This window comes from Mirounga angustirostris, unplaced genomic scaffold (assembly GCF_029215605.1).
Source record: "Mirounga angustirostris isolate CCGP_5_RB_7025 unplaced genomic scaffold, mMirAng1.0.hap1 SCAF_11, whole genome shotgun sequence".
NCBI lineage: Eukaryota > Metazoa > Chordata > Mammalia > Carnivora > Phocidae > Mirounga > Mirounga angustirostris.
Genome location: NW_026991719.1, coordinates 108,548,583 through 108,692,761, shown reverse-complemented (window position 1 = coordinate 108,692,761; position 144,179 = coordinate 108,548,583). Strand labels below are relative to the sequence as shown.

Genomic DNA, 144,179 nt, shown 5'->3' with positions numbered 1-144,179 from the left:
CTTTGAGGAGAGGATACAGCTTTGAGTATCTTTCATGATATTCATTTCAGAAGATAAAGACTTGCCCCCAGACATTCTATACATTTCCATTTGCAATTCTAGATGGAAAATTCATGAATATATCTCTTCAGCATAGTTTCTCTGAGCTCTAAATGCATATACTTATTTTCTTGATGTTTTCATTTATATACCAAGCAGGCACTTCATAACTACTGTGACCAAACTTAAGTGATGCCTCCCTCCACATTTTGCTTCCCTCCATCTTTTCCTCAGTTAATCGTACCTCCATCCATCCACTCAACAACTAAAGCCAGAAATGTGGGTGCCATCTTTGATTATTCTTTCTTTCTGTACCCACCTCCATTCTATCCTCAGGCAAGCCCGTCTAGTCTCTACTTTTAAAGTAGAGGTTGAACCCTTTCACTTTTCTCTGCTACCATTGCCTGGACGTCTACAAAAGTCTCTTAAGTAGCTTACCTATATCCAGTCCTATCTCTCCACCATCAATTCTCCACACTGACATCAGACATAAGACATCAATCTTAAAATACTCATAAGATTCGACCACTTACCTACTTAGAACCCTTCAATAGTTTCCCATTACACTTAGAACAGGGTTATTCTCACCCTGGCACTGTTGACATTTCAGGCCCAAAATTCTTTGCAGCGGGGGGACTGTCTTGTGCATCGTAAGGGGCTTAGCAGCATCCCTGACTTCTACTCACAAGATGTCAGCAACAGCCCACCCCCAGTTGTAACAACCAAAAATTATTCCAGACCTTGCCTTCCTTTTGAAATGCTTTCTCTAAATGTGGCCCTGTCTTGTACCACCTTTGCTTACTTAACATTTGCTCATGCTTCAGGTTTTAATGCAGCAAAGTATTTCTTGATCCCCTAGTCTGGCCAAGTTCGTCCTATGTACAGTCTCAGGCGACTGGCACACTTTCTTTTTTTTTTTTTTAAGATTTTATTTATTTGTCAGAGAGAGAGAGAGAGTGCACAAGCAGGGGGAGTGGCAGGCAGAGGGAGAAGCAGGCTCCCCGCCGAGCAGGGAGCCCGGTGCAGGACTCGATCCCAGGACCCTGGGATCATGACCTGAGCCGAAGGCAGATGTTCAACTGACTGAGCCACCCAGGTGTTCCACACTTTCTTCTCAGGACGTTTCCCAGTGCGTGTCCCACAAGGGCAGGGACCATGGCAGATTCGGCTCACAAGTGCATCCCCAGTGTGGACTCTAGGGTCAACTTCCTGGGTCCCCCCCCCCAGTTTTGGTGAAATAGAATTAACATACAGCGCTGTGTAAGTTTAGGGTGTACAGTGTCATGATTTGACTTACATATATCGTTAAATGTTTTCCGCAGTAAGTTTTATTAACATCCATCGTCTTACATAAATACAAAAAAAGGAAAAAGAAATCTAAGTAAATATATATATGTGTATATATATATATATATATATATATATATATATATATAGTGATGAGTGATGAGCACTCTCAGGATTTGCTCTTTTAACAACTTTCATATCGATCATACAGCAGTGGGGACTATAGTCATCAGGTTGTACATCACATCCATCCTAGTACTTATTTGTATTATAACCGAAGTCTGTGCCTTTGGACCACCTTGCTCCAATGCCTGCTGCCGCCACCCCTTGCCTCTGGTAGCCTTTTGTATTTGTCTTTCTTTGTCTGATTTATTTCACTTCGCATAACGCCCTCAGGGTCCATCCATGTTGTCGCAAACGGACTTCCTGGGTTCTTGACCCAGCTCCGCCACTTGTAAGTGATGTGACCTTGGATATGTCACTTGATTTGCTTAAGATTTATTTTCCTCCTCTGTAAAAGCGAGGCCTTCCTTACTAATTACTGCATTGGATTATTGTAAAGGTTAAATAAAAGCCTTTGACAGCATCCTTCCCATGACAATAAATCAATGAATGCTCATTACTATGTTCATTATTACCAATCACTATCATTGTCTTTGCCTCCAGAACACGTGATCATAATTATTTCTCCTTTGATCTGAGAGGACTAGCTCTTTTCCCTTCAATATAAATAAATCTATTATTTCATTTTCTGATTAGATTTTTTAAAAACCTTTAAAAAGTAATTTGAATATTTTACTGCTGAGAACAAAATAATAATAGTCAATTCAGCATGGTCCCCACTTGGTTACAAAGTTGATTTCTTAGATCTGACTTCTCCTAGAACTTAATGAATCCCCGTAGTGCCTATCTACCAGTTCTTTTTCTTCAGCACCATCATTAGAACAGAAGGCAGCAATTAGGTAACATTCTAATCATTTCCTATTAGGGAACACTCCCAAATTCATTTTCAAGGCCAGCATTACCCTCATACCCAAGCCAGATAAAGCCATTACAGACCTAACTAAAAACTTTCTGCACAGCAAAGGAAACAATCAACAACATGAAGGACACCTCTGGAATGGGAGAAAACACTGGCAAACCATAGATCAGATGAGGGGTTAAGATCTAAAATATATGAAGAACTCATCCAATTCAATAACAACAACAACTACCACCACGAAATAACCAATTAAAAAATGAGCAGAGAGCCTAAATAGACATTTTTCCAAAGATACACAAATGACCAACAGGTACATGAAAAGATGCTCAACATCACTATTAGGGAAATGAAAATCAAAACCACAATGAGATATGACCTCACACCTACCAGAATGGTTATCATCAAAAAGACAAGAGATAACAAGTGTTGGCGAGGATGTGAAGAAAGGGAACCCTCGTGTACTGTTGGTGGGTTTGTAAAATGGTGCAGCCACTGTGGAAAACAGTATGGAAGTGCCTCAAACAATTAAAAATAGAACTACCCTATGATCTAGCAATTTCACTTCTGGATATATATCCAAAGGAAATGAAAACAGGATATTGAAGAGATAGCTGTACTCCCATGTTTATTGGAGCATTATTCACAATAGCCCAGATATGGAAACAACCTAAGTGTCCATCGGTGGAAGAATAGATAAAGAAAATGTTTTATATAGACACACACACACACACACACACACACACACACACACTGGAATATTATTGAGCCATGAGAAAGAGGGAAGTCCTGGCATGTGCAACAATGTGGATGGACCTGGAGGGCGTTATACTAACTGCAACAACTCACACAAAGAAATACAAATACTGTATGATCTCATTTATATGTGGCATCTCCAAAAGCCAAACTCGTAGACACAGATAGTAGAATGGTAGTTACCAAGGGCTGGAGGATGAGGGAAATAAGCAGAAGTAGGTCAAACAGTACTTCTAATTTGGTGTTAGAAAATGACTAAGTTCTGGGGAATCTAATGTACAGCATTGTGTTTATAGTTAATAATACCGTATTATATACTTGAACGTTGCTAAGAGAGGAGATCTTAAATGTTCTCACAGCAAAGGGGAAATGATAATTATGTGATGTGATGGAAGTATTAGCCTACTATGGCTGTAATCTGATTGCAATCTCTGAGTTTATCAAATCAGTATGTTGTATACCTTAAACTTACACAACGTTACATGTCAATTATATCTCAATAAAGCTGTAAAACAACAACAACAAAAAAAGAACGGCCTTGATACTGTGTGACCAAAGTTTTAAAATCTAAATTTTAAGGTTGAAGCCAATGTAAGATTTTTATTTCTCATTTTGTGTCGATCAGAAAAACATTATTATTTCCATTTGTTGATTTTATAAGTAAATATTATAACCTATAAAAATCCTCATGCTAAAAAGGTTCCTATTGTTTTGTATTAAATGTCATTAATAATTATTTTAAGCTTAAAAATAAGAGGTTATGTAGTAGATAAAATAAGCACCCCTCCTCTCGCCCAAAGATCTCCACATCCTAATCCTTAGAACTAGAGATGTGGCCTCACATAGCAACGAACTTTGAAGATGTGATTAAGTTAAGGATCTTGAGATTGGAAAATTATTCTGAATTATCTGGGTAGGCCCACCTATAGGGGTCCTTATAAGAAGAAAGGTTACATGGCTATGGTAGCAGAAAGAGAGAGAGGGAGAGGGAGGGGAAGAAGGAGAGAGAGAGAGAAAGAGAGAGAGAGAGGAGCTACTCTGTTGGCTTTGAAGATGAAGGAAGGGACCAAGAGGCAAGGAATTCAGGTGACCTCCAGAAACTAGAAAAGGCAGGAAAGGGCTTCTCCCCTATACCTTCCAGAAGGAACCAGTCCTGTTGACATATTGATTTTAGCATAGCAAGAAGCATTTCAGACTTCTGACACCCAGAATTATAAAAGAATAGATTTGTATTCTTTTAAGCCACTAAATCTGTGGTAATTTACTGGAGGCAATAGATTGACTTCAATAACACTTTGGATTAGCTGTACATTGTAACAATTAAAGGATTAGATTCTGCCTTTCTGGGTTAAAATATCAATGTACTTGAAATTTGGGGATTATACATTTTGATTACTAGGATTTTCAGTTTTATTTTGTTTAGTTAATTATGAAAATTTTTAAACACAAAAAGTAAAGAACATAACCACCTATGTATCTACTGTCTAGATTTAACAAGTGTTAACATTTGGCCAAATTTGCTCCAGACTCTCTTCCTTTTTAAGAAATAAAATATTACTGAAAAATCACAGTTATACTCCCCAACTTTTCCCCCTCCCTTCTCCTCTTGAGTTTGGGATATGCAATTATAATGTACATTATAACGCTGTTACTATACATGTATAATTCATAACCACTTCATTTCTATGCTCAAACCTATGTATCCAGCTGTGTGCTGCACATTTCCACTTAGATGTTCAACTGCTGCTCAAAACACATATGCTGGGGGCACCTGGGTGGCTCAGTGGTTAAGCGTCTGCCTTCGGCTCTGGTCATGATCCCAGGGTCCTGGGATCGAGCCCCGCATCGGGCTCCCTGCTCAGCGGGAAGCCTGCTTCTCCCTCTCCCACTCCCCCTGCCTGTGTTCCCTCTCTCGATGTGTCTCTCTCTGTCAAATACATAAATAAAATCTTTAAAAAAAAAATAACACAAGTGCTGAAAACACAAGATAGCTTCTCTCCATCAAAATGTGCCCCTCTTAGAAGCTTTCCATTTCTATTTATAGCTCCACCACACTGTCAGTTTTAGAGACACAAAACTGTTCTTTGCTTTGTCCTTCCTGACCGCTCAGCTACCAAGCCATGTTGACTTCAATTCTTCCATTAAATTAATGGACTTCTTTGATTTTCGTTACTACCAGTACTATTTTCATTCAAATCTTTGTTAATATGCCAGGATTAATCAAGTGGTCTCCTACTTACGTTCTTTCCTGTAATTTCTCCCATATCCTTGTGACTACACAAAGTTACCAGATTTTCTCTTAAGCTCCTTTGACCATGTATGTCACTTCCCTGCTCACAAAGCTTCAAGGACTTTCTATTGGACAAAGTACCAACCCTCTGCGATGTGGTCATGTCCCTGTACTTTTTGGGCCCAACCTACAACACTTTGTTCACACATCTATTAGAGCCCTAACTACACTGTTGGGTAATTATCCATTCATGGGCTTGTCACCCACGCTGAACTATGAGTTCCCAGAGGCCAGCAACGGCTGTATTCACTCTTGTTGCTCTAGGCCTAGCTCATATTGGATGTTCAATACACACAAGCTATCTGGAATCAAATTGTTGTAATTTTGGATCATAGAAGTCTCATGAGAGTGGGATGGGTGGTGAGGGGTTTAGTATGGAGCTTGTCCATTGTATGCAGGAGCCCCCCCTTCCCACCTTTCTCCCTTTCTTGCTTACTCAAACTGAAAACAAACTTTTTAAAAATAATAAATTAATTAATTAATGTAGGCGTCACACTCAACGTGGAGCCCAACACAGGGCTTGGACTCATGACCTTAAGGTCAAGACCTGAGCTGAGATCAAGAGTCGGATGCTTAACCGACTGAGCCACACAGGCGCCCTGAGAAAACAAACTTTTGAGAGAATCTGAATTGATCTATAGCAGGTAAATAGATTGAATTAGTCATAAAAAATACCACAAAGAAAAGCCCTGTCCCAAATAGCTTCACCAGTGTAATCTCCCAAATGTTTAAATAAGAACTAATAGCAATACTTCACAAAGATTTCTTTTGTCATGATGTCTTTGTCTGGCTTTGATATCACTGGCTTCATGGAATGACTTGAGAAGTGTACACTCTTCTATGATATTTTGAAAATCTTTGTGAAGTATTGCTATTAGCTCTTATTTAAACATTTGGAAGATTACACTGGTGAAGCTATTTGGGACTGGCCTTTTCTTTGTGGTATTTTTTTATTACTAATTCAATCTATTTACCTGCTATAGATCAGTTCAGATTCTCTATTTTGTCTTGAGTCAGTTTCTATAGTTGGTGTTCTTAAGGAATTTGTCTATTTCATCTATGTTATTTAATTTGTTGGTCTACAATTGTCCATAGTATCCTTGTATAATCCTTTTTATTTCTTAAGGATGGTAGTTAATATCCCTCTTTTAATCCTGAGCTTAGTAACTTTAGTCTTCTTCCTTTTTATCTTGGTCAATCTAGCTAACAGTTTGTCCGTTTTCTCTGTCATTGCACAAACCAATTTTTGGTTTTATTAATTTTCTCTATTATTTTTCTTTTCTCCACTTCATTAGTGTCTGCTCTAATTTTTAAAATTTCATTTCTTTTGCATGCTTTGGGTTTAAGTTTTCTCTTCTTTTTACAAGTTCTTAAGTTGGAAGTTTAGGTTGTTTTTGTTCTTTCCTGTTTTTTAAAGATTTGTTTATTTATTTTAGAGTGAGAGAGAGGGGGCAAGCAGGAGGAGCAGCAGAGGAAGAAGGAGGGGAGGCAGACTCCCTGCTGAGCATGGAGCCTGCGTTCCATAAGTTTTTACTTATTGTGTTATCATTTACATTCATCTCAAAATACTTGGATTTCTAATTTCTTCTTTGACCCACTGTTTATTCAGTGTGCATTACTTATTTTTCATATATTTGTGGTTTTCCCAAATATTCTATTATTAATTTCTACTTTTTTCATTTTTGTTGGAGAATGTGCTTTGTGTGATTTTGATCTTTTTCTAATTTATTGAGACTGTTTTATGGTCTAGCATATGGTATATCCTGGAGAATGTTCCCTGTGTTCTTGAGAAGAATGTATATTCTGTTGTAATTGGGTGGCATGTTCTATAGATGTCCAGTTGATTTACAGTGTTGTTCCTCCCCTACTTGCTTGTTGATCTATCCACTATTGTTCTTTTGATCTATCCTAGTTGTTATATCCATGATTGCCAAAGGGGCATTGAAGTTTCCAACTATTATTGAACTATTCCTCCCTTCAGTTCTGTCAATTTTGCTTTATGTATCTTAGGCCTCTGTTTTTAGGTGCCTATATGTTTATAATTATTACATCTTATTGAGGGATTAGCCCTCATATATCATTATGAAATGTCCCTCTTTTTATCCAGTAACAATTTTGGTGTTAAAGTCCATTTTGTCTGATATAAGATAGCCATTCTGGCTCTCTTTTTGTTATCATTTGCATGGTATATCTTTTTACAGAACTCTGGAAATTAGCACAAGGCTTTCAGCAATCCAGAGTTCTGAAAAAGTTCATTCTTTAAGTTTTTGCTAGTTTTTTCATTGCTTTTAGGAAAACCATTTCAGAGTTTCCCACTCTGTCATTTTTGCTGATGTCACTTCTTGATTCATTCTGTGAAGACATTTAAATTTTTCTCTAAGTATCAAGTTTTGAGAGATTTTTGTTATTAATTTCTGACATTCTTGCATTATGATCTGAGCACCTACTCCATATGAATGAGTTTATTCTGCTAATTGATGGAAGTTTTTCTTTTAACTCAGTATTTTAGAATTAGAAGAAACCGTAGTTAACTGAAGTTTAAATGGAAGCCCCTTTTCTTCATTTCTTGCTGAAAATATTTCTTATGTACATGAGCTAACAATTTTCATGGATCACTCAGGACATAGACACTAATGCATGCGGTGGAAAATTTCTATGTTGGCCGAAGATTTTGCAAGGTTCAAGGGTCATCATTCAGATATGTGCTTTGATGTCAAAAGGATCTGGATCCAAATATAGTCCTAGAGCTACTAACTATGTTACCTTGGACAAGTGGCTTAACTTCATGTCCTTGGACAAGTTACTTAACATCACTAATCCTCAGTTTCCTCATCTGTAAAATTAAAACATATGGCATCTTTTATAAGGTTGTTGTCAAGATTTTAAAAATGGCAGATGCTTAGGATGGCTAGAACAGAGGATATGTGAAGGAATAAGTGTAAAATGTTAGCTGGGACCAGATCACAGAGATGAGCACATAGAAAGTGTTTCATAAACCTTCAATGCTTTCCCTGTTTCCTTATACAGCTGTCAGAGGAAAATTGTAGGAAACGGGGCTCAATATAAAACGAAGACACCCTCCTTTTCAGAAGATTTGGTAGTATTTGTTAACTAAATTGGCTGCCTTTCATTTGCTTTTTTGTTATTTGCTTCTCTCTGAGTAAAAGTTAATGACAGCAACATTCCAGTAACGTGAGAGTTCTAGTTGTTTGAGTTTCAGTTAACCGAGTTTTTACCTACCATCAATAACTGAGTGTCGAGTTAAACTAGAGAAATAGCCTCATGATCTTTTGAGTACATAATTTTGAAAGGAAAAGAGAAGCATTGAAACTAATCACTCACTCAAAGGTCAGTGATAAATTCCATATTTAACTTTATTTTAAGGGTCTTGAGTGGCATCAAGTATTATATTTCTGAAAAAGAAACTCATCTAGGAAAATTTTGTTCAAGTGAACTAAAATTAAGCTTCTCAATTCGTTCATTAACTTCCTTTGATTAAATGTGTTTTGTGTTGAAATTCCAGTACAAGAATAATAAGAATAAATCTTAAATCAATTTGGGAGTAATTAGGCACCATTAGCAGTTACTGAGAATACCTCTTTCTTTGTATTTAAATGTAGTCCTGTCTTCAGAGGGTTTAACCTTTTTTAAATAGAGTCATTTGGCATTAAGAAAGAAAAAGTGAATCATTAGTAAAATTCAAGCCACCTTATTCTACTTATAATTCTGCATTCACCTTTCTGCTCTTTTAATCCATCTGAGCTCAACTATTCATCCCTTTCATTTCCATCCTCTTTAGCTCTTCCTCATGTTTGCTTTATAGATAAAAGACAAGAATACAATAGCGTTAATTTTATGTAGTGTGTAGATATGCAATTACTTATGCTTACTTTTCTACGTACCCAGATGTCTTACTCTTGAATGTCCACTTTGGGACCTATAAAATGTATCCATCTATCTCATTTATTTATCCCAACAGCCCTTTGAAATGAATGGTTTTATCCCCATTTTTATCTTTAGAAATGAGAAAGCCTGGATTTTTTTTTTAAAAGGATTTTATTTATTTATTTGACAGAGAGAGAGAGAGACACAGCAAGAGCAGGAACACAAGCAGGGGAAGTGGGAGAGGGAGAAGCAGGCTTCCTGCCGAGCAGGGAGCCCGATGCGGGGCTCGATCCCAGCACCCTGGGATCATGACCTGAGTCAAAGGCAGACACTTAATGACTGAGCCACCCAGGCGCCCCGAGAAAGCCTAGATTTTATATCCACTTGAAACTCAGTTTTCTTACCCTTCCCCACTCTTGAAATAACTCTCCATATATTAAACATAGAAATAAGTGTTGTCCCTTTTGGGGCCACACACTTATTCCAGTGGGATTCAGGGGTTTCCAACATTTTGACCATCCTCTTTGGGAACTGCCTTCACAATCCATTCTTATGACTCTCAGTGGTATGAAAGTGTGGTCTTTTGAGTGGATTTAATTTTTGGAAAGGGCATATCATCTCCAAGAGCCAAGTCTGATGAGCAATGGGGGGTGGACCAAACTAGATGACGTGGGTTTTGTTCAATGACTAGGTGTGGATCTGAAGGAATGGGTGTGCTTTTCTTGTCTGACTCAGATGCTGGCTTTAAAGGCATTTCCCCAGGAGGAATTCCAAAATGTGACAGACTGGCGGTGGAGAGGCTACCTTTGAAAGATAAAAGTAGCTTGGATACTGTACATGCTGAGAGTTTTGTAGAATCAAAATAGTCTCGTTGCCTTTTAGGCAGTCAAAGGTTATTAGAGGGTAGAGGACCAGCCTGTTCCCTGAAGATTTAAGTGTCATTGTACTTGCATTGACCACATCTTTGGCATGATGGAGCCTTCGACCACTAAGCAGGGGTCCCTCATTTTGAAAACTCTAGGCCCCACCTACTTAAATAACACTTAGCTTCTCAGTCCTGTTAGTAGGCATTCCTTTAGGATCAAAATGAAGAATGAATTGAATGTCCTGCTGATGTAGGAAGCATCTTCATGAAGACAAGGACCTCTGTTGATGGGACCGAGGAATCTTAAAAGTTAGGTGAGTTACCTTAACTCTTCCAAACATCAAGAACCTGGTTGCATGCAGGTTGTACTGTGTGGGTAGGGATGGTGGCTCAGTCCAGGACCAAGAAACACATGTCATTGGCAACATTCAACATCTTTTTAATTCCTGGTGACCACGGTGTTAAAGAGGACTTTGAAACAAAGATCCAGTAACAGAACCATGCTGAAAAATACATAATGGAATTAATTCAGGAGAAATCATACTCAGGAGTATCAAGGAGTAGTCATGGTTCTGTAGTGTCTTTCTTCTTTGCTACTGAAATGCAGCCAACTCTCAGTGGCAGGACACACAGCCCACTTGCACACAGCACAGGGCACAGCAAGAGTGGGACAGAGAGAAGGAGGGGAACTGTCAATGCCTTTCCAGAAGGTCATCAGATTTCCATAGTCTTGTGGAGAAACCCTGATGCCTCTTCTTATAATGTGTTGTCTGGCAAGAGCGAGCATCCGAAAATTGACTTTGGTTAGGATTCGTGGAAGCTACAAACCCCAGGCCGCCAGCTTTGGGTTTTTGCATTGTGTAATGCAGGGACACAGTCAGAAGTTCAGTTCTTGGACCCTTATGCAGTAACGAGCACACAAGCACATCTCGAAGGATGACCACTTGTGACCAGAGTTCGCCGCCATGGTGTACGTTTCCTTCAAAGACAGAGAGCCCTGCAGAAGGATGGTACTGGCCAGAGAGGGCCGCCCTTAATGGGTGCTTTGACTTTTGACTTTTACAGCCAAGGCTGGACTGCTTTCCTCCTTTTGGGCTTTGATCTAAGCTTCAGTCATTCATTACGCATCATTATGAACCATCAATTTAAATTCCACTGCCTTTCCTCATACCGTTCTCCTTGTCTCCTTTCTAGGTTCATTAAAGGAATTATTTGATAGAAAACAGTATTAAGAGAAACCTACAGTCCTTTATATTTCCCTATTTTCCTCTTTCTCCACCCTCTCTTCTCTCTGTCTCTCACTCACATTCACTCTCTCTCTTTTTTGTAAAATCACTTGCATTATGAAGCCTTCTATTTTTGCCTGAGTGTTTGGACCTCTCAACTTTCACATAGGTCCAGACATACTTAAGAAAAGCAAGTTAGATAATGTACCACTTAAGTATAATTTGTCTAAAGTTGCTTTTTCTTCTGGCCTTATGTAAAATGTAAAGGTTTTAACAGATTATAGTCACACTCCCACTTAATTGTCACCAAGGCAACCAGAATCTACAAGTAATTGGCAGAAGTTGCAGTTGCAGGGAGATTCTGGGGAAGTCTACACTACTCAGGAGGCCTGCACTCCAAAGCTGGCCACCTAGGTTTTCCCACGTAGTGAGAAAGAGGTTGAAGTTGCTGAGAAAAATTTCACATATGCTAATTGTAGCTCTCAGTGGTATTTTATTTTATTTTATTTTTTTAAGATTTTATTTATTTATTTGAGAGAGAGAGAATGAGAGAGAGCACATGAGAGCGGGGAGGGTCAGAGGGAGAAGCAGACTCCCTGCCGAGCAGGGAGCCCGATGCGGGACTCGATCCAGGGACTCGATCCAGGGACTCGATCCAGGGACTCGATCCAGGGACTCCAGGATCATGACCTGAGCCGAAGGCAGTCGCTTAACCAACTGAGCCACCCAGGCGCCCCTCTCAGTGGTATTTTAAAGTGATGGGATTCTGTGGCTCCGATCTGTTGGTTGGGGCCCATTGTTGGTTTTTGTGCATCCGGAAAGGATGCAGATTGCAAGGTTAGTTTAAAAGAGCTGCATTTACCAAAGAAATACTGCACCTATCACCAGCTGTCTTTAAGGAACTAGAAAGGTTTTGGGAAGTTTCGTTTGTCTGATTAGTTGGTTGTTGTTGTTTAGAATAAACACTCTTTGTCTTAGGAAGCAGAAAGGCAGATCTTAGCCCACAGGATAAAGGAGACAAAGACAGGGGAAATGGGGAGGGGCAGCATATGAAATACGAGAGATTTAATGCATTCACCTATAATTTCCTAGGTTCTTCTGAAGCATTCCATTATCTATTCTTGAATCTACACAAAATTCTGTTTTCATTGGGATGGGAGGTATTGAGTCAGCCTATGGTGGGGGAGCTCTCCAAAGACATCTAGTCTAACCCTTTTCACTATTGTTTTATTCTTCCATTTGTTCTTTCCTTCACTCGTTTATTCGTCGAACATTTTTGAATGCTCACTGCATTCAAGGTGCTAGTGATACAACCATAAGTAAGACATAGTCCATTTTGTGGAAGAGTTCACACCCGAGTGGGGAAGGCAGAGATGGAACAGGGCATTAGCAGACGGAGTAGAAAGTAAAGGGACTGGGCGCCTGGGTGGCTCAGTTGGTTAAGCGACTGCCTTCGGCTCAGGTCATGATCCCAGGGTCCTGGGATCGAGTCCCGCATCGGGCTCCCTGCTCCGCGGGAGGCCTGCTTCTCCCTCTCCCACTCCCCCTGCTTGTGTTCCCTCTCTCGCTGTGTCTCTCTCTGTCAAATAAATAAATAAAATCTTTAAAAAAAAAAAAAAGAAAGTAAAGGGACTGAGTTGTGTCCAGTGTACAGTGAGGCCACCAAAAGGGAGGATGATCACTTTCGCCAGAGTAAGTTTGAATAATAATAATCCAAAGAGCAGGTGACAGCATTCTTGATGAAGAAAACGAGGCCTGGAGAGCGGAAGTGAGCTGCCCACGGTCTGTGTGGAAGCAGAATTTGACACCGTCTTCCCATTATCATAAAGGAATTTGGAGTCACGCCTCAGCACAGTAGTGACAAGTTGGCCTTGCCCCTGTAAATACTTAAAAATACCTGAACCACTGGGGCGCCTGGGTGGCTCAGTTGGTTAAGCGACTGCCTTCGGCTCAGGTCATGATCCTGGAGTCCCTGGATCGAGTCCCGCATCGGGCTCCCTGCTCGGCAAGGAGCCTGCTTCTCCCTCTGACCCTCCCCCCTCTCATGTGCTCTCTCTCTCTCTCATTCTGTCTCAAATAAATAAATAAAATCTTTAAAAAATATATATATACCTGAATCACTTACTCAAAGAACCCCATAGAAACAAAATCACCCTCTCCTGTGGAGCGTGGGATGCTAGAGAGAATGATCAGAGAAAAAGATTCAGTGCTCTGTCCCCTTTCCTCAGGCTTCTTCTGCTCAGCCAGAGTCACCCAAGACAGCCTGGACTTTGAGTCTTCATGAGCCTCTTTCTAAGTGAGCTGTCACCAGGATTGATGGGCTGGGGCGGTCAAAGATTGGATTTCTAAACATCCCCAACTGAGAGCTTAGATCAGTTGGTGCACATGTCACCCTCATCAGGGAGTAAAAAGGAATCCACTCTGCTGGGGCAGCATCAGCAAGGACCAATTTTATTGCATGTGGGGTAAAAATCTTCCCTTGTCCTCCATTAATCTGAATGCCTCATTCCCCAACCATGCCACCTTCTGGAAATGTTACTGGAGCTACTTACATGACCAACTTCCAAGGGCTCCTTTTTTAAACCTTCATCAGAGGTTTTATATCACAAAGGCTTGAACATTAAGAGAAACAACAACAACAGACCCAATCTGGTAATCTGCTTTTATCATTACTAGCTAATAATAAAGGCGAGGGTAAGGAATAATTAGCTCACCTCTTTCCTTGAACATTTAAAGCATATTTATGAAATAGGCCCATATCCTTTTGAGAGGTAAGATATGAATATCAGAGGTAATAAGATGGTGAATGATTTCTCTAAGAATATGCAATAAATTGGTAGTGGGGGAGGCAATGATACAGACTCTCAAGCCAGGGTTTAACTTCTTTGGGTCACATTATACAATTAGAAAGTAAAAGTGTGTGTATAAGATATGGAAATGCAGGGCGCCTGGATGACTCAGTCATTTAAGCATCAGACTCTTGATTTCGGCTCAGGTCATTTTCTCAGGGTCATGGGATCGAGCCCTGCATGGGGCTCCATGATTGGCGTGGAGTCTGCTTAAAGATTCTCTCCCTCCCTCTCCCGCTGCTCCCCCCTACATTCTCTCTCTCTCCCCCCCAAATATAAATAAATAAATCTTTTAAAAAAGATATGGAAATAAATGTGTCATGAGTCTACATTTTATAGGAGGCCAATGAGAGGAATACTGTACAAAAGTCTCTTTTTACATACTGTCACTTAAATGGGAATGCTAGCAGTAGAAAATAAAAGGAGATTGTGATGGTATTTATAAGGTTTTCTTCTCATTTTTAAAATTTATATAGCAAGCACTTTTATAGGGCTTCCTATGTACTTACAATTTTCTAAAACTTCTAAAAGTTGTAAACTCATTGAATCCTTATAGCTACCTTTTGAGGTACATAACATTATGTCCCCAATCTACAGACATTAAACAAGTTTATTTAAAATTCAAATTTGTTAATAAAGGAAACAGTTATACATTTATTTCCCATAAGTATTCAAATGGAGTAGACTCATTTCTTCCAATAAAAATGGTTAGATTCAAAAACATGTGGAAAGTAAGCAACCCATTTTTGAACAATCAAGGGGTCAAAGAAGAAATCAAAAGGAAAATTAAAAAAATATCATGAGACAAATGAAAATGTAAACACAATATACTAAGACTTATGGAATGCAGCAAAAGCAGTTCTAAAAGGGAAGTTAATAGCAATAAACACCTACATTAAGAAAAAAGGAAGATCTCAAACAACCTAACTTTATACCTCAAGGAACTAGAAAAAGAAGAACAAATTAAGCCCAAAGTTAGCATTAGGAGGGAAATAATAATTTTAGGGCAGAAATAAATGAAGTGCAAATTAGAAAAATGATAGGGGCGCCTGGGTGGCTCAGTTGGTTAAGCAACTGCCTTCGTCTCAGGTCATGATCCCTGAGTCCTGGGATCAAGTCCCGCATCGGGCTCCCGGCTCAGCGGGGAGTCTGCTTCTCCCTCTGACCCTCTCTCCTCTCATGCTCTTTCTCACTCTCTCTCAAATAAATAAATAAAATCTTCAAAATAAAGAAAAATGATAGAAAAGATGAATGAAACTAAGAGTTGTTTTTTTCAAAAGATAAGCAAAATTGTCAAATCTTTAAACTAAAAAAAAAAGAAATAAGACTCAAATGAAATTATAAACACAAGACACAGAAATACGAGGGATCATAAGAGACTACTATGAACAATCATATGCCTACAAAGCAGACAATCTAGAAGAAATGGATAAATTTCTAGAAACATATGACCTAACAAGATTGAATCATGAAGAAATAGGAAATCTGAACAGACCAATAACATAAGAAGTACAAAGACTGAATCAGACATCCAAAACCTTCCAACAAAGCCCAGGACGAAACAGCTTCACTAGTGAATTCTACCAAACATTTAAAAAAGAATTAATACCAACCCTTCTCAGAGTTTTCCAAAAAATTGAAGAGGAGGGAACACTTCCAAACACATTTTACGAGGCCATCATTACCCTCTGGTACCCTGGTACCAAAGCTAGATAAAGGCACTGCAAGAATATCAAATTTCAGGGGCACTTGGGTGGCTCAGTCAGTTGGGCGTCTGCCTTCAGCTCAGGTCATGATCCCAGGGTCCTGGGATCGAGCCTCACATCAGGCTCCCAGCTTAGCGGGGAGCCTGCTTCTCCCTCTCTCTCTGCTGCTCCCCCACTTGTGCTCTCTCTCTGTCAAATAAATAAATAAAATCTTAAAATCCTCAACAGAATACCAGCAAACCAAATTCAACAATGTATTAAGAGTATCATACATTATGGTCAAGTTGGATTGATTCTTAGGATGCTTGAAATCCTAAGGATGGTTCAAATCCACAAATAAATCAATGTGATACATAGCATTAACAGAATAAAGGTTAAAAATCATATGACTATCTCAAGAGATACAGGAAAAGCATTTGACAAAATTCAACACCCTTTCATAGTTAAAAAAAAATCTCTCAGTGATGAGAGTTAACTCTCAACTCCTAACATTATACTCAGTGGTGAAAAGGTAAAAACTTTTTTCCTCTAAGATCAGGAACAACGTAAAGATGCTCACTCTCAATACTTCTATTCAACATAGTATTAGAAGTCCTAGCCAGAGCAATTAGGGAAAAAGAAAGAAAGAAAGAAAGAAATACAAGGCATCCAAATTGGAAAGGAAGAAGTAAAATTGTCTCCGTTCATAGATATGATTTTATATAAAGAAAACTCTAAAGACTCTACCAAAAGCTACTAGAACTAATAAATGAATTCAGTAAAATTGCAGGATACAAAGTCAATGCACAAAAATCACTTGTATTCTATATACTAACAATGAACTACCTAAAAAATAAAGAAAACAATCCCATTTGCAAAAGCACCAAAACAATAAAATATTTAGGAATAAATTTAACCAAGGAGGTAAAAGATCTGTACACTTAAAATTATAAAATGTTGATGAAAGAAATTAAAATAGACACAAATAAATGGAAAGATATCTCATGCTCCTGGAATGGATGAATTGATACTGTTAAAATGTCCATACTACCCAAAGCATTCTATAGATTCAATCAATCCCTATCAAAATTCCAACAGTAATTTTCACAGAAATAGAAAAAATAAAATTTGCATAGAACCACAATAGTTCCTGAGTAGCCAAAGCAGTTTTGAGCAAGAAGAACGAAGCTGCAGGCATCACATAGTCCTGATTTTAAATTATGTTGCAAAGCTACAATAATCAAAACAATATGGCACTGTCATTAAAAACACAGAGGCCAATGAAACAGAACAGACAGCCCAGAAATAAACCCCACAAATATGGTTAACTAATTTAAAACAAGGAACCAAGAACACACAATGGGGAGAGGATAGTGTCTTCATTTAAATGTTTTTGGGAAAATTAGATATCCACATGCAAGAGAATAAAATTGGACCCTTATCTAATACCATATATGAAAATCAACTGCAAATGAATTAAAGACTTAAACTTAAGACCTGAAACCATAAAACCCCTAGAAGCAAACAAAAGGGGAAAGCTCTTTGGCATTGGTGTTGGCAATGTTTTTGGCTATAACACCAAAAGCAAAAAACCCAAAAATAAACAAGTGGGATTGCATCACATTAAAAAAGCTTCTGCACGGTTAATCAATAACATGAAAAACAATCTATGGAATGGGAGAAAACATTTGCAAACCATATATCTGATAAGAGGTTAATATCCAAAGTACACAAGGAATTCATACAACTCAACAGCAAACAAACAAACAAAAACCAAATAACCCGAGTGAAAAATGGTCAAAACCTGAACAGACATTTCTCTAAAGAAGACAATACAGAGGGCCAACAGAAATGTGAAAAGGTGTTCAACCTCACTCATCATCAGGGTACTGAAAATCAAAACCTCCACCTGCTGGGGTGTGCTATTATTAAAAACAACAACAAGAAAAGATAACAAGTGTTGCACGAGGCTGTGGAGAAAAGGAAATCCTCGTGCACTGTTGGTGGGAATGTAAATCGGTACAGACATCATGGAAAGCAGTATGGAGGTTCCTCAAAAAATTAAAAATAGAACTACCCCACGATCCAGCAATGTCATGTCTGGGTATAGATCCAAAGGAAATAAAACTAGCATCTCAAAGAGATACACGCATCCCCATGTTCATTGCAGCATTATTCACAATAGCCAAGACATGGAAACAACCTACTTGTCCATCGACAAATGAATGGATGAAGAAAATGTGGTGTATACATTCATTGGAATATTATTCAACTTAAAAAAAAAAAAAAAAGGAAAAGGAAGGAAATACTGCCATCTGCAACAAGATGGATGACCCTGGAGGCATTATGCTGAAATGAACTAAGCCAGACACAGAACGACAAGCGCCATGTGATACCGCCTATATAAGGAATCGAAAATAGTCAAACTCACTGAAGCAAAGAGTAGAATGGTGGTTTTTCAGGGGCAGAAGGAAATGGGGAGGTGATGGTTAAAGCGTACAAAGTTTCAGCTTTGCAAGAGAAATACGTTTTGCAGATCCACTATACAGCGTATTGTCTAGCGCTACCAATCCCCTATACTTAAAATTTGCCAAAACGGTAGATTTTATATTAAGTGTTCTTATCACCAAACAGCAACAACAACAGCAATAATAATAAAGAGGAAACTTTGGGAATTGATGTATATGTTTATGACCTTCATGGTAGTGATGGTTTCACAGACGTATACTTACCCCCAAACTCCTCAAGCTGTGTACAGTTAAATATGTACAGTTTTTTATGACAATCGTAACTCCAGAATTCTTTTATTTTTTTAAAGATTTTATTTATTCATTTGTCAGAGAGAGAGAGAGAGCGCGCGCACGCACACAAGCAGGGGGGAGGGGCGGGTAGAGGGAGAAGCAGGCTCCCCTGAGCAGGGAGCCCGATGGGGGACTCTATCCCAGGACCCTGGGATCATGACCTGAGCTGAAGGCAGACACTTAACCGACTGAGCCACCCAGGCGTCCCCAGAAGTCTTTTAAAAAACAAACCTATATTACTTTCACAGTAATAACAGGTGAAAGAAACTGATTAAGAAAAATTGCCCATTTCTATTTTTCTGGGAAATCAGTATCTATGGTCCACGATCCTGACTTATCCCTAACCCTGTCCTTCTGTCTGACCATGAAAATATATTGTCATTGGCTTTTTGAAGGAACATGGTAACTGCCACATAATTACAGACTATGACTCAGGAGCAAAGTGAACCTGGGGTCTCAATACTTCTGCTGTCGTTTTGGCTAATTTGAGTTGTGTGAAGGGGGAAGACTGATGGATCCAATTGCCAAGGCAGAGTGTGGACACGCAGTGCCAGGTTCATGCCGTAACTGGTGATCACACCTCAGTAGAACCTTGCAACACTCCTTGTAATCCCAGCTGGGCCTCCCCTGAGCAGAGACAGCAATTATGTGTAGTGCTTTTCAGAGGTAAACAAATGTTCATGGGGGACTGGCTTATAATCAGCCAAGTCATTTCATTTATGGCTTGCATCGAATTGGAATGAAGGTCTCTGATCAGCGAAACAGAGCATATTCATTTACTGTCTCAGCAAGTGTTTTTAGAACTTAGGTACATTTCTCTTTCCCTTCAGAGATATGACCGTACAGCATATTTAAGACTCAGAAAGCACTTTAGAAATAGATGGTATCTTAAAAATAACTCTACATCGCCTTTTGTACTTAGCTCAAGTACACCATTGTGCATTTGGCCATTTTCCATTGCTATTATTTCTTCTGACTCAGTGCCATATGCCTGGAAAGGGATAACATAGAAAATTATGTTTTTACGGGAACTTTGGTGGTGCCATTTGCTTCTCTGTCTCTCTGACTCCATCTCTTATTAACTATGCTTCAGCAACTGCTTTAAAATGACGACAGCTGAGAGAATCATATAAAAAAAATCTAGCGAAAAGACAGGCTAAAACTTTATATAGAACGAATCAAAAACCGTAATATCATGACTTTCAGCCATTGGTTAGTGAGAAACCGAAGCTGTGAAAATGAATGGACACATGTGGAAAATGTGGGCTACATCCTGAACCATTATGACCTGCGGTATGCTTGTCCCACTCAAAAGTCTGCAAGACCACCAGTCCATTTAAGAGCTGTGGGCAGGATTTCAGCTCAGAACACAGAGAATTGCTAGGCACTCTGGAGGGTGAAAACAAGTTAAGTGAAGTCCTTAAGAAGAGGCCTATAAGCTGGTTTGGGAAACGAAATAATGTGCAGGAAAACAATTCAAATCATTAGGCCAGCAGTCTGTGACTGGGTATGAAGCTGCGAATTAAAGTAGGGAGGGGTCAAAGAACGTTCCATGGGGGACTGAGGACTTCAACAGTCCTTGCAGCGAAGGAAAATTGGGACTCCTCCATGGAGGAGTTAGGAATTGTGTTAGGACTGATGGATTTGGCCTTAGCCTCAAATTCTGCCTCTTGCTCATACTCGCTGCATAACCTTGGGCAAGTTTATTTTATTTACTTCACAAACACTCATAAAACATTCCCTATGTAGCAGACGTTGTTCTAAGTGCTTCGTAAATACTAACTCATTTAAGCCTTATAATAATTCTACAAAGTAGTCACTATTACCCTCATTTTTACTGTGGAGGAAACAGACGAACAGGGAGGTTAAGTAACTTGCCCAAGACCACAAAGCTAATAAGGGGCAGAGTCAGGATCCAAACCTAGGTAGTTCAGATCCAAGTCTATACACAGCCACTACACTATGCTACAATCTGCCCAGCTTTTCTGATGATCAGTTTTCTCATTTATGAAAAAATAGAGACAATCATTCCTTTTGGCCTTATCATGAGCAAAAAAATAGAAAAGGTCAGTAAAAGTGGCCGGCATACAGAAGGCGTTCGATAAAGAGCTGCTCCTTTTCTTAATTTCCTCTCCCTTCGAAACTCAGCTTTTTCCTGGCTCTTGGAATGAATCCTGCCTCGGATCTTCTACCCCTGCTTTGATTCTCAAGTGCCCATCACTATACTCCACTTACTTTTGGAGTACTTTTTTGAGTACTTTCTTAGGACATGTTATGTCCCCAGCCTCAAGTGCATGCCTCACCCTATGGAGGAGGTCAATATGACCCCTCCTGGTCGGCAGTCAGAGAGCCATACCTAGTCGTGTTCAAGATAGCACATCTGTGAAGCAGTTGGAGACTTCTGTCCACTCTAGGCACTTATTTACCCAGCGGGTACTTCACAAATGTCTGTTTATTGTGCGCCTGGCCCGGCGCTATGTGATGTATGACAGGTGAAAAGATGGAGAATGAAACAGGATAGAGAGGGTAGGGAGACCAGTAGGGGTAAAGGAGTTTTATGCTCCATCCAGGGGCCCGTGCAGACCCTGGCTTTGCTCAGCTTTAGTCCTCAGTAGCCATCAGGCTGCCCCTAGATGCCCCTTCTCTCGTCCTTCCCTCTCAATACCATTTACCCATCCCTCATCTGCTGGTTTTTGGGGCCAGCTTCCGGAAGCTAAGTAACCTGATAAAAGTAATCTGTGCTAAAGTGTTCATTCAGCTAGCAGGTTAATGTGTTATTCTTCCCGGGTAATTTGTTCATTTCGAGAGGGGGTTTTTTGAAGACATTAAGCATGATGGCAGAAAATTTCAGGTCTCGTTGCAGCCCAGAGAGGAAGAGAGTGCCTCCCACGACCCAGGCTTTCAGGATTAGCTTCATTCTGGTTTCGATGGTCATTTGTAAAGTCTCCCTGGTGCCAAAGCCACTGTCTTATGGCTTTTATTATGTCTGACCCACCCAAGCTTGGCTTAAAGAGAAAACGCATGGTTCTCCTTCTACGTCCTCCGTGGACACAGGAAGAAAATTCTCCCGATCTCAAGAGAAGCTGAGAAATGGGCTATTCAGACAGTGATGAAAATAGCCAGCACTCATGATCTGGTAGGCAGCATTCTTATTTAATACTCACCACAAACCCCATGAAATAGGTACCATCATCATCCCTTTTCAAACGAAGAACCAAGGCACAGAGACGGCAAGTAACTTGCTCAAGGTCACGCTCGTAGTAAGTGAACACAGGTAGCGTGGCTCTAGGATCTGTGCCCTTAATCGTTATACTATAGCCCTCGGTTATCTCAGGTTCAAGTCCCCTCTTCCCACAGAGCATCAGCAGATAGACCAGACCCAGCCATCGGCTCATAGAGACTCACCAGCGAGGCACACACTCTCGTCCCACATCCAGGATGTTGGGGCCATGCTCCCGGCAGAGACAGGCCACTGCCCTGGCACTCTTACCTTGCTAATAGGAGCCTAAGTTACTCTTGGGCTGGTATCACCTTCTTCCTTCTTCCAGATAGCAATCTGTGTTGCACAAGATTGACGAGGAACTGCCTCGAAAACCCTCCCTTGTCCCCCCAACTCCAAAATGGGAAGGAATGCTTCAACGTGGTGGCTGCTCTGAAGGTTTGATGAGGAACACCTAAAGTGTGACTAATCCTATTTTCTAAAAGGAAAAGGAAGGTTTGCCAAATTAACGCTTCCACAAGACTACAGACAAGCCAGTCTCTTCTCTGTCCCCGATATGCCCTCTGAATTCCTGCCTCTAAGCCAATGTGCACACTGTGAATCCAAATCTGCAATGCCCTTTACCTTCTCTCACTAATGGGGCACTCACTATGTGCCAGGCACTGTAAGTGCTTTCAAAACCTTGTCATATTTAATCCTACCATATATGCTACAACGAAGATTCTAGAATTACCTGCATTTTATATAGGAAGAAATTGAGAGAGATTAAATAACTTGCCCAAGGTCACTATACTACCAAGCTGCACTTTTTAACTTCTCGCCCATTCTCAGCATTGGTTCATTACCCTTCAGTTTCTTCTCTGGTTCCATGATTAAGGGTACCCCGTTCATTACCCATATTACATTCACAATATCGCAAATGCAAAATACAGTGAGATCATAATTATTGTGTCAACGTGTTGCATGGAGGTTAGAGCATGTTTTGGCATGACTAGAAGTCAGATATTTGAAAATGCGAAAATTGGAATAGCAAAGGTTTCCTATACATGCAAATATGTATCTTTCACATTAACGTTCATTGTTCTTTCTGTGATGACAAATCTAATGGAATTAGGATATGAAGTGCTTTCCACTTGACATAGTTTAGGGCCTTGCAGAAGCGTTTGATTTGGCCTTGGCCATGCATAAATAATTAAAATCCAATCCAATCCAGGTGCCTTTTTAAAATAATGAATTCAGCTCATCCACTTTAAAAGGAACAAAAGCAGTGTTTTCTTCAACAGATAAATACATTTCTGTCTGATATTTTAACCATTCCAAGACCAGAAGCATAAAACGAGCTCAGCATAAAAAGAAGAAAGGTGGAGTAAGGGGGCCAATGAAAGAGAAGAAAGAGAGATAGCTGAAAGTGAGACAAAGGGCCACAGAAATATTCGTAGACCATAAAAGAGCAGTTGTTGAGAAATGCAGAGGGAGATAGAAAGAAATGGCAGAAGGTGAGAGAAATAGAAGTAGTTTATTTGAGAAGTCTAATTCTCACATCAAAATAATTATTTCTCCAATTTAATAGTGTTTTATTAGACAGATTGCCAAAATAAAAAAAGAAAACTTTAAATATCCCCAGTATTAGCTTTAAAAAAAAAAAAAGCCTAGATACAAATCTTTGGGCTCTCCAGATCATTATCCTTATGAATACTCATGGATGCAATCAACGGGAAAATATAATTTTGCATCCTAACCTTTCATTAATGTTATTTCCTGTACAATTTTCTGTTTTTCTACAGTGTTCAAATAATTTCGCTGCATTAATATGTAATAAATAGCTCAATCATTCCCCTTATTATTGGATATTTAGGTTGTTTTAAGGCTTTTGTTATTAAAATGAAGGCTGCTTTTTTCTTCTTCTTTTGAATTATTATGTTAGGATAATTTCCCAGAATTGGGCTCCTTGGTTCAAGGACTATGAACATTGTTATGATTCTTGACCCATTTTACAATGCCATCAGCAACCTGAATGAGCCTGTTCTTCCAGAGCCTGTATAGTATTGGGTTTTGTAAATTATCTTTGGCAATTACCTCAAGTATCAAATGGTGCCTCCTAGTTGGAACTATATATATTTCTTCTAGGGAGATGATACTCTTTGACCCTTTGTCCCTTGGGGATCTGGTAATGGTCTTGAAATTATAGCATCTCTGTATATAGTTTAGATGCTATTCATTTACCCATAATCTTCCTAGCATTTTCACCACTTAATCTCAGTTGTAATAATGGTTTTACATTTTTGTGTTATGCTGTACTCTGACCAGTCTTTCCTTTGTAATATTTTCTATCACTACAAAACTAAAAATTCCTATAGTTGAGTTACATACTTTAGTCTATGGCTAATTTTTTTTAGTTTTATTTAAATGTTTAATTTTTTTATTCATGCAGAAAGAATCATTACATACGGTAAGAGATAAAGGCTTATGTTAATTTCTCTCCATATTTATGACCGGTTACCCCAGGTGAATTTACTAAATAATTAGTTCTCTCCCCATTGTTTTGTTCATCAAACATTCAATTCTTGCATGTGTTACAGCCTTTTCCTGGTCTCACTATGGCATTTACTGATTGATCTTTCTGATTTGTGTCGGAATTCTGCCATTTTAACTGGTGTTAATTTATAATACATTCTACTATTTGCTACTTCTGCTAGACATCTGTTTCCCTAGGATAGTCATGTACAGTTGTTACTGAAAATTGATGTGGTATCATTTTTGAAATAAGAGATGTCTTTATTTGAATTGTTTACATCTATAAATCAACCAGTGAAGAAGTATCAGCTTCATACTATTAGCTTCCCATTCAGAAATGTAGTGTAACTTTACTTACTCAAGTTTTTCCTGATTTCTGCCATGATGGTGTCATATTATTTCTTTTTCTCACACTCTTGTGTATATTGACTTTTCCCCCCAATACTTTAATGTTTTTGCTTTATTGTAAATGTGTTACTTCTCCTTTTTGTTGGCTTATTGATAGATTATTTAATTGGCTTTCCAATATTACTTAACTTGTATTTTGTGAACTCTGTAGCTCTGTCTAAACGCTTCAAGTTAATTCTGTGGCTTTTCTAGGTATATTCTAATGTTGTCTAAAATATTCTCTATCTTTAATGTCTTCCTTTCCAATATTCACCTCTAAATTTATTTTCATACCTTATTACCAAAATAAGAATTTCTCAGAAACACTGAACTTACAAATGAATAAAACTCCCTTGTTTTGGTCCTGTTTTTATGGGAAGTGACTTTGTTTTTCCAATTGGTAGATTAGTTCTTTGGTTTTTGAATTTACATTCTTTATCACGTTAAAGAGGTAGTTCACTATTGCTATATTTAAAAGATGTTGACCATAAAAAGGAGTTGGATTTTTATCAAATGCCTTTTTTGCATTTACTGAGATGGTCCTGCATTGTTGCCATAATATTGATTTTTAAAGATTTATTTATTTATTTGGTGGGGGAGGGCCAGATGGAGAGGGAGCGAGAACTTCAAGCAGACTCCCTGCTGAGTGCAGAGCCTCATGCCCTCTTGATCTCAGGACCCTGAGTTCATGACCTGAGCCAAAACCAAGAGTCTGATGCTCAACCAACTGAGCCGCCCAGGCGCCCCCATAATATTGATTTTTGGCGGAAGTCATCTGTACATTTCTGGGATAAACAATACTTGATCAAGGCTTAAACTTATTTTAATAAGTTGCTGTAGTTTATCAGTAGCATTTTGATTAAAATGCCCACATCAAAAAAAAAAAATGACCACATCAATGAGAGGAGCAAGTGTCTGAGTTCAAGTCCAACTGGGCCCTATAAGAGCTTTATTCGGTACTTTGTAGTAGTTGAAAGCATGAGCCCTATCATCAGAGACAACTAACTTTGAATCCTGGTTCAGCCACTTAATCGCTTTGTTACTTTGGATGAGCCTCATTTTTCTGTTCTTAACAAGGAAACATAATATTTATTTTATAGAAATTGTTGTGAGGACCAAATGAGCTACCTTACAAAAAATGCTTAGTACAGTGCCTGGCATGGCGTATTTCCACATTAAGTTGTTGCTATTATAACTGTCATATTCCTAAGTGATAAGAGGCTATGTTTTTCTTCTGTATATCATTCTTACCTTTTGTATTATCCTTACATTTTTGTATAATTTTTGTCTGTCTCCTTCTTACCACATTTCCCTCTAAGGAGAATTCTAAGAAACAAACCATACCTTTCAATACTCAGGGATAATTTGTATAATAAGTTCTTCAAAGACTTGAGGGAAAAATTGTTTTATAAATCCACCAGGCCTAAGTGTGGTTTGGAGGATGCGACTCTTCAATAATTGTTTTTCCTGTTGTCTTCTGTGTTTATGAGAACATGTCCAGAGAATTCTGAACATTTTGCCCAAGTGAAAGAAAAATCCGAATTTCAGGAATTTTCTTTACAACCTGAGAACTGTTCATCAATTTATTACCTAGGCTTGCAATGATTTTGGCATGCAACTAGTTAGCACATTGCCTTCTCTCTTCTGTAAGAAACAGAGTCTGTATCATTGTACAAAGGGCTTACCTTGGAAGCCAACATTTCTTTGATTGTCTAAACCTTTTTAACAACCCAATTCTGCTCCTCCCACCCCGTTTATTAGTCAGAACCTTTGTGTGAAACCCAAACCCCCAATTCCCAACTCCGAAAGAAAAAGACTTCAGAAATGGATGAATAATCAATGTCTTGTAGCTATTCCACCACCCTTAAGTGGCCAAGCGTTCTGTATGGAATGACCACAAATGCTGGTGTGGGGCTTTAGCCCGTGGAGACATTGCAAGAACAGAGTAGCAGCAAAGGGTACTTAACTATTTGTTAATAGTGCTAGGCTGGCGAGAATAATTCTACAAGTTCTAAAGAGGAGGGAGATCCTTCACCTTCTGGGCATAGCATGACTCTGCCCGGATGTCCAATGGTATCCGTTGACAGTCTTTTAAAAGGAATAATAAATGAGTTATATGCCTTCACAGGAGTAAAAGGATAATTTTGGTAGGATATATTGAGAGTTCAAGATCCCCACCCATCCAGCATCTTTGAAAACACAGCAACATTCGTTAGGTTGTGCATTATAACAATCCTTCTGTTAGTAAACCGTCATGTAACTTTGAGAATTCTTTCCCACCTCAAAGTTAATTATATGTATTGGAAGAATGTGTCACTCGAGAGGCTGCCATATCCTTATCTAGAGTTTTAGCCTTACATCTGTCTGTGTAAATGTCCATTACTTAATGCCCAAGCATTAAGACATAGTGAGAGTACGGGAGCGTGTTCCCTGAGTGTATATTAAACCTTTGCTTTGTACACCTCTGTTTGACTGGCTGGGGCAGAGGGACAGAACTGAAAATTTAAATCCAGGTGTTGGGAGGTACTTACCTTTGAAGATCCCTCAGGAATAGTGGTTCTGAGACTAGCCCAAAATGCAATGGGGGAACAAGTGTAAGAATTCAGAGCCTAGGGATGCCTGGGTGGCTCAGTCAGTTGAGCATCTACCTTCGGCTCAGGTCATGATCCTAGGGTCCTGGGATTGAGTCCAGCATCGGGGCTCCTGGAATTGAGCCCCGTGTCAGGCTCCCTGCTAAGCGGGGAGCCTGCTTCTCCCTCTGCCTGCCATTCCCCCTCCTTGTGCTCTCTCTCTCTCTCTCTTTCTGACAAATGAATAAATAAAATCTTAAAAAAAAAAAAGAATTCAGAGACTATAATGTATATACATTAAGAACTCATCTTGTGCTCAGTCAGTGCACAACTCGATTTTTCCCAGGTCCTGCCCCCAATCATGCCTAAGGGGGAAGAAAAGAAAATGTTGGGTAGCTCCAACTACTAAAGTGGAAAGTAATTCCAAGGTGAGTCCACCCTAAAGAGCAAATAAGCCCTTTTACAGTGCTGAGGGGAGGTGACAGCAATTTCCCACTGTCTTTGAGGACACTCCCCAGGGACCCAGTGGCATGGAAATTTGCCTAGCTTCATTTGTGGAGGCCGTATCAGCCTGGGTATAAGGAGGGCAATTTACGGGGCTAAAATTTGTTTATAAGGCTGTCTTCCTCTCCAACGTGGACAAGACAGAATAATAAAGTCTCATTTGCAACTTGCGCAGGTCAGACGCTGCCAGCAAAAGAATAGGTTGAAGCTATGCTATCCCGAGAGCTAGCAAATTGACCTATTTATGACCTTACATTTATAATAAAACAATTATTTCACCAATGCAGTAACAATAAAATCGAGCCAGTTTGGGTGGGATTAGGGAAACCTGGAGTGCCCCACAGGAGATGTGGTTTGCAATGGTGGACAGAGGTAAACGCACTGGTGTTGACCAGAGTTATGCTTAGCATAAAGACTCCTTTGTTGACTCACTGTGATAACAGTTCCTCATTTGTTAGATCATTGGGTATAAAGTTATATAAGTCAGCCTTGCCCTTCCAACACCTCCTGCTTTTAGTTATGGTAGTTCCTGGACTGCCAAAGCCACTCCTTACAGGTCAGCCCAGTTTGACGTTTAGAGTAGTGCAGGTAATTTGGCAAGCTCGAAAGGAGGTGGGCAGAGGGGATTAGGAATCAGTTTTTCTTTTTGTCCCTCCCCCCCCCCCCCCCCGCAAATTACTAGAAAAATCCTGCCTTCTGTTCAACTTAGGCTAGGATTCCACCCATGACTACCCAAGTATCAGGCGCTGTCCCTGCACATTGTCCTGATAACTTTCACAATGCTTGCCAAATGCGTTGGGGGGAGGGGTGTCTCAATTATTTAAAGGGCAGTTTGTGCCAGTGTTCTCCTTCCAACCACTAGGATCCCACTCCTATTATCCGGCATTTAACAAACAGACATTGATTTCTTGCCTAAAATTAGCTGGAGAATTCTACTGGGATCAGTCCGGCAGAATTAAAAAACCTTATCAGCCTGAGAATTCGCTCAACTCCTCTACCTAACTGCAACTTCAACATCTCCTGCGATGTTTTTCTGCACTTTCTGGAGAGCATGTAGAACTCTGTAGTGGGGTGAAGCAGTTCATGGCAGGAGCGCAGCCCATGAATTGCTATGAGCTTGTCACCGAGGCTCTCGCATATGCGTATGTTATCAACTACAATTGTCCTCATAAAATTAAATAAAACCACGCGTTTATCATTGTGGGGCTCCAATTAAGGGACAGCTGGTGTTCCTATTACACTTGCATTAGATCGAAACTGGTAATTTAGCTGCCCAGATGCACGTTTTTTAATCAAAATATAAAATGGCAGTGGCTTTGTCCGTTTCCCATTCACAAGTGTCTGGGACCCTACCTTAGGGCTCTTGCTACCCGTCAAACTCCATCGAAGAAAGGGTGCTATTGGCACAGACCAACATTTCCCTGTCTGAGGTTCTTAAAGGGAAGTAAAAGATTGGGGCTTTTATAGAAGGGAGGTCCCAGGAAGGCAGCTGGTGAGTAATTTTTTTTTTTTTTTTTTTTTTTTGGCTTTCAGTGAGCCCATATATTTATTGACTAAGGTCATTTTTGAAATTACCTGTCTCACTTCACCCGTCTCCGAAGAGGCTCTAAGCGTACAGCTTCAAACCACACGGCATTTCTCCCCGGCACTCCAGTCGCCGAAGCTCTGGAAACTTTGCCGCCTCCCTCCCCCCTCGCCGGGGATGTGTGCGAGCTCTGTTTGTTTTCGCTTTTGTAAAACCTGAGCGTTATGATTTGTCCCCCGTTCCCTTAATAAAGAAACGACAAAAGAGCGTTTGCAGCGGGGGCTGGGCCGCCCGGTCTGGGGGGAGAGGCGCCACACCCCCTGAGAATAAAGCCCGCGCGGCGCTCTCTGAGAACCACGCACGAATGAACGAAGCACACAAAGAATACATTGGGCGACGGAACGGCGCCCTGCAGGAAGAAAGTGCCCGCACTCGGAGCGGGAGCGCGACTTTTGGCGCTCTTTGGGAGCGGCGGGAAGGAGGCCGAGGACAGGCACCGGTGGGCGCGGGAGCGGGGGCCGCCCGCCGCCCGACTCCCGCCCGGTCCGCAGCGGCCAGCGGGGGCCAGGAGCTGCGCGCGCCGAGCCAGGTGAGGTTGGCGGCGGCGGCGGCGGCGGCGGTGCGGGGCGCGCCCGCGCTACCTGGCCGGGGCGGGGCGGGGCCGGGCGGCCGAGGGCCAGCCCCGCGCTCCCGCTGCCCGCGCGCCGCTCGACCGGCCGGCCGGCGGAGTTGCGCGCCAGTTGCCCTTTGGGCGCCCGAAGCCCCCCAGCAGCGCCGTTCCCGCGACGCGTCCCGCGGGCCGGGCGCGGGGCGCGGGACGCCGGGCGGGGCGCGGGAGTGGGTGTGTGTGAAGGACCGGCGGCGGCGGCGGCGGCGGCGGCGGCGGCGGGCTCGGCCGGGCCAGCGGGTGGAGGGCACGCCTTTGGCGAGGCCGGGCGGGGTTGGGGCCGGGGTTGCCATGGCAGCCACTAGCCCGGGCGGGAACCCCACGCCCGCCGCCGCGAGGGAGCCGGGAGCTGCGAGGAGTGCTCCGCGCGGACTGAACCAAGAGCTCGGGAGGGGTGGGGGGGGGAGAGTGGAGGCCCGGGCCGGGCGCCCCCTGTGCCCCAGCGCGCCGGCCTGGCCCGGCCTGGGCCCCCCCGCCCCCCTCCCCCCAGCGCTGGGGAGCCAAAGAAAAGCTCCTCGCCTCGGGGCCTGAAGGGAGTCTCGCCGGAGCCCGGGGGGCCGCGGGGGGGGGGGGGGCGGGGAGCGCCGGGGAGGGGGGGAAGCGCAGGGATCGTCGCCGCCGTCCGGGAGTCCCCGTGCGCGTGTCTCTGGCCTTGACATTTTGCACCCCACAGCGGCGACTCGGAGCAGGGTTGCACGTCCCAGCCATGAAGTTCTGTAGGTGGGGCGGGCTTTAATTTGCTTATATCTAATGATTTCAGGAGCCTCGCTTTAAAATGGCGGCATTCAGTACGCACCCCTGCTAAAGGCTCTCCCGGCACCGGGGCCACCTCGCGCAGCGCTGCTTTTGCTTCTGCCGCTAACAGATGGCATGTGCCGCTGTCGCTGCCGCTGCCCCCGCCGCTGCCGCAGAGAGCAGGACCCCTTAGCCCCTGGGTGTGCGCTAGCAGCATAAGGTAAGGCTGGAGATGAGTTGGGGTTTGTGAGAGTGGCTGCCTTCCTAGGACGCCGCAGCAAGCAAAGGCCTTTTAAACTTTAGTTTTTCAAGTGGCAAGTAGAAGGAAAAGTAATCTTGCAACTTCGTTGTAATTTTAGGGCTTTGATCTTTCTTCTTCCTGTTCTTCCGTCTTTCCTTTTCCTCTAATTTCTTTTTCCTTCGTGTTCTTCTTCCTTTATATATATATATATATATATATATATATATATATATATATATATATATATATATATGTATATAAATTTAAAGGAATTTCTTGCGTGGCATATCATCAGCAGATGCTTTAACAACTAATTTCCCCATGTTCATGCGGTATCGTGAGCAGTGCCACAGCTTCCTTGCAGAGCGGTGTCTTTTCCCGCTCTGGATGGACACATTCGGCAGCTTGCTTTTACTACCGGCATCTGAAGGGCGTGAGGATAGATCTTAGGAGACTGTTAAAAAGGTAACTTCATTTTTAGCATTCACACAGTCAGCTTTTATGGTAAGGAAACGCCATTAAATCAAGAGGAGTAACGAAACTTAACATTTAGGTGATTCATTTGCGTGGTGGTAACACTACTGTAGTGGACCTACTGTGTGCTTTTCTGACTCCTGTCTAGTAATTGATACGTATAGATACAACAGTGAGGGTGAGTTTATTGTATTGTCGTAATTAAGGTAGTGTGTTTTAGAGGAGTTCTTTTTTCCTAGATGTTCCTGAATTGCTTAATTGGGCACGGATCCCCACATATGGGATAAAGCCTATGATTAGGAGCTGGTATCCTATCTCTACGCATGTATTAACTTCGCGGGAAAGTATCAATTAAAACAAAATTATTGCGAGATTTAATTTTGAAATGACTGCTAATTTTTCTCTGTGTTGACTCCCTGGTTTAATCGATAAGTCTGGGTGATTACTGATATAATGGTTGGAAAGCAGACTCTTGAAATAGCAGTACCAGTGACTAGGCATCCTTAATACAATTGATCCGAGGGTTTTTTTTTTTTTCCCCCTTCTGATAAAAGGCATATTGACAATGAGGCTTACCAGAGACCTCAGGTTTTTCTGATTATATTCATATTCTATATTTTCTTTTTTGCCTATGCAAATGTTTAAATACTTTTTTAAAGTTGTTTTTAAAATTTTTCCCCCAATATGCATACCTTTGGGGGATGCCTTCATGTTTATGGAAACTTCCCTAAACATAGTGTAAAAGGGCTTTTGCCCACAGCCAGCTGATATTATTCTGCCTCTGTCCACTTTTTACTTCTCTCCAAACAATAGAAGCCACTTGGCTGGCAGACTTTCCTGCTATTGTATTTAGCAAGCTTCTGGGAGGGGGTGAAAGAGATCGTTTTGCACCTATTAAAGAACAGTGCAGTTTTCCTGCCTAGGTGCTGCAGTGTGCCTAGAAAGGAAGAACTGAACTGTTTACAATGGAATTTACTATATAATAAATTTTGCATCAGTGTTTCCAGATCATTGTTGAGAGAAGTGTGTGGGGGATTCATTGCTTCACATCCGAAAGGAGAGCTCCTGCAGGTAGAGCAAATAGATACCTGCATCCTGCATCGTTCCCCGGGGAAGGCGGTAGAGGGTGACCAAAACCAACTTCTCCCATTTTTAGTGCTTATAGACTTAGATCCCAGTTCAAGAAACTTGGCCTCCTGATGTGCTGCCTTGTTGCTGAATGACTTTGGACCAAACGCATCCTTAAAAAAAAAAAAAAAGTGAAAACACTAAACCTTGGGGCCAGAATAGACAGGCTAAACTGGTGTCAGAGGCGTTAGGGGAAAATATTGCCAGTTATCATTCTGCAGCTTTATATAGTGATGACATTAGAGACCCTGTATGAAAACATCAGTGAAGGGGTTTGCCAGGAAAAAAAAAATTATTTTGAGAGAGAATTGATACAGTGCGAGGCCAGAGGTGGTGACTGCATGTTTTGCTCTACTTCTGAGAGCTCCTTCATTTCTCTAATTTCCTTTGCTGCTTTAAGCACTCCTAATGATTCCCAGGACTATTATAAAGTATCTTTTTTTCCTCAACTGTCCACTGCAGGCCTTTCAGAGCAGCTGCTTTTTCAGTGGGAGAAAAACCTATGATTATGAGCTGGTATACAAAGTATCTTTGGTATTCCCTTGCGCCCACCCTTTACCTAAGCAAAGCCTCACACAGAGTAGATACGTGCGAGATATTGAATCAAAAAGAAGAATCAATCATTGGTAAACTCACAAAGGAGCAGATTTCTGCCCAGCTTTTAATTGCAACAGTACATTTTGGTGTACTTGCAGGAACCGAAAAATTTAGATGAGAAGGTACGCACTCCTAATTGTCTGCATTCTGTTTGCTTCTCACTTGGTCCTCTAGGCTCTGGTGTAATTCGCTTTTCTGGCCAGTAGGTGTTTGATTATCTGCCCAGTTCTACAGTATGAAAAAGTAACCACAACACCTTGGGGGAAACAAAACAGGGTTTGTCTTTTGAGGCTCTGCGGCCCTGCACGTGCTCAAACAGTGGCAGTCTCTTGGCTGCAGTGCAGCTACCTGACAATATAGTTTGAAGTACAGTTTTGTTCTCTACCTGGCTGTCTTCGGCTGTGAGACGGAGGGCATGAGAGGAAGGGGGCGAGAAGCCATCCAGGGACGAAGATTTTCATTCCTACAACCTTGCGTTTCTCCTGCTTGATAGCACGATACATTCAAGAAGGGGCGGGATTTTTTTCTGTTTGGAAATAAATAATGCTGTCTGATAGGATGGCAAACAGGGATTGGGACACAGCACACAAGAGTAAGTTACAATACATGTTTGACAAGTAATCCGATCGTGTAATTAAAGGTAGATAATGGCCACTGCCATGTTAAGACTCTCAAGTGTCCGAAAGAGCACAAGGCTACAGTCACCTTTACTGCTTCCAGGTTCTTCCCTGCGTGCTATTGCGTTTCCTTAAACCATGTCTCCTGGGCTGAACAGATGGACCCCCCCACCCCCATTCTCAGTGTATGTGATGTCAGAAAGCAGAAATCAGAAGTTGTGTTTCTTTGTGGGCTCTTTCTCCCTCTCCTGTGGCGTGTGATACAGTTGTCACTTTGAAAATAGAAATTTGTACCTCAGAATGAGGTGACAATTTTTTTTTTTTCTCCTCTAGGAGAATAAACTGTGTTTGGGAGCAAGGAGTTTAATTTTAATTACCAACCAAACAACGGACAAACACAAAGTATGACCAAAAAGAAAGCAATTAGATCTGTATCCATGTGGGCCTTCAGGTCTTAAGGAAACCAGATGGTTCCAAGGCATCCTGCTCTTCCTGAATGGTTATATATCGCCTCAAGACAGCCAAGTGACAGTGTTGGAAAGACAACTTTGAGAATTAGGATAAATAAGGTATCTCTGACATTATCAGTGTTAATGACATCCATGTGACCTGAAAGGTATTTTTTTCCCAGCTCATTCTAGTAAAAGCACAGTATCAATCCATCATTTATTTCTACTTCGTATTAAATGGAGTGACAGTGTTTTTAAAAGATTGATGGAAAGCATAATGCAGTCTGGTAAGAGGGACCTTATTTTTAGGTGAGAAATAAAGGTATTCTCAAGTGGTCTGGGCACATCCACAGAAGCACACACGTGTGTGCATACACAAATTAGTTGTCACTTTAGAACAATTTATACAGCTATGCATTGATTTCTGCCTGGCAGATTATGGGAAAATACCTATTCAGTTCCAGGCAGTTAACTTTTGGAAAAAGGATATTCAAGAGGAAGGAAGAATGAAAGGAAGCTTGATTTAAATGCACGTGTGCGTGTGTATGTGTGTGTGTGTGTGGTATATGTATGTATGTGAATATAATATACATATATATCCACATGTATATTTACATGCATATGTATATGACACACACGTATATATATTTTTTTCTCCCTCTGTATGTACATGATGCTTTTCAAGAAACTCAGGCATAGTCATCCCAGAACTCGATAACAGCCGTGAGAGCAAAGTGTGAAGGGGAAGAAAGGAGCCTGGTTAGAGATTTAGGAATCAATTAGGCACGCTTGTTAAATACTATGTCCACTCACAAGGCCCACTTCCATCAGTGCTAAGTTGGCTTATGAGTAGGAGTGATTTGTTTCCCATTTTAGGCAGGAGTTTGTTTTATGCCTGCGCAGTGGGTGAACTCAAAGGGCCCAGGAAGAAAGGGCCTCCAATTGAGAAAGGCAGTCTGGACAGAAATGTGGAGGGTTGGCGCTAGAAACTCCCGACAGGCCATTTGATCTCCTGAGGCCACAGGAGTGTCCTAGAGCCTGGCAATTTGCTGGCTCTTCTTTTCCATTTTGGATCGTTCAAATTGCCTCCAAATTGTCCTCATGGGATTCTTTGCATCCTGAGCTTCCTGGCATCCCCTGCACTTGGTGCGGAAGTTTGGGAAATGTTTCTTTGGGCTTATTCAGGGGTCCCTGAATGTCCAGGTCACTCATTAGGCAGGTGGCTGGGACTTCTGACCTCACATCCTCAGTGCCTGGCACGTAGTAGGCTCTCCGTAAAAGTTTGTTAAATAGACGGAAGTGTGGATTGGTCTTTCTAACTTGTCCTTAGATTTTATGAACACGTTTCCTGGGATTTCAGGTAGCAGTGTCTCTAGCTTTAGGGTCCCCCCCACATCAGCAACAACAGCAACAAGCAGGTTGAAGCCTAGGTTGAGTGTCCTGTGGCAGCCACAGAAGCAACTGGAACAGGTTCAGGGCTGAGTCCTCCAGGAGCAGCCTGCGAGCCGGCTGCTGTGTTTTCTTTTTTTTTTTTAGGGGGGAGGGTCAGAGGGAGAAGCAGGCTCCTCGCTGAGCAGGGAGCCCGACGTGGGACTCGATCCCGGGACTCCAGGATCATGACCTGAGCCGAAGGCAGTTGCTCAACCGACTGAGCCACCCAGGCGCCCCGGCTGCTGTGTTTTCTGTCACCTGCAGTTGCCTTTACTGTACTCGCCTCCCGTCCCAGGGAAATCCGTCTTCAGCAAGAAGTTCTGTAGAAACAGTTCTCCAAACTGTTGCACCAGATTAAAAAAAAAAAAAAAAAAAGGCCATAATGAGAAATACTGGGACTCGGACACCTCGTGCCATGCGTGGTTTAAAAGTGATGAAGTCACAGACAAAAACCAAAAGGACAATGGGAGCTGTCTCATTTGCAGTTAAACACTGCCCATTTGGAGGTTGAATTTACATAGGTTTTTATTTACCAAGATACAGGTATGAACAGCGCCTCTTTTTTACTGGATCCCAAAAGCACAGTCCACATGGTACAAGAGACAAGAGCTGCCGTTTCAGATCCGCCACAATCATCTTTTGTGCCTGGAGGACCATCAGCCTTTAGGTACAGCCTTTGCACTCTCCTCTTGTATGGCAGTATGAAGAGACCAAACAAGGGGGTAGGGGTTTTTTTTGGGGGGGGGGGGCCGGTGGCCTGTTAGCAAAAAAAAAAGTGAGTAAAAGAACCAGAGAGCTTGCATTTCACCTTTTGTCCTGCAGTCTTCAACCTTCATGAGGGAAAACAAAACAATGCAAAACAAAAGCAATGTGTATAGCATTAGCTTGGGTCTATTTCCCTTAGTATAATTCCTGTTCTGTGCTTTACAAACCGAGGTAGTGAGGTGGTCACATGCCGTTAAGGTGGCTGCTTTATTACGATTAGATTCAGGTACCATATAACACTTTTTCTGAGCTGTTAAAAATGTATGGAGACACATTCAACAAGACCCATGGCACAGTAGAGGTTGCCTTTGCCCTCCGAAAAGCTGGCGTTCAAGAGATGGTCCAGTTGTGGGTGCTGTTTTGTTAACAGGCACAGTGATGGTTGTCAAAATGCTTGCTGTCTGTGAGGGGTGAGGATCCCAAAGAAGAGGCATGTATTCTTTTCCGAAGTGATTTTGAGAACAATTTAAACTCGCAACTCGTTTATGTGAGCATTTTTCCTAAGTAATTGGATAGCACGAAGAAAGACCTTCTTAGCTCACCCAGAAGTATGAAGTGGAAAAATTGTACGCATGGTAAGGTCACCTTTTAGGTCTAAGGGCTTCCAAATACGGAAAACATGGGGTGGGGGACGGGGAAGATCAGGTGCCAAGTAACCTGATCTGTTTCATGAATGCCCGTGGCAGTGGCCTCAGGTGGAGACAGAGGCCACAGTCAGTGAGCGCAGTGCTAGCTTCCTGAGAGAGCCAGGCTCTGGGCTCTGGTTGACAGGTACCCCCAGGAGAGGGCCTTTTTGAGAAAGACCTTAGGTTTGGGGGGGGGGGGCTGACTTTTGCCTAGGCAACTCCTATGAATCCACTTTCTCAGAGAGATAAACCTGGTTTGGCCGAGGAGACTCATTTGTACATACGCTGAGAGCCTCAGCGTAGTGATAATAGGAGGGCAAAATGCTTTTACTTTCTGGCTAAAACTCCCCTTTCAAAGCTCCTCTGTATCGAGAAGCCGACAGGCTGGAACAATGTGGCATAGGGTTTGGCATTTCACACTGCTGGAAAAAGACAAGAATACCTCCACGTGTGGCAAAGAGTGTGATGGTGATCATAGTAATAAAAGGATCTAAAATATGATCCCCTTGAAGATCTCTCATCCACGCTCGCACTTTGAGGTCACGTTGTGGGATGGGGAGAGACAGAGCCGGGGCAGAGAAACCAGCTCTAAGGAGTGAGTTCCTCTTCTCTGGGATGCTGGAGTCTGCAGTCCTCTCCCGTACTAATAAAATAGTGCTTCTGGAAATCGATCCTAAATGAACAGAAAACAGCGAGGCTAGCTAATGGCCTGTTCCAAAGGCTTATTTTACTAATGTGGTCCATTCCTGTAGTCCTTAAAATGCACGCGTTCAAGCGACTGGTCGTGTGACCTGCGCCAAGTAAATTTTTTTGGTGGGGGGTGGGTAAAAGTCACATTTTTTTCACTGTCAAGCCTCCTCCTGGCCTTCCATCTATCCCCAAAGAAATTTCCGTATTTTTAGCCATCGAAGAAAACAGTTCAGAGGCACTCAGAAACGGTGACAAGCAGTGACAGGAAATGCTGGTTGTGCCCTGGTCTCCCATGACTTCGTGAGGCCACAGCTGGCTGATTTGCTTTCAGCTTCCTGTTTGGGGGCGCTTTGGGTCAAAAGTAGTAGTGTTTTCCATATAGATTTTTTCTTTCTTTCTTTCTTTTTTTTTTTTTGCTTTATTCTGTAAGGCCACAATAAATCTGTCACTGGACTGCATGTTTTGTATATTTTATGGACTGTATCATGTGGTTTGCGTTTAATTTGGAAGGCAGTGCTTTTATAATCAAGAGTTCCCCCCCACACACACACGTGCAGCTTTAGGGTCTGGGATTGCACGAGGCCTTCGAAAGTTTATAGCTCTATTTACACAATAGTGATTGCCGAGGAGGGCATTTCCTGCCAGTTAATGACCGGTTGGAAAGGCCAAAAGTCCAAATCCAGGAGGAGAGGACCATTCATTAAATGCCACGAAGGGACCAGGGCTCTTTTATCAGGAGGTGGTGAGGAGAAAGTGAAACCACATTCTGCCTTTTGAGGAGCCCGGAGCCGCATGTGGATGCGGGGCCTCGTGGTATGGGAAACGGAGCTGCTTTTCAGGACAGGAACCAACGAGCTGGCCCACAGGTTGCCAAATCAAGACCCGGGTGGGTAGGGCATTTCCTTCGGGTTGACGACCCAGTGGAGAAGGGACACATAAGGAGCAGGGCCCTGAACTGGCCCAAGTATTAATTAACTGTGGGAAAACGCTCGACTCACAGGTGTTAATAGCTACCTCGAAAACCTGTAAGATCCCATGATTGACTTCCCTAATTGGTTGGATAACTGATCGTTGCTGAAGTGGACGTGAGCTTGGGGATAGAAGGCATGATCTCTTTTCAAGGTCAGTTTCACAGGACACCAATATTCCATTTTGATTCCCTGATATAATGAAGGTAAATAAGCTACCCGAGGAGCACTTTGCCTTTTGTGGAGGTACCTTTGAGGGCGAGGACTGTAATATTAACTGTTTAACCTAAGACATTCGCAGGAAACAGTTTTGTCCCCAGTATAATTCTTGCCTGCTATAAAGCAGCTGAGGTGTGAAGAGTTTGGCATTGATTTAGAGCAAAAACAGAGTCAGACCGAGATTAGGTTCACATCCAGGAATTCCGGACTTCCTGGCCCGTCCTTCACTCCCTTAGCTTCCTAAGCCTTCAATTTGCCAAAATGTTAAATGTACACGAAAGATAAACATCTGTTCCCAGTTCTTTCGTAGATACCGCCACACAAGGGAGGTTGTGTGACACCCCGACTTCTGAACATAGCTTGATCCTTTACCTTGAAATTTTCATTTCTTTCATATCTTCCACGTTGTGGGGTGGGGAGTGCAAGGGGTGGGCTAGATCTCTAAAATACAGGCGATCATTACAGGCCAGACACCTGGCTTTCTTCATGGGATTGGGTAATCTGTCACATGCACAACAAACCAAATATTAAGTTTCATTTTTGGGTCTGGCGAATGTCATTATATGTTTTTTTAAATATCCAGTAATCCAAGGATTTCTGGTCATTACCAGTTCACAAAATAAAAGAGTTTTCTGAAGTTTAAAACACTCTACAAATGAACTGTATACCCATTACCGTTGTTGCTATTAGATGAGACCTCGAGGAGATTTATAAACAGTGACTGGATGAACTACAAAATGTATTTTTTTAAAAAGCGTGATTTTTATTTTTTGAACATTCTCGAGTTCGAATGTTAAGATACGCTACAATTTTGCGAGCTCAGGTTAAAGACAATATTCTGGTTTACAAAATGTTTTGGAGTAAGAACAAACAAGGTTTTCCTAAGGAGATGTTCTACTGGCCTGAAAATGAACACTCATTTATAATTAGCACAGCTGCATTTAAATAATGACTCAAAAGAACGTTAGAAGTATCTTGTTCTAAGAGGTTACATACCTCTACAATCTTGACATTATTATTTTGTTTAGCAGACTCTTTATAGGTTATTCAAAAATATATTTTAAGCTGGCTCAGGTAACTATCACAGTCTGTACTAGTGGTAAGGTAACGAAGATTTACTCTACTATATATGGAGCCAACATTACCTTGCGGTAGGAGAAAAGTCTATTCATTCTATCATTGTAGTTTTTAAGTGGTAGGCAACAACTCATTAGCGCATGATGAAATCCATTTAGTAGGTTGTGACTAGCACTTTGTTAAACAAAATTGAATAAAGTAGTAAGAAAATATCAGAACATACCATGTAGGAAGGTTAGATATTTTTGGTGAGAATTTTTCAGATCTAGACACATGTACTTTGGATGTGAAATGTGTTTCTTACTATTTGTTGCTGGCAAAAAGGTTGAAAGGTTAGTGCTTTAGTGGATGTTATTTCTAACTAGGTCGGAAGTGTTTCGTCGTCTGTTTTTGAGGGAAAGGTGGTCAAGGGATGCTGGGGGCTAGGGTGCTGACATAACTGAGCAAGGTTAGTTCAATACCTTGACAGTCATGTGTTTTTCAAACTGAGAAGTGAGACGTATTGCTATCAGAATGCTATAGGGTTTAATGTCTATGGTATTTTGTAATCCTGAGGAGATGCACTTTGTGTAAGTATTATGTATTTACCAAGTGGTATTGCTAAAACATGAGACACAGAAAAGAGTGCTAGCTAGGAACCCAAGGCAAAAAAGGACATCTTAGGGGAAAAAGAAAAAAAAAAAAAAACCCTAAAAATCTTGGTATAGTTGGGCCTGAGTTGCTTCTAACAGGAAAAGAATCGCCAAGAAAATTTAAATGTAGGAAAAGCCCACCTTATTTTAGGAAGAGTTAAATGTAAATTAAAAGAGTTTAAAAATTGCTTTTGATTTTTTAGAAATCAAAAATGGTCCTATCCAGAGAGAACATATTTGCAAGAAGAAAGCTGATTTTTAAACAAATATAAAAGTACACATTTACCATACATTGGGAAGAAAACCTGAGCATGGTTGTTTTTTCTGCAACGAACAAAGGCACACATTAAATGAATTTGAAAATTGTGGATGGGAGGCAGAAGCGGAGCGTCTGTTAAATATACCGAGGGTATTGATGCGAATGATTATACAAATAGAGAAGACAACAGCCACATAGCTTTTCTTGTTACTCTTTTATACTAATGAGAACTAAGCCCAGTAGTAGAAAAGAAAAAGATTTACTCACAGGAAGTACTGAGTGTGATCTGTTAAGAGATTGGAAACATCCTTAGAAGACTGGACAATTTTTGTATATTCCTTTGACTTAAATAATTGTTAGAGGGGAGGAAAATACTGCCTTCTGGGACACTTGGCATCTCCAGTTGGATCCTAAGGATCTTGTCTTCGCCCCTCACCCCTCCCACCCCCCGCCCTCAGTTGCCTCCCAGGGTCACTAAATCTTACCACTGCTTTCTCAGCTCTGAGAATTTGAAGTGAAATTAGGCTTTTCATCATAGACATTTAAATATTAAACTTAAGTTACCTCTCTGAAAATAAAATACAATCTCAGTTCTAATGAGTTGGTAACTAAATTCTGTCACTGTAAATGAGTTCTCCTCTGCCCCTTCAGGTACACCCTATTTCAAACTTAAGAACAGAAAAAGACTTACACAGCTAATGGTTGTGTAATTAGCAATCAGTTGATGAAATGAGATGTAAAACAAATTAAGCACAACAATAAAGTGTTACTCCATCACCCCCCCCCAAAAAAAACCCCACCAAAAAACCTGGTTACATACATTACTGTATTGACGATGAAAAAAACGAACACACGCTGATGGGTGAACCTGTAAACATTTCCAGATCCTGGGAGTGACAGCTTTTAGCGGTTTCCCACTCTGTTCATTAAAGCTCTTTAGAGAGCACCACCATGTATGTTTTGGGGCCGGAGGATGACTTTGCTTACAGCATCGATTGCACCATAAACAACGTTTACAGAGTAGCATAGAGTAGGTGTGATAAGGTGTGGGCATTTAGAGCGTGAGTTAGTTAGGATTTCCAGCTGCAGTAAGCATATGGTTGGTTGTGTGTTTTAGGCAAACAAAATTAGTCATTGGTTTGGTGAGTCAGCTCCTTTTCTTTCTTTTTTTCACTTTAGCCTCCTGGGTTTTTGGTTATGGAATACTCGGCAAATGATTAGTGATAAGAAAAAGCTATGTAAGAAGGTATGCTAAAGCCTACTAAACCCCAAGCTCTTGTTCCCTTCACACGGCATTCTCCCGTTTCTTGGTGTGTCTGTGAAATACGATCCCTCGCCTGACACATCTGCCAAAGTACATTTAAAACTTTGAGGCAGACACAGGACTTAAGACCTTCAACAGGCGAGTCCCTTCCGTTTATTGTGAACAAAAATTTCCCTCAGAAGGCAATGAGACCGTGAGGGCAAACAGATTTCTAGAATGAAAAAGGAAGATGGAAAGGAAGAGAGAAATGCTAGATTTGCTAGTCTTTTTAAGATTTTATTTGTTTATTAGAGAGAGAGCGAGAGAACACACACAAGCAGGGGGAGTGGGAGAGGGAGAAGCAGGCTCCCTGCGGAGCAGGGAGCCCGATGCGGGGCTCGATCCCAGGACCCCGGGATCATGACATGAGCCGAAGGCAGACACTTAACCAACTGAGCCACCCAGGCGCCCCAAGATTTGCCAGTCTTTTGCTGAGATAATCCCTTATCCCATGGTCCTCATTTTTGTGGAACCCTACTGGCCAGAAGAAAAGGAAGACTTTGATATTGCTGTTGGCTTCTCCATGAGGAAAACCTCTTGGTCTGAAGCATCGCATCCACTAGCACTTTGCAGGAAGCCTGCCGCGATTAGGCAGAAGGAAAGCAAAAGCCTGATCATCTCAGCTCAAGGACAGGAGCCCCGGCTCCTATTGTTCCTCATGGTGGGTAACAATTCAAACCAAACCAAACCCTCTGGAAACGAGAGGTTGGTTTGTTTTGAAGCGAAAATCAGCTGGGTCTCCTTGGGTTCCTATAAAGGGAATATGTGAAGTACACATCCAGACTTCTGAGACGGCCTGCTTTTAGCTTCCTAAATCAGAGCAGACTTGGGAAATAGAAAGTCAGAAAATAAAAGCAACAACCATTGCTTTCTTTTGTGGCGCTAAGGGTCCCTTTCTGATTTGCTCGGTGGGAATAGCGGCAGAGACGGTCACCAGGTGAGATGTCAGGGGCCTGTGACTTCCCTGGACACGTCCTCATGCTGGTGGGCCCAGACAGGGTGACATGGGCTCTTGGAGTTCTTGAGTGGCAGCTTTTACTACCACCTTCACCTCCAGGAATGTCTTAGACTTTTAAATCAATCTTAATATCCGTAGGCAGGAGTTTATATATAGGAATAAAATTTGAACCCCCGTTTTCTCACCCAATAAAAACGTCCTATAATAGGTGTTTATTTAGAGTCAACTGACATTTATCGAACAATTACTGTATGCCAGATGCTCTGCTAGGTGGTTTCTTTTGGTTATGACGCAGTTTCCTTTAGCTCTGAAATACCGCTGGTTCTAGCCGGCAAGGACTCTCCTTGGCATCTAATAGTTACCAGGCTAAAAACGGCATCTTCAATTCTTTGCTCACTTTTCAATGCCACCCCCCTCCCCCAACACACCATAATTTCTTCTTTGTCTGGTCCCGTTCTCTTCATCTACTTGGGGACCAACTCATGTCCTGTGGGCAGCCTCTTCCATCAGCGAAGGCATTTGTCTCCTGGGAAGTGAAGCCAACATGGATCTCTCACTCATCCCCATAGAACAAAAAAAAACTGGTTTTGCTATCTGGTGGCTGGTGCTGCAGTCGGATAGGAAATGTCCGTGGATGAAGAGTTAAGGAGTCAGGACAATGATGTCGAGTGAAACCGCGTGTAGAAAACCCTAGAACCAAGTTGGATTGAACTTGTCCAGAAGGCAGAGAAAATAACAGAGCAGCCATGGGAGTCCGTCTCTCGCCTCTCGCCTCTCACCTCTCACCTCTCGCCCCTCACCCTTAACCCCTGACCTCTGACCCCTGACCTCTGACCTCTCGGAGCGGCCATAGCAGCCTGAGGAGGACGGAGGAGGGGGAGTTGGAATCTCTTCGATTAAGGGAAGAAAACGGTGCTGTTGTGCGTTTAAGGTAGGAGTGACTTAGGTCATGCTCACTGGGTGGCAGGGAGGCGGACGGGAAGCAGAATTTGAACGTAGAAAGTGTCTGTAAACGGCCAGATAATGTACAGCGTGGCTCCGCCGCTTGCGCAGCGTCCACGTTCCTATGCCCAGTAGTACTTTTGCCGTCGGATTAAGGAAACCGTGAGGAGCTCTCGCGTTTACTCGTTTTGCCCTTAAGGTATAGGATTGAGCTTGTCACAAAAAGCACTGGGATAGGTCGGAACAAAACCAAGACAGTGGAATTCAGCCAAAAGAATAGATAAATGGCTGTCGAGACCTCGCGGGGCTACTGAGTATGTCGTGCACATGTGACTGACACCTTTCTATTGGTGGGGCTCCAGGAAAATGAAAGTCAAGTGGGGAAAGCTGTTAAGAATAACGAAGACTGGAATATAACTGCCAAGGATGTGCTTTTCCTCTATGATTTCCCTTTAGACTAGGATCCCGTGTCAGTTGGAAGTTTCAACGCGGGCAGCACCTTCCGTGTGTTGCGTCTGGCAACTTCCGGTTTTCGTGGATTTTCTCTTTTACCGTGTAATTCGGAACATAAGCCTCGGGTCCAGGTTCAGTTCTCCTTACTGTAGCCACCCTCCCTGTTTTCCCTTTTAGAACATATTTTATTCTTCCTTTCTCAGCAGCTGATGGGTATCGGTACAAAATATCTTGAACATAAGCCTTGTACTTAATGTCTGGGTTGATGTTGATTCTAGTCCAAGAGAAAGGGTTGTTGCCACGAGGTTCTGAAAATGTTTTTTATTCTGAAGAAGAAAATGATGCAAATTTGGCGACATGTTGAAAAACTTAAATCTTTGAAGTGATTGTAAAGGTACTAATTATCTAAACCCGCATCCCCCAGTCTGTGTTTATTTTGCCACATGTTCCAGGTAAAAACAAGTGGGGGGATGCTTCTTAGGTGGGATGCCTGGGATTTGATGGGTAAAATGAATTCCACATTCTGAGGATTAAATTGTATTAAAGCTATATTCCCTACCCCCCTCCCAAAATATCTAGACACAAATGTGTATGTGATAGTGTATGTGTATATACGTATATATAATTTTATAACTTCAACTTTTGTTTTTTATGCTACATTTCAAGTCACTGGGCAAATACTACTTGTTGATAAGAATTTAAGAATACTCCATCAACATGCATCAAAATAGTTGCACAACATCTTCCTGCCAAGAGAAGATACTGCACAAAATCAGCAGTAACTCTTCCCTAGGAAAAATGTTTGTTAAATAGATTTCTAAAACAAGTGGGAAATCTTTGCTTTTACTTTCCTGTTTATGATTTCTAGTTTAAATGTCTTCCTTACCATTTGACACTGGAAAAAATAGATATCTAGAGTATCCTAAATAGAGAAGCAAGCCGAATGGTTTTACATTTAAGTTATTGAGGATATCTTTGTACTTTGTTCAAGTAAAAATATTCAGCAGATCCAGACTTAAAATGATAGCATGAGTGGGCTCATTCAGTCCGTGATCAACAATTTTCAACTCTTTGCTTGATAATTGGGAGGATTGCACAGGAAGGCAAGTTCATATGGTTGGTTTAAATTAAGGCTATTGTGTTGAGGGAATCAAACAGCTTGGTAATCAAGTTGTGAACTCTGTGCCTCTCTTAACTAATTAATTTAGTCTAATACCTCTTCAAAGGTCTTGTTCCATATTACCAATTAACTACACCTCTTAGGCATCTCAGCTCCTCCTCCAGGGTCTGCTCTCTGGTTTATTATTATAACAATTACTTATTGGATTCAGTAAAAAAAACTGAATTTGCAAATGGGTCATTTTTGGGTTTGATTAGCATCAGTGATAATACCTTCTCAGAGTCCTTTTGCACAGCAAAATTGTATTTTTTTAACAGTGAAGTTTGCACATTGAAGTTAAAATTAAAATTTAATAATTAATATGAAAATAATTAAAATGAAAATAATATAGAAAAATGTCTGCTTCCCAAAACTCGGTACCGTGTTATCTTTGTGTGTATATATGATTAACACTGTAATAAATACCAAAGAAATGATAGCTTGTTTGTTGAGCTTACAGTGGGGAAAATTCCAGCAAGGAAGAAAAAGTGAGTGATAAGAGAAAGCTTTTGCTTCCACTTCTTCCCAGCTGTGTTCGGTAGAGAGGAACATGTACTCAGAGGTTCTGTAGCCTCTTTTCTTGGCAAGAATTTGATTCTTCCAGTATTTGAATTGAAAACCGTAGGCTTCTCCGTGTAGAACAGTTGGCAAAAATGGGGAAGGGGGCCAGTTTATCTGACTCCAGTCGACAAGCTATATAAATTCATAAAAAAAAAAAAAAAAAAGCAAATCTGCAAAAAAATACATGGGGAGAAATCAGGTATATCGGTTGTGTGTGACTTGCAATTGACTTTCTACAGCGTATCAACCCTGGCATTCCTCCAAAGCAGGCTTTGACCAGGTAATCATTATACTTATAACCTTGGAAAATTGCTTTGGCAATAAAATGTATCAGACATCATGTCTTCTTTTGGTTTGGAAAGCATAGGTACAGGCTACGTACTTATTAGTTTATTATAGCGCTCAGTGCCTCCCCTCTGACACATATGCACACGAACACACACAGGAACAGTTTTGACATTCATTCATTCATTCATTCATTTGTAGTTTTGACTTCTATTTAAACCTGAGTTCTGTAGTAGATTGTGGTTGTGTTATAGATCTGTAGCAGCTGTGGACCTTTTGCAGTTGTATCATCCCATGTAATATCTGGCCTAAAATCAATCAATCATACCTTTTTATTTAAATTTAATATGAATCATCACCAGTTTTTAGTACCGGAACAGGCCTCACTACAGAACAATCTCCTAGGGAGGAAAAGAAAAAAAAAAGGGAAAGGAATATTAAGAAGTGATAGGAAGAGATGATATAATTTTGTGCTCTTTTTTAAAAGTTTGTTTGTTTGTTTATTTATTTAAGTAAGCCCTACACCCAACATGGGGCTCCAACTCACATCCCCGAGAGTCGCATGATCCACTGACTGAGCCAGCCAGGCGCCTAGGCCTTTCTCATGGAAACAGTTCCTTACTCCGTGCCAGGCACTGTGATAAGCACTTTGCACACATCCTCTCATCTCCTCCTCATTGCAACCCTGTGACGTCGGTGTTGTTATTTATCTCCTTTTTACAGATGGGGAACCTGACGCTCGGAGAGATTAGTAGCATGCCCAAAGACATTCTGCTAGTAAACAGCAGTGTCAAACCTTGAACTTAACCCTCTGACTCCACAGTCTGCGCTTAAAATCTCCATGGTTATATTATGGAAATTAAAAAAAAAAAAGGTTTCATTGGGAACTTGAGTGTGCCGTCTGTCTCTTTTACAATACATTAGTGACCTAAGACTGAGCACTGGATAAGGACGGTGCGGCTGGAATGAAGTAAAGATCTGTAATGACCAAAAGCTGCAGAGTTTCCAAGTTATGGAACCATAACCTCTTAGAAGTGGAGGGGAGAAAGCATCATTCAATTAACAGCACCCTTGTGCGGGATAAGTCTGCTCTGCACACTGCTGTCGGTTAACAGTTACCAGACTTTTAAAAGTTATATTATGGTGAGATATACTAGTATTTAATAGTGGTGGTGCCTGATATTTTTATAGCAATCTTTTGTTTAGGAGTTTTTAATGTAAACTCTGCTGGATGCATGCAGTGGTCACAGCATATTTTAAATCCTGGGTTGATTTTTCTGATATTTGACCTCCCAGGACTTTTCTGTTTACTTTCCTTCCCATCCCACTTGTAGCTTTTTTCTTTCCCTGTCTCTCTCTTTTCTTCTTTCCTTTCTTTCCTCCTTTCCTTCTCTGCATTTGTTGTTCATTCAGCATACCCTTACTGAGCACAATCCATGAGTCAGCCATGTTTCTAGGTGCTGAGGATAGAACCCTGAGCAAGTATTCAAATAAGTTTTAATATTAAGGTAAGGAACCTAGATGTTTTTCTACAAAGACTTTCAAAAGTAAAGTAATAGCTAAATTGAGGGGGTTGTTGATCTATTTTTTAAGAGATGCAAAAAAATAAAAATAAAAACAAAGAGAGGCAATGGATTGAGACGGCTTTGGACTCCCACTTATTCCATCACCCATAAGGAGAAAGTTGATTTCTTACATGAAGACCCACACTCACCATCTCTGTTCTTTGTGGTGCCTCCCTTATTGATGCACCATGTACTAGGCACTTTGCCACGCTGCCCTGCATGTGGACCAAATCTTTGTTCTCCCACCAGCTAGCGCAATGTCTTGCATACAACAGGTGCTCACTACTTCCATTAGTTTAGCAAGTATTTGTTGAGAATTTAGTATACACGAGGTATTGAGCCAGTGACAAGATGAATAAGACGTGTCCTTGAGGTGCTCACAGTCAAGCAGACAGCTAATCAAGAGTTCCACTATCATGGGACAAGTGTTGAGCTGGAGATGGGCAGACATGTTTGATGGGGATGCTGAAACCCTGAGTAGAATTCTGTGCTGGATCTAATTCATCCACTCGTCTGATATGCACATCCCTTTTGGGGCATTGTCCCCTACATCTGAACCCATCCAATAAGAAGGTATTCACTTCTTAACAAGACAAAGAAGTTAATCTGCATTTTCCTAATCTCAAATGTCTGCATACTTGACTTCAAATCTATGAATACCATGTAATTACAGATTTCATTTGTAAATAAAACTTAAGTAGAGCTGTTGTCGATAATGCTTGGCACCTCCAGAAATTATATCTTCATAGAACTTTGAATAATCTTTACAGTTATTTATTTATTTAGTAAGCTCTACACCCAACATGGGGCTTGAGCTCAGGACCAAGAGCTACATGCTCTACCAACTGAGCCAGCCAGGTACCCCAAACTTTACAGTTTTTTAAAAAGTACTTCGATTCATTATGTGCCCAAATCCCTAGTAATAAACCTATAAATCTTTAGTGATGTTTATGCATTTTTGTGCCCATGGGAGGCAGGACAGAGTGGTGATGAACAGCAAGTATTCTGGAGCATGCCTGAATTTGATCCCTGCTTTACTACTCATCCACTGTGTGGCCCTGGATCAAGTTATTTAATCTTTCTGTGTCTCAGTTTCCTCATCTGGAAAATGGGGACAATAGAGGCACTTGGGTGGCTCAGTCGGTTAAGTGTCCGACTAAGCATCCGATTCTTGGTTTCGGCTCAGGTCATGATCTCAGGGTCCTGAGATCGAGCCCCACATTGAGCTCTGCACTCAGCATGGGGTCTGCTTGTCCATCTCCCTCTGCTCCTCCCCCTACTCGGGCTTTTTCTCCCTCTCTGTCTCTAAAATAAATAAATATAATCTTTAAAAAAAAAAAAGAAAAGAAAATGGGGACAATAACAGTACCTACCTCACAGGATTGTTATGAGCAATAAATGAATTAATGTATGTGAAAAAGCTAAGATTAGTGCCAGACACATAGTAAACACTGTGCACATTTGCTGTTATTATATTTTCAATTTGACTGCAATTATACGCTTTATTCTGTTTTTCATAAATCATACATAGTCCTCTTTAAAGATTTTATTTTTATTTATTTGACAGAGAGAGAGACAGCGAGAGAGGGAACACAAGCAGGGGGAGTGAGAGAGGGAGAAGCAGGCTTCCCGAGGAGCAGGGAGCCCAATGCGGGGCTCGATCCCAGGACCCTGGGATCGTGACCTGAGCCAAAGGCAGACGCTTAACGACTGAGCCACCCAGGTGCCCCTAAATGACATTCAAATCATTGGAGATTGATGTGAAGGTTTCTTTACATGGAGTCTCTAGTCCTTTGAGTCTTTTCACACCAAAGCCAAGTAAGTTCGCAATTCTCTATACTTGGAAATGAGAGGCCAACTTTGACATTCCTTTCTGCTCCTGTTACATGGCCATAGAGTTTGACAATAAATTACATGACTACCTCCTATCAGCTTGGTAAAATCTCCATAGCTCACACATTATTCCATGCTAAGGGATCAGTGCTTTTAGAATGTTCGATGTGTAGCTTAGAAGCTACAAGAAATAAAGCATACAACAGAGTTGGATTTACACTTCTTGACTGCATCGATGCCATGCTGTTTGCCAGCCTTGTGATTTATGTGCGTATTTCTTTAGTCGACCGGTAACATCTTTGGCAGGATACTGTCTGGGGGCCAGAATTTAATGGTTGAGTTTCAGTCTTCTACTGCTGATGACTGTTTCTGGCAGTGCTCTGGAATTCTGCCAAGACAAGTTGACAAATACAGAGGAGTTTAGAGTAACAATGAATTAACACTGGAGATTACTGTTTGCCTTTCATCTTTCTGTGTTGTTTCACATTTATTATTTCCAGGGCAGTGATGATACAGTCATTTTCAGGATTAAGCACAGGGGGGAAAAAAAGGCTGAAAATGGCACGGAGGAGTGAAGCCTATGCTAAGTGCAGCTCAAGCCAGGGGCCAGGGGAGAGCCACTTTACGGACCAAGCTGCTACAATTTCCTCATCATTATATTTAGACGAAGATTTTATCTTTGTCATTAAGTGGCACCATATGGATGCTGTGCCCACCGAGCCAGCTTCCTCACTAGCAATAAGTAAATGGGTTAATTAACTTTTATATGTACGGTGGTTATCAATTTTTATTCAGAAATTCCCTTACATAAAATACGTAAGCAGTTAGATTGGGTTTAGAAATTCACCAACAGCCTTTATAACCTACTGTAATTATCCCCAGAAATCAACATATGTTGGGTGAGTAACTCTCCAGAGCTTTTACAAAGATAAATAAACAGAAGCAGCACTAACCAGTTCCCTTGCATTTCCTAATCTTTGGCATGCCTTTTGGTCCTATTTTAGACTTAAGGAGGGCTCTTCTTTCCCGAGGAATCCAAACTATGCTTCCTCCTTGTTGGCTCACTGGAAAATTTAAATCTCCCTCTCCCTGATCAACTTCAGTGTATATCCCTTCACATTGTGCATATGTCAGGGGGTCTGAACATGTGGTATGCATTAGCGAGCACCTAGCACAAAATAACAGTGTGATAGTCCAACAGTATGCCTTGGTAGATTAAGATACTTACCGGGATACTGCCTTATTGGTTGGAACATAAACACTGACCAGAACACCCTTTCCACTGCACACTTCCTGGACACCCCCGTGATTCAGCAACAAAAATGTAACCAAGTGCCCAACATATCCTTCAAGACATGACTGGTGTTTCTAATCATGACCCAAAATTATTAGAAAAAAGCATAATTTTGTTTTTCCTATTCTATCTCTAAGGGGGCAACAAAGTTTGAAGAAGCATTTCAGAAAGATACCTACCAAGACTGATAAAAAAAGAGACAAATATTAGTATTTAAAAGTTTTGGTTTTTGAAATCTCATTTTTATTGATCCCCTCCTTGCCTGACAGTTCCAATAAATGAGGTGTTAATATAATAAGACCTCAATGTGAATTTACGGACTTTTGTAATAACTTGGTGGGCCAGCAGTATTAATAAGAATTATTCGTCATTGAAATTACGGTGTTGAGAATATTATTTTGGGATCAGAACTAGGATTGTAAGGAGGTTGCTACTTTCAGTAAAAGCACTTCCAAGCTCATAGAGTTGGGGGGGGGGTTGTAGAATACAGAATATTAATCTTCTGCGTTCTCTTTTTTAATGAAATCTGATTGAAGAATTATTTTCTCACCTAATAATAGTCTAAGGGAGTCTGGGGAAGAAGAGCCTAAGATGAACTGGTGTCACCACTGAATTTTTGCATGCACACCCTTTTTTTTATTTCATAAATATGCATTTGTATCTGGAGGGAAAAATTATTTTCTTTCATCAATATCATACATCCTTCAAAATACTTCTGCATTATTTAGACATAGCAATGTAGACTAAGAGGAAAAGATGAAGAACACTCTAAAATGTTTTTGGAAGTTCAGTTTGCCAGTGGAAATTTTTTCAAGTAACAATCACACTTTACTTATCCTGCAAGGATTTTCAAATGGCGTATGGCTGCGAATGTTCACTGCTACCCTGCGTTAGAAGTAGTATTCTCCTGGGCGCCTGGGTGGCTCAGTTGGTTAGGCGACTGCCTTCGGCTCAGGTCATGATCCTGGAGTCCCGGGATCGAGTCCCGCATCGGGCTCCCTGCTCGGCGGGGAGTCTGCTTCTCCCTCTGACCCTCCTCCCTCTCATGCTGTCTCTCATTGTCTCTCTCGCAAATAAATAAAATCTTAAAAAAAAAAAAAAAAAAAGAAGTAGTATTCTCCTGAAAAGAAAACTATACAAATGGGAATGTTGCTTGTATGTGCTTCGGGAAAAGCTACATCATTTTCCTGGGAAGCATGGCTTTAAAAGTTAAGGTCAGCTCTGTACCATTCAGTGTAATGAGCAACGAATATTCTAATTTATTTAAAAGAGTTACCACCGTCACGACAAAGTAAATACAGAGTACCTTACAAAAATGTGCCCTAAGTAGAGTTTTCTATGTGCAAATATATACACTTAATTTACTTGAGGGAGGCTTTTTGATAGGCTCAATATGAGAATCTCGTATTTATGCTAACATATATTTTTGAAAAGCTGCTATGTGCTCAGCACTAAAACTGTTTTGGTTCCCTTTTTCCCCTCGTTACTCCCTTTCCATTTGCTTGGTAATCCTCTTGTATCATTTCAGCTTCCATCTACTTTTAGAAAATGTCATTTCAGGTGTATCAGATGGTTTTTAAAGCAGGTTCTTCTTACCTCTGCTTAGCTTAACGAGTGTGTTTGGATAGCAAATACAATAGGATATTTTTTGTGTGATGTCATCTCTAGCTGAGACAGTACTGTTCCACGGATCACTAATGGTTTTCCTGATTTTTCTATTGACACGAATAACCTGGTAAAGAAAATGAGGTATGGAATTAGTGTTTTCCTTGGGTTTTAACTCTCATTTCTAGTTTCCACTACATGTGAAAATGGAGATTTCCTCCATTCTTTATATTACCAACCTTTGCAACTGTAAGGAGCAGGTTTTCTTGATTTTAGCTAGCAGTATAAGATGTATTTAATTTTGGACTTCTATTGGAACGTCATATTGTTCCATTTACTATGAATTGCTGACACATTTTCTCAAATACACTGAAATAGTAATTAAGTGGAACTCAACTGTCTGAAACCCATAATCAATAAGAATTTTTTTATCTGCATTCAATTGTTGTGAGAAATAAAATATGAATTTATCAGAGATTAAGTATAAGAAAAAATAACCTATTTTGTAGCCTAAGGTCAATTCGTATTGAAGCCAAACCCCAATAGCTTCTGTTAACCTTAATAAGAATTGATGTCCAGGGATCCTGGCCTTAAGGCATTATAATATCTCTAGTAATGAGATAAAGATTTAATTAGGGTTATTTTTTGTTGTTTAGTAAGACAAAAAAGGATTGTATCGAAAAGATTTCCACCAAAAGTGATTTCTAGTTACCACGATTTAAAAAAAAAATCTCCCAGTATTTTCATTAATTCAATCTGTTTTATATGATCTACCGATTTTGGACAACAATGTGCTTTATCTTTTCATAAAACTGATGAAGGAAAACTATGTCTTCTTATGCATCCAGTCGTTATGTTCACTATTTCATGCCACATTCTTCTTCTCTTATCCCTTAAAAAAATTCCAGCCAACCTCTTTTAGGTACAGTGATGGCTGAAACTTTGCTAAATTTACTATCTATACAGATTATGTTTGATTGATTATGAATGAGAAATCCATTCATTTTCTAAACATTATCCATTGTTAGGGATTGATATGTAATTGATTCTCCTGTAATAATCTGTATATATTTTAAATATCACCAGGGTGAGAAAAGCAGTCATTATAAAGGCATGGTTTTAGCTATTTGGAGATATTTTATGGGGTACATATTTTTTTTTTTTGGTGTTAATACACATGTTTTAATTAAGATTTTAATTAAGCATAAGCATTTTTGTTTTACTGTAATGCTATAAAATTATATACTTGTTTGAAATAATCATGGTAGCAGAAAATATGAAATCTTGTTTTGCTAGTTCTTTTAAAATAACAATGTAGGTAGGCAATATTCCTGTTTTCAGTAAACTTCTCTCTATCATTTTTTTAAATTTTATTTTATTCTTATGTTAATCCCCATACATTACATCATTAGTTTTAGATGAAGTGTTCCATGATTCACTGTTTGTGCACAACACCCAGTGCTCCATGCAGAATGTGCCCTCCTCAATACCCACCACCAGGCTAACCCATCCTCCCACCCCCCTCCCCTGGGGTACATATTTCTTAAATTATGCTCGCAAAGATAGCCTTAGGCAGGGAAATCCACTATGCTTGCAATTCTGGGAACTGCCACCAGGTGGCATAATTAACACCTTTCTCTCACCAAATTGTTGTTAATAGCCTCAGCGCTTTTTTTGGTTTTTCCTTTAAGGAGAACTTTTCCTTTTAATCAAAATACTTTGTACTAAGAAGCTCTGGGCCATATGCCTATATACGGCTTCCTGTAGGTTTTCTGCTTATAGACTTCCCTTCTACTGCCCCAGTTAATTGTTTTGCTGCTAGAACATTGCCCTAAATGACTGAAGTCTGATTTCTCTAGGTTTCAGGCGAAGTATTAGTTCTTTGGCACTCTTTATATAGGAAAGAATTTTGTCGTGTTCAGTACAATGTCTCACCAGATTTAGCTCCTTTTTAGCCAGCAGTCTTAAGATTCTATCCCTTCCCCCAATAACAGACACACATGCACACACAAACATACACACGCACAGACACACTGGTTTCCAGCAGTGTAACATACATACATACATAGATACGTGGCTGTATCTTCCTTTGGTCTCTGAAAAATCCTGTGGTGGTCTCTCTTCCACCCCAGCCAACTTCAATAATTCATTCTAACTCCTGCTTTCTTTTGGACTTCGATGCTTGGATTGTTTTAAAAGCTAATTTGCATCAAATAGTAAAGATTATCTATTATCTATTAACTTCCCTAGCTGTTTGTGGGCTGTTTTATAGTCTGCTTTGTAATAGCGGGCCATTACTCTATTTCTCCTGAACATTTGAAAGCATTCATTTCAGCTTCCCATTCAAAGAAATAGAATAGGTTTTGAGTCGAGACACAGTGGCTTCAGTTCTTATAATCATACGTATTCTTATGCCATGGAAATTAAGAGTTTAAATATAAAGAGAGAGTACAGAAAGAGAGAGAAAGAATTAATCAGACACTAATGGAGGGAGGGAGGGACTGAGGGAGGAAGGAGGACCACTATTGAGAGATTGAGTTTAAAACTTCTCCAAGGTATAGAACTAAGGATTCAACTCTGGTTATTGGAACTGAGCTCTCGTGCTGCCTGTGTCACTAACTCTTTGTAACCGTGACCGAGTCCCTTATTCTTTATAGTCCTGTTGTCTTGTGTGAAAAATGAGGGCATTGGCCTGTAGGCCATCACTGCTCACATTTTGAGTCTGTGACTCAGGCTCATATTAAAGCAGAAATGTGGGGAATGCATCTGTGCTTGAGGTCTTACTTGGGTTCATGATTGAACAACTCAACGAGCAATAAAAAGTACAGATCATTATACATAACGAAAATATATTAGTTCATTCTCTTCCTTCTTGTGTCCTGCATTTCCCTGCCCTGCTGCTATGGATGTAGCGCTCTGCATTCGGAAGACATGGGTAGATAGAACACTTTCATATGCACGTTGAAGGGAAACTAGAACTCTGCAGTGGGTCTTTCTTTCTCCCACTAGCAATTGACACAGTCACTGGGATGGACAAGAAATACCACTTCTGGATAAGAGAGAGTCTTCTAAGAGGGTACAGCTTGTCATTCTAGAGTTCTAGGAGTTTGTGGTTATAAAGCAAGGGAGATTCAGAACTTCCTTGCATGCTACCTCTAAGAATTTGGGGATGCGAGATTGTCTCCCCAACTAGAGCATAAACTCCTTGAGAGAAGAGAATCTGTCTTATATGCATTTCATGTCGCCGGAAGACCAAATGCAGTGCTATGCACACAGCACACAAGTTAGTGATGCCCTTGCTCGCTGATATTGTAGTAAAAAGTTATGCTCAGGGCATCTTAGCCTGACATGGTGATGTGGATGTTTCTAGCCCAGTCTCCCAGGCCGTGTGATAGAAACCCAGCAAAGAGGAGTGCACCACCTGGGGAAGCAGCCCAGCATCCTGTGAGCCAGCTCATGCTGTCAGCCAGCCCTCCGCTGTGCCTCGCTCTGACTCTCTATAGTTTTCACCTATAGATCCTTCTAAAGAAAGAGAAAATAAGTCAACCTCTTGCTTTTATTTTTTCTTGTTCATCTCCAGAGTTCCTCATTTTTAAAAGTACTTGTATAAGGAACTTGATAGCTTCAGAGTAAATATATAGCAAGACATTTAAACGATTTTTTGTAAGTATTTTAAAGTAAGGGGATAAGGCTTGTCAAATTCCTGTTCCCATATTGAACATGATGAGGTGATTTATTTCCGAAGCACTTAATTACTGCTTGTGTTGTGCCAAGTGCTGTTGTAAGTCTTTTATAAATATTAACACATTTCAATCTAGAAAACAACCCCATGAGATAGATGCTATTATTGGCACCTTTTTTGGGTGAGAAAACTGAATTCACACGGTTTAGGTAATTTGTCCAAGGTCTTCCAACTACTAGGTAAGAGGTAGGATTGTGAGCAAGGCCTTCTGACTCCAAAATCCTATATTCAACCACAGTGCAGTTTTTCCCTATGTTTATAAAAAAGCAGGGACATTTCAATATTTCTCTTTTTCGTTCCCATATGTAAATACCCAGTTGTTGAAAGGTTCCCATTTTTCATGGCACTTTATTTACTTATTGTCAAATTAACTTTCCTTTTTAAAGATCTGGGAGAAGTACTGTTAAAGATCTGGAAATTATCTATTCTATTTGTTTTTGCCACCTGGAAGCACTATACCTTTATTTGGATTATATAGAACTTTTTCCCATTTAATTAACTGATGTTGCTAATATCTGGGCAAGTTTTACTCTAGCCTCTAAGGATGCTGTTACATCAGCTCTGTTTTCTGTCTCGAGGGCATCTCTTTACTTTTTTTCCATCCAGGTCCTTTGCCCTCTCCCACACTGGATTTCTTTAGATGTTTACTTTGGCTAAAGTCAAGCCCGAAACGTCAAATAAGTACTGTAATTTGCTCACTTATGTATTTTTTTCATTGTCTTCAAATTCCTCGCAACCCACCTACCACGTCTAATACTGTACTATGCCATTAACTGGGACCTGGGCTTATCATCTGCCTCCCTTACACCAGGGGAGTTCCCATCTGCCATATGATTTAATCTTGTCGGGAAACCAAGAGGCTGAGGCTGAGTATCTTGACTGAGGTTCAAATGCAGGTCTTTGGGCCTTAGTGTCCTCGTATGTGCAATGAAAACAAATGGGCTGAGCGCCCACTAAGTGTCAGGCACCAGCCTAGGTCCTGCCCTGAAGCAGTTCACAGAAATAGCTGCACAGCCATGATCCAGCGGGCTCAGGGTGGAGAGTTCTGTTTGAGCACTGCCCTGAGAGCCCCATGGTCCCTTTTCCTTGGTGGGGTTGAGAAGCTGGCTTTAGAAGAATGGGATTTCTCCCTTTCTAAGCGAGGCACTTTCCATAAATCTATACAAATTATGTATCTTTTAAAAACACCTGTATGTGTTTGGCATTGCAGTTATATTTGCTAGATGATTCAAGTCCGTGAGAATAGGAACCAGGTCCAATGCCTTTTACATAGTACTTAATACATATTTATAGAGCAAACAAAGCAAAACTCAGTTTTTGTAAATATGCGGACTCTTACCTGTACACGACTGATGGTTCAGGGTCTTTAATGGGTAACTACTGTGTCATGCATACTGCCCCCTTTGTTATTTATGTAATATTCAACTCCACTCGTATTTATTGAGAACCTAGTTGTGTCAGGTATTGTACTAGGGGGGTTAATAGTAAATATACCTACGGTTCTAGCAATGTTTAATTCAAATTAGTGTTGTTCTTGAATGAAGTCATTGAATCTAGGATGGTTTTAATAGAATGCTGGAGATGGAAGCCATATTGTAGTCTGTAGTCTGTGCAAGAATGATTGAGAGTGAGGAAAAGGAGGTATAGGGGTAGAATATTCCAGCAATGAAGGCTTAGGAAGCCTTCCTTGAGAAAGAGGCACAGCTGAAGTATGGAAAAGTCACATGGATATTTTGGGGGAGACACAGAATTGCAGCTTAAGAGATAATAGAGACAATGGGAAGATACTTGAGAATCACGGTCAAGGAATGGATGAGTTCCTAATGATATTGTGGTTTGGCTTATTCATCAGAAACCCTTGTGGGCCTAAACATAAGTTTTTCAAAAATGAAAGGTATATAACATCTGGTTTCCTAAAATTATGTCATCCACTAAAATTATCTTTGGGGAATTTGTTTGAGATTTTGAAAATAAAATGTAACACAAGGGGCTGTTGGCTTGTCCATGTTTATGCCCTTGACATCTAGGTATGTGGCCCCAAGTTAGTCCTTAATAAATGTTTGCCCACGGAATATATTTATGAAAGAGAAATTATAGAGAACTACTGTTGGTATGCATTCTGTAATTGGATATGAACCATTTACCCTGAGTGGGTTAAAGTCTTTAATTTACTTGCCTGAAGGTAATGAGCTAGATTGATCTTTCAGGATTACTTGTAATTCTAGAATGCTCAAAATCTTTATCGGTCCATAAAAGAGTTTTGTCTGACTTTTGACAAGCCCGATAACCCAAGTTGTGTTGTTTCAGTGATTACTAATGTGAAAGCTGCTTTGGTGCCTGAGGCTTGAATGTTTTTGGTGGAACAGTGTTTGGCATTACATGTGATTGATAATGCTGTCCATATTTGGACCCTGGGAACATCAGCTCCATTTTATGTTAGTGTGAATTGGAGTTTCTCTTATGCTGAGCACCTTTATGATCTTTTGTGGGGTTATACTATTATTTTAAATAGAATCAAGGCATTTTGGTCTCCTTCATTGATACAGTAAGTTATATGGCGGTCAAATGTAATCATTTCAGTCATACAGTACTCGGTGATATAGATGTTATAATGCTAACTTTAGATCACTTCTCGACCTTTTGGCTAATATCAAGTGTATAGTGCTAACTGTAGTTTCTGCCCCATCCCTATAAGGTATACTCACATGATTTCAAATTGATGAACACAACATGGTAACTACAGTATAGAATGTCACCAACTTTGATGGACATTCTGTTCACCTTAGTATAAATGTAAGTGTTCTCTTTAACTCAGTATTGGGGCCATTTCTCCTTTTCCTCTTTTGCTTGGCCATTTAAGCTGAGTTGTTTTGTTTTTTTTCTTTTTAAATGATTGGTCCTCTATAGGTGTCTTATTAGTTCCCATGTGTGTTGGTGCTTACCTCAATGCGCAGAGTTCCTTGCTGGTTTGACTTCAGCATTTTCCTGGAGTTTTGTTTTCAAATCCCTGCTTTCTTTTCGGGCCCTTCCTCAGATCTCATCCCGAAGCCCTCATGTAAGGATCTCTGTCTTACTTTTCCTTCTCTTTATGATTGGCATGCCCCCAATTTTGATAGAGCAAGCTTACAAAGGAGCAACAGAGAGAGGAGTTTTTGAAGGTGCTCACTAACTTGTAGTATGATAGCTTCACAGTTGTTTCAGAATTTCTAAATCTTGCTTCAAAGTTTTCACTTTGATTTGGATAACTTTTTTTTTTTTTGTACAGAATTTTTATTATCGGGGAAAGGACTTAGTATGCCCAAAGGCTTTTATGCCTCCTTTCTGCCAGCTGGATGCCACATCTCTGGGCCACATGTTTTCTTGAATGGGTGATTTTAAACCTAACGTATCAAGCATTTTCTAACTTACTTGCCAGACATGCATGAGAAGATATATTCAAAAAATTATAAGCAATTCAGGATCCTCTGGTTTCCATGGATAGGCAGTAATGAGCTTTTGTATTATAATTACAGGAAGCTGAGAAGAAAATTGAGAAACAGGAGATTTTTTAATTAGTGTCCAGGACTCTATTATTATGACATCTGAGAATTTTGAATATGGAAAAACTCAATATCACTATTTGGTGACAAGTGGAGACTTGAGATTTGTGACAGATTTTGTTTTGAAATTAGACCTTAACGTTGCTCCTTTGTATTGTCTATTTCACACGGCATTAGAATGGTTGAATGAGATAATGAATATAAAACCCTTAACACAGGGGTACTGGGGTGGCTCAGTCATTAAGCGTCTGCCTTCAGCTCAGGTCATGATCCCAGGGTCCTGGGATTGAGCCCTGCATCAGACTCCCTGCTCCATGGGAAGCCTGCTTCTCCCTCTCCCACTCCCCCTGCTTGTGTTCCCTCTCTTGCTGTCTCACTCTCTGTCAAATAAATAAATAAAATCTTACAAAAAAAAACCACCAAAAACACTTAACACAGTGTCTGGCACAGAATAAGAGCTCCATAAATGTTAACGATTATTAACATCAAGGAATATCAATAGTTTAATAACCAGGATACTGCTTTAGAATGCATCATAAAATGTACTCAGCAAAGCAAATTTTTCTTCCTCATTGTGTTTTTAGTGGTTTTTTTGTGAACCCTAAACTCATTCTTGGAATTTTTACTCAATAAAATTCCCCAGTGTCCCAACTGATGAGAAATTGATGCAGAGAATATTTTTATAGAATATTTTGTATGTATGTTTATCCTGACCAGAGGAGAACAGGAGAAATGGGCTCTCGTAGGCAGAAACAGGAAATGCGAAGCCCAAACCAAATATTTGGTTAAAGGAGAAATAGGCAAGATCCTATGTTTTGGCTAGCAGCAGACGGTGGCCAGGAGGGTTAGATGGTTAGAGGCAGGTAAGCAGAGTCTGATTTTGAAACATTTTCAGAATTAGAGAGGATCAGATAGAGTGTGGTAGAAAAGCGGAGTCCACAGTTTGGGAACCTATAGTAGAGAGGCAGTTGAGACAAAATCATGTGTGTAAAGAAGGTGGTATTCTCTGACAAGAGGATGGCAAAGCAGTTGCATTGAAATTAATGGGAGACACAGACTCACAGGGGTCAATAAATCTTTATAATCTCAGAGGCAGGGGCCTACGTTTCCCCAGGGATTCAAAGCTACGGAGAGTACCCTTCTGGGTTTCAGTAGTGTGAAATGCCTCCATAACCACAAATCCAAGTCCAACACTGTGGTTATGAGTTGTCAGGGAAAGAAACTAAATGAATCAGGATGGTGGAGTTAAACTTCTGGGAACTCTGCCTGCCCATTCTGATCACGGATCGCCAAGATGTAAGATGTGATGAAATTGGATCACAAGCTCTTCATGTGTACACTAACAGTTTCAGGTGTTTTATCCAAGTAGATGAACCTTTCTGGGCCTCTGTTTAAGGTTGAAGTAATCAATAGGTTACTTTGTTCCTCACTGGCTTTGCTAACTGTTGTGAGCTCATTTAGGGTTATTTGGAGTATTGTCATTTTGATGTGAACTTGATTTTCCACACCCTTCTTTTTAAAACCCGAAATCTGGATTTAAATTACACACCTTATAGGAAGAGGCACATAAGTTATTTCCCCATTTTTTGAGGCGAACTGGAATTGCAATTGATAGATTCCACGGAATTGTTCTTATCGAAGATGAGTATTACATTTCTGGGGTAAGGTGGTGCTTTCCATTCTCATGGTAAAATTAAACCAAGCTTCTCTTCACATCCCCTCTACCTGTTGAAGCTGACCTTGAGAGATAGTTACACATCTTTCTTTAGTGTTAGCAGACATTAACTACTTGTCCAAAATGCAATGAAAAGTTGTTAAAAAACCATCCTAGTTTACCTTTCCTCTAAATTTTTCTGTAAAGAAAGGCCCCTGACTCCTAATCCAGCAGAAATCTCTCTGAAATATCGAGAGAAAAATGGAATTCTTAATTAATTAATTTATTTATTTTAAAGATTTTATTTTTAAGTAATCTCTACACCCAATGTGGGGCTTGAACTCACAACCCCAAGACCAAGAGTCACACCTTCCACCGACTGAGCCAGCCAAGCGTCCCTGGAATTCCTATTTTAGAGGCCTTTAAGGAAGGATACTCTCAGGCCCGTGAGGAGATTGGGAGAAGTTGAACTTAAGATTCTTGTCCTGTGTTCCCAACTCTTCACTGCTAACCCTTTACTAAAGCAGCCCGCTTCCCAATCAACTGTAGGCGATTGGTTTATAGAGATATATTTCAGTCAGGTGTATGATATGAATGAGAAACATAATGCCCCTAGCAGGAGTAACTTCAGACACAAAGGGTAGAACACTTGCGTACGCGTGCCTAGAAAGCTCACTTTCCCAGAAACCTCCCTTCAAGTCTACTAGAAGTTTTGGCATTGATGTGTTAAACTACTGGGTCCTTGAAATCAGGGTGCATTTGGTCCTCTCCCAACATTTTCAGCCACAAAGCTCTGTCCTCTGTCCTTTCACTAGTTTTGTAAGCACTTCTAATAAGGAGCAGAGGTTTTTTGTTTTTTTTTTAAAGATTTTATTTATTTATTCATGAGAGATAGAGAGAGAGAGGCAGAGGCAGAGGGAGAAGCAGGCTCCCTGCGGAGCAGGGAGCCCGATGCAGGACTCGATCCCAGGACCCTGGGATCATGACCTGAGCTGAAGGCAGACGCTTAACCGACTGAGCCACCCAGGCGTCCCGAGCAGAGGTTTTGTATTGAGACTGAGAACCTTGATTTATTGGCTATAATACCTAGATACAGCGATGAATTCCTTTACACCATTAAATTGCTTTGATGCGACTTAAGTTTACTTCTCTGACAAATAGTCATCTTTATGTGACTCATAAACTTGACTAGACAGTTACTTGGCCATTTATAAGTATTAAAGGATAAATAAACATTTAGTGATAACTTTTGATCATTGTTTTGCAGTGTGTGTGTGTGTGTGTGTTTATTGATGAACAGTGAATGTTCAACCAAATCTTATCAGTGAGTAAATTGGCCCCGAAAATTCAATTGAATTCAACTCACTGTGTGCTTTGGGAGGAGCACGAGCACTTTCAAACCACTGGAGTGCTGGTTAAAGTCCTGTAGCAGGAATTTACAGGATGCCAGTAGGGGCCAAAAAGTGACTATTTAAACTTAACTCCCTGCCTGAGCTCATTGTGTGACAAAATATAACTGAAAAAAAAAAAAAAAATCCTCGTGGAGCTTTCAACTACAGTTTTAAAAGGAATTTCCGTCATAGAGGTTAAGATTGACAAGTATTTGAGTCAATTTGGAAAATAGGAATACAGTTATTTGTCCTTAATGACTGGGGTCACTGACAAATGGGGAGTTGGCAAAATGCAAACAAGAAGCTGCACTTTTCATTTCGTTTCTCTACCGACTTTTCATGCAGGCCTGACTTGAATCACTGCCTGGCCTGGCCTAATGCAGCCTGTGAGCACTCTGACCTTCCTGTACCTCCCTTTCATCTTTTGTCCTTCCGGAGTATGTTGGATGCATAAACTTGGCCCTGACTGTGTGTTGTAGGCTCCTTAAAGAAAACCATTTTAAAAGGGCAGATCATTGTGACCACAGCATGTTTATGGCCACAAAGTTTCTACTCGGCTTAAAATCTTTGAGCGAGGCTTCTTTTTCCATAACAAATATATATTCCTCGGGTCGCTTTCCGGGTCCTTCGGAAACTACCCATACATTATTTGCCTTCCGTGGTGTCAGCTGGCCATCCTAGCCAGCCCATGCCTGCTCACCATCCTATGGAAACCTGGCAACTAGTGTTCTCTTTTCTTGCCTTCATTCACCCAGTTTCTGTTTCTTCATTTGTCTATTTTTTAAGATTTTATTTATTTATTTGACAGAGCGAGAGAGCACAAGCAGGGGGAGTGGCAGAGGGAGAGGGAGAAGCAGGCTCTTCGCTGAGCAGGGAGTCTGACATGGGGCTTGATCCCAGAACCCCGGGATCATGACCTGAGCCGAAGGCAGATGCTTAACCGTCTGAGCCACCCAGGGGCCCCTCTTCATTCATTTTTTAAGGGCCTGCTCTACTTGCTCCTCTTTGAAAGCTCTGGTGACAACTCCAGGCCTGAGTGACATTCTCCCCTTAGAATTCTCCCTGCATTTGTCGTTCATGGTCCTGAAGTTTACTCTTTTTTTTTTCTTTTTCTTTTTATTAACATATACTGTATTATTTGTTTCAGAGGTACAGGTCTGTGATTCATCAATCTTACACAATTCACAGCACTCACCATAGCACATACCCTCCCCAATGTCCATCACCAAGCCACCCCATCCCTCCCACCCACCTCCACTCCAGCAACCCTCAGTTTGTTTCCTGAGATTAAGAGTCTCTTATGGTTTGTCTCCCTCTCTGGTTTTGTCTTGTTTCATTTTTCCTTCCCTTCGCCTATGATCCTCTATCTTGTTTCTCAAATTCCTCATATCAGTGAGATCATATGATACTTGTCTTTCTCTGATTGACTTATTTTGCTCAACATAATACCCTCTAGTTCCATCCATGTCGTTGCAAATGGCAGGATTTCATTTTTTTTGATGGCTGCATAATATTGCATTGTATATATGTACCACATCTTCTTTATCCATTCATCTGTTGATGGACATCTAGGCTCTTTCCATAGTTTGGCTATTGTGGACATTGCTGCTATAAACACTGGGGTGCAGGTGCCCCTTCGGATCACTACATTTGTATCTTTGGGGTAAATACCCAGTAGTACAATTGCTGGGTCGTAGGGTAGCTCCTGAAGTTTACTCTTAAGTGTCTACATTGTTGGCTTTTCTTTCACATTATGTTGTTCTTGCCTCCCCAACTCGAGAGGCTTCCTCAGTGCAGAGGCAGTGTCTTTCACCTCTTCAGATTCCCCAGAAGCTTGGGACACAAGTCTGTGCATACAGTTGGTGTACAATAAATGTTTGTTGGTTGATTGGTATTCTCACACATGAACATTTTTAAAGGCCTCATTCGCTTGAATTTTAGGGCATGATGAAAAATATTTGTTAAATGGATAAAGTGAACAACAGATATGGGGTTTTTGTTTATTTTTTGCCCCTCGCCTTCCCCATCCATGGCCAGCCAACATCTAGGGTGGTGCCTGGGTCATATTAGATGCCTGATAAATATGTGTCAAATGAATTTTCAGCAAAATCACCCTGCATATAATTAAATGCCATCAGTCTTATGACTCATTTTGTATTTTATTCATCTCAAGTGCTTGAGCATTATAACTTGAATTGCCAAATATGTTACATTCCCATTGACTTCAAGTTCATGAATGAAGAGCTTTTAATGGCACTGGACTTATGTCCCATGAACACAAGGAAGCAATTAACCAGTGTTGTTTAATAATAACTGCGTCTAGAATCCATGTTTTAAGGTGTATTTATATTAAATTGGATTTGTTTAAACTCTTTAAATGGCATTTATTAGCAAGTTCTAATAATTTAGTATATTATTGAAAAGAGCCATACCTTTTATAAAAAAAAAAAAAAATCAACTTCAACAGGCGTAGCCAGTCACATATGTTGCTAAAGTTATGGTCAAAAGAGACACTGTGGCACTTTTTGTCCTGTGACCCAATGTATAAACTGAGGTGTGTGTGGGGGGGGTTCTCTTAATTGCCTTATGAAATGGAATAACTTGGCTTACCTGTTTTTTGTAGAAGGTATATTAAATGTGTTACCCTAGGAGTAGTGTGGGGAAAAAAATGCAATGAAGCTCTAAAAAAAAAAAAAAACTTAATGAAAATGTTCTGCACATAGGCAAAATAGCCTTATTTGTACAGCCTTTTCTTTGGGACAGGAAAACCCATTTTCCCTAGGACTCCTGTGAAGTCCATCCGTGCTGCTCAACATTTCTCCGGTGCCTTAAAGGGCGTGTATTGGTAGACTGCGAACCAAAACACGTGAGGGAGATAGAACTTGAAGCAAACTCGAAAACTTGAAAGCTTTTCAACCTTGTCAGCTTGCCAACTCAAAATAAATGGTCACAAGAAATTCTGAGCTAATACAGATGTAAGGGAAGCTTAAAATGGAAGGAAAGCAAAACATTGTTTTCATTCTCGAGAATTCTTATAGATGAGCATTAGCGAACAGTCAAAACGAACCGTTATTTTCCAGGAAGAATATGTAGGCAGTGTTTCTTCCTATGGCTCCAAGGGAAATCACCACCCCCACTCCCAGCTCAGTTTCATCACACTGATTATTGGGCAAAAACATTCCAAAGATTAACCTACTCTTTGAAGATATAGACAGAAATCATTTGGGTGTCCCGTATTTTTACTTTAAACCCAGGATGAGATCTCACTGCAACCAAATGAGCAGGAATAGACCATTCCTGATGACAACTGAATGCTCCATATATCAAGAATCCCAGGTATTAACAGTCCAATTTGAAAGCCAGAATTGCGAGAAAATACTCAACTTTATAGGGCCAATTGATTTGAAACTGACAGAGGTGGCCAAAGTTCAGCCAGCCTAGAGGGTGTTCAACTGACAAAACTTGCCAGCAAGGTAAATAGAAGGGTTAATATTAAATTCCCTTTTACTCTTTGACCTCTCAAAATAGGAATCCTGGGGAATGCTGCATGGCTCTAACTTCCCACGAGATTGAGCCAGCAAAACTAAGTAAGATGTGATCTCTACCTTCAAGGAAGGTACAGTCTAGTAAGGGAGAAAAGTTAAGGGTCTATAATGAGGAAGAATGTTTACAAATGCGCTATGTACCCTAAGACAGACACAGTATCGTGATATGGTTAAGAGGGGACTCTGGACTCAGGCTGCCTGGGTTTGAACCATGGTTTGATCATCTACGAGCTACACGAAGTTGTACAAGTTAAATGAATTAATCTTCCTCTACCTCTCTTTCCCCCATCTGTAAAATGGGACAGTAGTAACCCCCCCCCCCCGCCAAGAGGAATCGGGGAGCAGTACAAATTGGTGTAATTTTGAGGTCTTCTTTTTGGGGTTGCATTTTTATGCAGTAGTATTTGAGTGTGTACTTAAGAGTGTTCTCAAGTCATGGGGCTTGGTGTCCCATTCATGGTGAATTAGCCTATGCAGAATTTGGAAGACCTAGCGTCTGCCTCCAGCCCTTCATAAACTCTCACAATCATTTCACTTCCTGGTGCCTTAGGTTTCTTCTCTAGTTAAATGAGCATAAGTTTCATGACAGCAGGGACCTTATCTTGTTCAACATCTAGAACAGTGCCTGGCTCATGGTAGGTGCTGGCTAAATGTTGGTGCAGCTCAACTTGGGGAAATGAAGATGTTGATACAACAGACGTGAATGTAATTTTGAGAAGGAATCATAAGTACTGCGCAAAAATGACTGGCTTTCTGTGTGTAAGGTTCCCAGAGAGATAAGAGATAAGAAATGATCTCTGTGACATTTCTCTTCCAGGATCTAAGCATGAGATTTCGAAGCAGGAGATCTTGCCTCAAGTCATGGCTCCACCACTTAAGGCTTTGTAATTCTAGATAAATTACTTAACCTCTTTGGGCTTCATTTCTTCATTGGCATTTTTGGGCGATCACCCAGGCTTTTGAGTGTTCTTTAGAGCTCCAAAGATCAAGGAAATAAAAGCACTCATGAACTAGCGAATACTATGCAAGTACAAATGTACTAAGAAATGGTAGCTCTTCATGCTCTACATTAGAGGACGATAAATCATAAAAAGCAAAATTGTATTCCTGTTACTCGAACTTAAGGTAGTGAAGATAAAGCCGTATTGTCTCCCAAAGTTGATCTTCTTTAAAATGCAGGGGAAAATGGCGCACTCCCTGTCTCGTATACACAGCCAGACGAGCAGAGCAACTTGAGAGGACTGGTCTCCCTCGGCACACCAGCTCCCTTTAGCCGCCGCACCTCACTTCTTCTGAGCCAGCTCCAAAAGCTGTTCCAAGTCTGCAGGAAGACATGTGCTGGCTAGGACTGTTTTTGAGAATTAGCCAGGGTCCCATCAGAGGTTGCAGGACAATTTCAAAAAAGAAAATTCTTTCTCCCATTGCCCCATCTTACATAAAATGCATGGCCAGAGTCCAGCACCTGTTTGCATGTTTCTTTTCCAAAAGTTCAAAATTCAAATGTATTATTTATTGTCTGTTTCTATACTTGATGGACCTCTGTAGAAAAGTCTTTCTCCAGACCCTCAGACCCTCACTGTTTATGTTCTGAGCAAATCATTCATAAATAAATATATATATATATATATATATATATATATATATATATATATATATTCCTTTTTGGTTATTTTTCATTCACATGAATCTTCTATTTGTGTTTTTGCAGTTGAGATGAAACTCAATATCTGATACTCAGAGCTTACTTTTATTTAGCAAATCCGTTATTTCAGTACGTGTCTGTGGCAGAATGCCAATAAATTAAACTTTTATCGATTCCCTCGGCTGAGTCGCTAAAAATTGTTGCTGGTTGACGCTGGGTTAAATTGCAAGCTGCCCAGTATTCACATGTGTTCAGACAGCCTATGTAATTTAGTTGTAGGACTAAATATGAATATATTTTTAAATATAAACTTACAAACCTGCAGAATGTTCTCTTTTAGAGTATTTTCCATACTACACTAAGTCAACTACAGTATGGAAACTAATTTGCTCTTGAAATTCCACTTAGGAACACTATGTAGAATTTGTGTCTAGGGAGAATCTTAAAAAGAAAGCTTGGGGTAGCCAGTTGTATCACTTGTGAGGCTTTTTTTGGGGGGGGTGTAATGTTTCTTTAGACTTCTTTTTAATATATGTAATCCACATACTATCCAATTCACCCATTGAAGTGTACGATTTTGTGAATGTGTTTGAGTATATTAAAAAAATGGTGCAACTATCACTATCTACTCCAGAATATTTTCATCACTCCCCAAGGAGACCCTGGACCCATGAAACAATTACTTCCCTTTCTCCTCTCCCCAGAGTCCTTACAACCACTCATTTGCTTTCTGACTCTGTGGATTTGCCTATTGTGGATATTTCATATAAATGGAACCATATACTATGTGGCCTTGGTGACTGGCTTCTTCCACTTAGCATAATGTTTTCAAGGTTCATCCACATTGTAGCATGTAGCCGTACTTTGTTCCTTTTACTGATGGAATCATATTCCATTTTGTAGGTATATCACCTTTTGTGTACCCATTCATCTGTTAGTGGACACTTGGGTCATTTCTACCTCTTGGCTATCATGACTAGTGAACATGAGTGTATACATAGCTCTTCGAACCCCTCCTTTCAGTTGCTTGGGGTATATACCTAGGCACAGTGCAAGGTCATGTGGTGACTGCCACAGCAGCTGCGCTATTTTACATTCCCACCAGCAACGATGGTTCCGATTTCTCCAATTTTTCTGGTTTTTACTATAGCCATCCTAATGCTGGTGAAGCAGTATCGCATTGTGGTTTTCATTTACATTTCCCCATCTGGCTATTTTTTTTAAAAAAATATGGTAAATATTTTCCTAGAGGTCATTTGCCTGACAACCTTAACCCTCTAGAACATGATCCTGCATGGAACATATTGCAAAAGGGCCCCCAAACCAGAAAGCCTTGCACTTTGCCCCCAGGCCCATCATTCAGTGAGTAACTAACTCTTATTCAACATTCATGATTGGCTGTTACGTTTTCCAGAAGGGAGCTGGACAATCCACTATGGCAGATACTGTGGCAGAAAGACAAGTGACAGTAGAAGTGACCACTAACAATGTGCCACCAAAGGAGGGAAACTATAATACTTTCTAGGACATTTATGACCCCAAGTCTTTCATTAGAGGTCAAAAGATGTTCAGTATTTTGTAAGAAGGCAAAGCTACCTATAATACATTTTAAAAAGGGTTCCATGAAGGATGATTCAGAGAAACACTTGTTTGCCCTTGGATGGATAAGCTTGCCTGAATTTTCTAGATATTTAATTTCTCGGTGATACCTAAACAATTAGGTGATACTGAGTTTCATCTCGACTGCGAAAAGACAAATAGAAGATTCAGATTCTGTAGGGTTGTTAAAGATCTCGTTCAAAAATTTAAATGAAATGTCTTCAAGAACTTGAATTCTACTTTTTTGATGAAGTTGACCATGGGTTGATTTGACTGATACTCAGAGCTTACTTTTATTTTAGCAAATCCCTGTTATTTCAGTATGTGTCCGTGGCATAATGCCAATAAATTAAACTTTTATCGATTCTCCCGGCTGAATTGCTAAAAATTGTTGCTGGTTGACGCTGGGTTAAACTGCAAGCCTTAAAGCTGCCCAGTATTTAACGTATGACTGAACCGTGCTTTCTGTCTCACTTATTTGTATATGCTGAAACCTCCTCCTGAGTTGTTTCAGTATCCCTTTACAGAGACTAAGAACTAATAGGGCATACACAGAAAGAAAAAAAAAAACCCAGGGGCACCTGAGTGGCTCAGTGGGTTGTCTGCCTTCGGCTCAGGTCATGATCTCGGGGTCCTGGATCGAGCCCCGTGTCAGGCTCCCTGCTCGGCGGGGAGTCTGCTTCTACCCCTCCTTCCTGCTTGTGCTCTCTCACTATCTCTGTCTCGCTCAAATAAATAAAATACTAAAAAAAAAAAGAAAGAAAGAAAGAAAGAAAAAGAACCCAGCATCTTTTCAGAGGATTTTTTTTTTCTTTATCTGAAGCCCATTTTACATTTTACATTCTCTCCCCTACCTCATCTGCAGTGGGTGTCTGGCGAGTTACGTCATGACCATTTGATGTGATCATCAACAATTACATTTCAAATACACATGCAGCAGGACCTCTAAGACCAACTTAAATTTTCTTAGCAATTCGTCTTCTGGATTTTGAGAGCAGATAAGCAAGCCTTCGATCAGATCATAGCAAAGCCAGGTTAATGACAGGTGTTTGATAGCCTCTAGAACCTGAGGGGCTGTCCTGTCCAGCTCTGGCATTTTCTGTGCAATGAACCCCCAAATGAATTTCTGCCCCCAAACAGAATGAAACCATCGTTTCTCCTTTTTAATTGGGCTTGTATTTCTTTTTCTTTTAAGATTTATTTATTTATTTGAGAGAGAGAGAGCTTGCGAGCGAACCAGCAAGGGGAGGGGTAGAGGGAGAGAGAGAGAATCCTTGAGCAGACTTCCCGCTGAGCGCAGAGACCCACGCGGGGCTGGACGCGGGGCTCGATCCCAGGACCCTGAGACCATGAACTGAGCTGAAACCAAGAGTCCACTGCTGAACCCACTGAGCCTCCCAGGCACCCCAGCTGGGCTTGTATTTCAGCAGTAAATCTATATGGCTGCCTCCTTTTACTCTACACTGGGAAATGCTCTTTTTATTCACAACGGCCGACTGTACTATGTTGCACTGTCAATATCTAGCTGCTTCCTGTTTTAAATAGGATATGGTACTTCTTTTCCAAATCTGAAGTTTAAAACCGAAGTATTGCATTCTAATAGCTAATTTTATTTTTTTTTTCTTGCAGGTTTCTGAAAAGTGCCTTTTCTGAACACTGCTGCTTCGATTCTACTCTAGAGCTGTCTCTTTATAAACCCCTCTCCCTCCCCAGCCCCCAAACCTGGTGTGCTTGCAGTTCAGTCTCAGCAACTGGTCCATTCTTTTTTCCCCTTCAATTCCCAGTTTTCTTAGTCTTTTTCCTTCCTCCTGATTTTGCAGCAAAATTTATTTTTACAGTTGTAACATCCTTACCAATCTTAGTCATTAAATCCAAGAAATAGGGAGAAAAACATTTCTCCCCTTGATCTGAGACCATTCCACAAATTGAAGGGCAACCAGCAGCACATGCTTTTTGCAAGAATAATTGAAAACATCAACTGGAGAGCACAGAATTCTTTTGAAAGCCTGCCAGTTATTTGAAGTAACTTCAGCAGAGGAACAAATTAAACACTCAATATCTTAACCTATCTGGTTGCCTTCTTAGGAGTTGGTCTCTAATTTAATTTTTAGCTATTCTGATACAATTTTTACTTTGTGATTGGCTCTGTTTGACCAGACCAAATTTTGGCTGAAACGAAAACCTAAGTGCTAACAAAGAAGCATTTCACGAAAGCAACTTTATCTCTTCACATATAGCTTGAATTCACTTTTAACCATTTAACAGCAGCAAAACTATCCTAGAGAGGGTGTACTTGATTCTAACTTTGCTTTCAATATGGCGGCTGTCAATGTCACCCTGGTTCGTGACACCAAGTGGCTGACTTTAGAAGTCTGCAGAGAATTTCAGAGAGGGACCTGCTCTCGAGCTGATGCAGATTGCAAGTTTGCCCATCCGCCAAGAGTCTGCCACGTGGAAAATGGCCGTGTGGTGGCGTGTTTTGATTCTTTAAAGGTGAGTCTCATCTACATGCACATAACATTTCATTTAAATTTGTTGATGTCTATGTGTTTTGAAATATGATGTGCTTTGAAATTAGTAAAGTTAATAGCGTGGAAGTGGAAGTTTTGTTTGTTTGTTTGTTTAAGACAGGATGTAGACTCTGTGCTTGTAGAACTAAGCCAGACTATAGTTCATCTTATTTCATCAAAGCCCACTGATCAAGATAGATTTGAAGGAAAAAAATTAAAGAATTTTTGTAGGAGTGAGAAATTGCAGCCTTGCCATACTTTACTTCTTTGTATAGGATTTAAATGTTGAGTATAGGGATCATAATTCTCATAGAGCCTAAAGAAGCCCTTTACTGAATTATAGCCCTATTAACTATGTTATTAAAATACACTTGGCAGGGACCAGGCAGCTTTCAGAGGACAAGTGAAGTCATACTCAAAGAGTATAAGGTGAAAATCTCACCATCCAGGAGGAAAATGTCTTTTAAAGTTTATTTTAGTAATCTCTACACCCAATGCAGGGCTCGAACTCACAACCCCGAGATCAAGAGTTGCACAGTCTACCGACTAAGCCAGTCAAGAGCCCCCAGCATGCTTAGTCCAAGTATATTTTGAAACTTTAACTTAAACATTGGTACCAAACTAGGTTCACTTAATTTTCTTCCTGAACTGATTAACCAATTTTAGATTTGTGAGTACATTTTATAAGGCAAGTCTTATTGCCAAGGTCATCAAACCTGAATATTATGTACTAGACTATAACCAACATATGAGGGCAAATGAGATATTATGTAGAATAGAACATATGTGATTGCAGAACAAGAAAATGCACTGACTTTCATGTGTTATTCATAGTTATCTTTAAATTAAGGATAAAGATTTATAAATTAAAGCGCAGAAGTAAAAAAAAATAGTAATAGATTCCTGGTTTAATAAGATTTGCTACGATGCATTCGAGAATTTTTTTTCAACATACATCAAAGTGAATTAAGCCTAATAAGAACCTTTTCAATTTCTTGATATTGTTTTAGCCTCATCATGACCAATTTTACCTCATTAACATTTTTATTTATGGCTGCATTGGCTGACAGAGATGTATTCCTTTTTGTGATCATTTCTTCAGAAAACATTTCATCAAGTTACATCCTCCATAGATAGTTAATTTAACTTATTTCATGGTTAGTACTTTTTGTTGCAGACCCTCCCAAGTCAAGAATGCAAAGTTATTATTGTAAAAAACCAGTAATTTTTGCCATTGAAAATGTCTGAATTGCTCTTATTTGCAGCAGATAATATGATTAAAGGGCTTATTCTCTACATTTCACTATCATTCGAGTTTCATCTACAATTATTTTGTATATTATTAAAATCTCCGCTGCATTACCTGGCAATGCCTTGAAGCAGAAAAGAGCACTGGGTTATTTGGGGTGGAAACAGGAGATATCTTTCATCCAGTCCGTCAAGTGGGTCTGGGATAGCACGAGGCACTGTGCATATGTTGTTTCAGGAGATCTGGGGGACAGTCCCAGCCTTGCTACTGTGTCTGACCTTAGCTACTTACTCTGGTAAGGCTTACATTCCTTTATCTCTACCTAACTTCCAGGATTATTATGGAGATGCCATGAGATTACATAAACGAAAACTCACGTATCACTCTAAGAGTGAATTAAATGGAAGATTATTTTCTTGCAATTCACTAAGATGTTTGTTTGAGGAGTTCTTCAAAACAGCTCTATTTAGTTAGGGTTTATTGTTTCATTCTACAAACTCATGTTCCAAATGGACATACCCAAATCCAGTTGCCATGAGTGTCATATTAGTTCTTCAAGCTAAGTATCACTGTTTTTATAGTTTACTCTTTGATTGAGAGTTCCTTGCAGGCTTTGTAAATTCTCTCTTTCCAGACATCTGGTGGAAGGAGATAGGTGATCCTCCTAATCATTGGTATACTTCAGGTCAGAGTGCCATAAAGGAAATATTTGGAAGAAAATAATAAGCAAAGCAATTTTTAATAAAACACATACTGTACTACTACTTTGAAGGTTGGAAAATGTTTAATTCAGAGACTACATAGATGGTGGCCAATGAATATTGATAAGCCACTTAATTATTTAAATACACTGTCTACTCGCTGCATCCAGTGTTTTTAAAATGATTTTTGCATTATGTTAATATCTTGATGACCAATCACACAGGATAAAGACAATTTATATAAACCTCACATTTTCAAATTTTAATGAAAACTTTAATATTTCAAATACACAAAGCCTTTCAAACAATTAATTAATTTGCCATTTAGACAGCACATTCATCACAGTTCCATGTCTGCACAAGAGCTTGGTGGCTGTCTGCTTTTATATTATTCCTTATCCATGATATGCATGAACCCTATTACTAAGTTGGGGGTAATTGACCTATGTGGATTGTACAACGATCCTATCTATAATACACAAATAACATACCTCAGTGTTCATTGTGGCATTTACTATTGTATAATTGAAACACCTTTGAAATGCATCTGTGCACTATTTCTATTTCTGTGAGTGGTTAATAATTGAAGCAGTCATTTGATGAGTTTTGGGCTGCTGCTTTTGGTGCTCTGTGTCTTGTTTTTGTAAGGATTTCATTAACACTAGGTACTCTACCAGATGATGATGGTTCTTTGCCTTCCTAATAGGCACAATAGACACAATATTCTATACTCACCTCATAATGAGGGAATGTTGTCAAAATAAGGAGGGCCAGCTTGATGGCTAATTGTGCATTGTGCTGAAGTGCTGTGCCCATCACTCCATGAATGTTGAGTGTTCATTGATGAAGGTTGCCCTATCTTCAGATAGAGATCTAGACAGTGCAGCCCATAGATTAATTTCCAACTACATAAAAGAGTGAGTCTCATGTCATATTGATATGTAGCTGTTTTTGACTCAATTGCCTAGCCTGCTTGGCACAATTATTTCAAAATTTCTCTCCAAAATATTGCTTAACCCGTTCTGTGCCAGTTTCTTGCTATGACAGTTTACCACTGACCTTGCTTGATACTTTCAGGGTATGTTTCTTACATTTAACAAAAGATCGTCACTAAAAATACCACGCTAGGACCCCAAGGGTCACTGGATTATGCAAGACTTAGGGCCATTTCTAAGCTTGATCAGAGAGGTCTGCCTGCACTATAAAGATACATAGACAACACCTGTCATCCTGAGATTCCAGGAAAATAATATTTTACTTGAGGATCTCTATCTTCAGTAATACTGAGCTTGAAAAGGAAGTATCTTTGACTGGTAAAAGTCAGTGCTATTTTGGACATTAAAAAAACTTTTTTTGAAAGAAAAATGGAATTACAATTAGAACCTAAACAAATACATATTGATAGCTCCAACCTAACTTTTTAAATTTTTTATTTTGAAATAATTTCAGGCTTACAGAAAAGTTGCAAAAGTAGTACAAGGATTAGGGGCACCTGCGTGGCTCAGTCGGTTAGGCGGCCAACTCTTGATTTCATCTCAGATCATGATCTCAGAGTCCCACATTGGGCTCCATGCTCAGTGGGGAGTCTGCTTGAGATTCTCTCTCTCTCTCTACCTCTGTCCCTCCCCCCCGCTCACTCTCTCTCTCCCTAAAATAAATAAATAAATCTAAAAATAAAATCTTTAAGCATAGTACAAGGAGTTCCTGCATACCCTTCACCTAGCTTCCAGTAATGTCAACAACTTAGATACCTTACAGAGCCCAGTTATAAAAACCAGGAAATTAACTCTAGTACAATATTATTAACTAAACTAGAGACCTTATTTGAATTTCACCAATTTTCCCACAGTGTCCTTTCTCTGTTCCAAGATCCAATCCAGGATCCCACATTGCACTTACTCGTCCTATCTCCTTAGTCCCCTCTAATCTGTGACAGTTCCTCAGTCTTTCAGTATCTTTCCTGACCTTGACACTTTGGATGAGTACCGGTCAGTTTTTTTGTAGAATGCCTCTCAGTTTGGGTTTGTGAATACTTTCTTATGATTTGATTAGGGTCGTGCATTTTTGGCAAGAAAACCGCAGGAAAGATGTGCATTATATCCGAGAGTGCATGATGTTGATGTATCTGATCACTCGTTATATTATGGTCAATCAAGAAGGGGAGGGAGGAGAAAATAGACCGAGGGCATGACAGAAAAAGACGCAGTGATGGGCCCCCAGAATGACAGAACCCTGGAGGATGAGAAGCCCAAGAAGTTTTGGGATGTGTGTGTCCCTGTCGTGGGCTACTGTGGGCTGACCCTTGTGCTGAATGAAGTAAGTGCCCCTGGCCACTTCTAACTTAGGATCTTCCTACATCAGGAACAAGGTGTTCTGCCTTTGTTTCCAAGATAAATAATATTTCCCCCGATTGTGAAAGTTATCCAGTTCTATGAAGGGAAAGGAAAAGACAAAAAGAAATCTTAAAAATCATACACAAGAAGATAAGAATAAAATGTAACAAAAGGTAGGTAAAGTGTAAATATCATCCCCACTGAGGCAATATCATCATTAACGTTTCTATGTGTTTCCGTCCAGTCTTTCTATCCTTTATATGACTATACATATGTCTCATAAACCTTGCCTTACCTCCTGCATCCTCACAGACTTCACTCCCTCACTCCCTCCCCCAGCAATCCTGGACAGCCAACCTCTCCCTCCATTTATCCTTCCTGTCAGTCTCATGTTCTTCCCAGGGTACCAAAAAAAAAAAAAAAAAGAGAGAGAAAAAAAGAAAAGAAAATCTAAATACTGCCTGATCTCTCATTCAGAGACTTTTAAAAAATATACCACTTATTGTGGCACTTTTTCTGGTCAGAAATTAAAAACATCATTTCTAGAAAACTGTAATATAGTCACAAAGATTTCAAAAGAAACAAATCTGTAAGTCTGTTACCTGATGAATCTCTTCAGTACGTATTTCAAAAATTTCTTTTAATGACAACTGTTTCCTCAAAAAGAGAAAAAAAAGGTTTCAGTCATTCCATGTAATTCCAAAGGCTTTTCATACTTGTGAAAGAAGAGTATTTTAGAAACATACTTAATGTAAAAGATACTATTTTTCAAATAATACACAGCCATCAGAAATTATGTTTATGAGAACTATGCCATCATAATAATAAGCTTTATCTTCTATTCAGTGCCTACTGTATTCCAGAAACTTTACACATGCTGACTCTAATCCTCACCACAACCCTGTGTAGCCTTTACCATTGGATGGGCCAGATTTTGCCAGCTGTGCTGTCTTGAACAAGTACCCAATCTTCCTGTCCCTACGTTCCCTCACCTGTGAAAACAAAGAACCTACTAGCACCTACCTCTGGAGTTACTGAGCATTCAAATGAGGTGATCCACATAAGGCACTTGGAACAGAGACTGGCTTATTATCAGCACTCAAGAAATGTCTATGTTCACCAAATAAATTCCAGGTGCCCTATTTAAACATGAAAAATAAAATTAAACCATGACAGTCGTAGAAGAAAGTGTAGGTGAACACTTCTGTAATCCTGGGGGTGGGGAAGGCCTTCTAAGCACACTGTCAAAGGCAGAGACAATCAAAGCAAAGGATTATTAGAACTGACCACACAATACAAATCATGGCTGACTGACAGAAAACACCAAAAAGTTAGAAGATAAGCAATAATTTGGGGGGAAAATATGTAGCTAATTTGACAGATAAAAAGGTCTTTAATATACAACAAGCGTTACAATAAAGAAAATACGAACAACAGTATTTTCCCGGAAAAATAGGTGAAGGATAGAAACAGTCAAGCAAGACAGTCCGATGTGTATGCCTGGGGACATTTTGGTGAGCCCTCCTGACGCAGCGGCCCTGACACCTGACACAGTGGCCTGTTTCCGCTGTCCCCGTCACAGGGCACCCCCCGACCTCCAGCCCAGAGAACTCTCACCTTGTAGTTCAGTTCTTTCTGCATTATTTATGTGTTCTACAAAACTGTTATTTCTTATCAAAAAAAAAAAGAAAGAAATTTTTTAGACAGGGCTAAGCTCCAAGGGGAAACTAAAATCATCTTTATAAGAGAAGTTTTATGATATTAAACATAATGCTTGCATACTCGAATCCTGAGAGAAAAGTTGAGAATTTCACTGAGCATCTCCTCTACATTCTGGCATTCTGGAGCTGAGAATAAGGAATCTTACATGTTCCAAATACCTTCCTTCTTCCCCTCCACTCAGTGTCCGTAGACAGATAGATACATAGCTAGCTAGGTAGACAGATAGATGCAATTTATTCATCCAGTCACTGGATAGGTACTTAAGAAGCACCTGTTGGGTGCCAGGCATTGTGCTAGGCAGAGGGATCTAGCAGTGAACTAGAAACAGTCCCTGCCTCCATGAAGCAGATAGTCTAGTTGGGGGAGGAGGGGCAAACAGAAAGGAAGTCAATATTCAGGTGAATGACATCATCCGGTGTGAAGAAAAATGAGGCAAGGAGAGGACACAGAGAATGGCAGGGGCTGCTGTTTTAGATTAAATAGTCAGGAAGGACTCCTCTAATGTGGTGATATTTGAGGAGAGGCATGAAGGAGGTGAGGGAGTAAGCTACGAGGATTTCTGAGAACATTCCAGGCAAAGAGAATAGCAACAGCAAAGGCCCCACAGCAGGAGTGAGCCTGGTGTGTGTGAGGAACCTTGGGGTCACCAGGGTGACTGGAGTAGAGGGATGAAGGGGGAGAGCAGCAGGAGATGAGGTGGGAGAGGTAAGGGGCTGTGTATATCATGGTAAAGACCCAGAGCATGTCCCAGATGAGGAAGGACCCTGGAAGCCTGTGCTAGGCGTCACTGGACTCTCCTGATACAGATCTTTTCCCTGCTGCTTTTGCTCTGTATTTTTTGCTGTAATAAATCTTAGCCACTGAGTCTTAGAAGTCCGCTGGCGAATCGCCAAGCAAAGCTCTTCCATATATTATTCTTTATCATACGTTATTTACTTGATGATTTTTCTTTTACTTTTAACTTTTTAGAAAAATGTTGTGAATGGGTTGTTTCTTTCCCTTTTGATTTTTTAAAATTTAATTTTTGAATGGATAATGCATTTTAATCATTCAAAAATTTGAACAACAAATGGCCGTCAATTGATGAATAGATAAAATGTGTTTTCTACATACCATGGAATATTATTTAGCTATATAATGAAGTACTAACATGGATGAACCTTGAAAACATTATGTTAAGGGCAAAAAGGCAGTTCAGAAAGACTCCATATTGTATGATTCCATTTATATGAAGTATCCAGAGTTGGCAAATCCACAGACGGAAAGCAGCTCAGTATTACCAGGGGCATTGGTGGCAAGGAGAGAATAGATTGGAGGAGCAGTGGGAAGGGACCACTAATGGATAGAATGTTCTAGAAGTAGACAGTGGTAATGGTTGCACAACTTGGTGAATAAACTGAAAACCACTGACGTGTACACTTTACAAGGGGGAGCTTTATGGTATATGAATATCTCAAAAATTAAAAAAAATCGTAAGAGGTATGCAGTTAAAAACCAATAAAGGATATGCAGTGAAGTTTCCCTCTCATTTTTTTTTCTGCAGCTAACCTCTTGACCTTACAACCAATGTACTGAGTTTTCTCTCTCCCATAGATATTTTTGAACATACATGCAAATATGTATGTACTTATTCTCACTTTTTTATACAAATAGTAGCATACTGTTCTTCTCCTTGCTTTTTTGTTTGTTTGTTTTATTTACAAATGTTAAAAGGAGAAGAAAAGATATACCATGCTGACATTAATCAAAAGAAACCTGGAGGTGCTATATTTATAGTACCAATATATAGATTTATATTAAGGATAAACAGAATTGCACACAAGCACTGGGCTCTACTTAGTAAATCTGTTACTCACAGGCACATGTAAGTACTTTATATGGATGCTGGAGTTGAACAAATAGGTGAATAGAGAATAGATAAAGATAGCCGGCTTCCTCACCATCAGATAAAAGAGTTAAAAATAAGGAAAAGGGGAAGGCTAGAACTAATCCTATAGTGTGGATTAGAGTGGAAACATCAGTATGTTCATTTTCATATGAGCACAGATACAGAAATAGACATAGAGCTATGTGTATGCATGGATCACCGTACATGCTTATGTCTCCTAGCTCTGTCCTAGGAGGACATACAAGCAAGGGCACGTCAATAGTAATAAACACACCTAGCACCCAGATCTTGATCTCTAAATACCATTCTTCAGGAAAGGAACCAGGGCTCCTCGGAGTAAGAGCTGACTGGACCGAGGCAGGGAAAGTAAAAGTGAGCCTGTAATGTCTTGTGGTGCCAGAAAGTAAGTAAGTGCTCACAAAAGAGTGGGGCATGACAAGAGGACACAGGGGTGGGTCTGAAGGAGCTCCCCACTGGCCAAAGTGTCAAGGTCATGAAAGACAAAGAAAGACTGAGGAACTGTCACAGATTGGAGGAGACTAAGGAGACATTGACAAGTTAATGCAATGTGAGATCATGGGTTACATCCTGGAACAGAGAAAGGGCATTTGGGGGGAAATTGGTGAAAATCAAAAAATCTCTAGTTTAGTTAATATTGTACTAGAGTCCTGCTTTTGATAACACTGTGTATGGTATGTAAGCTGCTGATGTGATGGGAAGCTGAGTGAAGAGTAGGCACGGACTCTCTGTACCATTTTTGGAATTTTTCTGGAAGTCTAGAGTTATTTCCAAATAAAATGTTTCTAAAAGTTAGCTTTTGTGTTCTCACACGAGCACCTCCTGTCCCCTGATGCTCAGAAATACAGTGGAATATTGTTTCTTTTCATTTGCCTTCTTCCACCTGCGGTATGGAAGTGAGAAAATGCCGATGTCCGTGCAATGGCTGATCCTGGGCCTGACCCCAACCAGTTTAATGAGTCAGAGAGTTAAATCATTAAGAAAGCGTTCCTACCCAGACTAGCGCTTCACAAACCTAGAAAATCAAGAATTTGGGCTGGAGAAGGAAGACCACCGAGTTTAGACTGTTCGCATTTCCCGATAAGGAACCTGGAGACCCAGTGAGGGAGAGTGGCCAGCACAAGATCACATAAGCAGTAGCCAGAGAGCCTGAGGGCTCCAGTGTTCTTCTAATCATTTCGGTTCTTCCCCCTGCGGAGAAGGAGGAAATGGAGAAAACATCAACTGGGCTATTATTTTTACTAGACCAAAATCATCCGGCCCTTACCTTGGTCAGATTGTGTCACATGACACTGGGGTGGGGGTTTGGCTCCCCTTCACTTTTTGTACTTCAAAAGGTGGGCGGGGTTGGGGGGAAGCCAATGTTACCTTTCCTAATCCCTCCCTCGTTTATTGTTTCATGACATTGCTTTTAGATTAAGACTTTTTTTTGTTTTTTTTTTTTTAGAGAGAGAGCGAGCCTGAGCAGGGGGGAGGGGCAGAGGGAAAGACAGAATCCTAAGCAGGCTCTACACCCGAGGTGAGGCTTGATCTCACGACCTGAGATCACAACCTGAGCCAAAATCAAGAGTCCGACGCTCAACCGATTGAGCCACCCAAGCGCCCCACATTTAGATTAAGACTTTTCACATTAAGGTTCATATTTAGTTCTTTGACAATCACTGGAGAAGAAAGAGGAATAGTAGGGACCTGGTGGTTTTTATTTGTAGACAAAGTTATCTAACTTAGTGATTTAGTTAGTTTCTTTAATTGCTTTATTGAATGGCCAAGAGTCGGAACCCCAAGCTGTCTTGACTCCCTTGTCTATCTCTCTCCCCCAAACCCTGTGTTGCTAAGTTACTTAGCTAGAATTGGGGATTATAACTGGCTGTGGATCATATACATCTTTGCTGCATGAAACTCTGGCATCTGATTCTGTTATATACTCATTAGTACAGTGCCCCGGCTAGCTAGGGAGGCACCTGTCACAAGTCAGCTGAAACTATCATAGAGGCAGTTCAGCTTTATTGTGGGTCAGATATTGTTTCATCAAATAACTTGGAATCTAACCCAACCCATTTAAAATGTTGTTTTATGCGAGCATAGCTCAAGATCATTTCTCTCCACCTCAAAGCCAAGGTTGCTATTGGGTTGTATTTTTCAACCACCATTTGATGCCATTAAGACTGACCCCTTGCCACAGGACCCCCGATTAGTGTGAGAGATCTGAAAATCAGAAGTTGGAGAACTATATGTCAACTCTTTTGTTTGGAAGAAACTCTTACATGTTAGAGAAATATATACCTGATCCTACTTGATCATTAAGTAATTCTCTTCATGTCGTGGAGCTGTCTGGAATCATTACAAATACTGTCTTTTTCTCTATTTCAAATTTTTGTAAAAGGTGGATGCCAGGTACTTCTGTGCATCTGGAGATAGCAATTAGTTTTTCGAGAAACCTGACTTTATTCATAGAACATCATTTACCTACTGCTCTTTTTTGCCCTTACAGATTAACTTTCTGTTTGTAACGTCCCTGAGCTTACCCTCTTTTCCTCTGTCTCAGTCTGCTGCTTGATTATTGACCTATAGGGTTATATATTCCAGAGGAATCTTAGCCGTCCGTTCTTTCCTCATTATCTCTAAGTAATCTTTTCATTTTCTTCCATATTTTCTCCTCTCTGTAATCAGTCTTCAGTTTCCTAAATTGATGGTTTTTTGTAGTTGATGCTGTAGAATCCAGATTTACCATCCTGGTTAGGTTTTTGAAACAATGCTTTTATTTCTGTGCCTTCGGTTCTCACCACGGGGTCAAGTTTTACTGCTAGATGTAATTAGAAGTTTGATTGGCTCATTTTCCTGTCTTTCTTGATATTGCTTTCTTAAAAGTCAGTAAACGATTCCATTTATTCTTCAACCTTTTATTCTCTAAATAATCTCCACTATTTGGACTTGGCCATCTTGTCTCCAAAGTCAGAGTAAATTATTTCTTTCAATATCTTGTTCGTGATGAGTTTGTATAATATTGCTTAGTCTAATCTGTGATTTAGTTAAGTACAGTAGATACGGCTGCAGGATCCATCAATTTTGGCAAGTGTAACTTGGCCATGGGCATTTAAATGTTTGCTGTAAATTGGGTTTTTTTTTTTTCTATCCTACGTGGGCATATGTTTTTTGTTGAAACTCAAATTTTTATTTACCCACCAGAAATTGGTAGAGAAGAAATTTGCTCCTACCCATGTTCTCATGGGTACGCAGTGGACAGTGAAGGCAGTTTCCACACCGGGAAAACCATCCATAAGTTTGAAAATGTAGGGTCCACAGTGATGTAGCTGTTAAATATGGTAAATATGTGGTAAATATGACAAATTCCCTCAGCTAAGACATATCCTGCGTGTCAGCCATGATTTGCTAGCTAACTTATGAAGTAGTAAGGTTCTAATTTCTGCATCTAGGTACATTGATTAAGCAGCAGTGTAGTATCAGTCAGCTCTTACTCAGTTCCAAATACTTTTTGGAGACTCCATTTTTAAAGGTGATAGTCTTTTTAAACCAGCCACATTGGCACATTGCCTTAACATTTTTGTTCATTGTATTTGTGAAAGAGTAACACTGAAGTAACACTTCGAGAATGTTTAATATCGTTAAGAACTCTGTGTTCTTGTTTTAAACATTTGGTGAATACCTATCTCAGAAGTTGTTTCTCTGTTGTTAACCTTTATGCTTATCACATACTCCATTAAACAAACTTAAAATTTTTGCAGATTCTGTAGAAACATGACCTCTAGAATTTTTGCAATTTCTTGGTTATTTTGCTTTTTTTTTTAATTATTATTAGCCAGCAAAGCATTCTATGTAGAAACAAATGAAATCTTAAAATACAAGTAGCTGAAACATTTTAAAACCTTGTCTGTGTCTATTTCACCAGTCCCCCAATGGAGGAAGGATTTGTATTTTTTCCAGCTTTACTAAGATATCACTGACATACAACATAGTATAAGTTTAAGGTGTACAGCATGATGATTTGATACAAGTATATAGTGTGAAATGACTAGCACAGTAGGGTTAATTAACAACTCTGTCACTTCCATAATTACTTTTTTGTGGTGAAAATATTTAAAATTGACTCTCTTAGCAACTTTTCAAGTATACGATTCAGTTATCATTCACTAAAGTCACCATGTGGTACATTACATCCCCAGAACTTATTTGTCTTATAACTGAAAGTTTATACCCTTTGACCAGCATCTCCCCATCACCCCTAACCCCCAGCCCCTGGTAACCTCCACTCTATTCTCTGTTTCTGTGAGTCCATCCTTTTTAGATTCCTTGTATAAGTGAGATCATATAGTATTTGTCTTTCTGTGTCTGTTATTCCACTTAACATAATGACCTCCAGGTCCACCCATGTTGTCACAAAGGGCAGGATTTCCTTCTTTCTCGGGGCTGAATAGTATTCCATTATATATATATTGGAATATTGCCTTTTTTTTTTTTTTTCAAAGAAGCCTTAGAAGTTGTCTTGATAAATGTCTGTTTCTTGGGTGAACTACAGATGCAACCATGGAAATATCCGAAACAAAGCATGGCATCAGCAAGTAGCATAAACAGAGAAAACGCTGCCTTGTAATAACATCTCAAACAAGGGCTCCTTGTGTGGCCTTGAGCAAGACACAGGACTCCTCTACTTCTGTTTCTCTTCATACAAGAGCTAGCAGCAGCATTCAATTTGTAGGGCTATTGGTTGTGGTTTACTACAAGGATTTTACAAATGTCAGGGGTCATTTAATGCTGAAAGTCCTGTTAAATCCATTAAGAATTCTATATACATTCAGTTCCCCAAAGAAATGATTCATTCAACAAACATTTATGGAAACCTATAACTTGCTAGGCACAGGGCTCAGTACTGTGCAGGATACAGGAAGACATGATCCCTGCCTGACCTCTTACTATGAAGCCGTTTATGTTATGTATGTGCCATAAGCCAGGTACAAACTAACCGCTAAAAGAGTCCAGGGGGAGAGGCAGGGGCCGGGATTATACCCAGCTGTGGCATTGAGACACGCAGTCATGGGAGAGGTACTGTTTGAGGTATTCTTTGAGGGAAGGATAGGAAGATATTCCAGGCAGAGGGCATAACCTCAGCAAAGACAGAGAGGGAAAGGTGGGATGTGTGGGGAGGGAGTTACGTGCTAAGTCAGCCTGGCTGAAGCTAGAGCTTATGTTGGCAGAGGAGTAGCCCTAAAAGTCAGTGAGGAGTTTGAACTTGATTTCATAGCTCTGAGGAGTCTGACCGTTTTTAAGTAGAGAAATGACATCATCAGCCTCTGCAAGATGAATTGGTAGAGTACGAGAGACTGGCAATTGGGGGAGGAGATCCTCTTAGAAAGTGGTGAAGTATTGAAGGTATGAAATGGTAAGACTCTGAACTAGGTGTGGCGGGGGGAAGAGAAAGCCAGGGACGGAGGTGAGGTGTTGCTAAAGTCAACATGGTTAATTCAGGAAGAGGGGGTTGACGTTCTTCTTCCAGCCTATGGCCACTGTGTTCCCCTGAATATCTGATCTCACTGAATTTTAAGTGAAGGTCTGCCATACTTTTTTCGGTTTCACATCAGACGCCATCTTGTTCACCACCGTATCTTCTGTCAGCTGTCTTTCTGCCTCTGTACTTCTACCACCCATTTGATTTTTACTTAAATATGAATGAAAACTGTATACACCCATGTGCTAACTCTCCTCACTCAACCACCTTTTAACCTAGATTTGATGGCTTACACATTGCTGATTTTTGCAAATTTAATTTCATCCCTTAGCACTATAGAAATGTTCTTTGGCCGCACGCTGTTGGACGCTCTCCAAATGTTGCATTTTGAATGCTTTTACCCTATATATAGATTTTTAAAAATTCTTGCTGAGTAGCCCCTATTAAGTATTATGTTAAAGTAATTAGTGTGATAATCTAGTAATATTCAAGCATTATTTTTGGGGGGACCTTACAATGTTTGAAATAGAATTTTACAGCAGATGGCTAGCTTGCAAATCAGAGTATTCTTGGAAACATGATTAGCACTAATAAGGTCATTCTGAGTCAAGTACAAGGTCATGATCTGCAGAAAAGGGTTCTGTGTAAAAAGCGACTGCCTAGTCCAATAAAAATATATATTTGAAGCTTAATTAATAACTTACTCTGAATGTACAGTGATCTTTTAAAAGTCCAAAGAGTTTGAGCATAGAAGGGCAAAGAAAAATTCTCAGAGAGCCCATGCACTGACATTTTTAAATAAACTTAACTAGAGCCCTCAATAGCTAGAACTGAGTCCAAGTAATCAGCTTTTAAAAGAAATGGGAAAAATGATTTCAAGATGTGTTTTTAAAAAGGTTCTCTAGGCTTATGAGCTATATCTTAGAGTTTGTGTAGTCAAGCTCAATCTCTTATACCTTCTCCATCTTCCACTCCTTTCTGCCTGGTGATACCTGTTTTTCAGAACAGAAATTGCTGTGGGTTTAATCCTCAGTAATCAAGATATAATTCAGGTTTGGGCATCTAACTCTACTTTCAAGCACAGGGAAGGTGCCTGGAATATTTTAGAAAAATGTCTCAATAAAGAAGGAAACTTTAATAATTTTCAGGATTTAGCAGCATTCAGCTGACGTCATTAATATTTTGCAATAATATCCATAGTTGGGACTTGCAGATGTTAATAGGCAACTGACAGCAAAACCAAAACTGAGACTCTCTCATTTCTCCCCAGTTCTCAATACCTCACTCTGGGAGCATGGGACATTTACCCCATATTTGAAGTATTAGCGATAAAACATATTTAATCGTATTTCACTTGTGGCTCCCCCAAATTTCCTATTCTCCCACCAGAGAAATGCATAAGAAAAAATGACATTGCTTCCCAGTCAGAGATTGTACAGAAGAAGAAAGAAAGAAAGAAAAAAAGAAAGAAAGAAAGAAAGAGAAAGAAGGAGGGAGGGAGGAAGGAAGAAAATTCAAAGACACTTACTGAGAAAGGCTTTTCATTCTGCAATACTTCAGCTCAATAATAAATTTGAAACAACACCAGAATGAAAGTGTAATGAATAAAATAACACACTAATGAAAAGGGGGTAATAGAGAAAGTAACACTCCCCCAGAGAGAGAATTATTTGTGCCATTTTTCATCACATATTTTCCATTATAAACTCCTTGGCTTTCCTTGAAGCCAAAATGAAGAGCTGTGATGAATTCCAGCTCAGAGAAGTCTCCTTCTCCCAATCAAACGCGCTCCTTCTTCTCCAGGGGGCACCACTACGCGGAGCACCTCAGTCACCTTTGATTTCTACCCTGTGGTTTTTCTGTGGTTTCTGCCGCCATTATGTCAAATGCTAGAGCCCCTCATGCCTCTGCAGCCCTGGGAGAGAGAAGATTTGCAAACTCCTCCTGGGCAGGTTCCATGTCCTATTCTGTATGCCTTCCACAGTATCCAGCAGTCTTTTTTACAAAGAGGTGCTTATTAACCAGTATACTTTCTTTTATCAGGCAGTGAGAACAATGCAGTTCAACCCATTCTCCTATTTACTGTGGTTGCCAGAAAGCCCCGAGCTACATTAGGGTCCCCCTGAAGCAATTAACTGGAGTCTAGAGTTTTGGAGTTTTTGATGTAATTATTCCTATTGTCCCACCTTCCCCATTACATTGTATCTCTCTTACTCTTTAGGCTTATAATAATGATCTTGCTGGCAATGTATCTTTCTTGTAAGTGATTTCCAAGTCTTTGGGGAAGAATGTAGTTGTATAACTAGTGAGAAAGCGAGGGGGCAAGGGAAGGGGCTAATTCCATGTCTGAATCTAGTATTTGCAGCTTATTAAGCTATCTGGTTTTCATTTAGTTGTGTCCTTGTATGGCAGTCAGTCTAGTATTGGAAACTGGGGGCCTTGGTTGGAGATAGGCTTGCCGTGATACTCAGAAATAAACTAAATGCTATTGAGACTACTCATACAGAAAGGGAAAAGTTACAAATACTTGACACTCCTTAGACCAGTGTTTATTTTCTTCTAGTGAAGAGGACGAGAAGCGTTGTCTGAGATGGATTGTTTCCTTACTGTGTGCTGCACGTACAATGGATGAACTTTGTGTTCGGTGCTTGCTTTGAGGTTTGGGAATCTATCAATACCTCAGCTTTTGATTATCCATGCTGAAACACCGTGGTCAGCATTGGGTTGTTTGCTTATTTAATGCGAAAAGTAGTTCCCTCCTTTTAGCTTTCTTTTTCCAGATGTCTTTTTGGGGGGTGAGGAGAAGGGATAATGCTCCCAAATGCGTATGCTTTCTGCAGTAAGTAAGGTACTTATTTATTGGAGAGCTGAGAAGAATTTACTAAAAAACCCTTTGTCACTTAAACTTGGGTACGTAGCAAACATTTAGAGAAACACTCTGGGGAGGCTTGTAGAGCAAATGCAAGCAACATGTAATAAATACACAGTTAATCTTAATATACTCACCTTTAGAACTAATAACACTACTTTGTAAATAGAAAATGAATGTGTTTTCTAAGAGTAATAGAATAGAATTTCAAGAAGCCCAATCCTTCTTCTCCATGACCTACCTGGGCTGGCCTTCTTTTAAATCTTTTTTTTTTTTTTAGTTTTAAGTCATCTCTACACCCAACGTGGGGCTCGAACTCACAACCCCGAGCTCAAGAGTCACATGCCCCACCAAGTGAGCCAGCCGGGCGCCCCAGGACTGGGCCTTCTTTTATATGATGGTTAATATCATTACTGGGGTCAGAGATGTGGGATTCAGATATCAAAATCCCTTCAGTCTGACCTGTTAGAAACTGAATTTTCAGTAACATAAGAAAATGCTTAATAAATAGCTAAATCCATTGTTAGGACAGTATTCCCACAGAGCAGAACTTCTCAAGACTCTTGTTAGCACTCTAGCAGCACCGGCTTCACCTGGGAACTTGTTCGAAATGTGAATTCTCAGGCCCCACCCCAGACCTGCTGGATCAGCAACTCTGGGGGTGGGTCTGATGGTGTAAGCGCTCCTGGTGATTCCGATGAATGCTGGCTTTGAGAACCACTGGTTCAGAGAACTCTCAGTGCTCCGCATCGTTCCCTTCCTGCTTCTGCCTTCCTTTCTGACCACCTTTTTCCCAAGGACCTCAGACTTGGGTTATTTGTTTATATTCTGATCCTGTGGAAAGAAAGCAGCGTCTGTTCTGGAAGCCTTATGTATCTCTGGGAAACGTATTCTATTTCTCCCCTCAAGGAGCACCACGATGCTTATTAGCTAAGAAAAGGCTCTGAGACGTACTGCCCCGAAGACAGCAGTTTAGTTCTGTTGAACCCAGCATGTCTCAAAATTCATTGACCACAGAGCCCTCTTTTTGTGGAGTATATAGAACCTTCTCATCGGTGTCTGAGTGTATGAAACCAAAAAGAAAAAGATTATTTTAATAATTTATCTATTCTAATCCTTTGGAAAGATTAGTGACTTTTTTCATACCCCCAAAGCTCTATTGTAGGTGTTGCTAACAAGTGTGGGGACTTGCTTATATATACAAAAAGGACGTATAGCGTAAGGGCAGGGAAGTTTTCCCTTCTGCCCTTCTGGGTTCTCTGGCTGGTGTAAGAATTAAATTGCTATCGGACAGATTAACAGGAGACAAACAAAAGTTAATAATGTGTGTTCCTCCTGTGTACATGGGAGAGACCCAGGAAAACTGAGTCATTCCCCCAAATGGCCCACGCCATCACCTTACCTACCCTATTTAGCTAGAGACAAAAAGTGACCAGGAAAAGCACAGTAAACAAGGGTCTGATCCTTACGCAGATTTAAGATTCTAGAGATTTAGAGTCACCCTCCTCTTCTTGGTCCAGCCAGCAGGACATCCTCACAAATAGTGTGAAGCTCTGAAAACCTGTGTCTGCTCTTTCTGAAAAATAGCCAGTTTAAAATAATCAATATGCCAAAGAGGCATAATTTGGGGTGGCAAAATCTGCTCCCCTTCAATATGTGCCTCTATATATGCCTATATGTAATGTACATTATATAGTTACTAGTTCTTTTTAATAGAAATAGATATATCACATATTCAAACATGTTTCACATTTATATGCATCAATCTTGGCTTCTAAGAGGTCAACTTAATGAGATGAAAAATAAGGAAAATGAGAAATTAGCTCAAACATGGCTAAACAGTTTTGTAACAAGATTCAATTTTGTTATTTATCAATTTATATAAATAATATTCAAAATCCCTTTGTTCGGGGCGCCTGGGTGGCTCAGTCAGTTGGGCGTGTGCCTTGGGCTCAGGTCATGAGGCCAGGGTCCTGGGATCGAGCCCAGCGTCAGGCACCCTGCTCAGCGGGGAGCCTGTATCCCCCTCTCCTGCTCCCCCTGCTTGTGGTCTCCCTCTTGCGCTCTCTCTCTTTCTGTCAAATAAATGGGTGAAATCTTTAAAAAAAAAAAATCCCTTTGATCAATTACTTGCTAGTATTTTAGGCACCGTTACCATCTTCCCTTATAGTCTATTATCTGTTCTGTTTTATCCTCCTAACTTACCAGGAGAAAAATGACTTGCCTGATTTCTTTGGATCATCTTAATATATGTTATAAATAAAATATGGCAGCAGTTGTGGCAATGTAAAAATTGAAAAAGTACCAACCAAAAAGTGCCATGCTCCAAATTTTTCATATAATAGAAATGACTTTGAGTGTTTTATTCATTAGGATTCTAAAGTGAATTTGTGATCTGTGAGATCTTAAAGTAAGAAGCCTGTGATGGTAGCAAAGTATCTCTTGACTGGATAAACTGGTCTCCCAAGTAGGCCCTGGCTTATTGTCAGTTGAAAAGGAAGCATAACTTTTCTTGTTTCAGTTATTTACAAGGATAAGATTAAAGCCCAGATCTTGTCTTTTTCCTCTGGTCTTTCACTTGCCATACCACTGATCTGTGGGAACAGCAACTGTTAAAAGATGTCCAGTTGTGAGAAGAGAAGTATCCTTGGCTTTTTAACATTGTATATAAATTCTGACCCGGGGCACATGATAATTTCTATTACTCCCATAAGCCAGGATTACCCATATGGTAATGTAGTACCTTTTGTGGGGAAGTGAAATTGTAGTATTTTTTATACTTAATTCACAGTAACAATTTTAGTTCTGTTGTAAACAACTAATAAAGAAAAATAACTAATATTTTTTACACTTTGTCCTGATTTTATTCCCAAGGCATACTAAATTGCATTTTCTTCCTTTATTCTCTCAAAGTACCTGTGAGGTATATAGGGGCAGGAATTATTCCTAGCCAACCTGATTACCATAACTGGAAAATAATTTAGCCATGATCTAAAGATAATCAGAATCCAGGGCACTTGTATCCCAGTCTAGAACTCTTTCTGATAAAATACTGCTTTCGTCTTAAAATTTAGATCTATTACTGCCTTGCCTAGGAACAGAAGCATTCAAAGTCAAAAGTACGAATAGCCTGTGCCCTGATTCCAAACAACTGATTCGTATCAACACTGGATTTGTTATCCTTATTATTTTCCCTGTCATACAGTCTTTTTAAAAAGATTTATTTATTTGAGACAGAGAAAGAGAGTGAGAGAGCAGGGAGAAGGGCAGAGGGAGAGGGGGAGAGAGAATCCCCAAGCAGAGTCCCTGCTAAGCACAGAGCCCGACGCAGGGCTCGATCCCATGTCCCTGAGATCGTGACCCATGAGATCACAACCTGAGGCAAAACCAGGAGTCAGATGCTTAACCGACTGAGGCACCCAGGCGTCCCCCTATTATACTGTCTTTAAAAGTATAAGTACACTTTTGGAGGCTGCATTGCTCAGTTGTCTAGTCTCTTATTATAAGATCCAGATTCCCTAGTGTCATCAGCAAATACATGTAATAGTTTGTCTTCTTAAAGCTGTGGAAAAGCCTAAATGATAAGTTGTATTGAATAGAATGGGTGTGTTCATATTATTGACATGTTTACCTGATGCATCTAAATATTGATTTGCATTTTGAAGTCTTTGGTATTCCTTGGTGAATAATGTACTTAACCCAAAATAAATTGACAATCTAGAGAAGAAACAAAACATAGCTCTTGTTCATAGGCTACAGCTGGAGTGCAGAAAAAGTCAAACCTGGGCGCCTGGGTGGCTCAGTTGGTTAGGCGACTGCCTTCGGCTCAGGTCATGATCCTGGAGTCCCGGGATCGAGTCCTGCATCGGGCTCCCTGCTCGGCAGGGAGTCTGCTTCTCCCTCTGACCCTCCTCCGTCTCGTGCTCGCTCTCATTCTCTCTCTCGCAAAAAAAAAAAAAAAAAAAAAAGAAAAAGTCAAACCCTAGTTCCCAGGTCTACACATCATCACCCTGCTCTGTGCCATCAGAGTATAGACGTACCCTAGTCATTTAAGTCAAATCCCCTACTAAAATTGAGCTTTCGGTGGCACAGACTTTTGTGAGGTGGTGTGTGTAGCATCTGTGAAATATCATTTGCCTGGGCTTTCAGTGGAATGAAATGCTTCCGAAGAACGCTTTGGTACTGCTTTGCAATAAGGTTGATCTTTTGTCATTGTTTGGAGATTTTCTCTGCTTTGTGATAGTGTGGAACCTCCAGCACTCAGACTTTGTGGTCTGAGTAAATCTGCTTCTGAATAGCAGTAGTGTGCTTTTCAGAGATTCTTCTCTTAAGGTGGTAACAATAGTCACAAAAAGCACACTGGCAACTCTTTCGCTGAGCCAACTTCCATCCGTTCGGTGTCCGTGGGGTTCTGCTGTACTTTTGCTTAAGCACAAATGACCATGACTTAGGCTCCCTTACCCGAACCCCTGATAGTATGACACTGCTCTCCCCCAAACCAACTGGCAAAAATTCTATTGTGCAAATATTTACTAAAAAGCTGGGCTAAGAGAGGACGTGTTTGTACTAATTGTTCTGCTTCGGTAAGGATGAAAGACTTAATAATGCATATAAAGCACTCTGAACAGTGCCCGGTGCCTGGCAAATTGCACAGTAAAGTTGGCTGTGATTATTCAGGTGGACATTTGGTGACCTTGTCTTATTCATTTCCAAGTCACTCGAGATTCCTAGGTGCTTAACAGAACATCTCACTGCCATACATTTATCTACTAAATCATTTCGGGGCATACCTAACAGCCAGTCGATGTGCAATCTCTGGTACAATCTTGGAGGGAAAATAGTGGCCTGGGCAGAAGAAGTATTTGAACTAGCTCATTCCTCAGCTTAACACACGCCGAAGGATTGCAAAGCGATATGGTCCTGGTTAAGAATGTGGGCTCCCGACCCAGCGCCCCTTGGTGCAAATCCTCGTTCTGCTCCATTTGGTCTGTCACTTGGTGGGTGTTTCTTCACCTTGCTGTGCCTCAATTCCTCAGTACAACACTGACCCAGGGTTATTGTGCAAATTACACGAGGCAATGCACGCAAAGCACTTTGAACAGGGTCTGGCACCTGGTAAAGACACAGTGAAGGCAGCTCTTATTCAAGTGGAAGTGCTGGGTGGAAAAAAAAAATGCAAACTAGACCACACAGTGTTCTATAAATCCCCCAAATGGGTTTTGTTGTTATGACTGCTTTCAAGATATTAATGGAAAATATAATTTTACAGGGCCTCAACCTGGTCTCCAAATGTGTGTCAACAATTGTCACACACTGAGTAACATGTGCTAAAACCAGAGATACAATTATTCCCCAGCACCCTCATAAATGGTCAGAATCCGTTCACATCTGAAGGATCATTTGACCTTCTATACCAGAGTCTAGTACATAAAGTTGATGTAAAACATAAAACAAAATAAAGCCAATCACACGCTCCACTTATCTTTAGTAGAAAAACAAATGTAAAAGATTGGCAGACTGATGTTTTATGCTATCTACTTTGTTTCACTGTATCACTTTTTTCTGAAATATTTTTCTAGAATGGAATTTGATTTACCTGATAAGAGAGACACAGACTGGATTTTTTTTTTTTTCCAGAAAGCCACATTTTCTGAAGTTTTCTAATTTTATTCTGATTTTCAGGGAAGGCACAATGAAGGTAGATTTGTTTTCTTTTATTTTTCCCTCCCCCAAATAAGGATTCCAGGAATTAAAAGGCACTGGTTAGACTCTCACCATGATTCTAGAAACCTTCTTGTGCTTAATATAGAGGGTACACATAGTTAAAGAACACTACACCTTTACAAGTGTACTATTCCCCCAATAACTCTTGTTCCGGCTGTTTAAACTGACTTGGGGAGTACAATTAATAGATTTGAAAACTAATTAACTTGTGCTGTTCTTTGCTTTGTTTCATTTTTGTCCCTGTTTTAGATCTGGAGATAGGCATTCTTCGGCAGAGGTCATATTTCAACTTCTCCTCTGTAAGGATTATGAGACATTTACGGTTGAGGGATTGATTTATTTTAAAACCTAAAACCTCCACTTATCATTTTATCTTCTTTAAACTAACCCCATTTCTAGTTACATTGTTTGTGGATGGCCTTGTTTGGTTCTTTAAATACTAGGAACAGTTTCATCATCATCAAATATTAACTGCTCACTGAGAGCAGAAGGTGAGCTTGACAAGGTTGCTGTATTTACTAAGAGCGACTCATTTTAAAACATATATTTCTTAAAAAGTAATCTCCATAGTTTCATCTGGAACTTTCTCAATTCTGTTCACATCTCTGAAACACATTTCAGATGAAGCTTAATGTGCTTGATAGATATTCAGGCCATGCAGAATAGATCTTTATTTTGAAAAGAGAAAACATTTGTATCAATAAAATTGCTTGTTTTTAAGTCTGCAGAACAAAAACAAACAGGAAGTTGGCCTGGTTTTCAGATACTCTTTTAAAAAAATTACTTGGTTTAAAAAGGCCACTTTCTTTTTTTTTTTTAAGATTTTATTTATTTGACAAGAGACACAGCAAGAGAGGAACACAAGCAGGGGGAGGGGGAGAGGGAGAAGCAGGCTTCCATCTGAGCAGGGAGCCCCATGCGGGGCTCAATTCCAGGACTCTGGGATCATGACCTGAGCCGAAGGCAGATGCTTAACGACTGAGCCACCCAGGCGCCCAAAAAGGCCACTTTCTTTAAATACATGATGTGGTTGGAGTTTTGGAGTTTTCTTTGGGGATTTGTCTGATACTCTAAAATGCCTACAGTTTTGATAACAAGTTAGCAGAGTTTTCATTAAGAGTTTTGGTGATAAAAATACATTACCATTAACAAAATGTAAGCTTAGTCCCTGCCTCAAAGTATGTGAATGGCAGTGGATACCACTAAGACTTTCTGCTTGGAAATTGCATATTTGTTATTAGTCTGGTGGTTGGATAGGCATGTGAGGAAAATGCTTATTATTTCAAGTGGATACATTTGGCCTCCGTTTGGGGTTTGAAACAGTATTTCACATTTGTGAATTTAACAAGACCCGGCGAAAAACCATTTTGATATCATGCTTTTAAATTTCTTTCTCTGAAAAAGGCCTTAGGTTTAGCAAAAGAGGGACTGATTGTCATCTTTGTGCCTCTAATTTCAAAATGCAAGGGTAAATCAATAACTATACCTGCCCTTTGCATAACCTCTGGGTGGAGGGATCCAAGGCTGGCTATAGAGATGTAATTATTTAATGTATTCTCAGTGGCATACCGAACCCTGCAAAGATAAATTGTTTAAATCCAAACAATGATCAGGGCGGTTTCCACCTTATACTCTCCGTAGCCGTTTGTGAGCTATTTGAAACTTTATTGCTTTGAAACTTTCTTTTTACTCAGAGACAGGAAACTTGATTTTGCCAAGTGGAAACCCCAAGGTTTGAGTCGAGTGCAAAACTAAGACCCTTAGGAATTGAGGGGCTTGCCAGCTACCTCCTTACTTCCCAAGTTTTAGTGTGGTTTAAACTCACTTGAGACCCTTAAGTTTTAAGTCATGGAAAACCTAAGCTAAGGGGCATATGGTTTCAAGGGACAGGAGTCACAGTGTAGGGAAAGCCCGTTAGAGAAGCCCTGAAGTTGTTATTCCAGATGTTGTCTGGCTGAAGCATTCAAAGAAAGGAAGAAAGCTGGGGAGGTGATGGTGGGGAAAATCTCCATCTTGTTAGCTGTTGGCGGATCCGGTACATGCAAAAATGTTCAATGTCATTTCAATGGAACATCCGGTTCCTGGGCTGCACTGTTATTTTTCTAGTTAGGGGGAGAGAAATCGAAATGAAAAGTGTGACGGAAAAGCTAACTTGACCTATGAGATGCCATGGGGCTTAGTTTGAGCTTTAGTAGGAGGAAGTATTAGATCAACATTTTCCATAAGGACAGTCTAACGAAATACTGGTAAAAGGTGTTTTATGAAGAAAAGAGGGATGGTTTCTGCGATTCAGCTGTGTTGGGTTAGCAGGTTTCTTTACTGTAGGACATATATGAGAGAGATCCTTTGATACACTCTGGTGTATTGTCAGGCTCCGAGAGAGGAATGTAGTATGCCATTTTTACAAGAATTTCCCCGGGAAACTGTGCTTTTGAGGCTCTTCTTTTGGGAGCAGTGGTCTATGGTACACACTCTCACAAATGCTTTCCAACTTTACTCTTTGCATTTCCATCCCTTGTTGTCTATAAACATGTAAACTTCCCCAGTGTAGTACGATTTCATTCTTTCTGACCTTACCCATTCTGAATCTTTGATAATTCCAACAAAGGCATCTGCATCCTTTCTTTGAATGTTTGAGATGGATTTGCTTTTATTCTTTTAATTTCTCCATTTAAAAATGCAGAAGTCATCTGTTACATTCTTACTTCTATTGTGCTCATGGGATATAAATGTTTTGGAGTGCACCATGCAATTAAAAGCATTTTTGTTTCACAACGCCTTGTTAATAAAGTTATAGGAAAAATATGAAAAAACTTAAATGAAGTTTATGAGGTATTGAAATTTGGGGGTCAAAAATCAGTCGGATGAGCCATCGCTTGCCAAGCTTTGCTCCGGGCCAAGCACTAGCTTCTGTGCTGGGACTAGAACATGCCTAAGAACATGGCTTCTGCCCTCAGAGAGTTTATGGACGAGAGAATGCTCCCTACACCAGGGATCGTTGCATACTTACAAGGATCAGTAGTACTCAAAGTGTAGTCCAAGGACTCTAGAGCATCACTAAAACCCTTTCTGGGGTCTGAGAGATCAAAACTGTTTTCATGATCGTATTAAGACCTCAAAACTGTTTTCATGATTGTATTAAGACCTCATTTGCTGTTTTCACTGTCATTCTTTCAAGAGTGGAGTTTTCCAGAGACTGCATGATAGATGATGTTGCAACAATTGAATGGAAAAGCAGGCGTGAGATGAGCCTGCATGACTAATGACTAAAAGAAAAAAAAAAAAAATTCAGGACCGTGTCTAGCAATGGATTCCTAAAGGTTCACAATTACCACTTTTGTGATATCCATATTCTGCCATGTGGGGCTATTATGGATTGCCATTCTTCCTGAATATATGATTTTGTTCATTAGACCTAACCATGCCCCTTTACTTCTCCCTCTCTTTTAATATGAGTAATCAAGAGTTGACTGAAAAAGACATCTATGCAAATAATGGCTATTCGTGCCATTTTTTGCATGTTTTGAATATATATCTGCATAGATCTTATGTGTACCTATGGAAACATGATGCTTAAGCCATCATTTTCCTCGGCTTTAATGGATGACTTTTGCTTGAATTTGAGTCTTCCACAGATGAGGCTGAAGAAAAAGAAAAGCTAACTCACCCTCCTCACCCCTCCCACACACAATTAAAACCTTCAAAACACAAAAGCCTCATCTTCCTGTAAAAATTACTATGTTCCAAAAATGTATATAAATTCAGAGTCAGGAGTTAGGCATGGTGGTCACTGACCATGGCCCTCTCCATCCCCACCTCAAGGAGGAGCCCTGGGCAGGCACAAAGTCATTTGAATAGCCGATTGCGCCACTGTGGGTGGGAAAGTAGGGTGGCTGACGGGTAGGGAGCTGTGTGAAGCTTTTGGTGGGAGGAGCCATGGATTAAAAAATTGTTTTCTCCAACAGCTAACTTCCTTAAATTCCTTGCAGCTGGTCAGGTAAGCTGGGTCTGGGAGTGCCTTCTGCTTTGCTTGGGGCAGTTGAAGGCCTAGGAGAGCCTGGGTGGATTCCATGGAGGGAAATCCTTTTGTCCTTAAGGTAAAGGGAGGAAAATGGGTTTTTGAGGATTTGACTCAATTTAGCTCAACTCACCAGGGTAGAAGAATGGATAGAGAGAGGGTTGCCAGATGATATATTAAATGGAGAGCATACTTATCCTCAAACATTGTTCATTGCTTATCTGCAATTCCAGTTTGATTGGGAGTTCTGTATTTCCACTTGATAAATCTGGCAACCCTGGATGGGGTTCCGGGCAGAAGACCTAGCCGGGAAGAAAGGGAGCAAGCAGCTGGTGTCCTCTTTGTCCTGGGTCTGTATCACTACAGTAGGTCATGAGGTGGGGAGTCTAAAAAAAGGGAGGTGAAGGAACCCTAAGAACCCAACATTTGACTATGGGCCGAGAGCGAGACACCCCTTTATGTTGTTTCATGACAAAGCCTATGTTGCATGATTTTATGTGTATTGTATTTGTTGGAGTCACAAATTGAATGCCATTATGTTTTCTTTCCTGTTTTCTGTATTTTAATGACATTTTATGTTGGCAGCCATCAAACTGCTTTAAAGACAGCCTCCATGAATACTTTTGGTAACTTGGTACCAATGTGCTTTCATTGTCTTTGGTTTTAATTTGATTTCGGTTAGCTGCTTTATAAACAGAGAGGGTACGTTCATGAGGAGCTTATTATTGAACAGATACTCAGTTAATATTTTTCTAGCACAATTAAAGGTATTCAATTAGACCGGGCAGGCAGGCTGTGGAGGGTGGGGGGGAGCAGCGGGGACATAGAGGAGGGGGCTGGAAGCAGATTTGAAGTATTGGTGAGGCAGGCTTGGTTTCACTGTGAACAGCCACTATGATTTTTAGTGTTATTTGTTCTTCAGAAAATTTCGTGGAAAAATTAAGCTCATGATTATTTGAAAACAAGTGTTTAATGTGAACGCCACTGAATGGGGGGGCGGGTCTTGAAGTATATCGGGGACATTTTTCTTGTAAGAAGCCAGTGTATGCAATAGAGACCCACAAGAAGGCCCCACCTGATGTGATTGCCCTAAAGCCACATATTCTACCTCTGTCTAAGGAGCTTCAGGGATTTTGACTTGCAGCCTGTTCAGAGAAATGTGGGTTGGGGTGGAGCAGTGGGTGAAGGCAGCATGCTCGAAGCTGACCCTGGAAATGCAGTGTTCCCCTTGGGCCGACTCAGGTGTTGATTACATATGAATCTGCTGTACGTTCCTTTATTCGGCTGTGTGGGGTCCTGTGGCCTGGGGGCTTCTTGTGGCTACAGACCCCGGGAATTAGACCAGGGTTTGTGTCTGTGTGCCTCGTGCATTCCTGACCCTTCTGGTTCAATTATACTGAATTACGAGGATTTTTCAGCCATCGTGGTCACATACACCCTAGAGTATATATTCCTAGCCAAAAAAAAAGTATAAATTCACTGTTTTCTAGACCTGAATAGAATAACCAGTCATTTGGGACAGACAGCCAGGAACAACCTTATTCATAAGTTGGCTATTGTTCTCTTTTTGGAGGAAGAAGAAAGAACTTAATGGAAGGAAACAGCCAGAGAAGCAAGTAGGCTTATTTAAAAAATATATATTTATTTGAGACAGAGAGTGAGGGAGAGAGAGAGAGAGAGAGAGAGCACAAGCTGGGGGAGGGGCAGAGGGAGAGGGAGAAGCAGACTCCCCGCTGAGCAGGGAGCCCAACATGGGGCCCGATCCCAGGACCCTGGGATCATGACCTGAGCCGAAGGCAGACGCTTCACCCACTGAGCCACCCAGGCGCCCCAGCAAGTAGGCTTCTAAGGCAGACTTAGTGTTGCTCCCTATAAAATCATCCTCACAAACCTTACTCATTTACTCAGCAAACTTATGGAGTGACCATTCTTCTCCAGGCCCAGAAACATCCCTGGAGGTTCAAAGATGAGGAAGATAGAGTCCTGCCTTTGGATAAGCTCAAAGTCTAGCGGGGAGATAGGCATGCAAACAATTTATCGATGTGCACAGTGATAAGTGCTGGGATAAAACTGAGTGCAAGGTGCAGGTGGAGGCACAAAAGAGGGGGAGGTAAATGAAAGTGGGGGTGGGGAGAGGAGTCCAGGCAAATCTTTACAGGGGAAGAGTCATTTGAACTGAAAATCCATGTTGGGGAGTGTGAGCCTGGGAACTTGGCTTCTGTCCTTACTGAGCTGCTTGTGAAGTAGGACAAGTCCTCTCACTTCTTTGGTCTTAACTTTCTCAGGAAGATAAAGGCACACGAGATGTTCCTTAAAATCCGGTTCAGCCCTAAATGTTACAAGCTGGTAATCAAGCTATCTTAGTGGACTGTTTCAGAACAAATCATCATCGCTGAGCCCTACTCCCTTCATCTTTTTTGGAGGTCACCATTTAAAAGCTTTCTTGAGGCAAATAGGCAAGAAAATTCTTCTGCCCTCCTCCCAGCTTCTTACCTGAATTCAGACTTGGTGTCTGGTTTGCGCCAAAGTCATTGCCCAGTATGTGCATAAATGGGATGTCAAGAAAGCAGAGTTCAGTAGCGTAAGGAAATGAGATGCAGAGCTGACTGTAGTGAGGGGGGTGTGGTGTGTGCTTGGCTGGTCCTCTCTATAGGGGTCTATGTTCAGCCTCATTAATCTTGCCTTCAATATTTTCAGAAAATGGTTTATTAAAGACTTAAAAAAAAAAGATTTCTTGTCTGCATCCCAAATTTAAATTACAAGTTTTATATAAGATTTAAGGATGCTCTTTATGCATATTTATCAATGTTCATAGATGGTCTAATGTTGGAGGAGAAAATGATGCAGATTATATCCATTTTTAGAAAGACAGAACCCTAAGAGGAAGAAAGTGGGAAATTAGCCATTAGTATGCTGACGTCTGGCTAATACTCCGTTTATGTTGACGTCCCCTCACTTTTAGCTCCTTTAGATTGTTCCTAGCCTTTAAATAGGTCTTGATGGTGGTAGGAACCAGGCAACCTCTCAGATGTGTGATTTGTAATTCTTGAATAACTGTTACTTCCTCTGAGCAGCCGTGTCTATGCATGTAAGTATGTGTCAGTAGGGCACTGTGATCAATAGGATTTTTCATTTAACACACGATCATTAAAATGAAATAACATAATTTGTTTCGTAGAACAAATCATCTGTTCGTTGCCTTTATTTAACATTTCACCTTAACTCTTGGTCGCCTAGCAGAGCTGTGAGGTGTCTTTGAAAAGGTAACCCAGTTATCATTATATTTGAGGGGAGGGGTTCCCCCACTACCACCCCCCACCCATAATTCCAAATGTATTTGAAGAAGCCAGTCATTCTGCAAACAGCTGTTTCTGTTAAGATACTGTGACTGACAAAGGGTAATTTTCAGCTTCCTAGGGTCCTTTTCTTATTCTGATGGATGGTAGAGCTTTCTCTTAGGAACATAAAAAAGTACATTTCACAGGGTTTTTCTACCACCAAGTGCATGGGAAATCTTGGATCTGACAGACTCACTCTCATAATTCCCAAGACTTAGGTGGGATTTGAATCTCTACAATGCTACTTTTCTCTCTCCGTCAAAGGCTTTGTACTCATTTGTCAAAAGCCTGAAGGTAGGAAAAAGGAAATAGATTGAATTGTGGAGGTTTTACAAATGCTCAGCAACTTTTTCCTTTGTCTGTCATCAACTTTTTGATGCAGATGTATTTCAGAAGTTTCATTGACCATTTTCTCCCCCTGCTGCTTTTTGGGTGCAATTTCAAAGCGAGTAGCTGGGAAGGGGCAACTGGAAGATTCATGGGTGTAGTGGCTCTTATTTCAGCCAAGAACCACTTTCCTATTGAATCACTTCGCTATTTTCTTAACTCAGGAACATAGTGAAAGGCCAGATGAGAATGATTTGTTTTTAAGGCCAAAGGAAATGGAAAAGAAGTGAAGTTCAGGCAAGCATACATGAACTTGCATGCTAATCTCTGCGATGCTTCTTTAATTCTCCGTGTATATGTAGGGGGAAGCAGAGAGAGAGTTCTTTGTCTTTTTTTTAAGATTTATTTATTTATTTTAGAGAGAGTGAGAGAGAGAGAGCGTGCGTGCGCATGGGGTGGGGGAGGGGCAGAGGGAGAGAGAGAGAATCCAAGCAGACTCCTTGCTGAGCGTGGAGCCTGATGTGGGGCTCAACCCCATGAGCCCACGAGCCCGAGACCACGACCAGAGCCGAAACCAAGAGTCAGAAGCCTAACCGGCTGTGCCCCCCATAGAGAGTTCTTTGTCTTGACTAGCCTTAGCTGCTGTTTTCCGGATAGAGCCAGCTCTGCTGGTGGTTGGCAACTGTCAAAGGTACGAGACTTGTAGAGTCCTTTTTGACATGGTCCACTGAGCTCATGGCAACTCTGAACCTGTGGGTCTACAAGGAGGACTTGAGACACCTTTGACGTGGCTTGGGAAACCTGAGGGGTGATTTTTTTTCAGACCAAGATAGTTTCTGGGCTGTTACAGACCCAGTGTGATAGGATATCTCGTGACCCATTCAAAGTGCTTAGCTGGTCTAAGAAAAACACTGGAACTTTTCTAGTCGTTAGTTTTCCAAAGGCCAAGAACAATGGGTAATTACAAACTGTGCTGGGCAGTCCCTCCCTTGCCTCCACCCCAACCCATCCCCACCTGTTTACCAAAGCCTTGATCCCCTACAAGGACCAAAAGCAAATATTAGCAAATGTCAAAAACGAAGTTTATCCCCCTCAACTCCAAACTCCAATTAAAGTATTTTGGCCTATAATTAAGTTCGGGCCTCTTGAAGAATGAGTACTATACAGAAGAGCTTTGTTATCACCGAGTGTTGTGGATATAAATATGTTATCCTGAGTTCCAAAGTCATTTTGAAAAAACTTAAGAGGCTTGGTTTTCTTTTGAAATATTGTGTTCCACAGATAACATCGATATTGCATTATTTGGTCTCGTCATCTATTGTTTGGATAGAAAAACGCAGATTTTTTTTTGTCTTTTTTTTTTTTAAAGATTTTATTTATTTATTTGACAGAGAGAGACACAGCGAGAGAGGGAACACAAGCAGGGGGAGTGGGAGAGGGAGAAGCAGGCTCCCTGCAGAGCAGGGAGCCCGATGTGGGACTCGATCCCAGGACCCTGGGATCATGACCTGAGCCGAAGGCAGTCGCTCAACTGACTGAGCCACCCAGGCGCCCTTTTTTTGTCTTTTATAAGCTTCCTTTAACACAAGCAGCAGTCTCTGGTAAGGTAGTATTGCTATGCATTTGCATTGTTATAGAAGTAAATTATGGATTCTGTCATTCAAAAGAGAATGCTTTATAAATCAAGTAAAATCTCATAACTAAGACGAATAAGTTGTTTTTAAGCCTTATGGGGCTTCATATTCCATACTTTAGTTTTACAGCCCAACCTGATGTAATTATTAAAGTGTAATTCTCTTTTTTTTTTTTCTATTTCTGTGTACTGTTTTTGCTTTGTACAAATGTCTTTAGTTTTCCAAGACAAAGCTTAAGAAAAGTTATTATATGGAAAGGACAGTAATATAAAAGCACAAAGGCAAGCAGTAATTCTTTATCTGTAGATTGGCAGGAAATGTGCCAAATACACAGTGTTCTCCCTTTCTTCCTCCCCACCCTCACTGATTGCATTCAATGTAAATGATGTTAAAACTCTAAATTGTAACAATGGTAAAAATCCTAATGTATTCCTTTTCTTTCTATTGTTTAAACTGATCTATTGTTTGGAACTCCTGAATATAAGAGACAGCCCTCATTATAAAGCTTTTTTGGAAGGAGTTACAAACTGTGTTCTGTGTAAACGTCTATGGTTGTGTTTGCCACTCGTCTGGAAAAGCTATCAAAGTGGGTTTGCAATCCTAAGGCAATCCTGCTCAGCAGGTGCCTTATTTCTTTTTTTCACTGCTGCTATGTAACTGTCCCAAAGCATGGGAATCAGAGCAGTGGTCCTCAATGGGGATGGTGCAGGAAGAGGAAAAATCATCTACGGAGAAGGAAGGTCAGCAGTAAGTTATTTAGACCTGGTTAGGGGGCAGGATCTACAAATGCAGCTGCAGTTAGTGATGAAAAGCACTGGAATTCCAAAGAGGGAGCAGAGGTAGAGACTGAGATTTACGATCTGAGCCAGTGTGGTGATAGATGAAACTTTATAAGAACTTCATTTCTCCAGGGAAGAGAGATTAGAGAGGAGCGCAGAGGATTTAGGACCGAACCTTGGGGAAATCTTAATGTTAGGGTGTGGGAGGAGGGAGAGAAACCCCCAAGTATAAACTAGCATGCTTGGCCGTGGATGCCACCAAGCATCAGTGCTCCCCTCGGGGCTGTTAATTCTGAGCCAGAGAACCTCCGTTACACTGGGTGGAGGGTGGAGAACCTAGGGACTAAAATCCTTGCAACTTTGCAGGCTGTGGTAGGTGTAAAATGAACCTAGGGACTAAAATCCTTGCGACTTTGCAAGCTGTGGTAGGTGTAAAATGAAGCTTATGTTTTCTCATAGGAGGCGCATTAGTGGGGGGGGCACCCCTCCATTACTGTGTTTTTGAGCACATAGAAGGATTTCCTGACAGTCCTTATATGTGCTGAAATGATGTAGCCATTCCTAAGCTACTTTTATGAAATCAGAACAACTGGGTCAATACCATTCTCAACTCTTCCTACCAATAAATTCTTCCTTTTCCAGGATATGCAGAGGAATGTAAAGGTATGTGGAAAGTAAGATCTGATTTGATTTTCTAAATCATTTAATTTGGTTAAAATTAAATGGATCATCGGGAAAAATGAAGGGACAAAACTGACAGAAAAAATAGCGGCTCTGATTTCTCAAGCTGTGTTCTAAGTTATACTCAGCTTCTTGCCGTGTATCTGGGTTTGCATTAAATGTAGCTCTCTAAAGGTTTGAAGGACACACCTTGATTCACAGTCAAATTATAGGAATGCTTTAATGACCAGATAACTCCGTGTGGAGGAGTGATTGTGAACGGTTTAGCCCTCTGAAGTAAGGCCAATTCATAGCATGTGTTAAAAACGCTTGATGAACTAACCCATTTCTCCTGCAGATTCGGGTGGCCTAGCAGCTTACACTCTTGGGTAACCCCCCCTTAAAAAGCTGCTTTTTTTCTCCACCTCTCTCTCCAATAAGCTCATGCACTATAAAGAATTTTAGCATCAGTGGGAAAAAAAGAATTGCCTGCAGTTGTGCTTGTCTGAAAAGGATTATGTGGGGCCTGGTCATATGAATGAGAGATTCAGTAGCCTCTTTGTATAGTGCTCACGAGTTAAACAAACACAACAACAGGTCACATTTGACATTGTGATAAATCTCTGTCCAGTGACGTCCTTTGGTACCACGTAGGAGACACCATAATTAGCAGCCATGTCAACATTTAGGCAACACCAAAGGCATATTTGATTGCCCAGGACTGACATATTATCCTGTCTGGAAGTGCGTAAACCATCAATAAAACATTGAAAGAGCCAAGACTCCAAAATACACTTTGGTCTCAATTATCCAAGTGATCTAGGACCATTGCCTCCAGAACCTAAAGAACATGACTGCCAGGTATAAAGATTTACTCTCTGATAAACAGAACATCAGGGGATTTCAGGATGTTTCTCACATTGTATGGACTCAGGAAAAAGAACTTTAAAATTGTCCAGAAAAATGGATCTAAAATTTATCAGGTATATTTATGTGTATCTAACATTTTCCCTCAATTTTCTTAATAGTTTCTATATGCAGATCCAAATCCTGAATCTTATTTAACATGCATGATTTTACATCTCATGTCGGAAATTTTTAATTTAAATCTGTAACGTTATGAGGGTATCATAGTATTCCTAATATTTTATGGGTTTTTTTTTTTTAAGATTTGTTTATTTATTGAGAGAGAGAAGGAGAAAGAGAGCAGCGGTGGGGCGGGGGCAGAGAGAGAGGGAGAAAAAAATCTCAAGCAGACTCCCTGCTGAGCGCGGAGTCCCACAACTCCGAGATCAGGACCTGAGGAGAAACCAAGAGTTGGGCACTTAACCAACTGCGCCACCCAGGTGCCCTTTAATATTTTATGTTTTAAACATAATTTGATGCATATCAAAGTAGGGCAGAGCCGAGTGGCTAAGAGAATGAGTTCTGGAATCAGACCAACTGGGTTTTAGTTCAGGTTTTGTCACTTTATAGCTGCGCAAATTTCTCTTAGTCTCAGTTTCTTCATCTGGAAGGTGAAGATTATGAGGGTCTCAATCTTAGAGGGTTGGTACGAAGACTAAGTAAGTTAATTGGTGCAAAGTACTTATTACAGTACTCCGCACATGCTTGGAACTGCATAAACTTTCGTTATTTTGTTGCCAGATTTTTAGAAATACCAATGCGCATTCATCTAATTTTTTATTTTCAGGGTCGGTGCGCTAGGGAGAACTGCAAGTACCTTCACCCTCCTCCACACTTAAAAACTCAGCTGGAAATTAATGGACGCAACAATCTGATCCAACAAAAGACTGCCGCAGCCATGTTCGCCCAGCAAATGCAGTTTATGGTCCAGAATGCTCATATGTCATCGCTTGTAAGTCACAGCTATGTCTCTGAAAAACTGCTTTTTTTTTTTTTTAAGAATAAGCCCTTGCCGGGCTTTTGGGAACTTAAGTTACGGAAGGATGTAGGATGCCTGCTAATGTGTTAATTGACGCCACGAAGCTGTTGTGCGTGTGAGGGGAGCATTCCGGTGTGTTGGGTTTAACACCTGGGTTGCATTTACCATGAATTCAGTTTATAGAAGAATATTAATAAAGGAGCAGGGCCATTTTAAGATGAGGCAGAGGTCTGATTGTTATTACAGGTAAACTGTTGAATGCTAGGATATTAATCCAAACAAATTTCCTGGCTCTTTCATGGCAGTTTTATTACTTTTTAATAGGCTTTTTATTTTGAAATAATTAGAGGTTGAAGGAAAAGTTGGCAAAGACAGTACAGAGAGTTCCCATATTACCCCTCACCCAGTTCCCCCCTGTTAATTTCTTATGGCATATTTGTCAAAATGAAGAAACTGACATTTTACACATTGCTATTAATTAAACTCCAGATTTTATTCAGACTTTATTAGCTGTTCCGTTAGGGTCGTCTTGCTGTTCCAGTGTCGAATCCAGGGTACCACGGTGCATTTATTTGGCTCCTGTCTCCCTTCTCTCATCTGGTCTGCGACCGATTCTCAGTCTTTCCCTGTTTCCCTTGACCTTGATATTCTTGAGGAATCCTGGCCAGATATTTGGTGGTGGTTTAACTTAACCCAGCCACAGAGTTTGCCTTTGCAGGAATTAAAAAGATTATGTTGCCATTCTAGACCAGTGTCTGGTATTTTTATGGATCAATGAGTTGAAATGGATCCTTTAGAAAGTAATTTTGTCCTATTGAGAATTCATCTTGTCCTGATACCTTATAATATAAAGTTGCAATTTAGTCTTAGACCTTTCATTATCTAGATACTAATTGGAAAGGGGTATGTTGTCTTCATCTATTACCCATTTGGTCAGTGACTGTGTAATAAACTCACTGAAAGCTAAAGACCATATAGCTTTTCAGCTATGTAGTATTTAGATGGATACAATGAAAATGTGCTCTCAGCAAAGCCTATTTCATTATAAAATCGATTCTCAGAATTCAAGGAAATCCGTGTGGACAGGGCAACCCCTTCACTGGTACATCTTTATAGTTAGTGCACTAAACAGGTGGTAGGGGCCTTGATGAGTCACTGAAATTTTGCACCATGATCCTCTTTTTCCAGAAGGTCCAGACAGCTTTAAGTAAAGTTATTTACTTGTTTGTTTAGCATCGCCATACTAGTAGTTTGCCAAAAACATTTGCCTTGGAACTCAGCTGATTAGTTACATTGATAAATCAGCTCCCAGAAGGTCATATGGTTGAACTCCTTCTTCACACTCTTTCGTTAGCTTTCACACACTGAAGTATTTTAGTTCCTCCCTATTTCTAAATGGGTAAGGAAGAGAAGGTGTTCTAGATTCTGGGAATAGTATGAACAAAACCACAGAGAAGTGAATGTGTGTGGTGAGTCCAGAAAATGTGAGTAGTAGGGGAATAAAGCAAGGGAGCTTTTCACCCACCATTATTACTGCTTTTGGCCTCTCGTGGATCTCCCAATTTCAGACTGAGCAAAGAATAGGGGCCAGATTGTATTACACACCTGAGCCCAGCATGTGTTTTTTTTCTTAGGTCAAGAGACAGCATTGGGGCATCAATCAAATGCCCGGTTTCAGGGAATCAGAGAGCAAGGCCTGGGATAAAGTAGGGGTAAAGGCAGAAGGCAGACTATTCATCTGCTATTCAGCCTCCAGGAGAGTCTTTCCGTTCCCCGGCTCCACCATTCATGCATTATTGATCATGCTGGCTCACCCTGGAGACTAGGGAGTGGCTTTTTTTAGAGTCCAATAAGAGATCCATTGAGTTCTCCAGCCTCTTGTGCTTTCTAATTGAATTCTCCATGCTTTCTATAAAAGAATACATTTCCCTTTTTTTTCTTCCATGAGGGTAATTTCAGATTTCAGGCTGCAGAATATGACTGATATGACTCACAGGAGTACAATTTATTTTATTGCGTATCGTAAGATACAAGACATTACTTAGAAGACCCCAGGGAACAATTGGAAATTGCTTTTCTACCTTGTAGATTATTTAACAATGGCTGTTGTGATGTAATAAACTGATAAAAGATTAATTTCTGCGGTTATTATGTATACAAAAAACTAACCCCAAGATGATTGATATGATCCTATTTTGTGGTCTAGAAAGGTTTGTAGGCGTGTTGTAATTGCACTAGTGTGAGCAATTTTAAGTGACATTTACCAGTCTGATTTGAAAGAAATGTTCTTTATTATGGGTCTTGATATTACCATAGAAGTAACATATGATTTTACTTGATTTTTCTGGTACCTACGCTCCCCAAATAACTCTCTATCCCTTTTAACCCCCCACCACCCTGATAATCTGATTCTTCTCCCTAGGCTAGTCAAGCTTTTGTTTAAACTTCCAGTCCTGATATTTGTATGGTTGCATATTAAGCCGCATTTGGTATCACTGGCTTGAACTTCAGGTCTTTCCACAAAGCATACTTTCATCCGTTTCTAGGATACCAAGAGAGCACATCTGCTTTCAGAAAATTGAGTATGGTTTGCTTATTATAAGCCCCAGATAAAGAGAATGTCAACCTAAATGGGATGGTAGCTTCAGAACAGATTCTGTTCAGTGTGACTGAACAATGAATAAAAGCCACACCTAGTCAATTTGGGTGGAATGCTTGCCATAGCAGGCAAGTTTGTTCACTGTATTTAACAGGTCTGCATTGACATTTGCTAGTATAAAATTCCACCCCTGAAAGCTTTTGCTAGCTTTATTAAGGAAGTTTAGCAAGTGAGACAAGGGGCGTGACTCTCCAGTGTTTTTTGATGCAGTTAAGAGATAGTTTCTGATGTTCACAGCAAAGAAAAAAAAAAATCACGTCTAAGAACTCCCCCTGGCATAATTAGGAGGCAAACAGGAACCCTGTAGAAGAATTTCAGGGAAATCAGACACACTGTATCACTCTGAGGCAAACTAATGTTTTTAAATTTGAGTTTCACAACCAGGAATTTTCATTACAGGAGGAAGGATTCTCATTGGTGGATGTAATGTATGCATATATAAAGGTGATATGGTGTCATAAATCTATTAAAAACATTTCTGATTTAGACATTTTGCATAATCTAGACCTATCCATGTCTAGTAAACCCCTTTAGTTTCTCTCTTTGAATGTGGTGATGCACATGGAAACAGTTCTTTACACACAGGTGTACTTGACTGACCCAGTCAAGTGTATTCACCTGATGATTTATATAGAGGTTATTGGTTCAGCCATTGGGGTGTGCCAAGTCCCCTGGTCTGCTATATGTTTTTCGTGGCCTTCATTCCTGTGGCCAAGTTAGGGTGTTTCAAATGACAGAGGCTATCAAAATGGGTTCCACTCCAGACTTGTCCTTTATTGCAAATAGTATCATCTGATGTCTGTCTGAGCCTTCCCCACCTTTTTACATCATTTCTGTAATTCTGTGTACCAAATACATTTCCCATAAACAAGCTCATATGTTTATCTGACATTAATATAGCAAGGAATGAAGGTGAGGTAGCACCTCAGAACCAAAAGGGGAAAAAATAGGAATTTCCAGTAGCTAGGAGGAAGGGAGATACACTGACAAGGAACAGTATCTGGAGACCAGCGTTTTGAATGCTTTTCTCCTTTAATTAAATAGGAGCTATAAGGTGTTGTATTATTCCACGAAACTTTGGACTGCAACAGTTTTAAGCGAAAAGAAGCAGAGTTGCAAAATAATTTATTTACTTTTTCATTTTTGAAAATGTTAAGTACTTAAATGATTCAGTAAAGACAAAGGATAGCATCCTTCCCTAACCATGATACATTCTACATTTTGCCAATTCACATCAGAGTTACAGGTTTTCTAGTTCACGTAGTTCACCTGTAGTTCATATGGTTCATACACAAAGCTAACTTCATTGGCTGAAGTATCTGCTATCTCCCTATTGTCATGGCTCTTTTATTAAAAGTTATCATGAGGGGCGCCTGGGTGGCTCAGTCAGTGAAGGGTCTGCCTTTGGCTCAGATCATGATCCTGGGGTCCTGGGATCCAGCCCCATGTTGGGGGGGGGTCCCTGCTCAGTGGGGAGTCTGCTTCTCCCTCTCCCTCTGCCCTTTCCCCTCACTCGTGCTCTTTCTCTCTCTCTCTCTCTCTCAAAATAAATAAATAAAATCTTTGAAAAAATAAATAAAACTTATCATGATAAAAGGTGGGCAAGCCATTTTGTAGATTTAATGGAAAAGGAAACCATGTCTGTATTCCAGATGACCAGTCTCATGGTCAGTACAGAAATTACAATGTATTTTAATGAAGGTTCTTCAGAGGATTTTGCAGTGTATCTACTCTCGAAATGATAAATGATGACATTTTATTCTTTCATCTCAACGTGCTTACATCTACATGTTTTGTAAAGTGATTTTTGCAAAATATGTAAGTTGGTGATGACAGGCATTATGTATTTATCAGGTTAATATGCTCTTAATATAATCAGGACTGCCATTATCATGTCATTATCATTGACTGAGGTTGACCAAATCACACCATAGGAGTGTGTAGAGTGCAACTAGCCCCAACTTCCTCTGGATTTTACCATGTTTGCTGAAAGGCTAGACAAGATTTCACTTTTAGATATGGCAACTGAAACCTAACATTATTTATTTGTTCAACAAATTGTTCCCACAGGTAGGCTTACCTTGAGGTTAGTGAAAGCTCAGGGCCCCTCATTTGCATGGTCTCCGTCCAAGGCCCTGAGAGGAGCCCTAGCAATGTGTTTACATGTGTTTGTAAAGTTTGCAAAATATATTTGTGTATTCTTTGTTCTTAAGACTCCCCTCCTCTACCCAACTGCCTAAACTTCAGGCCCCACAGATCCTAGATTCACTCCTGATTGCAATTACTGGTCCAAAGTAGAGTCATTATTCAGGTTCTTTCCCTAGGCTGTGTATGTCACACAGCTTGAAGCTCCTTTTGTAGTCAAACAAAATGAGTCCCACCGGCATAAGTTTGCTGCCTTGCCCCAATTCTGTTAATACACAGTGTGAAACCTTGTTTGTTCAAAGGTTAAATGGAAATGCTACAATTTTGCAGCCAAACAGAGAGCATTTGTACATGATATCTTTTATGATGCCCCTTTCCTCTGATAGTAACAAGTCTCAACATTCTCCTGTTAACCTCCCTCATATATTCCCATGGGATAAATTCAACGTAATCTCCTCTCCACCCATTTTGTGTCCTTCTCCTCTGGGGCCGCTTAGCTCCGTTGGCTAGTGCTGGAGCTAATGAGACCATGTGGGCCCGTTAGCTTCTTTGTTCTTGATCACAGTCTAAGCTACAGCCAAATACTTCAAAACTACTTGGTGATCACCAGTGAGTTAAAGGCAGGAAGTTTGGAGGGCTGTGAAAATCTTTTTTCTGATGGAAGATAAAGCAATAGCAACAATCAACAAAATCAATACTTGATAATCTCACCTATCGGGGATGACTTTTTTCTTATCAAAACCATCCCCTTGGGGCACCTGGGTGGCTCAGTCGTTAAGCATCTGCCTTCAGCTCAGGTCATGATCCCAGGGTCCTGGGATCGAGCCCCGCATCGGGCTCCCTGCTCCGCGGGAGGCCTGCTTCTCCCTCTCCCACTCCCCCTGCTTGTGTTCCCTCTCTCACTATATCTCGCTGTCAAATAAATAAAACCTTAAAAAAAAAAAAATCATCCCCTTGCACAGATCAATATAGTTCAGTAGGGCCATCAGGAGACCTAGTGTAAAGCCTGGTTGCCCCCAGCACCTGATCATAATCTTAAACTGGTTCCCCCTAAACAATCCTATTTTGCCTTACTATCCTTTATACATCTACTAAATACTTTGTTAAAGATTTATATATTTATTAGAGAGAGAGAGCACACAAGAGCAAGGTTGGGGGGAGAGGGGCAGCGGGAGAGGGAGAGAGAGAATCTCAAGCAGACTCCCCACTGAATGTGGAGCCCAATGTGGGGCTCGATCCCACAACCCTGAGATCATGACCTGAGCCAAAATCAAGAGTTGGGCATTTAACCAACTGAGCCACTCAGGTGCTCCACATCTACTAAACATTTTAAACTCTTCTTTAGCGAGTCTCTGCTCTTAAACCATTCTGTGGATGCCAGTCATATTAACAATTCACTAGTCCCCTGGAACCACACATTTTGTAATAAGAAGTTGCATCTTTTGGTCTATAGTATCATTAAGCCATTTTTTTTCAGAACTCTGCATTGGATACCTTCTGATACTGATGATTTAGCCACTCCAGTTTAAAAATGCACACATACAGGCACCTGGGTGGCTCAGTTGGTTAAGCATCTGCCTTCAGCTCAGGTCATGATCTCAGGGTCCTGGGATGGAGCTCCATGTTCAGGCTCCCTGTTAACCGGGTGTCTGCTCCTCCCTCTCCCTCTACCCCTACCCCCGCCCCCCGCTCGTGCTCTCTCTCTCTCTCAAATAAATAAATCAAAAATCAATCAATCAATAGAAATGTACACACACATATATTTGTGTACGCTTGGACGGGCACATGCATGTGTATAAATTATCCTGTGCTTCTCATACCGTTTGATCTAGCATTTCCCATCTATGTAAAAAGATAGTTTGGGAGCAGCCTTCTGCTTAAAGTCTTCCTTAGCAGACAGCAAAACTGATGGATTTATTCAGTCTCTGTGCTACCACTTCTGATCCCTGATTGTTTCTTTTGTACTGTGATGTTTGAATTGGATTTTTCTAACTGGTAAACCTAAAAGTAATCAATGGCTTAGGAATCGCTTTTCATTCAACTCAGTAAATATTTATTGAGCATCTACTCTGTGCCAGACATTTAAGAAGGTAAGAGGTAGATAAAAAGATAAACTAGAAACCGTCTCTACCCTCAAGGAATGTATGATCTAACAATAGTAAGATGGTGAATTAATGTTCTTGTGATCCTCTTAATTTCTGATTTCTACCTGATCTTCTGTATTTTTTTTAATAGCTTAGGGCTTTTCTTTTTTTTCCTCTGTAGAGTTATCTATTAGCCATGCAAGGTTTTGCTTTGATTTGTGTTGTTGTTTTGGTGGTGGTGGTGGTGGTGGAGATTTGTTGAACTGTTGATAATCATAACCTTTAGCATCCATTTATTCTGGACTCACATGGAAATGTTTATAGTCTGCAGGCTTCTTGCAGCTTCTTTGCTTTTCTCAGCTCTTGTCACCCCCCCTCCATATTTTGTTCAGTACCCTTTGTTAAAATTGGGTAACACTTGATTTTCCTTTCCTAGTGGAATACTAGTTAATTGTCGCTATTATTACACAGTGGTTCACAAACAAATAATTTTTAGGCCAGTCCTTGTTCACTTTTCAGGAACAGTCAAAATTGCCTTGCCCATCTAAAGAAGAAGTCATTTGCCCTCTTGCCAAATTCTTCCCTGTAGTAACCATGTGGTCTAGACTATGCAGATCTGTGTTTAGGCACTCCGTTGTAAGTGCTGGCCTACTTTGCAGCTTCTCTTCTACCAAATATGGGCAGATCCAAACCTGACGTGTCCTCCCTTGCACGCTGTGTTTTATACCTTTCACACTCACAGTCATCTATTGATCCTTTGCCTACCTGCCTACCTTAGGTGCTTCCTCTTACTTGGAAACTTCTGTGATTAAGGTCAGAAAAGCCAGACCTAGATGAGGACAACTCTTCACTTTTGACCCTTGAATTTATTTATTTTTTTCCTAGCTCTCTCTTGGGCCACAGTGACTTATTCATTAACAAGTATGGTTAGAACATAAACACCACTATCAGCTTGCATCTGTTTATAAAGTTAAGTCTCTATTATTAAGGGACCAATTAACCAGTCTGGAGGTTCCACGGGCCTCCTGCAATGTGCCTTTTGGCCACCTCAGTCCCTGCAGAACATCACTCGGAGAGTGTGGAGATGACCAAGCAAAAACTCTGAAACAAAGATTATTCAGTTGAGCTCCACGTGAAGTTAGTCAAGTCTGGGGGAAACGAAAATTATACATTTCAGTGTGCTTGGGGATTATCTAAGGACAGAAATTCAAATGGTGACAGTGAGCGGAGCTTCCTTTTATACTATATAAATGCTTGTCAATGAGCAATAAAATGTAGGTATTATGAGTGCTAGTAAAAGTTAGGAGTGTTATTTTTCTGGTATTAAAATCGAGTCAACAAATCGTTACCAAATGTTTGCCGTCCTATAAAAGAAAATGTTTGGTCGTCCACCTCTAGACAGGAGCTCAGAGAGAGAAGGCCTCAATTATGTTGACTGCAGGCCAGGATTAGCCTCAGTGACTTAAAGTATTTTGCATTCATCCGACAATAATTGTAACTGACCTTGAATTTTACTGAAGTAGCTACGAATAGATCTAAGCTGTTGGGGAGACACAAAGATTGCTTTAGCATAGCATTTCACTTCTATTTCTTTATACTAGTTTGCGGGATAACCCATCTTAAATAATAAGTTAACATTCCTAAAATGTATGTGTAAACTAGAGATACTTATTTCAGGCATTCAGGCATAGTTTTTTATTAAGATGTTTCAGAATCCTTTAAGACCCAATATGTGCTGGCTCCTAAATTTTTACCTTTACAAGAGTCCATCTATCTTCCCATTCTTAATCACTGTGTAGTTATTGTTGTATAAAGAAATAGTTAAGAATCCTAATTTTAGTTCAATTAAAAAATATTTTAGTGAATACTGTAGTATTGGTTTCTAACACCAAATCTTTTCAACTTGCAGAATCTTGCTATAAGTATTAGATTTCTATATATTCACATATAAGATTAGTGCTTTACTCCAGAAACTGATGGGAGTGCTTTATTCTTTAGAATCCTCTAGAATGAGGGTCAGCAATGGTTTCTGTAAATGATGAAATAGTAAATATTTTAGGCTTCGTGGGACAAGAGGCAAAGTTGAGGATACTATCTACAACTTTTCGTTAATACAGGTCTCCTGATGAGCACAGTGGAATTTATTTAGGGATGCTAAAATATGAATTTCATATACTTTTCATGTGTTATGAAATATTCCTCTTTTACTTTTTTTCAACCCCTTAAAAATGTAGAAACCAGGGCGCCTGGGTGGCTCAGATGGTTAAGCGTCTGCCTTTGGCTCAGGTCATGATCCCAGGGTCCTGGGATCAAGTCCCGCATCGGGCTCCCTGCTCAGCGGGGAGCCTGCTTCTCCCTCTGCCTCTCTCTCTCTCTGTCTCTTATGAATAAATAAAATCTTTAAAAAAAAAATGTAGAAACCATTGTCACCGTCTGGCCATGCAAAAGCAGGCTGGTCAAGTCTGGCTCAGGGGCTGGAGTTTGCCAATCCTTACCCTAGAACATAAGCTCTTAGACAGTGGATAGTCCAGAGCCCTGCACCAGTGGTGAATTCTGCGAGGGCTTTGAACTTCCTGAGGAAGTTCCATAGACCAGAGTCCACAGCTTTCCAAGAAGTCCAGGATTAAGGACGATTAGGGGCCACCATCCTAGAGACAATCAGTGACTTTTAGGTACCGTGCAGTCACTCCTGGGAATTCCTACCTAGTAACTAATACTATTAGAGACACTGGGGGTAAATAATTGTCTAGATGATCTGGTTATTCATGAATCGGTTGTCTCCTGTTGGCTTTATAAGACTCAGAGGAAGCTGAAATTCCACACCTCTAGTTTTCAGAGGGAAAACCTCATATTTTCAAATATTTAGTAAAAGTAATTTAGGTTCAGGTGAATATCTGAAACATATTTTAAGTGTCCAGACTGTTTCAGGCTGTAAGTAGAAATCAGATTCAACCTGCTAGGAACTTTTCTCTTTAAAAGGTTCTTTACCCCACAGGTGGGTTCTTGTTAACTCCACTGCCATGAAGGACTACAGCAGAGGTATAGGCAGGATGAAAGTTGCTTATTAAAACTGAATGTGTGAGCTTGCAGGCTGCCTAACAGGTGGCTGTTAGCCAAAGCTAAGCCCTTGAATGTTCAAATTCATGAAATGGAATAGTGACCCTGGGGCAGAAGTGGTGGTGGGAAAACCAAAAATGTGCATTTGAAAGTAAATAAGGGGGAGCCCAGGTGGCTCAGTCAGTTAAGCATCTGCCTTCAGCTCAGGTCATGATCCTGGGGTCCTGGGATCCAGCCTCAGGGCGGGCTCTGCGCTCAGCGGGGAGTCTGCTTGAGGATTCTCTCTCCCTCTCCCTCTGCCCCTCCCCCTGGCTCGAGTTTTCTCTCTCGCTCCCACTCTCTCTCAAATACATAAATGAATCTTTTTTTAAAATTCAGTAGTTTTGGGGGCTCCTGGGTGGTTCAGTCATTAAGCATCTGCCTTCGGCTCTGGTCGTGATCCCAGGGTTCTGGGATCGAGCCCCACATCGGGCTCCCTGCTCGGCGGGGAGCCTGCTTCTCCCTCTCCCACTCCCCCTTGCTTGTGTTCCCTCTCTCGCTGTCTCTCTCTCTCTGTCTGTCAAAAAATAAATAAAATCTTAAAAAAATAATAAAAATAAATAAAAAATTCAGTAGTTTTTAAAGAGAATCATAATAATGGTTCTCACATTTATAAAAGGCAAAAAGCAAAACGTATCCAGGAGAAATAGTGTGGTGACTTCAGTGAGAAATTTACTATGAATGTCAGAGAGAAAAGAGAATTAGAACAGAGTACTATTGTGTGGTTCAAATACAGAGTTTTACCATGAGAGATTCTTGCTGATTTTTGAGACAGCCATGAATCCTCAAGTTGATAAAGCGTGCCTTATCATGGAAGCATGCCTGGGTAGTTGTTTCCAAGAGATTTCCATCTCATTCTATAAAATAATATCACATCAGCTAATTCCTGGAGCTTCGTATCTCATTTGATGAGATATGCCCTTATAGCTTTATATCACAGTGCCTTGCTGGGCTGGGGCAGCCCTAGACAGCTAGTCCTCCAACGTTAAAGCACCTTCCCTGACTGCACCATCAACTTTCCAGGTACCTGGTGTTTCCAGTGTTGAGGGTCCAAGTTCTTTCTGTCCTTCCTAATACACCAGTTAGCTACTTTGATAAAATCATCTATGGTCCAGTGCAAATCGGGAAGCCCCTTCCTTCCAAGTTGGCATGTGGTTTTTTTTTAATGGGCTTCATGGAGAAGGTGTGCAGGTGAAAATCTCAAGTCAGACCAGGGGGTGGGTGGGTGAATATATATAGCCCCTCACTTCGTACTCCACAGCCTCCCATTCTACCTGCATATAGAGCTGTTCCTATTTGTGTGATTTAGCAGAACGTATGGGTACAGCTTGATGGTGCAGAAGATTCATTCTTTAGCGAAAGACATAAAAAGAAAGCAGGAGAGAACTCACGGCATTAGCAACACACCGTGAGACTCCACCAGGTATACATCAGTGCACTAACAACCTTATAGAGTCCCTGCTAGAAATGTACCACATTTAGCCGTGGTTTGTCCTTAATTTGTTCAGTGCTTACATTTCTTTTTAAACTTTATCATTGATTCTATCAGTCATTCACTAAGAATGGGGTACTGTAGTGGAGACAAGAGAACTATCAAAGAAATTAGAACCACACTGAGAGGAAAAGACACCCACTTTGGAACAAGCTGGAAAATAACACATAAACTGATAAATTACATGGTTACAGATAATAAAGGCAATACATATATCAAGCTCTTTGAGATCGGGACTTTTGCAAGATAGAAAAACCCATGGGAGCCCTTTCCATTGCTCCTGCTTTCCTTTACAAGCTGTGCTCTAGTTGATACACCTTAAAATCCTGTCATCTTATTTCTTCCTGCCTAACAGGGATCCTTGGAGCATTTTTTAGGGCTCCTTTTGGACTGTGGATATCATCTGGCCCCCTAGGTAAAGATGAGGCTGGGCAAGTCAGATTCATTTGTGAAGTAGAACCCCTAATTTAAAAAAAAAAATGACCATACCCATCTCATTTTGGGTGGACAGCAAGAAGTTGTTAGAACTCTCACTTTTCTTTAATCTACCCCTTTCTTCCACACTCCTTGCTGTCTTCCGTAATGGAGAGTGGGCCCAAAAGAGAAGTAAGTTGTTGATAGGGTTGGTGGGAACTTCAGCAGGCTAGAACCGGGCAGTGCTAATAGGAAAGAAGAAGGAATGGGGAACAAAGGGGCTTTCAGGAGAACCTGAAGTCGGCCTGCAAGGCACATTGCCTGTATATATGATATCGTCCGTGGCATGGTTTTTAGGTTAAAAACAGAAGCGCAAGAGAAGACACATTTCAAAGACATTCCATCAATGAGATTTAATGTGGCTAATTCATGACTCAAAATTGTGTGCCTGGTTTGATCAGTTTACCAATAAATTTGTTACTCAATGAGATTTGTTGGTTTAAAGCAACTCCTGTGTGGTAATTAATATGAGACTAAAAATCAATCGGTAAATTTGGACATGACTTAGGCTTTTTGAAAGAGTGTGTCCTTGTGTAATAGTAGTAAGAATCTATTTACCTCTAATACCTTTTTTCTCTTTTAAACATACAGACTTCTTTTCCTGTGAATCCGTCACTTGCAGCTAATCCTGCAATGGCTTTCAATCCTTACTTACCTCATCCTGGGATGGGCCTGGTTCCCGCTGAACTTGTACCGAATGCACCTGTTCTGATTCCTGGAAACCCGCCTCTCGCATTGCCAGCAGCTGCTGGTCCCAAACTGATGCGTTCGGATAAACTGGAGGTACTGGTGTAGAACTATGTAAATACCTATAGGGTAGCTATTAACCGCATGCACAAAGCAACATTCTCAGAGCCCAGGGTTTTGAATGCTTTAAACAAGGGCACCTGGATTTCTAGCTTATGGAGTACAACCTCGGGAAAACGGTAAAGGTTTTACTACTGCAGTCGCACCCTGCTGTGAAGTGCATTGATTCGGTCGTACAACAGGTCAAACAATGTCTTAGCGTGCCCAACCGCATACTCGCTGTGGAACCCGAAGCCTGGTGGGAACGTTCCTTTTCCCCAGGCTCCCGCTTGACAGACTGCGATGAACTGTAGTGTTAATGAGTCTCAACTTGCTAGAATAATCCAACTGGGGGATGGAAAAAAAAAAAAAGTAGACTAACTCTCTATGAATGCAGAATGTGAAATGAGTATCATAGAATCTAAACCTTTTTCTCCATCTTAAGAATGATGGACTAGATAATAAATATCCTCCCTGCCTATGAAAAGGCAATCTAAAAGAAACTTCAAACAGCGTTTTGATTTAAGGAAGTCCTTCAGTCTTCCCTTGTTATGCTTCATAGATTGAAAGAAATAGCTAGTCCGTTTCATACAGAGTCAAAGTCATTGGCTGACTTAAATGCCTGGCAGTGTATCGTAATAGAATCTGATTGTACACGTAGCTCAGTCGTGAGCCACGATTTTGCTGGGGAAAACTGCATGGCTGTGTGATAAAGACTCATCTTGGAGTCGAGCAAAACAGCCGCCTCTTGCAAATTTGGCTAATTACACTTCAGGCTGTGAATTAACTGGAAGATTATTAAGTGGTTTTCCACAATACTTTTAAGCACTTTGATTTCAACGTAAGGAAGACAGACAACTTTGCTTCAGAGGGAGTAGAGTATTTTTCCCTTGGACTAGAAATGTCTGTGTTTACACCTCACACTGAATATGGATTTACCTTATCCTTCAGCTTTTTAGGTTTTTCCTAAATAGATGACAAAATCATGTAGACTACTGCTCTTGCATTTGCTGGCGAAATAAATAAAAGCTAATCACCTTCCAGGCATCAATGTGATGTGTGTTTTTGTTTTGTTTTAATTTAAGGTTTGCCGAGAATTCCAGCGTGGAAATTGTACCCGTGGGGAAAACGATTGTCGCTATGCTCACCCCACGGATGTTTCCATGATCGAGGCAAGTGATAATACCGTGACAATCTGCATGGATTACATCAAGGGGCGATGCACCCGGGAGAAATGCCGGTACTTTCATCCTCCTGCACACTTGCAAGCCAAACTCAGGGCAGCTCATCACCAGATGAACCATTCAGCTTCCGCCACTGTGGTAAGTAAGAAGGAACCAGGTGTTGTGGACCGTTGCGGGGTAAATGATAGTATATCCCCCAGCTTGTCCAATATCCTTGTAACCATAATCTTGGATAGTCATGAATGGATCTTACTCTGAATAGCCAGGGTTATAAGCTGGAAAAGAGAGAACCTATTTATTCTGCTTCATTCACTGAAATTTTGTCAAGATAATCGTTTCAAAGCTTTACTAACGATTTTCATTGACCGTGCTTTTTTCCCCATCTTTAGAGGAAGGCTACATTATGTAATTTAAACAGGAAATTATTTTTGAGTGGTTTTTGATAGCCTGACTAATCCTAATAACCTACAAAGGCAGAAAGTTACCTCTCGGCCCCGTGAGCCACCTTCATGGACACTGTGCTAGTAAGGTAGGAGGTCGGGAAAATATACGCACAGCACTCCAGTGTGATGGGTTGAGAAATAGGAATTAGTGTTACTTAAATTGGTCATAGCTATCAGTGACTTTGATAAGCGACTTGCAATTTCTTTTTTGACATGGGCCTTTCCTCGTGTCATAGGGTAGAATAATCCCAATAAGGGAGCAAACCCTGAGGAAACCTCATGATCCCGAAGCCCATGACAGGAACTTACCACTTCCTAAACGAGATGCATTTATTTTCAAACATCCCTATTTGTGAAGAAGTTTTCCCTCACATTGAGTCGCAATCTACCTTGCTATCACTGGAACTTAACACTAATTTCATTACACAAAATAAGTCAGTCCCTATTCCATAGGAGTGGGGCTCTCGTGTCTTTTTTCTAAGGCAAGTACTCCAAATTTCTCCAAACTTTTCCCAAGGAGTATAGATGGAAGGACACAGCACCAATTCTCCCTTGATCTGGAAATCAGTCTGTTGATGAATTTTTTTTTTTTTTTTTAAGATTTTATTTATTTATTTGAGAGAGAGAAAGCACAGGAGAGGGGGGAGGGTCAGAGGGAGAAGCAGACTCCCCGCCGAGCAGGGAGCCCGATGCGGGACTCGATCCCGGGACTCCAGGATCATGACCTGAGCCGAAGGCAGTGGCTTAACCAACTGAGCCACCCAGGCGCCCCCTGTTGATGAATTTTAAAAAGACTTCACCAAGTGGTTTTGGTCTTAAATTCTTTTGAATGAAGGGATTTTAAGCTACAGAAATAGCAAGGTCTCCAAAATGTTCAGTGCAGATTTTAAACCTCCAATTCTTTGATCACTTCTGTTGGTGGCATAGAGTTTAGGAGCAGTGTGGGTCTATAATAGAGAGGAGGAATACAGTAGGCCCCCTAAAAAGAAAGGTTCTCACATGCCTGAGATATACAAGGAATGGCTTGTTTATGCCATTGAACACCTGTTCCGTGCTCAGTCATGGGGCCTTCATATGTATGTGTCCATTTCTCATGACTTGGCTGTGTTTGGTAGAAGACATATAAGTCAGCCCCAAATTTCCATGTAGAGAGTTAACTATTTGTTATCTGGTAGGCCTTCATTTGGTACTTGTGAATATCAATATAAAATTCCTTTCTGAGTAACTGATCAGAGCAGGATCTTAGCAGGAAGGTCAGATTGGCCACCAGAATTGGTTCAAGGTAAGATCAAATAAAGGAGGCTTCTTGAAGAAATGTAAGCTTTCTGGAATACTACTCAGCCATCAAAAAAAAAAATGAAATCTTGCCATTTGCAACGACGTGGATGGAACTAGAGGGTATTATGCTAAGCAAAATAAGTCAATCAGAGAAAGACAATTATCATATGATCTCACTCATATGTGGAATTTAAGAAACAAAACAGGATCATAGGGGAAGAGAGGAAAAAATAAAACAAGACGAAATCAGAGAGGGAGACAAACCATGAGAGACTGTTAACTCTAGAAAACAAACTGAGGGTTGCTGGAGGGGAGGAGCGTGGAGGGATGGGCTAACTGGGTGATGGACATTAAGGAGGGCACATGATGGAATGAGCCCTCCTTAAGTAAGACTGATGAATCACTGACCTCTACCTCTGAAACCAATAATACATTATATGTTAATTGAATTTAAGGTTTAAAAATAAATTTAAAAAATAAATAAAAGAAGCTAGACATAAAAAAGAAAGAAATGTAAGCTTTCTGTATTTTTAAAGATTCAGAGTTGAAATGCTTTGTAAAAAAGTTTTTTTGTTTTTGTTTTTTTTACCTTCTTCATGTTCATGTGCGTAGCTCAGCTTGACTTCACTGAAAGCAGTTTGTATGCATTTAAAAGCAAAAGACGCGAAGGGTAAATATTTAGTTCCCAAAGGAAAATAGAGATACCTTTAGACTTTGTGATCCACAGGAAAAAGGAGGTCATGGCTTGCCCCCTTTTTGGCATGTGGAATGCTAGTCACTCAACACAAGTGTTCCTATCTCCTTAAGAGTTTGGAGCATGCCTAATTCTTGTCACTGGGACATGTTTTTTAAGTCACATGTAATTTGCTGACCAAAAAAAAAAAAAAAAAAAAAAATGTAAAAAGTCATGTCAAACTTCTCCAGTGAATCTGATCCAGGAGCAAATCTGAGTATTATAAGCACAGTGGGATTTTGAAAGAAGTGTAGACATGAAAGAAGGATTTTAAATTCTAATGCATTTTAGAATTAAACCTGACAAGGACTTAATGAAGCCAGTGATACATCCTGAAATGCACAGCGAGCACCTGTAAATGAGAATTGCACGCATTTTGCTGTCTGTGTTATCTGGGTGAGGCGGGTGGTGGGGAAGAAAAGAATTTGCTTTTCCCTCACACGTTAGTTGGGAGAAGCACAGTTATGGATTTGGACCTGAAGTCCTTCTAGAATTTAGATTTTGTTTTATGGAACTACAGTATCATCTGTTTTATCACCATCACCATTGATCTCCTAGATCCATGTTGAAATTTTAGCTGGCCAAAATCCCTTTCCTGCTCTATCTGTTGCTTCTGCCCATCTCATTGTAATAGATTCATGGATGAACATCCCCGAGATGTTAATTTTAAATGATTATTTGCTGTTAAGCTTGAGGTCACATCTTGCTCAAGTGAGGAGGCCCCTTTTTATTGGCCTAGATGAGTGAAGTTGAAAATCAGGGGTTTTTTTTTTTCCCCTGTATGTGTATTTCCCGTTTGGGATTAAGTACTCATCTAGTCAATTGCTCAGTGGATAGGCTGCCCTGGCGAAGGGTTCCCGGGCCACACTATCCAACTGCTGCCTGCTTGCTTTGAGAACATTTTTTACTTTCTCTGGTGCTATTTATTAATCCCTCCCTCCCTCCCTCACAGGCCCTCCAGCCTGGTATGCTTCAGCTGAGACCAAAGAGATCAGCACTTGAAAAGACCAATGGTGCCACTCCGGTCTTTAACCCCAGCGTTTTCCACTGCCAGCAGGCTCTGGCTAACCTGCAGCTCCCGCAGCCAGCATTTATCCCTGCAGGTGAGAACAGGCCTCTAGGCCACGCGAGTCTAGCCATGTTGTGAATGGGTACAGCGCCCACCAGCTGCCAAAGAGCTTTAATGGAGAACTGTGGACAGGGGTTTGGGTTGGAAATAAAACAAGGCTGTTAGACTTGCTCTGCCAGTCTTTCGGACCAAATGTCTCCATGATTCCTTAAAAGTAATGGTTTGAAATCAAACGAGGAAAAACTGTTGACATTTTTCTTTTTAACATTTCTTAGTTTTTGCTTCTGATGATTGTTTCACTTGATTCAGTCTCAAACTAATTCCTTGACTCTTAGGTATCCCCTGAAAAGACACTGGTCACCCTTCAAAAAAAAAAAAAATGTTTCCCAGCTTCAGCATTGCAAAAATACGTCATCTGTATATCTTTGATATGCCAAAGATAGTTATAATAAACCTACCCTTGAACTTACAGTGTAGTTATAAGACAGTATAGTGTGTGTGTGTGTATATGTATATATCTCACATACTTTTAGCCTTTAACTCTTATACCAGTTAATATAAAAAATAGAGCAGGGCGCCTGGGTGGCTCAGTTGGTTAAGCGACTGCCTTCGGCTCAGGTCATGATCCTGGAGTCCCGGGATCGAGTCCCGCATCGGGCTCCCTGCTCGGCAGGGAGCCTGCTTCTGCCTCTGACCCTCCCCCCTCTCATGTGCTCTCTCTCTCTCATTCTCTCTGTCTCAAATAAATAAATAAATAAATCTTTAAAAAAAAAATAGAGCAGTTTATCATATTTTCCTGATACTATGCAGGATATTTTGTTACCTTCTACATTCAAATATATGTAATACCATAACAGTTTTGTACCAAACTGAATAGAAAATTTTGTTCAAATAAATACCACATATGAGGAGAAATACTTTTCTTCCTGTGGTTCAGTACTTTAAGAATGAGCATATATTAGGAATAAATTGAAAATACTAACCACTGGGAGTACAGTGGTTTTTGTTTTTTTGTTTTTTTGTTTTTTTTTTTTTACCAGAATCATAAATGCCCCGGTTTGGAAACTATTATTAAATGAAACTGCTATGCTTTAAAATTAGTTTAGAGAACCTTATTGACTATATAAACGTACTAAACACATGGTATTATATACCTACACTTGAAAACACCCATTGGTTAATTGTTAAATTAATCAACTAATTAATTTAGAAAGAAGCCATAGAAAACCAATCTTTAACCACAGTAGTTCTTTATTTAAAAAAACAGAATTTTTACAATTTTTAGACTTTTTTTGCTGGCTATGGCTAATTTAAAGTCTAGATTTAGGAGCGAAATGTCAGAAGAATCCCTTTCCCCCTAATTAATAGCAAAATTAAAACCTGTTGGGCTGAGCGCCCCCTCTTGATGAAAAACCTCTTTGCTCTGTGTTCATAGTCAAGTTCACCGTTGTGAGGTGGATGAGGCTGTGGTAATAGGTGTCCAAAATAAAAATGCAATTTAAGCAAGGTAATTCCTTTAAAGAAACAATTAACGTTCAGTTTTATACCTAAGAATCCAAGAATTACTTTGATTACCTGGGTTGGGAGCTTAAAACTAAGCTGTAATTGTGAGCATGGGAGTTTACTGGATTTGCATGTGCTCATTAATTAATATTGCAAAGAATATCTTTCTAGTTAAAAATGATTTCTCTCCGTAAAGATTTAATAATGAAATCTCTCTCATTTACTTTTCACGCTTTTCTGCATGGTGTGCAGGGCCAATACTGTGCATGGCACCCACTTCAAGTGTTGGTAGGTTTTGTACAAACACTCTCAACTTTTTCTAATCCGAAAATAAGTGTTTTTCTGTCATGACTGTGAAGGAGATGAGTGATGTGGTTCATGGGCCACCAGCTTGGGAGGAAGGGGCATTTGGAAAGCGTCAGGGCACAAAGAAGAGAGAAAGCAGGCAAGGTAAAGAAGCTTGGAAGTGGTATGGTGGCCTGCCTTTGCTCTGTGGAAGGCTGAGCATATTGATGACAAAAGTTGCAAGAAGGTACTTAACTTCTCACTGCAGTTTCACCACTGTGGCTACCAGACCTTTCCCTCTCCTACGATTATAATGCAGCTATACCGTGATTAGAATAATTTATATGTACAGATATCCTAGAAAACGAGTTGCATCGCTAAGCGTAAGCAGCTTAGGGTACTTCATCCCCAGTAGGAAGAAAATAAGAGAATTCTGCACTTTTGTATCTTAAAACTGATATTTGTAGCACTCTTTGGACATTTTCTGAAGAGTGAAGATTTAATAGGGTGCTGTCTGTTTCACATCTCTGTCATTGTGGAAAGACAACAGTGCTATGCTCTTGAGTCCTAGGTGATCGCCCCTGGGGCCAAATACTGACCCTGCCATTTCTCTCCTTTCATCCTAAAAATTGCAGCTGAACTATTTTGAAACATTTCCTTAGCCAGCCAGAATGGGCAGTTTTCTTCTTAGCTTTACACCTGTTGCTTTCTAACGTGTAATTCATAAAGTATAACAAAACAGTTCTTGCCCCCCTTCCCCCACCAAAGTTATCCACAAGATCTAAATCATTCTATGTTGACAAGGAATGAGTTAGGCAAAGCTAGAGCCTTCTGTAGTGTTCTGGGATGAATTCTGTAGTGTCCTGGGAGGAAATGCCAGGAGCATGGGAACCAGGCACAACAGAATCCTTTCAGAATGACTCTTTGGGGATATGTGATTCTTAACAATCACTTACCCGCCGATCCTTTAATCAGTCACCAATACAATCTGGTAGCCACCTCAAGACCATTTTTACGTCACTAACATTGAAGAAGACAAGAAAGTTGACTTGTTTCCATTGTAGGAGTTCTCAGTTCCTCCAGTCCATGGGCACAGACCAGGGGAAAACAGCTCCATTTGATACAGGGAGGAATTGTCCCACCGCACACCCCCCACCCCACCATGTCCTATCAATCCAGTGCTTTTCATCCTTTTTGAGAGTTTGCCATAGCCTGACCTCCGTCCTATTGGTTGACCAGAGTAGATGCAGAACCCAAAAGGGACAAACAGGTTTACTGAAATAAAACAAAAGGTCAAAATGACACACAGTAGTAGCACTCACGAACATAGCAGGGGGTGACCCCTGGCCTCGGAGGTGGGGCCTCCGTTATGGAGGGATCGGCTGTCCCCTGTAGGAAGTAAAACATGTCCACTGATACTAACAGGAGCATCACACGCGTATGATTAGAACAGACTTCTGCAAGTTGGTGAAATGTGTAGGAATGCGAACTGCATGCCTCAGTGGCACTGTGCTCCGAAAGGGCAAGCAAGAGTGTTCTTAGAATCGACAAGTGATACACTAAGGGATGTCTATAGGTAACAGGTTACTGGAGATACGCTTAAGGGGTAACTACAGGACTTCTGTTAATCACCACTTGGGGTACATTTGTGATTTCTGTGACATTGTATATATTGATTTTCCTCTCTCCAGGCCATTTACTTTCTCTGTAGACATTCAGAAAATCTGAACTCAGTGGATGTAGACATAAATTATTATATATGCATGCTCGCCATTCACGCCGTACCATTCACACATTAATTCCTTAGTTTGCTTTCCAAAATGAGCTAGAAATGAGAAAAGCATCCCAAAAGCTTTTAAAATGAGAAACTAGACAAGGCAAAAAGAGAACATCCTGAGAGAGACGTGACAGCTGCTAACCCTACAGTCGTCGTTTCAATAATTGCGATGAAGACAAGATTTTGTCGGGTGTTTACTAGGAAGCCCCCCATGTGTTTGTTTGACAGACAGCGTAGATTTCCAAGGGATTTGCCAGAGGTGTACTTAAAAACCTGCATGCACAATCCACTGTGTTCTTCATATCTTCTCCCCCACCACGTACCCACCAATCGAATTGCCTTTTTTTTTTTTTTTTCCACATGTAGATCAGGTAAGTATACCTGTAACTGTCTCTATGCACGTGCCAAGCTAGTGATGATACTCAGGTCTCTCAGTTAGCGAACCCAAGCACCAATTCACATTTCCCCACTCACATTTCAACTGTGCATCCCAGTCACCTGCTTGACGAGGCATTCCAATAGGTAGCCTTGGTAAAATCAGCTTTTGTTCTATGCGCTCATCGTAGCCCCTTCCGAAAATTCGGCCTTTTAAGTCAGCTATGTAATGGGATTCTGCTAAACAACTAGCTGTTGAGAGTGATGCCGTGTTCCTTAATGGTAACTATAATGGGCTTTCCCCTTTTCTCTTTTTAAATTTTTTCCCCCTTCCACGCTGTGTTGCTTTGCGCTGTGATTGCATGTTGCACCCCGGTGTGTCCATTACGATGATGTCCCATGGCTTCTTGCTGTGCTACCTACCCGCCCCGTCCCATCGTTTTCTGTCATGGTTGCGTAAATTCTCCACCCTCCCGTGTGTTGCTTCCGTGGTTGCCTACTGAAAGTGCCCATGATGCACGGCGCAGCTCCCACCACTGTGTCTGCAGCACCAACACCTGCCACCAGCGTCCCCTTCGCTGCAACAGCTACAGGCAATCAGGTTTGGCCGTTTATTTTACCTGTTCAGACGTAGAGAACTACCGTGTGTTGCTAAGGCACAGTATATGCCTTTGGGATTGGCGAGAGACACTGAGCCGTACTCCTGGGTGTTTCTTAAGCAGTCGTCACACTTAGAATTTTTGTTCTTGGGTATCTTCTGGATGGGTGTATCTGCCACCCATCCTGAGGTGAATCAGCAGTTTTCTCAGTTTCAATCAGTTCCCGGAGGTCACTCTTCCTATGCTATCTTCACGATTGCTGCTGTCACACCAATCCTCAAACACATATACTAAGTACTCCTTAAATACTTCCTCATTGGTCAAGAGAAGAATCTATTTTATTTTCCTACCATTGTTTCAGTTATTGCCTTTGAACTTGCCCTTGGTACTATCGTCACCTTTTACCTTCAGATCTGCTGGAAAGAAAGCCAAACAGCACACTTCTTTCCAGGGCACAGATATCCTTATCATTAGCCCGTGATGACGTCAGCACTGTCACACTGACACTCCGACACTCGGTGACACTCAGTGATGACATCAGAGATCTCACACGGACCTTAGATGTGCCTGTGTTGTTGTGATTTTCATTTGCGTTAGGTATTTGCAGGTGGAGTCCAAGACAGATTTTAAATTGGGGGAGAGTCTCGAAATTGTCATGAGATACATAGAACAATCATCGTGTAACGTGAGGGCTGTTTTGCCTTACTGAGGTGGTAACCATGCTTCCAGCCTGCACGTCCCACAGCTGCTTCAATTACAAGTGATAACCACACAGCACGTAGAGCATTAATCCACTGGGGGAATAAGCCACATTCTAATCTGTGCTTTGCAAAATTAACCATTAGTGGATATGGTTAATATGTCTCATTTTTTCTGTGAAATTGATTTGCTTTTTAATTGCCATGTCCAAACAGTGAACAAAATAAATGGGATTCTCTCAAGAAACTATTTTAATCTAAAATCTTTTTTACTACTATAGATACCCCCATTATCAGTAGATGAACTGAATAGCAGCATGTTTGTTTCACAGATGTAGAAGTTACCAGTAGAACAGTAAGTTTCTTTAAGTATTAATATGAATAATATTTATAGATGATATCTTTTATATTTACACAATTGCATTTGCTAAAGGCTTTGGTAAATATTTTCATTACTAGGCATTGCTTATAACGTAGAGCTTGAGTTAAGCATTCCAAATTTTCCAAATTGAAATGTGGAGAGCAAATATGCAATTTTTTCTATGAAAAAATGACAGCCAGTACTGTGTTTTCCCAATGAGCTTGCAAATTCTGAAATGTTTTCCTGTTAGGAGTGTGAGTTGTCAGCCCAAGGCACAGATCACTTTTGAATATTAATTCTTTAACACTTTTCTAGCTTTGTTTTTCTGTTGTTGAAGTAAAGCAAAGTAATTTTGTCACAGTCTGACTACAATGAATATCTTAAAGGCAGTCAGCAATATACTTCTCCCGTGATATCGTACAAGATCGTGCTTTTTACACTCTGCCATTTTGTGTTGCTTCCATGTAAATCTATCAGAATTGTTCCAGCTGTTTTGAATTTTGAGTGATATAATTTAGTAATATAATCATTATTTTCATTCAAATCGTGGCTTTTTAAAAAAAAAAAAATTGTTGTTGTTGGATTCCCGTTACCCCACCCCCCACCCCTTTGATCTCCCATTTGCCCCATCCAGAGCCAGGCATAGCTCACACTTAATTTGAGGAGTCCTTCACTTGGAAAATGTGACTTTTCAAGCCACTTAAGATTACAGGGTATCTTAATTAATTACTGGTAGGGACTTATTAAACAAGAAGTGTACGAATTCTGAATTGCATATATTAGTCATTGAAAGTTTGAGGTTCTCACGACTGGAGTGTTTCATTTAATTGACGGAGGTGATGGTTCTGTTCTCTTGGTGAACTAGTTCCCCAGAACCTGGCCCAGAACGCGAACTCTGTCCTGGACCGAGCCTGTGGCTTGACTGCACATTAGACCATTAGACAAACAAGTCCCTTCGATCATAAGGAATGTTTTACAAAGGCACCTTTGAGTATGTGGAATAACGGAAGTAGCTGTAAATTGTAATTGTTTTCAGGCGAATCCTTTGGGATGGTGGCAACTTGGGATTAGCATCAAACGTGAGAATATAGGTTTTGCAAATACCTGCCTGATTCTCATGGGCTGCTTTACAATAAAGTAAACAAAAGTTGTCAAATATAATGACGAGCTTTCCAACAGCACATGTTTGAGAATCGTGATTCCTTTTTGCTAGACTCCATTAGAAAATTTAGACGTATTTAACACACCATAATCACTTCAGTGTGTGACAGATGTCGAAAATTTCTCCAAAGTTCAAGAGAGTAATTTTGTAAAATGCTATATACCTAGATTTCACACCTTGGCTATTTCTGCATGGCTCTAAACAATTCAAATAAAAAAAGTTTAAAGTATGTTTCATATTTGCGTATTTCAAAATGGTGGGTATCGAATATGTTTTCCCAATATATGTTGAAGGAAGTGGAGAGATGGGTGGCTGTTCAGCCACACATTCAGGCATTGTGTGGATGAAACCTTAAATGACTGAGCGCATCTCTGTCACCTTAGGGCAGTTCTGTGCACTAGCACTCAGTGAGGCCATGAACTGTCATGCCGTATGACTCTCTGTGACCCTTTCCAACAGCCCCATTTTCACAGGTGTAGGATATGAAACTCAGTGGGGAATATATTGGCAGTTCGCATACAGAACTGGCACAAGAACCAAGTATCCCGACTCCTGCTTCAATAACCCCTTAATATTTCTCACTCTTTCTCTCTCTCTCTCTTTTTTTTCCATTTCAGTTGAAATTCTGAACAACAGAGTTACAGAGTATCAAGATCTCTCCGTGAGAACCTCCATATGGCCTTTCCGTATATATTCTCATAGGTCCTCTTCTACCAATGCTACAATAAGTGTGATGCGGTCGATATATTAAACCAAACGCATATACCAACCAACAGATTCAAACAAAACCAATAAAGCATTAAACAGTCAGTGGAGATGTTAAAACAAAACACACATAGAAAATGAATAACTAACATTTATCTTATTTGAATTAGTAGGTAGAACACGACCATAAAGTTTTGTAGTTTGTTACATTATTCTTTGTGATTTTCCAATAACCATTATGCTAAGTGAATCTCCACAGTGGACTGTTGGCTTACTGTGCATTCTTGGTGGGTAAATGTTCGTCTGTTTCAAAGTGTTACCTTACTGTTTTGTTTACACAATATAGTCTATTGGGTTGATTTAGAATGTAACAAATGTATCCAGTACCATTTTCCTCACTATTGTATTGTGGTGTGGTGTGTTGTGTTAGATTTTGACATACTATAGTGTTTTCCTCTAGATGAGTGGTGTTTGATTTCAACTAGAATATTACTAATGGGAAACAGAAATATCTGTGTTTGAAAAACATAACAGATTAATGTTAACATGCTTTCTCTCTCTTTAGAACATTTCTGTAGGTTTCTTGGGGCTGACATTCATTATAAACATGCATGTGTATAATTTGTACCTGTGGATCTGACCTTGCATAATACAATCACATGACTAGGTTTTTTTGAGGGGAGAGAGAAATAATTACCTGCAAAAAACAGGGAACTTCTGAACATATGAACTCCTAATCTCACTGCTCAAAAAGCTTGCAAAATTACAATTTACCTTTAAAGGTAAATTTCTCAGCATTTATGTGAAGAGCCCATTACATTTCTTGTGGTTCAAGGATCCTATCTCCTAGGCTGAGCATCTAAAGCTGAGCCATTTGTCAACTCCAGCTGAAGATTAGTACTTGGAGGCTTAAAAGTATGCTAATTGTAGGTTATAAATTAAACAGGGAGGTGAGGGCGTGGAGATAGTTTTTCCGTTTTAGAGGATAGTGTGTGAGGCAATCTTGCAAAAGTCAGGGTGAAAGAAAAGTGGTTCTGAGTGAGGCCTTTCCTCCCCAAATGGATAGCCTTCTCCATTGATCACAGCTGGAGCATGAGTATAGGTTTGGAGAAACCGTGGGGGGTGAGGAGGAGGGTAGGAAGACATTTCAAGTGCGTCTTTGATTTGCTTAAAACTGCTAGGAAGGCTGTCCACAGTTGTCTTTAGCTTCAGTTCACCCGAATTTCCAGTTCCGTTGAATGCTTCAGTGAAGGAGCCAACATCTGTGTCAAGTTGCCTTTCCCAGACTTTGTTAACAACAGAGTCATATCATAACCAAGCCTTTTTTTGTTTCCTCGTTTAGATTTGTTTGTTTTTATATGTATTTGAAAACTGTAATAGGTTCTCAGCACCCTTTAGATGAGGCAGACCAGCTATGCTCCATGGAGCTGAGCTGAATTCACGTTACTAGTCCTCGTGAAATAATTGTATAACCAAGTAAAACAGTAGTTCGTATGGTAGGTGACATACCTCCTCCACTGTACTCAGTTATTAAAGTTACTATTGCTATACAGTGCTGGAACCATAAGACACTTCACATCAACCTAGGTTTAATATTTTCTACTAAATATATATTCTTTCACTAGAAGGCATACAATCAGCAAACTTAATGTTATAGCAGGTTTGTTCTCCTTCAGGAAAATGACAAGCAAAGAGAAAATGGGATTTAGGATACCTTAAGCTGGTTAGCAGCATTTGAATCATAGAACAATGGAGTTTGCACAACTTTCTCACAAGGGATGAAACTGGGGCCCGGGGCACGTGACCTGCCCACGGCTACCTACCTAATCGGTGGCAGTCAGACCCAGAAAAATCTCGTGACTTTCGGTTGTTCCTCTGTTTCTCACCGTTTATGCTTCGGCCCATTCGCGACTCCCTCCCAAAGCAGATCCATTCCGCTCAGAATACAAAAGAGCAAAATTAACTGTGCGGGAGTTGATATCCTATTGTTCTTTATGATCAATCCCAAATCACGATCATCAGTAATTTCTAAAGGGTCTTGCTTGCATCAAGACCCTGTCATCTATTAACAGTATTGCCTGGAGTTAGAGAACAAGACACGGCCAGACTTTTGCCTGTTGACTCCATGAGCCACTTAATTTCTGTTTCCCAAAATCTTAACGTTGTTAGAGAAGAAAGTAGAGTACACCTTTGTGAAATAACTTGTGTGTAGAACCCGTGCCGGCAGAGCTAATCACACAAACCCAGGAAGGATGCACCTGAGCTAGTCTGGGGTCTTCCTTAAAGGGGCTAGAGATGTCTTCAGTGCGAAATCAACTCTTTTGTGTAGTTTGACATTTTGATACAACGTATACTGTCTCATTTAACCTTTTACACTTCTGACGAAGATTTACATAGACAAGCAGCCTAGTGTACGGTGGTTTTTATGATGCTGAGAGCACTGGAAGACATCCATGATGACTTATTTTTCAGTAGGAGGTTCAGTGAAGGATATTCAGGGTAGTTGCAGTGTGGGTGCCACAATATTTGATATGGCTGGCATTTTAAAAGTTACTTTCTAAGTGAATTTAGAAGAAAGACAATTCAAAGCACTCAAGTTTTGATCAGATGCAAAAGAACGTTGACAAAAATGCAACTGTAAGATAGCACTCTTTAAACTAGTTGTGCAATGACTTATGCTGATTCTCTTTATTCAAGAAAAGAAACGAAGAAAGGAGAGTCATTAGGCTATAAATTTCCAGTTAAAAAGCCAAGTCACAAAACTAATCAGTGACTCTAAACAATAATTTACTGGATGAATTGTATATATAAAATTCTAACCACTTGTGATTCTTAGTTGACTTTTTATAAGCTTTGTATTTTACAAGGGCTTCTATTCTTATTTATCCAAAATTATTGTTTTTGTCCATTTCTCTCAGCCTTTTGCAAAAATAGGCAAGAGTACTGAAACTTGGATAAAACAGGTCAGGTATACAGAGAAAATAATCTAAAAGTTATCTGTTAAGAGGGTTTTAGTAGTATCAAAAAAAATTTTTTTAAGGCACTATGTGAACAGAAGTATATTTTAAAGAGGGATTAAGATGAAATTAAAACCAAATGGATTCATAAAATTGCTATTTAAATACAGTATTTACTTTTGCAATTGGAGCATGATTCTCTAACCAGCTGTTGCACTTCATCTCACTTGACTAGAGTCTTAATTTGTAGTTCATTGTCATGTGAAAAGTCATCTTCTCCCTCCTCCATCAACCTTTGCCATCTGTTTTTGAACATGCGAAAGCACTTTGATCTTGCCGTTAAGTGTTGTCCTGCACCGCGGGGCTGTGTTCACTAAGGTTCCGATTTATTTTAGTCTGTAGGGTAGGCTGTAATGCACAGAATGATTAGAAACTGGAATCCTCTTTCTTTTTGTCTCTTCTCCATTTCTACACACACTGAAATAGAAGTAGGGAAATAGGCCCTCCCAGTTGTGTTGAATAGATGTAGGAAGATAGTGGCCTCATTGTTCATTTTACCAGTGCCCGTCGAAGGCACCAGAATGAATAGTATCTAAAAGAGTATCACAACTTTTTTTGCAAACTTAGTTGGTAGCGTCATCAAACTGTAGATAATAATTGCAGACATAGTTTCTGAGCACCAAGTCCCTCATTGGTGCCAGGTTTTCATTTTTCTGTTTAGTTTTTAAGGTTTTTATTATACTACATTTTTATATCTCTAAGTCACTAACGAATTTAACTTTGCAGGAGAGTTAGAGAAAAGATTAAGATTTTACTACATGTACTCAACCCACCTAGATAGGTTCTAAACTGACACCGAAGCATGACAAGATATAGATTATAGTCCATAAATATTCTTTACAGTTCACAGTTTAAGAACAAACTTAACTTTATATACAAATAATAATTTTTAACTAATTATATTTAGTTGTTGCTTTAGCAACAAAACTACAACATGGCTACCTTTAGACACGTGTTTTCTTTTGTGTGATAATTTTACTCGTTAACTATACATGGTTTTTGACAGTATGAGCATGTAGAAGGTGCGGCTCAAAACTCAGAGAACAGATCTGGCTGAATTTTTCTTTAATCCCAAATTGCCATGCGAAAGCTGAATTTGTGTCCTTATATGACTTTTTGATCAAAAAGTTTACAACACATGGATTCTAGAGTCAGGCTCTTTAGCTTGTAGAATTTGTTGTGTGGAGAGGGTTATTCCACAGTATTTCGACTTCAAAACACGATTATTGCATTTCTCATCTATTATCTGACCTTTTTTTCATAACATTACTTATTCCAAATTACGCTATGCAGGAGGCATAGCTGTCAGTACAGAAATTCTCTTTTCTTGATTTATATACCCAGCCCAACACATCCAGATGAGGATTAAAGAATGATGGACCCGTATTTTGGAATGAATTAGTATTTGTAAAACCATGCATAAAGATACTGTGGAATGACCCCTTAACAGTGTTTGAGAGACATATGCTGCAGTTAACTGATGGTCTCAGTTAGGGTGCGACTGTGTGAGACACACCTTTTTTGCACTTATGTACATAGTCCATGAATGCTATGCTTGGAACTTTTGTTTTTTAAATATAAGAAATCTGTGATAATAGTGAAAAAGTTAGTAAGATAGAGTTATTTCTAAGGCCTTGAGAAGGAGGGGGGTTTTGCTAGAAGACTTAATTAAAGCACGATGTTGCTTTGCTGTTGGGGAGGCTTTCTGGTTTGCTACAGTTCACCAAAAGAAAAGACTGGTAACAGGTAACAGGTCACCTTCAGCTAACAGCACTGACCAAGAGTGAGAAAGTCCTTTCATCTTTTACAGTAGCAAGGATTATTGGCTTTTTAGATTAATCTCCATTGTAAACACACACACACACACACACACACACACACACAAGACAGGTTTCTGGCAAAGGTTTTTCTTTTTCAATGGTTGCAAGCAGTGAAGTACCCTGTAGGTTGCAAGATGGGTAGATCCATTTTGATCAACTTAGATTTCATCTTTCCCAGAAAATTACTGATGGAGAGGTATCCGTTCCATCAGTTAATATCCACTTAAGTGACAAAGTGTTAACGTTCACCACTACTTCTCCTTTAAAATCCAGATCCCAAAACCCAATTGGCAACCATCGAAAGACTTCATTTTATAGCTAAGTACGGCCAGCACAGGCATTTCGTTCGCTCCAAAGAAAGAAAAAAAAAAAAAATGCCCCTCGCACAACTTTATAAATGGCTTTAATCTTACCTTATACCTGTTCAGTGGAAGCTGTTCTCTGACTTGCCTTTACCAGATTAGGAAGTGCTTCACGGTGCCATACAGCCTCCCACTGGTTTAACTAAACAGAAGAGAACCAGCCCAAATCTCACATAGGTAGGAGCTGCAATCAGACCATCTCGGTCCATTTTAGCTCCCCGATCCCCTACCTCCCATTCCCCCATCTAACTTTTTGTTGCCTCCAGGCAATGGGGTTAGAAAGGTGTGAGGATAGATCACCATGGGTATTTTGGGTCCTTCACATCCTGGGGTGTGTCGCCCCTGCCTTGGAGAAGGAACCCATCCTGGGATCGGGGGGCTGGTATTAGTATTGCTACCCATCTTGCTGGTTCTCCCTTACAGAGGGAGGAAAACAAGCCAAAGCCAGAAAGCAATCCAAGCCTTACAGTTGTCCAATAGCTCAGGGCCAGCTGGTTAGAAATTTCTCTCTTTCCCCCCGCCCCACCCCTTCAGCCCTTAATCACTTAGAGTCAGCTCTACAACTGACAGCCTGACCATCTGACCAGCGTTTCCACTGGTACAAAATGTAAGCATTCATGCATTCTCTAGTTAGGGACTCCAACTTCCACCTCATCACCAACCTGTTTTCCTAACTTACCCTGCGTTCTTGTGTTGACATTTCCCGGTGAAGCTATAAGCAACAAGAATATATTTTCATAAGGTCAAGAGAAATATACAATTTTAAGTGAAGAAGAATCATCTATAAAATAGTAAGAAGGAACCTAGAAGCATCACAAAAGATAATTAATAGATGGCATGTTGCCCATGCTGACCGCCATTGGGTCACGCTCTTTGGAGCTGAAACACAGCAGCTGTGTTTCAGTGAGTCAGATTAGAGAAAGAAGCATAACAAAATGTGAAGACTTGAGGCCCCAAAGGGACCTCTGCCATGAAACCCAGGAAAGGGCTTAGTTTGACTAGTTCATACAGTTTCTAGCCCCTCCACTTGGCCTTGCCTGGGAAAGAACCACCCATTAATACTCCAAAGCAGGATGATTCCAGAGAAATTTTATCTTTAAATAGAACCCATCCTCAATAATAGTAGACCAAAAAGGGGAAAAAAAATCTATCACTCTAAGTCCCAACTATTTGAAGGTATTGCAAAAATTCTCACTAGTCACCTTCTACATCATAGGAATTTTTTTTTAAAAGTACCTCTGTAACAAGACCTAAATAGAAGTAACCCCACTTTAGGCCATGCTCTTTTCTCCCAAAACACACAACCTAAAGATTTATCTGTCATAGAAGTGCATGGTTGCAAAGCTTTATTCCTGTATGCAGATGCTATCTGTTCATGACCGAAGCCAAATGACTCTGTGGCCATGTCTTCTGTGTCTAGCAGTTGAGAGAATGATGCGACCGCCCTATTGCTGGGCTCTGGGGTTGCCCTTTTCGAAATAACTTTCCTTTTATTATTGTTGTTGCTGCTTTCGTTGTTAGCAAATGAACCATTTGTTATCATACCCCCAAATTACAATCGTTTAAATTTTAAGAAAAGATGTTCCTAAATGCACTTTTTTTTTTTTAAGGGCTAACTGTGCGTTTATATAACAACAATCCAGTATAATGTAGAAAATGAAGCACAAATTTGGGACAAAAGAATGTCAATTTAAAAATACCTGTAGATAAGAAAATTATTAGCCATGTGCAACAATTATAGATTTAAATAATGACCATGATATTTCACAGATGAAAACTCATATTTTGCCTCCAAAATGCCATAGTTCATTCCCTCAACTGCTATCAATAGGGTAGATGCTTTGATTTTTTTTTTCCATTTTCCCCCCCAAGTTATAGTGCTGTACTGCTTGTTTATGTTTAGAAGTGTGCATTATGTAAGTCATTTTTGTATGCTACTTCTGTGTTGTTTATTTTTTGGTTCTTTTAATAAAATGCATAAATTTCATGGTTCTGTCTTTTTTTATGAATCCATATTCACACATTAGGAGTTTACTTAAAAGCTATTCCTGTTCTAGTATATTAATCCTAATATTTAGTAATTCTAATATAAAATTTAAATTTATGATTTGGTCCCAAGTTCTATTTCATATATAGAAGAAATTTATTTCCAAATATACCTGCAGTATTATGAATTATATAGATAATACACTCATTGTATTAGATGTATTATTTCTCTGATATTGAAGTTACTAACACAAGAAAGGCACATTTGTATTTTAGTAAAAAAAAAAAACTAAACATTTTGAGATAATGCTTACTGGCTTCTATCATGCTTCAGAAATTCTGAGGCATTTCCTAAGATACGTTATTAGAAGTTCGTATTTTCCAGTTACTCGTTTCTATCTTGCATCTTCAGTGGAACATATGAAACCAGTGTTGTTCATTCTGTTGCTTTTTTTCAAGATGGGCATCAACAGTTTCATAACAATGAGATGCATGAATTTTTCCATCACGTTTTCTCTCACTTAAAATTGCTTTTCTCCAACAAATGGCACTGGAATAAAAAGATAATTTTTGTTCTTTAAGAAAGCAAAATGTAACTCGGTAATACTTTATTGTCAGATTTCTAAATACTTAAAAAGCCCTAGTTGGGAACTTCACATTGGCCACCGTTTGGTAGGCAGGCTGATAGAAAATGGAGGTGAAGAGGCTGTGACAGATTCGAGTATTCTTCACGCGTCTAGAACTGTGCCGAGGGCCAAGGAGGGGGTCCAGTGTCGGCTGAATCCTGCAGAGCTAAGCGCTCCCTTGTCACCCGTGCCTCACTTTACTCCTTCCGAGTGTGGTTCTCACTGTGGCATTTCTCGATAAGCCGACTTTGGGCCCTCGGGTGTGTTGTCCATGTTTCTGTGAGTCTGTGATAATCCCAGCATGAAGACCAGTTCAGTATATAGACATTTACAAAAGGTCTTGGCCTCTTCAAAATTCAGTTTATGTCTTCTTTGAAACTGCTGTGTGATAGGTAAGAATTTAGGGCAGGCATTCCCAACCCCCATCAAAATGGAGTTTCTGTTGAGCCAGAGGGAGGTTGACCCACAGGCAAAACTGGATGTACACTGTTTACCTTGGCACTTTTCAGCCTCTGTTCAGCAGCCTTCTAAGAGCCTCCTTTTGTCAGCCCCCACGATAGCCTCTGGTTCTCTAGAAGTTCCACGGTGGCAACTTATCAGGCCCGCTTACCCAGACAAATCTGGAATTTTTCTCCTTCAGAACTTCCCCGTTGGGCATCTCAGGCTATGGAGAGCAGCTCCTAGCTGAGATCTAAGAGACCAATCACACCACGGTGTTAGACTGGCAGTGTTTATGGGCTGCCCCCTGGGAGTGTTTGTATTTAAAAAGGCATGACTCAAGGGACCTGGAGGGCTCAGCCGGTGGAGCTACGCGACGCTCGATCTCGGGGTCCCGAGTTCAAGTCCCACGTGGGGCGTAGCGTTTACTTAAACAATAAATCGATAAAAGGTAAAAAGGCATGACTCTCCGGTGGCCAAATACCAGAAGGCCACATGCCTAGATGAGAGATACGTGTTGTTTTAGTGGAACAAACATCATTTAGGCAGTGATCACATTCCTAGGGACAAGTGGTGTGGTCATTCACCACCTCAAGAAGGCCCTCAAGGAAGGCTCTTGTAATTTTGTTATTGTCAGGAAAGTTCTGATATAATAATGAACCTAAACTACTGACTAGATGGTAAACATTCCAAAACTCCACAGGCCAGAATCCACTCACATGGTCAGTATCTGTGGTAAAGAGCATGACACAGGATAGGCCTGAGGCGTGATCACATTTCTTGAGGAGTCTAATGCCCACACGTGCTGATATTCAACAGACGGACACACATACTTAGATGTTTTTCTTTACTCTTTCTTGTACTGGCCGCGCTCGTTTAACTGAGCCCTCCCAGATTTTCTTTTCAGTGCCCAGACTTACGCTTGTCCCTTGAGCAGGAGGACAGTGGGTACGTGGGGAATAAAATAAGAGCCGAGAGGACAGCCACCCGGATGGAAGGGTGAGGTTTGTGAGAGGAACAGCAGGTCTGATTCCTGTCCTTACAAACAGATGCCTAAAGCAAAAGCACAGCATTACAAAGTGGAAGTCAGAATAAGAAGAAAGTTCTGGTCAGCGTAGCGGGCATTTTTGTGTTGTGCGTGGAAATGGCGTGCAGTGCAGTCAGGCAGAGCACCTGGGGCAAAGCGGAACAGATGCAAGAAAAATCGCATGTTTTCCCAATGAGAATGAGGGAGGTTCCCCCCCCCCATGAATGATTCAGTGCATTGCATGTTATGTTACAGGTGCAAAGAGGGGGATGGGTGAAAAATCACAGGGTAACAGTGTGCCCACAGCAACAAGCAATGGCGACCAACACTGGTTAAAGCAGACAGCCTGGTTGTTGCCAACAGGACCGGAGAGAGTGCCGAAGGAATCTGAGGAGTCTCTGCAGTCAGCATGCTTCTAGAGATGCTATGGCTACAGAAAGTGATGGTCAACTCACTGAGGGTCAATGTCGGTCTTGAGGGGAGGGTGGGGAAGAATAGGATCGGGATCAAGACTTTGCCTTTAGCCTTCGTCAACTGAAGAGTTGAACAATTCTTTCTTGGGGAAATTGGCAATTAAGAGAGAAACATGTCTGTGTTAATTATATATATATGTGTGTAGTGAGTGGTTATTGATGTGCCTTTGTTAACTATTTAATAAACATGTGTAGCTCATTCAACGTGTTTTGGTTCTTGTCAATTTCTATTTCCAGAGTCCCACGTTAAAGAAATCCGTTGATGGGTTGTTGTAGTAGGAAAAGCTAAACTCACATGAATCCAGGTATTCGTTGCTCACAATTTGGGGCCCCAGGCAGGGGCTGCTAATAAATGAGGCTTTTGTGCCTCACTGAATCTCAAGCGAGTGTTCACCATAAACTGAGCACCAGCCAACGGTAGAGACCACTGTAATAAGCAACTCTGTTCTCCTGAAAGACACTGTCAGAGATCTTGTAGATCCTGAAGATGCTTGGGACCTCCAGAGTCTTTGGGATGAGATTGTGGGGCCAGAGGGGCACTTGAACCATTCAGGAAAAATGGCTCAGGAGGGGCAGACAGGCAGTCACAACCACGACTTTTGTCCTCTACTCTCCACAGCCTGGAGAGATGCCCCTGTGGTAAAAATAGACATACGCAGGTCCAGATACTGTTACAGGGCTTAGGGAAAGGTCAATCCAAGAATAACCTTTGAGTGATAACAGACTAAGAAAACCTTTAAATAGTATTTTAAGATTATTATCTAGCCCACAGTTAGTGCTATGCCACCTAACCCTTCTCCCTCCACATTACTACCGGGGTCATTTTTCTACGATGGGAAAATTCATTATTTCTCTTCCCTGACTATAAATCTCCAGATCTCTTCATTGCCTTATGGGATAAATCCTACACTCAAACACAGCAATCTTCCGTTCTCAGGCCTTAGGCTTGCCCTCAAGCGTCCTCTCTCCCCCTGCCTTCTGTAACCTGTACAACTCCAGAGAAACCAATCCACTGTTGGGGAAATATAATTAAGAACAAGACCTTCCAACCCCAAAATCCTCTCCACAAAGGTAGTAGTGAGAGAAAACACTTTTGTTATTGAATGAACGTTAAACCAAAAGGGATGCACGCCATCGGCAGTCCACTAAGAAATTGCAAAGGCAGAAAGGAACCACCCCCTTGTATGGCCAAGTGGATGGAACCCATTACATACATGTTTACAAGATAAACAACTGGTCCTCAAGTAAGAAGATTTGACAGCACCTTTTGTCGTTCATAGTTCATCCTAACTTTATCCTGTAACTGGGGAGACCACCTGTGTTGACTTTATCCATAGGAGAAACAAACTTTTCATATCTTTACCTCCAAGAGATAGTTTTGCAAAGTGGAGCAAGGCGCCCAGGGAAGTCAGGATGTGACGCTCCTAAGGAACAGAGATCTGGCTCCATAGCCCTTTTTTTTTTTTTTTTTAAGATTTTATTTATTTATTTATTCGAGAGAGCGAGAATGAGAGAGAGAACACATGAGAGGGGAGAGGGTCAGAGGGAGAAGCAGACTCCCCACCGAGCAGGGAGCCCGATGTGGGACTCGATCCCGGGACTCTAGGATCATGACCTGAGCCAAAGGCAGTCGCCTAACCAACTGAGCCACCCAGGCGCCCAATGACTTATTTATTTTTAAGATTTTATTTATTTTAGGGGGAGAGGGGCAAAGGGAAAGGGGAAGAGAGAGAATCTTTTTTTTTTTTTAAAGATTTTATTTATTTGAGAGACAGAATGAGAGAGAGACAGCATGAGAGGGAGGAGGGTCAGAGGGAGAAGCAGACTCCCCGCCGAGCAGGTAGCCCGACGCGGGACTCGATCCCGGGACTCCAGGATCATGACCTGAGCCGAAGGCAGTCGCTTAACCGACTGAGCCACCCAGGCGCCCCTGGCTCCATAGCCCTTGATGTTTGCATTTCAAAGAGGGGGCTCTCAGGTCCCTGAGGAAAGGTGGAGGGACTGTGAGGCTAGGAAAGACTTGTTTAGCCATTACTAAGATTTACGTACACTTGACAAGGACAGAGGAAGAAATTTTGTCAGAAAAGGGAGGGGTGAGGGAGAAGTCTCTTCCCTTATTTCCGACAAGGAAAATTAAGCCTCTTCTTTTTAATTTGTATTTGCCCTCACACCACTCACGTTTCCCAGACACATACCACAGTTTCCCATACCTTTGTGCTAACTTTCTCTCCACTTGAAACACCTTCTGTCTTCTTCCTCCTCTTCTTCAAAAACTCATTATTCAAGGTATGGATCAACTCTCAAGTCTTCCTTGAGGTCTTCTCTGGCCTTACCAGATACCACTGAGATGCAGCTAATGTCTACTCAGTGCTTAGCAAG

The 144,179-nt window shown here is 40.6% G+C and overlaps 1 protein-coding gene across 3 annotated transcripts; it reads left to right on the top strand.

Annotated features, from left to right (window-relative positions):
- The first annotated feature begins 29,499 nt into the window (after positions 1-29,499).
- On the top strand, positions 29,500-139,235 carry MBNL3 (muscleblind like splicing regulator 3). 3 transcript variants are annotated; one of them, XM_064574584.1, is made up of 9 exons: positions 29,500-29,971; positions 71,657-72,520; positions 106,952-107,116; positions 119,685-119,876; positions 120,965-121,201; positions 124,470-124,620; positions 129,033-129,127; positions 130,105-130,178; positions 131,964-132,099. In XM_064574584.1, exons 2-8 carry the CDS (start codon positions 72,344-72,346, stop codon positions 130,159-130,161), a joined length of 1,074 nt encoding a protein of 357 aa, XP_064430654.1. In that variant the 5' UTR covers positions 29,500-29,971; positions 71,657-72,343; the 3' UTR covers positions 130,162-130,178; positions 131,964-132,099. The 3 variants fall into 3 exon arrangements, with proteins under 3 accessions (XP_064430654.1, XP_064430656.1, XP_064430655.1); XM_064574586.1 differs by lacking the exon at positions 130,105-130,178 and having other exon boundaries at positions 29,501-29,971; positions 131,964-139,235; XM_064574585.1 differs by lacking the exons at positions 129,033-129,127; positions 130,105-130,178 and having other exon boundaries at positions 29,501-29,971; positions 131,964-139,235.
- The last annotated feature ends 4,944 nt before the right edge of the window (positions 139,236-144,179 follow it).

Bases quoted from the DNA above. Each gene is read 5' to 3' on its own strand.
- MBNL3 (XM_064574584.1), top strand. From the start codon at position 72,344: ATGGCGGCTGTCAATGTCACCCTGGTTCGTGACACCAAGTGGCTGACT. The intron at 121,202-124,469 runs GTAAGTAAGAAG...CCTCCCTCACAG, and splicing joins ATTCAGCTTCCGCCACTGTG to GCCCTCCAGCCTGGTATGCT. The intron at 124,621-129,032 runs GTGAGAACAGGC...GCCTACTGAAAG, and splicing joins GCCAGCATTTATCCCTGCAG to TGCCCATGATGCACGGCGCA.